The sequence below is a fragment of the Boleophthalmus pectinirostris genome, unplaced genomic scaffold (genome assembly GCF_026225935.1).
Source record: "Boleophthalmus pectinirostris isolate CB_2022bp ecotype Guang Dong unplaced genomic scaffold, ASM2622593v1 HiC_scaffold_12, whole genome shotgun sequence".
NCBI lineage: Eukaryota > Metazoa > Chordata > Actinopteri > Gobiiformes > Gobiidae > Boleophthalmus > Boleophthalmus pectinirostris.
In genome coordinates, this window is record NW_026571018.1 from 28,952,102 (window position 1) to 29,095,194 (window position 143,093).

Genomic DNA, 143,093 nt, shown 5'->3' on the forward strand with positions numbered 1-143,093 from the left:
CCAAAGATGTTCATTTTGTCTTCTACTTTAACTTCTTCAGTTCTTTTTAAAGACAATACAATAAAGTGTATTTACCTTGTTGACATGACCGGTGTTGGTGGTGGAGTGTTGTATATATGTCAACAAGGTAAATACACTTTACTGTATTGTCTTTAAAAAGAACCTTAGCGAAAACTACTTTTTTATAGTCTTAAAAATGAGATATGTGACATGTGACACTGAAATTGGTATAGAATATTAGGCCTTTTCCTGTAGAATAATTTGACTCAAAATTAAAGCCTTTTAAATACAGCCAGACTTTCATTACTTAAGCTTTAGACTGAATCAGTGTAATAAAAAGTTCAATAAGAGAACTTGTATTAGTACAAATACCTAGATTAAATACTAACCCAACCAGGTCTACATTAAGCTTTTTTTTTTTTTTTTTTTTTAATAAACTATTCACCTATGTCCAAAGCAAGACTGAAAACTTTACAATAACTATAAAAACCTAAGGCACCCTCATATAATGTTTGAATACCTTATAAAATTATTGTTTATTGCATGTTTAAATGGGGCTCACTAAGTCCCAAATAACTGGAACCTCAACTAAAACTGAAAATATGCCAGCATTAAATGGTTGACATTTAAAACAATAGTAAAGACTTAAACGAAAGACAAAAGAGTTCCTTAATCAGAACGAAGGCCAAAACCAGGGCTAAACCACAACCTCAACCAGGTCTAACCCCATGAATAAGTGTATTCATAACATTCACAATGGGACCCCACAGCACTGCATGTCCCCTCTGTGTGAAGTTAAACCTAGAGCCTAATGTTTCCATTTGGCTGTAAAAACTTGCAGCTGGAGGAGCAGGTAAAAAAATCCAAGGTAGCTTATGTAAAAGGGTGGGGAGAGTTTGAGAAAGGCAGAGAAAGAATAAACAACCTGAGGCAAGTGAAACGTATTAAAACATGACCTTATCAAACCAACTATGACTTCTAGTATTTGACATACCAACTATACAGTATTTAACAGGCTAAAAACATTCACACTTGTCCTGATTTGAGCCCAGTTTAGTTATAACTTGGTTTTGTCTGGCTGTGGTTTTGTTTAGTCCCGTTTGGTGTGTGTGCAATTGTGAAATACATCAAATTAGAGTGCTAAATTTTAGGACTCCAATGGATAATTTTTATACAGTACAATGTAAACTGTTACTAGATTTTCACCATAACAAAACCAAGGGGATAAAACTAGACTAAAAGACTAGAATCTTTGTCCAGTAAATAGTGACATACATTTTAATGTTCTCTAGGATTTTGATAGACCGCAAATCAAAAAATGAAGAAACTAAAACAAAACCATAACATTAGAGCTAATCCAGGACTATACAAATTTATATGAGGTCAGGTCTGTATGCATCTGGGAAAAGGCAATGGTCTGGAACTTTTAACATAAATAAAGTATCTAAAGCAAGACTGCCTGGTTCCATAGTTTAAGAATCTGCATCTCTCACACTGAAAAGCTGACAAACTCTTTCCACTGTCAGGATGCTGTGCTGCAGTTTGAGCCCAAAAATTCGGGGGACAGAGTGGTGCCGTATGGTTTTCATAACTCTCCCCCCTCAAACCCTACCCCAAAGCTTCCCAAAAAACACACTATTCTTTCCTCTACGTCGACTCCCCCCTTCACACCCCGTCCCGTCTTACTCTCCCTCCTCTCTCTATCCCCCCTCTCTCCCTTCTTCTGAGGGTTCAGTCACAAAGCCAGCGCTGCAGATGCTGTGGACTGCCTTGGAGAGAACAGAAGAGTGATAGACTTGGATCTTATTTGAATGGGATCACTGCTGTTTTAAATTATTTTTTACTTTGAGACAATATTTGGGATTAACTGGACTGTGAGCTGAGGGCTACTGTTGGATTTAACTGGATTTTTTTTTTTTAAGGATTTGGTCAAATGGAGTTGAGATTTTAGAAAAATTGATGGCTGTTTTGAGGACCTGTGGATGAGTGACTATTAATGACGTGAGCCAACATTGAACTTGCTGATAAAGGTTGTAATGACAGTTTAGATTTTATTTTCTGAAACTATAAATATTTATTTTAGTAAATCAACTTTATTTGAAGGACTTTATTAGAGACTTTGAATCGTTTTTTATTTATGTGACTTGCGCACTACATATTTTTGATGTCTGCTTAATTTAAAGTTTATATCGGTGGACGATGAAGACTAGCAGTAGCAGTAGCAGTATCTCTCTCCTGGGTCTAACTTGGCTCCTGTTTCTATGTGTGACCCCTGGAAGTCGGGGTCAGGATCCATCAACCAAACCCCAGCTCGGTGAGAGGGACGCCCTGTGCTATGAAAAAGGATGCTATGCAGTGTTTCTCCAGAAGAAGGCGTTCAGAGATGCTGGGCGCAGTTGCCGGGAGAAGGGCGGGACTCTGGCCACGATGCACGACTACACGGAGGCGGGTGTGGTCCACGACCTGTTGTTCCAGATTGATGCTCCAGGGAGATCCACGCTCCGGCTGTGGGTCGGACTGCACCGCCCCCCGCGACAGTGCTCCGCCACCAGGCCGCTCAGAGGATTCGTCTGGGTCACAGGCAAAGTTTTATATTATATTCATTAATGAAGTACAGAATAGTGAGTGGAACCTATAATGAACTCTGGAAATACATATATTACACTCAATCATAATAATGAACAATATAGTGAATAATCACACATGTTTAAAAAAGGTCAATTAATCTTTTCAACACAACTGTGTCAAATGCTTAGTTTCCCTGCATGCTAAGCTCATATAACACATATGACCTCTTGGGAGCATTCAAGCTCTCTGATTGGTTGCCACAAGCTGATGTCAGAGTTCAGCGTGCTTGCCTGTTTGAAACTTTATTACCTTTTGCACTGGACCTGCAACATTCATGAGTTGTAGGTGTTAGGGCTGAACCCAACTCAGTGGCACCCTGAGGACTTAAGAAATTATAACATGATTATTCTATCTATTTAAATAATAGATACAGTGTGCAAAAACTGACTATAATTAACTGGTAGAAATTGCTTCCTTCAGTTCTTTCATTGCTCATGATGTCATGGCTTCCTGTCTGTCTATACCCTGTTAACAGCATTGTAGTAAATGTCTAAGCATGCTAAATTTGGAGTATTTATGCAGTCAGCATGTAGTCATTTTTGTAGCAATTTGCTCAAATAAAGTGGTGTGTAAATATAAAGCTCTTCCTGTTGGCCTCTGGGAAGGTAATTAAACCACTGTGCAGCGTTAGCCATGACCTCCTCTTTCAGACTCGCAGCCGTCTCCCTGTTTATTACATTAACTGCTTTTGTTTCTCAGACAGCACTGGCACGGCACAGAGCTACAACCTGCTGACCCAAGAGCAACCCCAAAATCTGATTTAGCCATTAGACCAGGCCCCAAAAGACCAAAAGGTTTTTTATTGGCCCCATAATCTACCTGTCCTTAAAATACATTTTGACTATAACTTTTAATAAAATTACAATCTGGAATGTTTATACAATAAACAGCGCTGTTAACTGAATTATAGTTAAAGCTTACCCTCGAGTGCCTTTTGCAGTTAGCCTCTTATAAAGTGGATTCTTACCAGGTTATCTGTAACTAATGATGTTCTAAAAATTGCAGTATGGTATAATATTTGCCACAGATTATTGTGCATTAGGAATATCATTAGTAGAAATGAAAATGTAGCTTTGGGGGGCCTGTTATATCACTTTGTAACATTAGATTAAGTAGTCCAAGAAATAGAAGTGTCCATAGTTATTATTTTGCCGGGGAAATAGAGGAAAGTTTTTCTTCAAACAGTTCCATCCATTTATCTATTCCTTTTCCATGCTTGGAACACAGGCCTAGATATTAAGCATAATGACACCATTACCTGATTTCTTATTTTTATTTCTTTAAGAACACTATAATACTCCTGTCCTTGGGCAAGATAGATGACAGATATTTCCTGACAATCAAATAATGTAAAAAGATGGATTTGTGTTGTAATATATTGATTTATTCTCATTACAGGGGACCAGGATGGACAGTACACTAACTGGATGAGGGAGGAGACTCCTGGTACATGTGCGGCTCATCGCTGCGTTGCCATGACGGTGCACACCCTTGAGAGCACTCACCAGGGGGAGCAGAACTACCAGTGGCTGGACGGTTCATGCAGTCTGGCCCTTGATGGATACGTGTGCCAGTATAACTACAAAGGCATGTGCTCTCGGCTGGGCGATGAGGGGAAGGGCCCAGCAGTCTACACCACACCATTTAACTATGTCAGCCCCTGGCTAAAGCACATCCCATATGGCTCTGTGGCCACACTACCCTGCCCCCCTGACAGCACTGATCCAGAAGCCCCGACTGAGCAGACTGTTTTGTGCATGGAGAGGGACGACCAAACTGTGGGCTGGTCCAGAGACGCTCCCCTTTGCTCTGCAAACACAGCCCCTGATGTAGACTGGTGCAGCAGGGACCACGGGTGTGAGCATTTTTGTGAAAATTCTGAAACAGACTACTACTGCTACTGCTCTGATGGCTTTATCCTAGACGAAGATGGGTACAGCTGTAAACCCGATCCTTTAAGTCAAACCACCCCTCCTGAGCTATCGTCTGACTCGGCCGGCCCTACCGAGCAACCCCATTTGAAAGAGGTGTGCGTAGATATGGGATGTGCCTATGATTGCGTTGAAACACCACGTGGCGTTCGATGCATTTGCCCTCCTGGATACCAAATGGGCTCTGATGGCCGTGAATGTAAAGATGTTGATGAATGCCAACAAGAGCCGTGCCAGCAACTTTGCGTCAACATCCCCGGGACCTTCCATTGCTCGTGCCATCCAGGATACCAACAAGATGACGAGGGTGAATGTGTTGATGTAGATGAGTGCTTAGATGAGAATAGTTGTGAAGGATCTTGTGAAAATACAGTTGGGTCATTTAGCTGTCAGTGCACACCTGGTTATGAGTTAAGTAGTGATGGAGAGTGTTCCGATATTGACGAGTGCAAGGAAGAATCCCCTTGCCAACAGCAGTGCCTAAACTTCTTGGGAGGCTACCAGTGTTTCTGTGATGAAGGTTTTGATCTCGAATCTGATGGTCTCACTTGCACCCCTTCAAAAGATGATGAAGAATACTCAAGTCTGACTCCAGATCCAATTGATTCAGTTCATGAAGAAGACCTTGACCCAAATGCTGACTTACCGTGGTCCACCTCATTCACTCCAGATGTAAATTTCGAAGTTGATACAAATTTTGGTTGGTTCACAGAAAGCCCAGACCACCTATTCCCAAATCAGGGCTCGGACAATGACTTGAATCAGCTAGATGTCCCTGCACCATATCACACTGTCCAGCCCCCAACACAAAAATATGCCACGGGTAATGAAATTGGCAATGAAAGTAAACCGAAAGCTAACACACATGAGACTGGGGCTAAAGATGCCTCAGTTATTGGGAAGGGGGATAGTGCACAAATAGACACTCCAGGAGATGTCTATGGTACAGCAGCATCTGAATCAACTCAAGGCAGACAGAAGCAGGATAAGAGTTGGCTGTTGGTAGCGCTATTGGTCCCTCTATGTGTGTTTTTGGTTGTCATGCTAGCTCTTGGCATAGTTTATTGTACAAGCTGTGCAGTTGATAAGTCCCTCAGCTTCTCGGACTGTTACCGTTGGATACTGCCCACGACGCCCCCTGCACAGAGCGATGGGAAACCCCGAGCGTGAACCCTTAGATAAACAAACACAGGTGCTCTACAGATTTCCCAGATGTTTGTTAAAGTTTTACTAGAGCTGCCGAACCAGCCACTAAAAGCTACCATTTGGATATAAGAACCACTCATTGCAAGACAATTTTGTACTTTCTGATGCGCACTCTCCTTTGTAAATACTTACACTTTCCATGTTTTTTAGATTTCAATAAAATAACTATTTGATAAAACAACTGTGTGATAAATTGTTCTATTTTTTTAAAAATATATATATTATTTAAGACTTATTGTTGTTTTTGTGCAACATATACTAGTACATATATAGACTAGTATTTAGCACACTGCGTAGTGATGATAATGTATTAAAGCAGCATGCACTGGCAGTTTTAAGATGAATTATTTTCCTTCCACCCTTTGTTCTTTCACTCCACATCTGCTTGATGCATTTTTCCTAAAATTTATTTGTCAGGAAACAACTTTATAGTCAGTCAGTCATGATAATCAGTAATGCCTAGTAACTGTCATAACTCTCAAGCTGTACTATTACTAAATGATTAATTACAACATGGCAATGGAAGACCAGACCCACTTAACAACACTGTAATATTCCTGAAAGAGGTATAAACTTGTGTACGTGTGTTTTGGTTGGAATTGCTTGTGTTGCAAACAAAGACTTCTGTAATAATGAGAAAGTACAGCCTGCCTTTACATTTTGTAAAAGTATTTACCAGGAAAATTAATACATATAAAATACTGAACAAGTTCAAACGTGTCACATGACTTTCTTATGTGCTTCCTGTTCCTATAGCATATGTGACCTGGAAGTGCTCTTTATGTACTCCAACAGGTCACAGACATTTGTAGTCAGTGTTTGGACATTTATTGTTTCTAGTAGCCTGTTACTATGCTACTGTCCATAATTCACCAGAGCCGACTGATAATCGGAAGATGTCCCTTCAAGAGAAAAAGGTTATCGACGAGGATGGGATTCGAACCCACGCGTGCAGAGCACAATGGATTAGCAGTCCATCGCCTTAACCACTCGGCCACCTCGTCAGTTGGCAATGTAACATGGTAATTACACAATTTTTCCGTAGTAATAACACGTTTATAATGATTATTATGGTTTTAAAAATCGATATATCTATAATACTTAACTGTTTCACAAATGTGTTGCATACGTTTTTAATACAAATAAAGCTTTGGTTGAGAAGCGCTACACGAAACAAGAAGATAGAAGGTTTGTGGGAAGGGCCGGTAAAGCTTCCCTCTGATTGGCTACATTTGATGTCAGTCACAATATACGAGTTCGGATTGGTGGAAGGGCGGGTAGTTGGCTGAATGAATACAGGAAGTGAGTAGCGTGAGCGTGAGATTGCAAATTGACGCTCTTTGAGTGAAAAGTAAGTGTACTTTACAAAGGTTTCCTTTTTCTACTACATTTTTCTTCGAATATATATACAATGATTTTCATATTTTAAATTGGGCATTTTCCCTACCGCTACGATGTTTGTTGATTTTGTGCTTATTTCGACAATGTATTCATATCATGGTACTAGCAGATACCGTTGCTAAGTATAAGCTAATGTTAACACACCTAGAACTGTCCTTCTATGGTCCTAAACTTGCTACTACCTTCACCAACGTATAGTGTTGATGTGTGCTCAGCTGTTTTGACAATAAGGTTAAGTGGGTTGAGTTTTAACACTGTCACCTTCTTAGAATTAAAGAAATACGACTTGCTTCAGAATGCACTGATTTGTAAGTGATCAGGTTTGAGAGAAAAATAAACTACAGTTGAAACAAAATGTATAACAAAACTTCATAATGACATGTGTTTGTATGGTTTTAAATAAGATGTTTTTCATTATGGATGATGGATTCCTTTATGATTTAGTGTAGGAAAGATGCACATATAATTGCAAATAGTAAATATGAAATACAGACCAGTTGCCCGTTCATGTGACTACAACTAATTGCAGAGAACAGACTGAAGAGCAACTATTTGTGCAGCTAAACCTGACACATAAATTGAAGTCCAAGAGCTCAAAACCCATTCATATCATGTTTTTGTTTCTGTCTGCACAGTTCTTCATTTTCAAATACAAGCTCCAGACTAAAGATGGTAGATTCTCAGTACTACCTCCCAAATGACATTGGTATCTCAGCACTGGACTGTGGTGAGGCCTTTCGCTTGCTCTCCCCTCAAGAAAAGAAATACGCCCATTACCTTTCTCAAGCTGCCTGGTATGTTTACTGTATAAACTGCCTTGTTTATTATTTCAGTTTTGTGATGAATGATTTTGGTCTAGGTATGGTGGCCTTGTGGTGCTGTTGCAGACATCTCCAGAGTCTCCAAACATTTTTGTGTTGCTGCAGAAAGTTTTCAGAAAGCAAACGCCTGCACAGTTGGAAAAGCTTGCCACTTCAGTCGGTCTTAGCTCTGAAGAATACCAGGTGAACACCACTTTTTATACTCTCCCTACTTTCAATTTTGCACATAAAGTTAACCTTTAGAGCCAACAAAATACTATTTTCATTTTCCAGGCCTTTTTGGTGTATGCAGCTGGTCTATATGCCAATATGGGAAACTACAAGTCCTTTGGAGACACCAAATTCATACCAAATCTACCCAAGGTATAACTATAAAAACTTAAAAATATGCACTACATTTATTTCAAAGGTTCAAGTGATAAAATCCCTTATACTTAACTAGTTGAACACATTTAATCTGTGAATTTTTCAACAGTTCAAGCATACAATCTTGAAATATTTAACTCTGTGTGCCATGTCTGTTTACATTTTAATCAGCATTTATGCATAATAAGCTTTTATTGCAGTTGTATGTTAAATTCTCGTCTGTCCCCTATTTCTTGGTTATAGGACAAGTTCAAGGCCTTGATTTGGGCGAGCCTGGCTTTTCAGGAGCAGCCCGCTGAGATGAAGACTCTCTGGGACAGCTGTGCCTGTCTGCTTTACTCTCTAAATGACAAACAGAAACAGCTCGGGCTCGGAGACAAGGTGGAAGTTAAAGATGTTTCATAAAATGTGAAGTTTTTGTGAACAAGAAAAGTCTGTTTATTGCTAAAACACAGCTGCCTTATCAGAGATTGTTAAGAATGTTTGTCTCATCCATCAGGGCATTACAACCTACTTCTCTGGGAACTGTGGTCTGGCGGATGCAGAGATTGCCCAGAAGTTTCTTGACTCAAAAGTATGTTTGGTTTAAGCCCTTTTCACAAAAATTCTGCTGTACAAACTGATAAAGGGAACTGGTTACTTATGAAAACTTATTAAGCTCTATGTTGGTATGTTTGCTGTAGAAACTATCTGCATACAACACCCGTTTGTTTAAGAAAGAAGAAGGAGGAAAAACCTGCTATGAAGTGCGTCTGGCCTCTGCTGTGAAGCAAGGTCAGTACTGTAACATTTTGTTAAATTAGCAAACAAGCCATTACAATAATCTAGAATTAGTGATTCTTTTAGCCAGACAGGAAAGTTTGTTTACCTCCTTTACATGTTTTCTGTAGCCTGAAACGTGAAAGCAGGTAAACAAACTTTTCTGTCTGACTAAAAGAATCACAAATTCTATGTTTAACTGATGACTTTTACCAAAGGTTACAATAATCTGTTATTATCACCAGTCTACCCATGATTGATCCAGGCTCATAAAAGTGAACCACAAAAATTAATTTTTACTTTTGTACAGACTGTGCAGTAAATGGAGAATGTGAGTCTTGTTGTGGCACTTTCTGTTTCGGAGACAAAGACTTCACTGTGACCAGAGGGGACTATGCTCCTCTGATGGAAAAGGTCGCTTTCTACCTCCAACAAGCTCAGGTAAACACAATTTAAAATCCACTACTATAGTTAATCTTATATTGTAATTGAAATAGCCTTACTAATTTATTTAAATCAAACAGTCATATGCTGCCAATGAAAACCAAAAGAAGATGATTGAAAATTACAGGCGTAGCTTCACATTGGGCTCAGTCGATGCCCATAAAGAAGGCTCTCGCTACTGGATCAAAGACAAGGGGCCAATTGTAGAGAGGTAGGAGTACTTTGGACTCAAAAATGGCAAATATTTTTATTGTTCTATATCTCTTTGTGAATGTAATAACACAGTCACTGTACTGTGGTCAAGTCAACACAATTTAATCTGACAAATGAACTTTGTTTTCTTTTTCCTTTTTCTTAGTTACATTGGTTTCATTGAAAGCTACAGGGATCCCTTTGGGTCAAGAGGGGAATTTGAAGGTATTATATTACAGTAAGATGTTCTTACTGTTGTTATCATGGGTGAAAATAGTTGAGACACAAGCGTATTTTACAGTCTTTGTAATTTAAGACATGCATGTTCTTGTAACTAATGTATTTTGGTGTAACTTAATAGGTTTTGTAGCGGTGGTAAACAAAGCCATGAGTGAGCGTTTTGCGAGGCTGGTGAGCTCCGCTGAGGTGCTCCTGCCGGAACTGCCGTGGCCCAAAGAGTTTGAGAAGGACACATTTCTCAAACCAGATTTCACTTCACTAGATGTCCTCACCTTTGCTGGGAGTGGGATCCCAGCCGGTATCAACATCCCCAACTGTGAGCATAAACCCAGGGTGATAAAATACAGTGCAGGATACTCATGTCTCATGGGGTTTAGAGGAGATTGATTCTTTCAGTGGAACTATAGTGTTAAAGTTGTAGATAGATGCAGGGAAATCTGCAAACTTTGTGGGATGGTTGGATTATGCAGGATAGTGGAACTTGTCACTATATTATTATATACTACTCCAACAAGGACAGAACTGAAGAAGCAGGTTGGATGAGCTGCGAAGCATATTCAACCAAATAAACTTTTGTCCAGTTGACAAACTGAATTTCTCCTTTTGCCATGGATTCTACCTGAAAGACTGAGGGATTTTATAAACATTACCATATCACTGACACTAGAATATGAATTATATGTTACACACCATCAAAGTGTGATATTATATTTTGCAACAAAAACACAGAGTATCTTGGAAAATGGAGTACATTTTTATCTCACAACAAAAGCCAGATTAATTTTTACAGAATTCCTAATTGGGGGTGTACTTTTATTGTGTGAATACTGAGAATGCAGGAGGACCATTTTAATGTGTGAATAAACAAGTTTTAAGATACAAACGTGCTGCATATTGTTTTGTATTTCTCTTGCAACTGTATCAAATGTATTTTTACAGATGATGATATCCGACAGTCAGAGGGCTTTAAGAACGTGTCTTTAGGAAATGTGCTCTCTGTAGCCTATGCCACAAAGAAAGAAAAACTCACTTTCCTGAAAGAAGATGACAAGGTAAGGTGTCATTTAGTTAATAATGATCATAAATAAGTATTCTATTCTTGCATAAAATTGTGTTTTCTTTTAGGATTTATTTATTAAATGGAAAGGCCCTTCATTTGAGGTGCAAGTTGGTCTTCACGAGCTGCTGGGACATGGCAGTGGGAAGCTATTTGTCCAGGTACATTCTTAGTAAAATAATAATATGGTTCAATAATAGAGCATGTATACATTTCTTGTAAATATTATGGATAATAATAGCTGACAAGTTTGTGTTTGTGTTGATTTCTTCTTTTTTTTTTTTTTTTCTAGGACGATGAGGGCAAATTCAACTTTGATCAGAGCAAATTAATCAATCCAGAAACTGGTGAATTGGTGAGTATCTTGGAACTTCATGCTGTTATTAATTAACACATAAACCATCTGAAAAACCCTGTCACATTTGTCTTTATTGTAGGTGTCCAGCTGGTACCGGGGCAGTGAGACGTGGGACAGTAAATTCAGTACCATCGCCTCTTCCTATGAGGAGTGCCGCGCCGAATGTGTTGGCCTATATTTGTGTCTTAATCCACAAGTGCTCAGGTATAACTTCTAGTGTCTATGGCCTACTTACTGGCAAATACTGTAGATAGAGATTAAGATATGATTTATGTGAATGATTATTACTACCACAGTACAACCCAGAATGATGCTTGTGTCATGAGAAAAAAAATGCCTTGTAGTCTAGTCTCAATTTTTCATTTGGCAGTCGCTTTGGCTGCAATTCTGTGTCAGTGATTTAAGCATAACCGTAAACTTGAACCATAATAGTTGAGTAGACAGTTTGTCATTCTTCCAGAGTTTTTTTTTTTTTTTATATATATATATATAAAGCAAAGCACATAAATGAAGCACTTTATATAACCTTTTCCATTTTTAGTTTTAGGTTTTCACAGTGAAGTAAACATTTTTATTTTATTGATTATTATTATTATTAATCCATATTGTTATTTAGTTACCATCTTAAAGCAGACCTTTGATGCATGTTATAGTTGTTTCCCTTCACCATTTACCCACTCAAAGTTGTGTTTGTGGTGATCTGTGCATTTTTGAACAATGTTTAATTGCTTATTTTCAAGATGGCATATTGCCAATTAACCTATTTTCACCACCATTAGCATATGCTCACATCCGCTTTACTTCATCTAATTTTATTTTATTAATCAGCAGTGTAACAGCCATTTTGGTACAAATGAAAACAAAAATGTGCTTCTTGCTAGCTTGATCTATGGCTGTCTATCCATGCAGACAACTTCACAGTTCTCTGCTTACGGTGACGTCTGCTCCCATTCAGCACTAAAGTTTTTTAATGCAGAAGTCAGCTGATTTCTGTCTTTTATTTGGTTATTTTAGATTAATATTACAATTTTAAAATGTGCAAATTATAACATGATGATCCACAGGTGTCATAATTTATAACTATGTACCAGACACAAGCACAATAGGTCCTCTTTAACTGTATCTGTTTCTCTATATTAGCATTTTCGGCCATGAGGGTCAGGATGCGCAAGATGTGGTCTACATAAACTGGCTGAGTATGGTCCGAGCTGGTCTGCTGGGTCTGGAGTTTTACACGCCTGAGAGCAAGAGCTGGAGACAGGTAACATCATGGAATGTGTCAATGTATACTGTTAAGTCTACTTGCTCTGTTGTATTCCTGCTCTGTTGTATTCCTGAGTCTTTTGTTGTTCAATATTTATTTGTAGGGAGCAGATATAAAGTTGAGTAAGGAGTAACAAGTTTTCTCGTGGTTCAAAAATATGTATTCATGTCCTGGTTTGCTTGTTAAGAAATAGTTTATTCTGCTAAATGTGGTGTTGGTTTATCTTTTTTTGGACTGCATTATGACATTTAAACAGTTAATTCATATCAGCAGACATAGCATCAAGTGTTTTTCTATCTTTTAGCACCAGTTGCTGCATATTTGTACTGAGTCTGTGTCTGTGTTTGTATAAAAGTCAGTTCATGTTTATAATAAGTGTCATTTGTGGTCCTTAGGCCCACATGCAGGCTCGGTTTGTGATCCTGAGTGTTTTACTGGAGGCTGGAGAGGGGTTTGTTGGTCTGCAAGAAGTGACCGGACAAGACGGAAAACCAGACGCTGTGATCACACTGGACCGCTGCAAGATCCACACTGTGGGCAAGGATGCCATCAACAGGTTTCTTCAAAAACTGCAGGTATAGCATTGTGTACAGTAATGGTAAAAAAAAAAAAAATCTGGGCATTTATTTCATGGCACTGTGCCAGTAATGAGTTTGAAAAATGTGGCAGAGGCACATCCTAGCGTTTTGCCTTTTAGTTGCTTTACCAAGACGTGTTTTTGAATTTGAATGATACAATCCATAAGGATATGAGGCCAACTCGTCACACAGTAACAGTTTTCCCCTCACTTGCCATATGCAGTGAGAAGTCTTACATATAATTGTCTTTTTTTTTCCCCCATTTTGAAGTCACCCCGACAAAGTACTGCCTCCCAAGGTCCGGTGATTCACACTGATATTCGAGCTAAATACTCTTCTGTGCCAATCCTCTCCATTTGTCAGCCTTGCCGCTTGACAGTGTGTAAGAGTGTCTGTATAAATCACAATCCCATTCACAATATGACCATTTTCTAGGTGTTTAAGTCAACAGCTGATGTTGAGGGAGGAAGGGCTCTCTATGAGAAATACTCCACCGTCAGCGATAGCGGACCTCACAACTTCCTGCGTCTCAGAGAAACGGTCCTACTACGAAAAGAGGCTCGCAAAATGTTCGTCCAGGCCAATACCAAAGTCAGAGGTATGGTGTTGTCAAGAATCTTTCTCTTCCAGTGGAATCCCTGATTATGACCACCTATCTAGACAGCAGCTGTGTTTATAACTGAGTATTTTGCGTGCGTAGGAGAGGAGGTGGAGCTGGTGGAGTACGAGGGCAGTGCAGCCGGTCTCATCACCTCGTTTGTGGAGCGTTTTCAGGAGGACACTGAGCAGCTGGAGGAACAGCTTCTGGAGCTCAGCAAAAGAGATGCCCCCTGCTGGTGCTGATCCACTCACCTTCATTTGTGCAAGATACAAACTGAAATCTGCCCATTTAATCTCACACATCAACAGATGGATAATTTTTAAATACATATGTGATCATAAGGGAGCACCTCCGTGTTTTGGACTAACCTTGATGGTTAACTTGAAGATGCAGATAAACCAGCACTTATTCAGTTACGGTTATTTTAACAATCGCTCTTCGAGTATACAACAAATTGTCAATGTTTCAGTGATCAATGTATGCCTTTTGAAAGGTGATGGTGTTCCTTGGACACAAACCTGCCCTTATTTTTACATGTACGAGTTCAGAAAGCATTTATAAACATTACATAATCACTCATTGTATGTTAAATCTGCACAAATAAAGTCATTTGATACAAAGTTTAATAAGTTTATTAAATTTAAGATTTTAGTATCTCTAGAAATTACATAAAATCTACAGTTTTTTTTTTCAAATCAAATACTGTTGGTTGAAGTTTAATATTCTATGATACAATTTTAGCCATACAAAGAATCTTACTGTTTACTCAGTTCAACATGTGGTGAAGTTAAAATATATTTTATTCACTCACTTAAATTTCTTTTCAAGGTCTGAATTGAAACAATTGCAGAGTTGGCCTTTTTTTTTAACCAGTTAAATAAAGTAGCACTAATAAATATTGAAATACTAAGAAGACATGAGTTAATACTATATCATACTACATCATTTGAATATGTTCCAGTCTAAAACCAGTGTTTTGTGATACAAAACACATTTGGTGCTCAGTTCGTTTCTGTGCTCATTTCCATTTCACGTTTAAGAAGCACAGTGAATGCCATATCTAAGTGAGTTGAATTCTAACTTGAAGTACTGTTCTGTTGGACTGTTGAGTGCAACTCTTGTGCCTCTTCTTGACCGCTCAAAGAACTACTGTCTTTGTCCTTTAAAGCCACAGTGTTAATCTGCTCAATGAACTCATTTTCCAATACATCTTTATCCACACCCTCTGGTAGTTTATCCACTATACATTTAGCTTCAGGCACCTGCAGTTGATCTGGTTTTGAATATGGAACTGGTATATCATAAGCATCTTTAGCCACTGGACTTTTACAAGTTGGAGAGGAGAATGGCAGCAGAGGCGAAAGCATTTTGGGAGATGGAGATGGGGACTGATAAGGTGATGCAGAAGGACTCGTGCTGGGAGAATTGCGAGGAGAGAGAGACATAGATTTTTTAGGTAATTTTGGAGACAGGTATGGTGAAAGTGGATGGGAAGTATTTATCACAGGATTTGGTTGTTTGTAGTCTGCATCTTCGACTAGGCTCTCCATAACAGTTGGTAGAGGTAAAACTTCCTCATTGATTTCAATAAATTCTTTCCTTGTCCTAGATGGAAGCTCGGTATAGTCCTCCTCATCTAAGGTGTTAATTTGAGATTTCTGAGTATTTTCTTCTACAGCATCATCGCTAGTATCGCTAATATGCTCAGCTGCTTTTGTACCCTTATCTTTAGCTTTACAGCGAGCCTTAGATTTTGGCATCAGCGGTGGTGGCGGGGGTGGAGCGAGTGGCGGTGACAGCAAAGTTGAGCTCTCTGTCGAAACTCGAACTTTGAGGCTGCGTTTGAACATTCGTCGCCTTGACCACGCATTTAGGGACTGCAAGAAAAGTGGGTTAATAAAGCAGAGGGCTCCAATGCCTGACCCATAGTTTAATTCTTTTGGGCTACGAGTTTTGATGGGGCAAAACTCCTTAAACAGAGCTGCACTAGAGTCTCCCGTTACTGGCTGAGCTTCAGGTGGGGTCATAGGCTTGTTGTCAGGGTCAGTTTGGTGGTCTTGTTTCGCCTGGACCTCAGGAGCTGGAGGTGGAACTGTGGTGGCAGTGTCTGGTTTCTTCTCTGGCTCTTCTTTCTGGTGTTTAGGAGCTTCTCGTGGACCGCGGACATTCAAGTGAGAATTCCAGAATTCTGTTAGAAATGTTAAAAAAATTATGGTTCAGCCATTTATGCTTATAGATAAAATTATGCTTCATCATTAAACATCACTTCCTCTCACATGTGAGACAGACCTCTTCTGTGACGCAGTTTAAATCCAGGCTCAAAATATTTCTGTTTAACTGTGCATATAACTGAAAGGTTTTCATTCCTCACTCTTCTCTCCAATTTATGTCTCTCTTTTTTAATTTTAATCTTCATGATTATTTATGTTTTGATTTGTTTTTATTATGATTTTAATGTATTTCTTATTCTGTAAAGCACTTTGAATTACTTTGTGTACGAATTGTGCTATACAAATAAACTTGCCTTGCCTCACAACATACTAACAATTCCCTCTTTGGTGTCCTCTGGACTGGAGCCTGGTAGTTTGTACTTTAAACAGCAGCATTTTTCAAACAAATTCTCTCTCCTCTATGTTAGTATGGCATCTGGTTTTCCTCTAAAACATCAAACAAGATCTGGCTTTATCTTTCTCCTGATTACAATCCATCCTCATTATTACAGCTACATGTACCTTTGCCTTTTCCTCACCTGTAGATCCATCATTCACTCATTCCTGGTCATCTGTGTTGTGATTACTGACCTATTCCCATGTGTGAGATGGACTCCAGTTCTTTGTGGGATGTTGCTCTTGCTATTGCTTCTGGGAGCTCCAGTGGGAAAGGCAGCACATCTCTGAAAGAAAAAGAATAAGATAAACAACTAAGAAGTGTTGAGTTCAGCATTTAATTGGCAAATAGTAGTGTTACCTGCTGACACAGTAAAAGGAAATGAGTCTTGGAAGATCTGGGAAACTGATGGTTGAGGTCACCAGGGAGAAGGCTAAAAGATTCAACATTGAAGGAAAAAAAAAACAAAAAAATTTTTACAACACCAATGTATTGCTTGATGAAATTAAGATTTGCAGAAAACTTACTTGACTGTTCCTCCTGAATATCAAACTGCTGAACAAAAGATGGTACACTGTTGTCAGCCAAACGCATACACAACACTTTTTTCTGGGATGTGCGAGAATTTCGAACCAGAAATGTCTAAAAGATAATATTCATGGATTAGCCTATGATTTTTTTTCTTTATTTACAGTAACCAAATAAATATTTCAAACCTATCAGGAAGCAAGCTTATAGACACAAGTAGGCTTATACAGCAGCTTATCTATCCAGTCAAGTAACTCTCATTGCCAGTTGAGTTACTACATTTATTAAGCCACACGTGCCCTGGGCAAAGGTGGGGACACAAAACTATTTAGTGGAGCATTAGCTTTTATTCAGATAACTTCTTGGTTTGTGCCATTGGATCGCAGCATTTAACAGTTATTGGTGGTTTTCATGATGATGTCATGCTCCCAGATGGGGGGCAAGAGGCATTTTTTCCTATTTATTACACTGTACTTTATCATGAAATATCTAATAGGTCAAGTACCAAATGTTGAACCTGGTTATTTCTGTTATTGACTAGACACAAGAACTCTCTCTGTTACCAGGAAAATTGGCATTTTAACAATATTCATTTTAGCTACTCCTCATCTGTATTAAATCATACTGATCTGTAGAATGCTGTGATGTCAACTGAAACCCAGCACCTGCAAAGTCAGTAAAGAAAGTTATGTGTGGGTGGGACTAACTGGTTTAATAACTAGTCATGGCATTAGTCATTTTTAAATATTATATTAGTTTTATATGCTATGACAGTGCATTTTTTCCCTGAAACTAATGGTCAATGCTTCTCAAACTGTGGCACGGTACACACACATCTCATTGTGGCTGTATATACAGGTATAATAAGTTCTTATATAGGTCTATGCATATTTACACTTATATCCTCTTTTGGGTAAATTGTCTTATCTCATAAATCTTATTTTTGATGGTGCTTGGTGTAAAATGTTTGAAAACCACTGCTATAGGATATTGTGATGTGCATGTGTCTGACCCCTGGAGGTTCTCGCTGCAGGATGTGCAGAGCCGTGGCTGGGTTGATTGACAGTTGAAGCCACACAGGGACAGTGAGGAGGAGCCGATCCAAAACACTGATGCTTCTCAGGGACCCGCGGCTCCGCTGATGCACTTTGAACTTGGAGGTCAGGGAGGGCTCGGGGAAGTCATACAGCGGTTCCTCTTGCGTTGCCATCTGCGCACACAGGGATATGGATAATTACTGTCCTGCTCTTATCGGCCCTTCCCGCAGTTTGATGTCTGAAGCGGTAATTACCTGTCCTGGTGGCTCCCAATCATAACCACTACAGTTTAACACACTCCCCTCACACCTGCGTAATAAATCTGCCTGGATCGAGACAGCAAGTCCGGACTTGGTGAAGTGCAGCAGCTTAGACCGTCCTAAAATTAAAAAGTGAAATATTCTTAATGTAAAGCCAACAAACAAATGTATATGTTGAGCACAATAGGCGCTACTAATCATCTCTGAAAATCAAAAGTATATGTCCACCAACTGCAAAAACTGAAGCAATAGCACACATTCCTTTGGAACTTGCACGTTTTACGCCACATTCTTAGGACAATGATACGTTTTTTTTAATAAAGAAAACTAATTACCGTACCTTTTGTATTACACCGTTCCTCTCTCACTTAAGTCTGTGCTTTTTCAATAACCTTCCAACAGCATAAATGAGTCTGTTTTTGCACAGTTGGCCTGTCACGACGTGCGTAGGAAAGAAGTGCCTCCGTGTTTCTATCTGACTCCTCCCACCATCCCACCTGACCTCACCTGCAGCGCCGCCCCTGCCAGAGCACGCCCCATCCGTGGGACATCCTGCAGGAGGAAAAGACTGAAAGTGTTCACCAGAGGGCAGTGTGGGCTTCAGTCAGAGCGCTTCACCGTGGATCTGTTCTTTACCATGGAAGATTTGCTACCCTCTCGTGGATAGAGAAACAGATCGCAGTCCTGTTGAGTAGAGCACCTTGTTCAAACTCAGCAGCTCTACCTCCTGCTTCTCTCTTGTCCTCCTCTGCCTGCATGCTTAGGAGACTGCAATAGAAGACACTATCTTTTGGCTATGGGCGGGTGCTCATGGGGTATCTTCTAAATGGTTCAAGTACGCTATTGCCTCAGGTCCAACTATATGCAAAACTTGTAAAAAAGCGTCTAGCCATAGATAAAATGCTCATCACTCTTTTTGGGGACGTGTCATTGTTGACACTACGAGTTATTTAATTGTAGTAAACAGCGCCCTCTGTTGGGGAAGGAACGCCTGACATGAGTCAAACCGGAAACGGATGTAACGCTTGAACTCGGCTCTGTTCGCCTTTGGTAAGAAACGACTGCGCGCTTTAGTTTTGTTTTCTTATTACGCTTTTATAAACCACCACATCTGAACACGGAGAAACCGGGTAATTGATTATTAGTTTAACAGTTTAGTTACCACCATCTCATCTTGAACAAACCTCTGTTTAGCCCGTTTGAATTGTGTTAGCAATGGGCTAAAGGATTGGGCTAACGTCAGCTAAAGCGTTCGTGGCCTTCCAGATCCGTCTCGTCCAGAGGCGCCTGGGGTAGCCGTTTCAGACTAGTCTCGTTAGTAATAACTGTATTCCCACAGTTATTACATTTGACTATAAATCCAGGTCCGTGGTGTGTACACTTCAGCGGCCAGGATCATCTACACAGAGCCGCAGTCAGCATTAGGTTAGCACAAATAAGCTAGCGTCAGTGCATTCTCATTTTAAGCTCATATTTGAACCTTTCACAGTTACATATTATTACTTCGACCTCAGTCTTATTATTTAACTACAAAGTTAGAGATATCAAAATTCATTCTTTGTCTTTTTGCAGATGCCAGGTTGAAACAGAAATGAGTGACAACATAAAACTTTTCGTGGGGAATCTTCCTGCAGACGCTACAGAAGACGAACTGAACAAACTCTTTGCACCCTTTGGAGAAATTAACACCTGCTCACTGCTTAGACAATATGCCTTTGTAACTCTAAAGGGTGAGGGGGCAGCTGACAGGTAGGTGACCATTACAATTTAAATAATTTTAGTGTGTGTGTTTTTTAACTTAAATGCTACATGTTGTTTATTTTCATAGGGCCATAAGGAATCTCGATGGCAAAGAGTACAGAGGAAGGCCCCTGGTGGTTGAGGAGTCACGAGCGCGCCCTCCAAACTCCATTAAAGTGTTTGTTGGAAACCTCAGTGCAACATGTTCAGCAGATGACCTGCATACACTGTTCTCCTCCTACGGAAAAGTGCTGGACTGTGATAAAGTCAAAGGTCAGTTGGAATTAAGAAAAACAAGGTGGTATACTTCTTAACCGTGGTGGACAAGTAGATTTGTCTAACAGATGGGTCTTTCTACAGCACGCCTGTGTTCCAATGTTGGTTATGCATTTGTGCACATGGAGAGGAGGGACGAAGCCCTTACAGCAATTGAGGCTCTGAATGGAAGCCTTTACAAAGGCCGACAACTGGCTGTGGAGCTATCAAAGGCTCAGCCTTTAGCCAATCAGATTGCAGCAGTGGATGGTTCAGGTATGGTTAATATCTAGAGATGTCAATGGACTGTGGAATGTAAGTATTTTATCCTTATTTAATTGGACTTTCCTCTCTGCTCTGTAGGCAGAGAAGGACTTCTCCCCAGGCCTGCCCTGGAGCATCACCAGAGTCAGGCAGCTGTGCTGGCTGCAGCAGCAGCTGCTGCAGCTGGACTTCCCATTCAGGTAATTCTCTTTAAGATTTAGATTAATTAAAAAGTGTGCAATTCATATATGATGTAATCTTCTCTCATAGGTTCAGCAAAGTGTCCACAATTCATTCTACAACACCACACCTTTAGATCCGACTTACACAGCCCTCAGAGGCATCACCAGTTCAAAGGGAGCAGATGGAGTCATATACGGGGCTTTGGCCAGCCAAGTCTACGGGTCAGTGGCTGATAAGGTCTACAAACAGCCCGAGGTCCCCACTGCCCCTGATCCCACAACACTGTTTGAGGCAGCACGGGCCAAGTTTTTTCAAGATGGACAAAAGGTTTGTTTCTCAAATGAGCTTTTTTTCCCAATATGTGTTTTTCAATATGTACTGTTTTCAATTACAATGTATATACTGTTTTAAAATATAGGTACTGGCTGAGCAACATGCAGGAAATAAGGCTCCACCAGAGACCGAGCGTGACCGTAGCCCCATTAGAGGGAACCGTGCCCCCCTCCTCCCTGACCCAGTCCCAGGATCATTTGGCCCAAGCCGACCCAAACGCAGAGCTTTGTTGCCCACACCACCAGGGGCCCCTGAGGATCCTGGGTCCACCGCTGCAGCTGCTGCCCCTGAAGGAGCTGACCCCGTTGCCAGGCAAGGAGCAAGTTCATCTAGTATATATAAATGCTTTTGTTTGTAACTACTTGGTAAACAGTGTTGTCTCAACTTTTGACAGGTCATACACTGAGTACTGTCAGCAGATGCAGCAGTACCAGCAGTATCAGCAGTACCAACAACAGTACCAGTACCTTCAGTACGCCTACACCAACCCCCCTCCGCCCCCTCCTCCCCCCGCCCCAGCCTCCACTCAGGCCCCACCTTCCACCGCAGCCCAGGCCCCTCAAGGAACATACTCCGCTCCCCAAAACTACGCCTACCCTCCTCCAGGGATGTACGACACTTCAGGGGGCTATAACAGCGCCGCAGGCTCCTATGACACGTCAGCTGGGACGTACAGTGCGACAGCCGGGGGCTACGACACCTCTGCGGGCTATGCAGCAGGAGCTTATGGTTCAACGGGAGCTTACCCAGCGACACCGTATGAGCAGACACCCGCACACGGCCAACCCACTGCCCAGCGCAACGATTACCCTTACCATACGCCAGAGCCCCCTTACCGATAGGCACACACTGCTCCACACTTTTGCATTTGTGTATGTCTGATAAGAGAGAGAGTTAAAATGGAGAGATTATAAATAGAGACTTTACAATTGGATTTTTGCAGAAACAAAGTGTATATGGTTTTGTAAAATAAAAAGTGTAGATGAGTTGTTTGAGGATTTGCAGGCATTGACTGCTATTGACAGTTGGCTTTAAGTCCTCATTATGTTCTATAAAAGGTATCAGGAGTGGATGTCTGGTTCAGTTCTCTATGGAAAGTATTACAATGTATGAAGGTGACAATTTAGCATTTTTGCAAATTGTTGTCTGCTTCAGACTGGTCTCCATGAGGATTTCAAGACTGTAATAGTTATATTTTGGTTAGACAGGATAGGAAAGTGAATATTGTTATTTGAGAATTATTAGCCAGGTGGCAATGTTCCTTTTTCCACATACAGAGCACCTTGACCAGGGATGTAATCAATACATTTGAACTGTACATTGTTGTGTCTCACAATATATGTAAGGACAGAAAAAAAGCAATATTGATTGATTTAATATTGGATGACCAATGCCAAAAAATTTGCCCCAAAATAATTGTGGTATAATAGTGATGAGTTATTTTTGTCGGCCTTTTGATAGGTGGAATATACAATGATTTTTTTAAGGGAAATGAAATCTAAATTTACATGCAAATATGAACAAATTTGACTTTTAGAATGCAAAAAGCGCACAAACTTGGTCATTCGTCGAAGACTGTTATTAAGAGGGAGTGTTTTTCAGGTTGTGTTCAGAGATAGACACCTATGGCTCTTGTACTTAAGAGGCAGGCATTTTTATCATTTTGGAATGTAAAACTTTAAACTAGCACAGACAAAAGTGCAGGTGGTCTTTGTTTAAGTTAGTGTTTGCGATTGAGGTAAAACTTTGTGGTGTGAGTGCTAAAGCATTCGAGTTGGTACAGTAACATGACGTTTTGGGGCCACTGCAGTAACTGTCCTAACATGTCCCTAACATTTCTGAAAGCCATTGTTGAGACACTCACTCGAGATCATGTCTTTACTGCAGATCACACTTGTGAAGCAGTCTGGAGCTGTGAGGCCGGTGGGAGTGAGCGTAAGTCACACACAGCCTCCACACGCTCCATCTGAACTGTTAGTTGCATGCCTTGTTGTTGCTGCTGCTCCAGCCACCTTCTTCCTCTTGCTGATTATTGCAGCTAGAGTGGGAGGGAGCCAAACTGAGCCCTTGCCCGGACGCCCCTGTAGCGTGGGATGGGACTAACAGCAGCGTTAGGCCTGAACTGCTGTGGACACTGAGCTGTCTCGTCGCTAAGGTAACCACTCAGACCACACACGCCCCTCCCTCACACACACACACAAACCTGTCCGTCTCCACGACTTCTCTTCTAGGATCTGGAAATGTTTCAAATGAAAAATAACTTCCTCCAAATCTTTTTGCTTTTGTTGTATATTTTCAAACATTCCTGCTCCAGAATGCATCAAAGACTCCCGTTCCTCCTCCTTGTAGTCTAGACCCATTTTTTCGTTCCAACAGAGCTGCCGGTATGAATTACTTCATTTTTGTACTCTAGCCCCAAGGGCCATATTGGGGTCAAGTGCCTTGCTCAAGAGCACAGCGATAGGCCATCCTTTTCTGTTAATCCTGGCTCAGGATTGGTTGCTGGTTCAACTCTTGACTCTTCACGTTTGGCCCTAAAGGATAGTTGGTGCCACAGTCTTGTATGAATGACAACTTACACAAAATCATTTGTTTTAGGCATTTTGTTCTCTGTTCTTCGATATGTTTATCAATAAATGAATTTCAATGAAACCAAACTAAGTTCATTTTGTATTTTTAGACTGACAATTTTATTGAGCTTTTCTTTGAAAAACATCTATGCTTTCCAAATAAAAATCAATAATTCCATAACATTGCAAACCTGTTGTCACTGTGATACATAAAAAGGAAATGAGAAGCATTTGGCGCTTTGAAAGCTCGCTCCCTGCTAAGACTGTTCCATGGACACTGAGCCCTCAACAAGAAATACAAATGGTCAGACATAGTTCTCACAATGTTAGCGCTCAGTGAGGTAATGAGTTCTCGGGACACGATTAACTGCGTACTGTGAAACTGAATGGACATTGTGACAAAACACTGCTCTGATGTCTAGGTCTGGTTTCCAGCTGCTGTCCTACGAAGGTGATCTCGATGCAAAGATATAGTTGTGAGTCATAAGAACTAAACAAAGACTGCATCTGTTAATGTTCTTTGATGCCAAAACGTAACTGTTTATTTCAAACTGTTTGAAGTAAATGATTGCTATGATTTTATTCAGACTAGTGTTGTAACTGTATGTTAAATGTCCATGTTCTGTTGAACATAAGAACTGTGGTTTTTAAAATTAACCTCAGACCCGTATTGAGGAAACCAGCCTAAAAGGATTATGGGAAATGACACAGTCCAGTTGATGAGGACAAACAGGACAAGACTTTAAACACTTGAAACACCACACAAAGTGGACCAGACCAAACATATATTACAGTACTTTGACCTTCATCACAACCTCCCAAGATACTGCTGGCATAGTATGAAAAAAGAGCAAGCATTCAAACACATATTGAAAATAGCACTGCTTTAATAAAGAGCAATTTTACAAGACTGCAAATGTCTAGCTAGCTAGGTGATGCTTTGACATCCATGGAGTTTTAGCTAGCTAGGTGATGGCATTGACATCCATGGAGTTTTACAAAGATCCAGAGATGGTAACTGGGTTTGAAGTTTGATGGGTTACTGCATGCAGCAGCCTTCAAACACTTACTGACCCTATCTTGTAAAACAGTTGATTATGAATGTCAATGGACGTTCATGTCAAAGAGGTAAGTAAAAAATCTCATTACATTTCCCAAACACACCGGTAAGTGAGAGTTCACACAATGGTCATGCTTTTACCGGGCACACAAGCCAATAAAAAGACGACACTTAATCATGCAAAAAAGACAGTTTCCTTGTCTCTTAAAAAGAAAATTAGAAATCAGAGTTCAGATATCATCCATCCATAGTGACCTTGAATTAGAAGAAGCTGCGCGTTGATGATGACTTTGGTGCAAAAAAATGTTCCTGTTTCGAAGGGGGCAGACCCTGTCCTGTCCCCTCCCTTGATGAAGACACTCTTGGTATTGACCAGTTGTGATAGTTAAGACCCCCTTCCCAAATAACCCTTTCCTCCTCCAAGATGGACACATACATTAAAAACATTGACCCAAAATCCACCCCACGCCCCTCCCCTCCTCCCCTGGATGATGACAACTTTAAAATACAACCATTCAAACACAGAAACGGCAAGAAATTGTCCCACGTACATCCAAAATGGGGATTGGATCACTTTACAGAGAGAGCACGTTTAAAACACATGAACGGCATTACCTATATACAGTGGACACGGTTAACAGTCAAAAAGGTGGATCTGGGATGGATTTGAGCTGCGCTGATTGGTTGAATGGAAAAGAGCTTTAAGTTGAGTAAGATGAACCACAAGGACAAGTAATGATGTTTGAGAGTATGTTGTCAACTTCCAAAGGAGATATTCGAGCTTCATCTGGCTTTGTCCGGCTTTAGTCATGGTTCATTTCTGGTTTAGACCTTTATCTGACTTGCACCTTCACAGCATTCTTCAAATCTTTGCTGGTCTTGTAGCTGGAGTTTGTAGCGTGCATTGCCAGCAGTTCAACGGGAGAGTCCCAAAGTGTCAGTTTTAACATGAATTTGCATCACCGGCTAGGCAGAACGTTTCTTCTTTGATTAACAATTCTACTCAAAGTCCTCCTTAGCACTCTCAGTGCTGATTCCAAAGTTCTAATAAATGCCTCAGGGAGGGCATCTGGCATAAAAAAAACAAAACATGCCAATCAATCTGCGAATCATGCTGAAACAGAAGCTATGCTTTCATGACCCCAGAAGGGAGGAGCCGACAGGTTAAGATTTGAGCAAATGAAAAGTCTCTAGTCACATTGAATTCTTACCAGGCCAAATGAACTTAATCGGAATACCTTGAATTCTGATGCGGCAAACTACATAACCCTGTTAATCTCAATGGGAAGGCAAAATGCACACAAACACACATTAAGTACATGTACATTGAAGACATACACAATCAATAGAAAATAACTCCATCCCCCGATCAAATTATTGCCCCTTTCGACTGTACATCCCAGCAATGATTTTTACTTTGTGCAGCAGAGCGTTGTCACCTCTTTGGAGGTTTTTGTGCTATATATAATACTGTCAATCGGCCTGACTATCTGAGGGTTAATAGTGACCTTGGATTTGCCAGAACAAAAATACAACTACATTAACCTTTAACGTCTCATTAAAAGCACATTTGACTGAATTAATCTGAATATCTTCACTGAGGACAGGGTCCTGATCGACAGACATTAGCTTTTTGCTTTTCCTGACACTTCCAATTGACCTTCCCATCCATAAATGTTAGCTATATGGGAGCAAATCCCTCTTCGCTGCAGTGTCCTTACAACCTCGGAGCCGTGATAAAAAGATCAACTCAAGGTTTTTTGGCATTTAAAGGGGAGTAGGTTTCTGAACAGTGCCCAAGACAAGAAGGACACCATGTAGGATTTGAGGGTCTTTTTTCCCTCCCTCCTCATGTTACCCTGTCTTTTTTCTGGGTACACAGGCTTACCTATATACTTGGCTCTAATAGTCAATAGAAAAAGTGAGAGAAATTGCTTGTCTGTCTGCACAACATAGAACCTGCCATAGTCAATAGTTAAAAACATAAAAAAGTGATTAATTCATACTGATATCATCCTTAAGTTATGCTGGGGTGGGAACTAATTATTATGTGGTTGTATATTTCTTGAAGCCCTCTTTCAGTCTTGCTTTCAGTGCATTTTTGAGTCTTGAGAAACAAAATAAAATACATTTGTCAGAAAATGGACCTCCAAAAAATCGAACAAATAATAGCTTCTTATAGGTCTACAATGGGAATGATTGGACAGACAAATTGCATGATATTGTACAACAAATAGACATTAGGTACAGCAGAGGTGTATGTGATTTTTACATCCAAATGCGATGCCTGGGTCTGGCTCAGTGCTTTCCATTGTAAGTAGTTCCAGTGCATTTAACATATGGGCACCTGGCTACACTAAAGACTACAGGTACCAAAAAAAGACATAGCTACTTCATACATTAACATTACGTCCAATCACTCTCACTCAAAATATGCCCTCCAAGTTTGAACATTTAGTTGGCAATTGAGAACTTATTATAGCACATGTAAATGTAAAAAAGAAATTGGTCACACACACACACACCTAATTAGCCACTTCTCACATCATAGTGACAAATGACACTACCAGGAATCTAGACATTTCAATCACTTCATCCGCACAACCTTGGCAAAGTTTACGCTGAGTAAAGTGCCAGCAAACGATCCAAAAATGCCTCACAAGTTTGATTCATTTTAGAGGGAAATAGGAGTTAAAGGAGGATGCTGACGATCTTTGTAGCATAATTTCTTGGTGTTGATTGAAATTTCCGAAAATAGGATGAGTGGTTGATGATATATAGCGGATTCTCATGTCCTGGGCCTTGGGCAGAGGAGAGACCAGAGAGCCAAGAAAACAAGACATCGGTTTTGATCCATGCAGCAATTTCTTCTCCACCCTGATTTTTGGACCACTCTGCCTTTTTGCCATTTGCTTGGATCTGTTTCTTCGACTCTTTCTCTCCTCTTTCCTCTCGACTTGGCTGCTATGGTTACGATGTTATCGTTACATGAAGTGCATCTATGAAAAGGGAGAAAAGCAAGAGTAATTTAGTTCAACAAAACATCTTATCAAGTGTTCAGGCATCTACTGACGACTGCATTACCTAACATTAGCAGCTTTATACCTGCCGTACGATCATCAATAACACACACAATCTTTCAAGCTGCAATGTTTGCAATAATTGCCCAAAACATAAAACATCATTTGTTCATTCGCCTCCCCAGTGACTTATTCACTGTGGCTTTTCATTTTGAAAGAAAAATGGCAAATTTCCGGAGTGAATTTCATATTATCCAGCAACGAAATAATTGTGCCTCTTTTTTTGAACTTTCAAACGGGAAAAACATAATGGTTCCGGATGTCTAATGTTACACTATCCATTGTATTTATCTTATTATACAGAATATGTTACGTAAGAATGTTGAGGTTTTTTGAGGCTGTTCGCGCTTGTCTGATTTCATTAAATTTAACTTTTATCATTCATTGCAAACCCCAACCACAAGGAGTCAGTAAAAAATATTAACTTTAATAAAATCATTGTTAAAGATGCATATGTAACTTTTCCGGCTGAGTGTCCACCACCTGCATATCTCTATGGAGACGCTATTTGCTACAGAATATTTCACAGTGATGTATAAATCATGTACCCACGAAGTTCTGATGATGACAACACAGGGCTTAGTTACAGGTCAAATCTGTGGAAAGGAAGGCCCACTCACAGTAAGAATGCATGTTTTCCGATTTGTTTTTGATCAATAAAACCATATGTAATTGAATAACTAAAAATGTGTTTGAAAGAAAAGCATTAACAAAATATTCTACATTAACACTACATGGTGATTGTGATATGGGACCAATGCATTTGTGAAGGTCTCTCTTCAATTAATTTTACTTGAAAAGAAAGTATAATTGACAGCATACAACCTAGCTACACATCTCAAAGCCAAAACATATTAGCAATTTTTTTCAGATTCATTTCATTTTAAGTTGTCATTCCTGTTGACATGCTCATATATTTGTCTGTATATTTATTTATTTATTGCTCGCTGAGATGTCTGCAAGGCTGAAAGCTTTCATTAGCCCAGAGCCTTGTATTTATGCAGATGAGAAGCACTCCACCCTGACAGTGATGTGACAGCCCGATCATTAAATACAAAATATTCACATCTAGACATTTTTTGGCCATTAAATCTTACTTCAGCAGGGCTTTATATTGTCATTTTTCTGGTGACTAAGATAAATGCATTCAGCAAAAATATAAATTCAATTATGACGAAAGAAATGCAAAATGGCTGCCAGTGATAAATGTTTTAGTTAAAAGATTGTTTAACTCACAAACTGATACTTTAGTATGTCTATATTTGTGACACTTTTAGTCTGGTGCTTAAACTGCATTTCTTTTTGCACTGACCTACTACATAAATGTGTGTAACAGAAAAATAAAGTGACTCTCCTGCATAGTTTAATTTGTAGTACAATAGCAGAGGATTTTTTTTGGAAATAAGAACATGTACTTAAGATTAATTCATCTATTATATTGTTATATCTTTTTACTTAGCTGCAAGTTCTTAGTACAACAGTACGTCTTTTGAATAAATAGCATTAATAAAATGACAGTGCCTTTACCTGAGTTCCCGGGATGGGTGCAAAGGGGTTAGTGGGTCTCAGGACAGGCTGGTTGTACATGACAGGCTGAGGGGGCATCATGGGAACACCCCCCATCTGATGATGACCCATCTGAGGGGGGAGCTGCAGATGAGATGAAAATAAAATGATGTACAGTATTAAGGTGTTAGTTTTCATAGTCTGTAACACCTCCCCATTGTTACCAGCAGGGGTCAAAAGAGACCAATTCCAAGTGTTCAGATGGAAAGCGAAAGTTTTTTTTGTTTGTTTTTTTGTACAAATGTAACTATTTTAAATATGACAAAAAATATTGAAATATGAATAAAACATTATATGATTTGTTTACATTTTGTATAACTGTCTTTGAATATGCAGTGTACAACAGTAGTGTGATGTTATTTACCATTCCATACACAGGCACTTGAGGTGTCGTCATAGGAAAAGCCACTGGTGCTGGAGCCTGAGGATGGGCAGGAGAACAAGAGTAAAGGAGCAGTGAGTACCGACACAGAAAGACAGTAACTAATTGCTTTTACGTGAGCCAGAATATGCAATGTTTTGTCTCTGCTTGTGTTATTATGTCAATAGGCTCATAATAGTTTATTCAATTTATTTGATATTGTTCATTAGAACTTGAAGGTGCACTATGTAACTATTCTTGTCAAAGGACTGGCTTGTTTTCATGGAGATAGAGAAATTTAATGGCATTCTGTGGAACATTCCAGGCAAAGCAATAACATCTCCATGGAGTCAGGCCGGTGGCATACATTCCACAACAAAGGTTACATGGTGCACATTTACATTTAGATTTGTTCTTGTTTGTTTAGATTACAGACTTTAGCACATTTTTTGCCTTTATTAGAATGAGAAATGGAGTAGATCCACCTGGAATCACACCTTGTAAACCACCATGACACGTGTGACTTATTTGAGAAAAGGCAATAATTTCAACTCTCAGTTTCTGTAAACCAGCCTGCAGACAGAAAGAAATGACTGAAGCGCTTTTGGGCTTTCAGTTTCTGTTTTTCAGCCACAAACAACAGAATGTCATCTGAAGACTGCTGTCATAAATAGGCAACTTCACATAAACAAGGACAAATTGAATTTTACCAACTCCAAAATGAGCAAAACTGTTTCAAATGTGTCAAATGCAATGCACAAACCAGTCAACATTTTCTGTCTCATGCTTAACAATGAAAAAGTAAAGAAATACGTACATAGCCAGTATAGATCATCCCGTTCTGCAAAACAGAAAGAAAAATGTGCTTTGTCATTTGAATACATAATAAAAGTTGAACAGGAAGCCGAGATTACCCTGATCTATAGCCATTTGTCATGTGGCCCTGGCTCTTTCTATTGAAATCATGTCACGACTTTGGGGCTGTCTGCTGAATACATGAGCAGTGGGAGTGGAGAGGTCAATCAGAGCAAAATTAAAAGATGAAAGAGGAGTGAACAGAAGTGACGGGCAGGTAATTATCACCAGCACAATGAACTCAGAGGAGTTGGACGCTGCTTTGTGAATGTGGGGAAGTTTAACACAGTGGTGGGAGCTACAAAGAAGGGTATTAATATTTATGTATACTAACCACAAAGGCAGCAGAGACTTTGCATGGAAGAATTTTTGTTCACCACAGATGGTGATGCTTATGGAATGTAAGGTTAAAAAGCTATTAAAATATATTTATTGAGAAGCAGAATTAATCAAAATTGGGATATATATATATCAGAATGTGCCAGGCATTGGCTGCTTTGGATTCTAAAAATCTGTCCAACTCTAAGTACCATTACTATATTACTACAATATTGTTGCTCATACTGCATCACAAAATATGGAGTAAAGCCACTATCTTAGCACAGTGTGGTTTTTAAAAACTAATTCCCAAAATATTATTAATGATTGAATAGGCTCTACTTTCTCATAATAAATGTTGAAGCTAAGTATGATATAATACAGTAATAATAATAATAGTATAATAATAAACAAAAATAATAATAATAATAATTAAAAAAATCATGCTCACACAATTTTACAAACTACCTCTTAAGTGGCAGTGAAAATAAAATGCAGAGTTTCTTCAGTTCTGTTGCAATTGTGTTGATGAGAGAAATTCTTTGTCCACTGAAAACCCTGTAGGGCACAGGGTGACTCACCATCTGTGGGACGGGCATGGGTGCAGGGGCCATAGGGTGTGTGCTGTGAGCCCAGTTGGTGCTGGTGCACATGGTTTTGGTCTGCCATCCACCGCCTCCGGACGGCTTCTTCTCCACCAGACCTCCCCACTGCAGCTCCGGTCTGATGATACAGGAATACAGATTTTGAATACAATAAGAACACATAAACAACAACCTACAAGTACACAAAGAGTACTCACTTTTTGGCTGGTGCACTTCCAAAATGCAAGTCTGAAAATGAGTGCAATTAATGTACAATTAAAGTTCAATCTTCAACAGTTTGATATCTACAAACGTAGCTCATAGTGAATAGGAGTGGTCATTGGTTATTATAATCAAGTTTTACATGTCTCATTTAGTGCATGTACGAAAAAGATTGGATTTGATTTTTCTGCAGCAAAATGTTATTTTTATGCAATATGACTTTAATTGCAACAAACATGTAAAACTCTGCTCTTTGATGGCTTATTGGTTTGATCATATCACATATTCAGAACAACACACCCACCTTATTTAGAACATTTGATAACATCTTTAACCACCCTCTCTCCAATTTAAAGTCAGGCATTCCTTAATTAAAAAAATAATAACTACAAAAGATTTAACTCTGTACTCACTTCCTACAAGGTTGGCTAACGACGAGTCCAAATCACTGGGCAGCATCTTCCCAGAATGCAGTGGGGCTCCGGGGCTGTGGATGTGAGTGGGCGGGGCCGGCTTCAGCAGATCACCTGAGACGTTCCCAGGGTAACATCAGAGAAAATGAGGTGAGGCAGGTGTGATTCATGAATATGCAGCGTTATAGCATTAGCGTCGTACCTCCCCAGGCGTGGTTGTTGTTATTGGGCACAGTGTGAGCGGTCGGGATGGGGGCGAAAGTGGGCTGCAGGGTGAACAGCTCACTGCTCAGGGTTGGCATGCTGCAAATACACAACACAACTCTTAAAGATTGAGTGACTTTGGAAAAAAGATACAGTATGTACCTTTTTTGACAAGTACAATTTAAATTTTTTCTTTTAAATCAATATGACAGATTCAAGATGCACTTGCACATAGGGTTGTCACCTGCTTGTCATTATGGAGATGCTGTCACTTCGAATATTCTACCACGGAGTCATTAAAGACTAAATCCAGACTGAACAAACTCTAAACCAGGATTAAACCAGAACTAAATCAGGCTTAAAACACGTACTAACTAAGCAATAAACTAGTTCTAAATCAGGACTAAACAAGGCCTGAACCAGGAAAAGAAATGTCTAGCTCTAGAACAAGAACTTAAAAATAACTAATTAATAACTGGCCCCAAGACAAAACAAAAAAACAAATATGTTCTGAACCAGGATTAAACTAGGACTAAAGAATCACTAACCAATTGAAACCAAAAGACTACACCACAACTGTATAAATCCACCTTTTCCCAAAGCTCAAATGTTTGGCACAATGCAAACAGACAAACACAAACCACTTTAATCTGATTTTGTGCACCAAGCGAAATCAATAAAGCACTTTATTTATCGAGAGAGCCACTCCCGCTGAAGCTTGGCAGGGCTGTCTGAGTTTGCAGGTTTATAAAAAAGTAAAAAGGAAAAGCGGGCAATCCAATAATGCGAGTTTGAGGTGGTTAATGTCAGCTGTGATGGGACGTGTGTGGACAGTGCAGAGGCAGAAGTGTCCAGGAAATAGAGAGCATGACATTTTAGGGTTTTCTTTGTCTTTTCACAGACAAAGAAGATTAAAATGAGAATAAACCAACCTCTTCATACTTCTTTGTTTTAGTATCATATATTCAGAAAACCTAAATTAGATGGAAGATAGGGATTTCAGATTGATGCAATTAAGAGTGTAAAAAATATTTTAAATGGTGAAAAGTCCTCAAAATGTTCCTTAAACAGGAAGCTGAAATGCCTATCCATGAATAGACATTTTACTTCTTTAAGTCATGTTTGGTTTTTTTGCCTCAGTATTTTATAACTGTTCTTTTGGATCTCCTCCAATGTTTTATTAAATTGTCTCTGCCTCTCTCTCTCTGACCCCTACAACTTTGGTCTTGTCTCAATCTTGATTTAGTTTTCAAAATGTTATTTACAAAAATGTGATGTGTGCATATGAAACAACAGATTAATCTTCTCTTGCCCCATTGTTTTGATGTATGAATTGTTAAAATTAATCATATAACCAAATGTTTATTAATTTCTAAACATCAACATTTACAGCTGTTGTATGTAACTATTCTGTTATTGTCCATGTTATTCGTATGCCTGGAATATTCCACAGAATGGCACTAAAGTTATTTATTTCCATGGGCAAGTCAAAAGTCTGTCCAGTAGGAATGCATGTTTTATAAGCATTTTTTTTATTTAACAGATGCGAGATAGATACCTTATACTTTGATACTGTTGAACATTCCAAGCAAAGCAATAATGTCTCTATGGAGACAAGCAGGTAGAGAACCTCCCCACTAGAAAAGTTACTTGGTGCATGCACCTTTTCTGTCCTTCACTCCGTCTATAATATGAATGCAGTGTCTAGACTTCATAACTCACTGGTTGTTGACAGGAGCGATGGGCGAGTTGGAGAAGAGGTCGGTGGCTCCTCCGCTGCTGTTGGCACTGCCCACAGACTGAGTGCTGGGAGAGACTGTGGGCGTCTGGATGTCAAGCACTTTAGGACCGTCCTCCTGAAAGACACAGCAATGGTAATAATCATCATCATCATCATTATTTCATGTTTTATTTTTTTAATTCTGATTAGTGATAGATTGTTATATAATTTTAAGTACATCATGATATTTGGGTTTATTCTCATTTCTTATTTTTTTTAAATACTTTTTGTAAAGCTACTGCGGCTATTCTAGTACTTTCCTGTTGTAACAAAGTAGTACCCCCAGTGTGTAACACATACACTTTCTCCTACCTGACCCTAATCAGTAATGCTATTTGGTTTTATTGATGTAGTACATGCTCAATACTACTACATGTTAGACATTTCGTGAATAATATGACAGGTAATACAACTTAAGGTAAAGGCTTTAGTAACATAGAGTGCAGTTAATTATTCAAATCCAGTTTTGATTTACAAAGACACAAAATAAGCCTCTGAGCTGACTGACCACATTAAATCTACTTCTTAATCGAGGATTAAAACACTAAACCAAGGCTTAACTAGATTAAAAACTGCATCAAACTAAAATCAGTACTAAAGAGGAAATAAATCAAGACAAAAGCTAGACTAATCCAGGGCTAAGTTTGTGGTTTCTTCTGACACTAACAATGCATTTTTGCCGATAACAGAATAGAGGCAGATTGGCTATATTGTAGATCATTACTATTATATATTTAGGAGGGCTTGATCCCTCTTTGTTTAATAAAATGCTGGTCTGGTCTGAATCCTTGTAGATTGTAAATTCATTATGCTCCTCTGCAGACAGTGGGCCGGCAGCCAGACAGCGGCAGTTTGATTCCCTCCATTTTAGGATTGATACACGAGTCCATTCAGGTTCAACAACAAACGGGACAAAGACACTCGGGGTGCACACTTGTTAGTACACAGCACACACAGATACAGCAGGACGCTTTATAGAGTCATAATCCTACATGAGGCAGAAGCAGTTCATTTAATGCACATGAGGAAGTCCTTTGTTAAAGTTCTGGTCATTATTTTCATTAGATTGGGTCCCATAGTGCTCCTCTAGTATGTTTTATAAGCTCTGACTGTGCACCATAAACCATGCATTGTCTAGCTGTTTCTGCTCTTAATAAAACGTAACTTAACCTCATCAGAATCTGCAACAGGTTTGGTTCGCTTTTATAGCTTTCCCAGTTCTGTTCTTCTTGGGGAAACAAAACAACAGACTATATAACTATGAAATATTAACAATTGTTTAACTGTTATAACCTAGAAACAGAAGGAAGGCGGGTCTTCTCTCCTTTAGTACCGTGGACTATTTGCACATCAACTCTTTCTATCATTAACCTTTTTTTTAATTTATTGTCCCAGTAGCACTTAAATTATTGCCTTTATTAGTGAATGTGTTTTATCACTATATTTTTCCCAAAGCAGCATTTTTTTTTTCAAATTTTGATGTTTGGCAATGTGTAACTACTGGTATGTATATGACAATGGTATAACCTCATGACCTTTGCCTATCCTAATTTACAGTGTTTGGGTGCTGACAAACAAACACAAGAAACATATATTGTCAGAGGTAGGTCGTTTGAAAAAGTTGTGTTCTAAAATAAAACTTATTTGGCAGCCCAAGTAGCCCTCAGCACTTTGTTATTAGAGCAATCATGTAGATGCATGGAGACTGTTAGACTGAGAGCAATCCGGTTGTACCCAATTGTTATGCGTACACTGTCCAAAGGATTCCGAGGCCAATTTGTTAAAATTATATTTGAAGTGATGGCCAAACCCTTCCTGCATTTCCGCTCACTATTGCTCATGTAGATTAACTCTGTTATGACTTCAAGACAGTGACAACAAGCTAGGCCTGAACAATCAAGAAAAATATCTAAATAGTTTTTTGTTTTTTTTGACAGCTATAACGATATATGCTATTAATTAATTTATTTTTTTTCAAAAATCACCTTCTGGCCATTTTAAACATGGCCAAAAGCACTGAAAGCACACTGAAATATTAACTGCTGAATCCCATGGATTCAGGGCATGTTTGTAGAGGTCTAAACCTAAAAGGTTAGAGATTGTATAACTATATGGAGATGGAATTCTATGTTTGCAAAGGACATTATAAATAATATATTAGAAGCTAAATGCAACTATTTGTGATTTTGATTATAATTAAACTTGCAACCCATCAACAATAGACAAGGATAGTAATTTCATATTAGCTTTCTCTTGTATCTCTAGTACAATATATAATCATTATCATTCTCATTATCCTTATTACCAAAATGCACATCAACATCAGATTCCTTCATGCAACTTTAATGTTCTCTGCTCGACCTGTGTGTAATAATGATGCTTCAGGACATAAATAATTTCTATTCATTGTAATCATGTTTGTCTCACCTTGTGTTGCAGCCTGTTGTCCTCTGTCTTCTCGTCCATTCGGCTCAGAGAGATCCCTGTACTGGAGAGAGAGGACACGGCACTCGATAAGGTGCTGGATCTGAAAAAATACACATCATTTACCTTATTCCATTTCAATATTTTATTTTCTTTATTTACTTGTTTTAGTTTAGTCTGAGCAAAATACTGCAGATAATACCAAAAGCAGTACACGAGTTGAGGCTTGGTATTCAAAGTACTTCAGGCAATGCTGGGGGGAGGCTTGAATTAATAATTACAATACAGTGTAAAGCGTGTTAATTGAGAATTATAATTTGGCTACAGAGCCCATGTTAAGGAAATAATTTAATTGAATGAACCATAATTTAACCTTTTAAGTTGCCAAGTCCAAGCCACATACATAAGGATATCAGTAAGATGTAATGGCTAAAGTAGGACAAATGCAGGACCTATAAAATAGTGAATCTGCAGAACAATAAAGGAATCCCTAATCTAACAGATATAACACCAAGACTTAAAAGAAAGGAATATGTGGAAACATTGTATTTACAGTCAAACTGAAAACATGTATAATGTCAGAATTTTGGTTTTTGAGGAGGTGATTTAAAATAATACAAGTGAGCAGTGTGATCTACTGATATACACATTATTACCCATACATATATCTCTGCATTTTGTGGTTAATTGTGGCTAATTTTATGATCCATTCATATTTGCTTGCACATTTTAGCGTATTTCTGATGGATTACCATAATATAAGAATACAGATGCCACATATGCCAAAAAAAATATGTATATCAAGATTTTTTTGTTTTGTTTTCTCATTATTGCCCACTTTTAAGTCCATGTGCTTATGTAATAGCAGACCGTTTTAAAAGAGAAACACACAGGTGGTTGAATCTCAGTTGCCAAGTAACAGATAAAAGTCAGTGTCTCGTCTTGTCTTCATAAACCTATATGACAGGGCTGTATTCTCTCTCTGGTGTCAGGCAGTTTATTCTGCACTTGGCAGATGATGAAAATGCACCTGAGCTTTTGCAACATAATTTTAGCCTTGTATATTCCACCTTCAAAAATATTTTAGTATTAAAGTAGAATGTCTGTACATTTATTTTCTTCAAATATGAATGAACCACTCCTCTCAAACATTCGGTTCCCAATCTAGAGCTACTAATAGCTTTAAAAATCGAAGTACCTAATAATGAAAAAAAACATGAGATTGTGTTAAAGTCACAAACAGTTGCCTGTTCACAAAATGTTGCTTTGATAAAATTGACATATATTTCTTATTACCGTCCCAGTGTTTTGTACCTGCTGGCGGTGGAGAGATCCTTCAGTTTCCTGCCCTCCAGAGAGGCCAAATGCTGCTCTAACGCCTCCAGGAGTGAAGTAGGCGCCTGTAACCGGGTCAAGGGTCAGGACGGGACAAAAATTAACATCAACTCCATACCCCCCACCCAAGTAGCACCCCTCATCTCCCCATCTCCAACACACACAAGCAGCAGCAGAGATTAGACACCACCCTGAGATTTCACTGGTCCATTGTAGTTCATTCTTCTCGATTGGTCTCACAGAAGTCGTTTTTGTTTGGTTTCATCAGGTTTGGTTGAGGAGCATGCACAGATCAGCCTTGGATCATGCAAGCGAGTTTGACAAGTTTAGGACAAACTAACAAATAGCAGAGAAGCCATTATTTGTTGTTTTTTCGGTTGAAGAAACAACACAGACTATTAATGAACTTCATGCAGGGGCCAGCAGACACTCCCATAGACGCACACTGGTCACAAGTCACACCAAATCAGGAGAAAACTGGAGTTAACCCAAGGAACCTCTTATGATTCAAAATAAGTGAGTGGTTTGGACTAACATCAAAGGTCCAGTATTCTGCCTTTTATGTTGTCTTGCTCTTTTTGATTTATATAATGGCATAAACCTGCAGACTGTTAACAAAGTAATGTTGGTGCAATACTGCAGGATATTAAAACTCAATTTTGATACAATTTCAATACCACACTGGTTATAAAAAAATACTCTTTTATTTAATAGAATGCAATAGTAGTAGTAGTAGTAGTAGTAGTAGTAGTAGTTCTGATATAGATTAAGACCATTCTAAAACTGCCATTTCTTTCAGTATTTTTGGTTTGACTCTTTCTACAAACCGCTCAAATAAACTCAGCTGAACTCATCTGAAGTTCAATACTAATTTCAGTAGTGATTAATATGCTGGTTAAGATTTTTGACAATTCTCTATACAAACTATTTAAGAGTTCCTATTAAGTCCTCACTTATTCACAAGATGTAGTATTCTTTCATTTCTAAAGATTTCATAATTAGTTTTTTCAAGGACTTTTGATCTTCCATTGAAGCTGCCAAATTGTACCAATACGACTGCATCTTTAGTATATTTTGCCTTGATTGTGGTACTTAAAATTGGTGTCTTGTGATTTCAATAGATGAAACTATGGTGAAATTAATTTGAGTGAATAATAGTGAAGTTTGAAGTAAGCCAGTTGCCTCTATTTAATCTTTAAGCAGTTTTTATTGATATTTATTTCTGTGCAAGAAGCCCAGAGCAGAATTTGTTTCACCATTTTATTTTTCTGCTTGTTTTTATGTCTTGATTTTGGGAACCACCCACTCCTTTATTCATGGGAAATACTGTTTAGATCTACATTTTTATTACATTTTAAAATACAAATAATCAACATCTTATAAATGAGCAAAATAGTGGACCTTCTTACAGTAGTAGTGATTATATTAGGACTCCCAAGAGGTTAACTCAGAAGCGTAAGCCTGGGGTGCGGCGGCACTGTGCACATCAGTGGAGCTCAGGAGGTCATGTGATAACGTCATGTGACAGGCCGCCTTCACACACAGAATCACGTTTCGGTAAAATACCCAACTCACAGCGCAAACCACGACAAGCAAAGAAAGATTTCTCGTATACTTATTTAACGAGGGGACAGAGAGTAAATTTCAGGGTTTCCTTCTTCAGAGAAATATGCTAAAAGTTAAAGTAAAACAGACACAAATCTACAGCTCAGTAAAGGCATTGGTTGAATAGGAGCAAATAAGGGCTTCATTAGTACTGCAAACATGAGTTATATACAAAAATAAGATGATTTGATTCGCCAAGTCGTCCCTAATAATAAAAAAAGGATATCAAAAATGTGTATTAGGATTCTGACATGATTTGCAGTACTCCTGATGGCATTATGCACACCTACCCAAGTTGTTTTTGCAGAAACCTATTTGATCAAACCATTCGCTGCTCTCCCCACAGCTAATGCAAAGGGACATAATCTTTTCAGGGACGTGATTTGAGCACTGCTTACGAGGGAGGAAACCTGTTTTATGAGTCTGCGCTGACTACTTTTGTGTGATAAGCTCTAAATATCAAGAGACACGCTGTTCTGTCTGTTTACGCAAATGCCGACAGACTAAGCCTAATGTCCTTAAAGAGCTAAAATAGGAATATGAGGGAATACTTTTGTAATCTGACTTCATAAATGTCATTTCAAATTTGTTGTGAGTTAGACAAGCATAATGTCATGTAATGGAAAATAAATAATCTCTTCTAGGCAATAGGTTAGACCGTTTAACCCTAAATTTTAAGCGATAGGCCTGTACTGGTTCAAATCCATTATAAATCAACAGTAAATAATGTGAACTCAGATCAGGTATCTTTTAGTTTCTGGTAAATTTATCTCTTAAAATACAAAGTTATTCAAATTTAATACCAATATTATGATTAAAAATATATCTATTATTAAAAAACTGTATGCATATAAAGTATTATGAATATAATGTTTAGTATTTCATTTCCTATTAAAAAGGTTTTACTTCTTACATTTTACAGCTAACATACAGAATAATCATTAGTTCATCATGACAACATAATAAATGTCTACCTCTATATCTACAGGTTGGTATTCTGTTATCTTATTATCTTTATAAGCACTATAAGTACTTTATACATCATCTAAGGATGAATCTAATGACTATCTGGATGATTGAAGAGAGGGCGGCCATGTCTGTAGGGTGAGTAGGGAACGGAGCGTCTACAATGAAGCATTATGGGATTGGACGGGGCGGGGTCGAAAGGGTTAAAGTGATTGGCTGTGATTGAGATGAGATGTGGACTGACCTGTGCGAGATCAAGGTAGTCACCCTGATCTATTCCAACTCGCTGTTTCACAAAAAGGGGAGGGGGGAGGAGGAGGGAGGGGTTAGGCAAAATGAAATAATAATAAAAATAAAATAATAAATGTAATTGTAAAGAAACTGAAAAGCGCACTGAATTGGAAAAGAAATAAGGGATAAGAGAGAAAGGCATGTGAAGGAGGAAGAGGAGGAAGAGGGAGAGATATCAAACTCAAGCATTGGTTACTCCATGCAGTGTGGAAAGGAAACAAAAGACACACATAAGACATATAGGGGAGGGAGGGGACACATGCAAACATTGAAATATATACACTGTGTTATAACATACACAAAGTGACACCTAGAGAGAAATGAGAGCCAATCAGAAAACAGGCAGGCCAGACAACAGATCACATGACTGAGGACCCGAAAGATCCACAAAAAAAGGAAGACACTCAAGTACTAATGTTGACTTTGAACATAAAAAATAGGTAGGAAGGGTAGATGACACAAACAGACAAACGCACATTGTTAGACAGATAAAATGAATGGGTCCTTAAAGTCAACGTTAGTCTTAGTTGCGGTTTTCACTTTTTTTCTTTATTTTAAATAGATTTTTATTTAAATTGACGTCTTATCGAGCGGCTGCACCCCAAACCTTTCAAAAAAAATGGGGAAACCAAGCAGAAAGTTAGAAAATCTATATCTACAGAGGACACAACTGTTTAAATTCAACTGCCTACCGAGGACTTCGGATGTTTTATCAGAGAAGAGAGGAAGTAGAAAATCAAAGAGGGACAGAGATAGGGAGAGAGAGAGAGCTTGCTTTAAGGCATGCAGTGCAGGCAAGTGAACAGGCAGCATGAAGAGTCCCGCAAATCTCAAAATTGGCGGTAGATTCAGCACAGAGGAGCTGATATTGATCTATGTAGAGACTGAAACCCTCCCCGGGATAGGGCCAGAGAAGGACAGGAGAAGGAGAAGAAAATGTAACATGTAATAAAATATATATTGAATAGGGCTGGGCAATATACTGTATTATAAAGATCACTGTATATTTCATCTGATTGAAATAATAGTATGAAATTATTATTTATGTTATGGATTATGTAACTAGAGCATGAAGGCTAATGGTCAGCACAAAACTTGGTGCTGTTTGTAATTTTTCTGCTGGGTGATCTGCCACCTGTTTGTCTCCATGGAGCTGTTAATGCTGAAATGTGACACAGTGTGACATTAAATTTATCTTAGTTACAGTGTTCATATTGCTAAAAAAAATACTGCCATAGTCATACTGTGGAGAAAAGCAAATTACATAGTGTAACTTCAAAGGTTAATGATCCTGACCTCTTCCTAATAATTATATATTTTAATATTGTTTTATCTCTTGACAAATATGTGTGTGTTTTTATTTATTATTATTATTTCTCTCAGTCAAACAATGACAGCTCAATGAACATAAGTATTGTATTGCAGAAATGCAGTATATATATATATATATATATATATATATATATATATATATATATATATATATATATATATACACACACACATATGGTATATATGTATGCATATATGTATAGTATATATGGATAGACCTATATTTTGTTCATATCACCCAGCCCTAACTAAATATTCAAACAGCTATCTTCCAACATGATGTACAGTTAGTTTTGAAGTTCAACACACTGACTGTAGATCAGGAGATTTGATGGTCTGAGGCAAATCCCAACATTTTTTCCATAAATAAATTCAAGAAAATAACATCAATATATTGAGATTAGCCTTAGACCACATTAGCACTTATGTGTGTTATGTGTCTTGCTTTGTTTAAACTGCTGGGACAAACAGGCGTTACCTCGGCAACTTTGAGAAACTCGGACAGTTTGGTCATTCGGTTCAGGAACGTCTTGTAGATCTCCAAAGCCTCTTTACACTGGTTCTTCTTCATGTCAAAGTATTTCTCTGTCATGGCGGGATAAAGCACAGTTAGCAATTTTGTTTAAAAAAAAAAAAAAAAAAAAGCTATGAAGAAATTAAAGACTTTAAAGGTGTATAATGAAACTTTTCTGGTAGATGATCCACCGCCTCCTTGTCTCCATGGAGATGTTATTGCAACTGCTAAAAGTATATACTTTTTCTGACATTATAAAAACGGTTGCCTCTTTTACAAAACACTAACCTCTCCTTAATCTTATCTGCTCCTCTCGTCTATGTGAAATACTCCAATACCTTTAAAAATGCATTAAACTGCAGTTCAGTCAGATCTAATGACGTTATAGACTGACTCATAAATGCAGTTAAAAACCAGAAAAGGCCCATTTCTTCATAAAGTCTGTGGATCATGTCGATTTTTTGATAAATCTTTTACTAGATTTCACAGTTGAGCCTGCACTGGTCTTACATCATCAGTTTAATAATTAACAGAAAGAAAAAGAAGTTAGTCTTTAGTCTTTAATTTAGATTTGAGAGAGTCGAGAAGCCAATTGATTTCCTCTTAAGAAGGAAGTGGAGTGGTGTGCCGAGTGATTTCAGCTTGGAGTGAAGTCCGGACTAACGGGGCAAATTATAGCAGGGATAAAGACAGTGGACATGAGTATAGAGGGAGTACAGCACGACTGTAGACTAAGGACTAGACTTGATCTGGAGTTAAGATTAAGGTTAGGTTAAGGTACATTTGAACAATCCTTCAATGCTGCTGCGGCAACTTGTCCAGATCTCCAGCTCTTGAGCTAGGCTTGGTCAAGATTACCTTAGCTGGAGGATTTGACCTGTGGTGCATGTTTGGGGTTGATGGTGAAATCGGAATGCCTGGCTGGATGAAAAGCACCCAAACATGGGGAGAAACAACTCCACACAGAAAGACCAGGGCAACCCAGGAGTCAAACTCAGAGCATTCTTACTGTGAGGAGAGAGTGCTAGTCACTCTGCTATTATGCCACCACTTTGACTCTTCTCTTCCAAAATCAGAAGCTTTTGACTTTTGAAAATATAATCATAATGAACCATGATCACAAAGTGACATTTTAACCAGACACAAATTATACACTGAGAAAGTTTGATGCTCACTTACATTTAATCAAGTTGGTTCTTAAAGTGCATTTTAACCTCTAAAGCCCATAATGACAATTAACCGATTACAGTGTAATCATGGACACTCTTATTTCAGACAGAAAATTACATTAGTCTGACAAACTATACAATTCATGTGAAAGTATATTGTTAGTAGGCAAATAAAGCTGTTGACAATAATATTAAACCATCCCCACAACACAAATAATTAAGAATAAATAGCAGTAAATATTGATTGTCTAGTTAAGTAATATATGTAATCAAGCAAGAGAAATACTACTGTTTTGAATGTAGGTCTTACCCAGCATGTTGATGACCCCTTCATTATAGGCTGCAAATAACCGTATAGAGTCTTTGAACAGCAACATGAAGGCAGTGTTGATCACTCCGTTGGTCAGCTCGTTTGAGTTTGGCTGTAATCAGACATGCCATTGGTGTGAGCTCTCGATGTGATATTGTGTGGTGCTTTTGTGTGCCCATTTTTGTGCGATATAATGTGCTGTGTGCAATCAAACGTTTTACCTGGAAATCCAACAGAGCGTCCAGCTGTGTCTGAATGATGGGCAGGGTCTTAATCAGCTTGTCTGTGTTCATGGTGCGCATCACGCCGTCGGCACTAAACAACACACCCAAACAAGGCTCAGGATACATGCAGAATACAGAACAGATCTGATATACAGGGATGAATTAGGGATGGCACCATGTCAAGGTTTAAAGCTGCTATTATTATTGTGAGGAGAAACACTGACATTTTATGATGACAAATATTCTGATTTTGTTACAGTAGCTTACCCATGACAGAGAAAACAGGTAAAACTCTATCCGTTTTCATCCACAATGTTTTGTAGATAACCGTGCCTATCGTGAGTTTCAGAATGATGAAAAATGAGCCGCATCGATTAACAATTCAATACAACATTTTGGATGGGGGAAAATGCTCAAAATGGCACCTAAAAATGGCACCTTAAAAATGAAAAGACTTATTCAGGGTTTGTAACTCAAATTTATTCCCAAATTCTAATTCAAACTGATCTCCAATGCTTTTATAGACTTGTGTCCTCTGCATTATTCCCATCTTGTGCCCAGGGTTTGTAGGTAATTTGTTAGGTACAGTGTCCAGGGACCCTTCTCATGATTGTCAACTGTAGAATCTTATTGAAAAGTACCTAGCTAGAGGATCATCCTGCATGTTTTGGAATTGATAGGTGGACATTCAGTGAAGCAAGAGTACCCACTGTGTCTATATACTGTATTAGCAATAATTTGATTTTATGACGTTATTTTTTAACCACAACTACACAACACATTTTGAGTTTGTTCCAGGTTACCCGTATGAAACAGGTATTATTTTTCCATTAATTCTGTCTGATGGTTGTAGCTACTGCTATGCATACTGTAGGTAATTGCATCAGGTGACATGAGCTGAAATCAATATCATGATTAACTGTTCATCTCATGTTAATTAAAAATAAATTTTCCTTATAGATCATAGACATGCCAGAGATTAACCCCAGTGCTTTAACCTTGGCATAAGACAGTGCTATGTATGGTTAATAGCTTTACATGTAATTATAACAATATATGCAACCTCCATGTAACCCACCTTTATGTAATGACAAGGTAACTATGCTCTCAACCTAGAAACTAATTGCTAATAAGGTAATAATAATGTAGGTTACTGAAAGCATTTTACTTTCCATTTGCCCTCATATATTTTGTGCGGTTTTTCCATTGTGTGTAGCTCCAAAATAGAACCAAAATGAGCTTCTTTGCACCTGTAGGCCTACGCATGTTTTTTTATGTCATTGTTGCTGTTACCCTCTCTTCATCTTGGTAAAGTCCACTGCTGCTAGTCTGTAGGACATGGCTTTTTCATTCAGGTACCGGCTGTAGCGTCTGATGAAAGTGGACATGTTGTAACCTGCGTGGAAGACACGGAGCACCACAATTAATTAACACATGCATAATATTCTTTAATTATTTACAATGGAAAATTTCAGGTTATGGCAACACAACTGTTGCAAAATATTGACACATAACCAAACCAGCTTGCAATACTTAGCACCTTACTGATGCTCAACTACACACCCACATTGCCATTTGCCACCAAATCTTATCAGCAAAGTTATAAGTCAGGCCTGTGGAGGGCCTCTCTGTTGTAAGGACACATTTTTCTGAGGTTTTAAAAATATCCATAATGAAATAAATGCTTATCTTTTAGTTTATTTATTGGGTTCTCTAGTTTCAGGTTAATATTAAACATGTTAAATATTCTCATAAATATATATATTCTTATTTTAACTTTTTTCTATATTTCCATTTTCTACTGCGTCTTGTGTAGTTACTTAAAACCCTGAAAGAGGCCTGTATTGATGGTGTTTCGGAGCCAAAGAGAGCGGGACATATAGTCGTTGTGTGAGATGTACAGCAGTGCTGACTTCACAAACAGCCAAACGACATTAAATCACCTTGTAGTGCGGCCTTATCCAGAAAGTTGTTGAGGTTGAAGAGCGTGTTTCTTGAGGCTAGGTACTGCATCAATCTCTGAGGGGAAAACACAAGAGGACAAAGTTAGTGATTATTGGAGGAGGTTGTCTGACAGGGCCGTGGCATGTCTGCACTGATGAACTGGAGAACACAAGAGAACACATCATTGATAGTCTACGGGGGTGAAGACAGAGTTTGCTGAGTCTCAGGTTGCTCCCAACACAACAGTAAGCAAAAGTGAATACAACGCCAGTGGACTCGTTTTTGTTCAGAGAAAGTATCTTTGAATTTTTATATAAGCATTGGGACAATCGCTTATGTTTTCATTCATTTTAATTTAAACTGCATTTAAGATAGAAATTCCCACTGAGTTTCAGAATCTAAGTCCATGCCCGGAGGAGACATGCTTTAGAATAAACAAATCACCAAAAGCTGATCTTTGGTAGTGCTGATTTGGCATAGACTTATACTTTATTGTTCCTATAGGGGAATTTGTCCTGAGCATATGTCCCTTCAATGCTGCTGCAAGGAGACAATCTGTGAGGAGCAGTGGGCAACCAAAATATACCGTCCAGGGCGGTTGATGAACTAGGTTTGGTTAGGAGTAGCTCGCTGGAGGATTAGACTAATGTACATAGTACATTATGTTGGAGAGATTACCCAGAGGAATTGTAATAAAACAAGAGGAGAAAATCTTGCAGGCAAAAGTGCTAGTTTTCTTCACTATAGCTTACATACTTAATTCATTTGCTAACTTTAGCATGTGTTAATTCTCGCTTGGCCTTAATTACACCCCTAACAGTCTTAACTCAATTTCTATAGCAACAACTGTAATGATAATGATAATTCCTTTGACATTGTTTCAGGCAACATAAGCACCTTTTTAGACTACTAACCCAAGTACAATACATTTCCCATATAATTAAACCTTAAAAAAATTGACTTCTTGCCTAGGTCTGCAAAATTAATAGTAGTTGAATTTTAATTTGAATGGCTGCAATTAGAAAGATGCGAAGTATGCAATTTGGGGGGAGATGTATTGTCCTCTGAATGGGGTTTAATTATAACCTGTAGTTTAGACCTGTGCTGAAATGCATTGTATGAGTTTAGCAGTTCATATTTCAGTATTCTAAATGTCAGTGCCCTTTGGTGTACAAGTTACAACTCATATTCCATTACTAGAAAAATCATAATGATATATTTTTATTGTGCCACTGGTTTGATATAGTGATTTGAATAGGATCCACAGTCTGTGATAATTAGTGCTATAGACACATCATACTTCCTGTGTTTGGTTTTGGCTTGTATTCTCCTGGTGTACTAAATGAACAGTAGAATTAGCTTGTTTGTCTCCGTGACCATTGAAATGTCAGCTGGGGACACTTCATCAGGCCCTGTTGATGGATGAAAAGACTTCGAACATTATTTTTAGGGGGCTCTTGTTGGATAGAGGGGTAGTGACAATGTTGTTTGATGATACTCTGATTATAAGGGTGTGTAATATTGATCCATTGTACCGAAAGGAGATTGATGAAAGTGATGCCGACCTAAAAAGCATGTCAAATACAAAAATGACAAATACAGTCATCTGGAACTGGGATTTGCTAATGGGGGGTTGGAAGTATATGGGGTATGAAATGCAGCTTGTTAAATCGTAGCTTGCGTAGCTAATAGACAATATGTTTTGGGCCAGTTCTAGATTTCTACAGTGATGGGTATGATGTATTATTGTTTATTATGTGATTATGCATGACCTATGTTTTAAGAGTGTAACAAGAGAGCTACTTTCAGTGATTTACAAATACTCGGGGCACCACAGTGACTACAGTGCAAATAATAATAATGCATTGGGTATAATAATACAGCTCCTACTAGTACCATTTGTACCTGACAAAGAAAAGTGTTACTGAATTTATTTTTTGCAACTTTATCTACTTTAATTATTTAGAGCTGTGCAATTAATCACATTTAAATAGAGATTGAGATTCAGTTCTTTCTCAGTACGATATACTAGGCTCTTTATAAAGCCACAGTAATGTATTTTTTTTAATCTCCACTGAGAATATTTCAATCATTCAGATAATGTGCCACCTTAACAAAGGTACGTATTGTATCTTTAACTGTTTACAGCCAGTCCTCTGTTAATAAAAGCATTTGGTTTGGAGCAGGATCCTGACTTTGGAAGAAGAAATTTAACTATATGTTTGTGTTAAATGGCACTGAATAAAGTCTCTATTGTTTATGTTCATGAAAGCTATTTTTATTTTGTTTTTGAAAAGAAAATAAAGACTTAAAAATCAATGAGGAAAAAAATGTGATAGATTTTTTGACATATTGCCCAGCCCTAATTCTACTGATGATATTGGGTGTTAAATTGTCACAACATGAACAATTAGGATATAAAAATCTCAATTTGGCAAACTTGGCGGCCCCAAGAACCATCTGGTATAAGGCCCCCACGAGATTAGAAACGGCCCTGGCTCCCACCCGTTTTTAATATACATGACTTGAGTTGAAACCTTGATAGAGTTTTGAAATGTGCTCCTCACCTCATTGCCGTACATCATGAGGTGGTGTGTGGTGATAAGGGCCTTGAACACCACGATCCAGCTGTTGGTGGCCGTGCGCTCCAGCAGAGTGTCAGCCAGCTGTGGGATACTCACGTTCAGCTCATTGGTGCAATGGATCAGGTCTGGAAAACAAAACAAGATTATTAGAGCATAAATAATACAAGATCTGGTTAATATAATCACAATTCTGTATTTGTTATGTTTTATAAATCAGGCAGTGGTCCCCAACCTTATTATTTGTCTTGAACACCCCTTAAGATTTGACCCATACCCTCAGTATATTATTAATTATTACTTATTTGTCTTGTTGTTGTTGTTGTAACATTTCTGTTTGCCACCTGCTTGCCTTCATAGAGGAATGTTCCATAGTATGGCATTAAATCTATGTGAAATCCATGAAGAGGTAACCCAGACTAAAAGCAAGACAGTTTAATGCTATACCGTGCAATATTACAGGAAGTAATAACATCAAGCAAACAGATTTTCCACCAGAAAATGTACGTAGTGTACCTTTAACGATAATGATAATGAGGTCAATAACAGAGGTGGGGATCTGCAAGTCGTGACTTGGACTCAAATCAGACTTGAGTCACTATTTTTAGGACTTGAGACTTGACTTGATAAAATGGACTAAGACTTGGGACTTGAATCGACCTTGAGGCCTGCGACTTGAGAAGACTTGAGAAGCACTTTTAGATCTGAATTCGTTCTATTCTGACTGTAATGATTCACTCTAAGGTCTTGTAAAGATATTTAAAAAGGAAAGAGCTGCATTTCTACAACTCTTATATACTCTATAAATACTCATATATAAATATACTATGACTTTAAGTACAATTTAGTTTAAATGTCATATAAATTGCAAAAGGTTGGTTTGAAGACTTGAAATGACTTGAAGCTCAAGGCAGACGACTTGGACTTGACTTGGAATTATAAGCCAGTGACTCGAGACTCAACTTGGACTTGCCTGTATTTGACATGGGACTTGACTCAGACTTGAGGTCAAAGACTTGAGACTTGCAAAACAATGACTTTCCCACCTCTGGCCAACAATCCTCCAAACTATTAAATTTCACCTTTTAAACCCTAAAATCATTCCTTCAGGTTGAGAAACAATAGTCTAAAGTCACATTTGGTTGTCAACACTTTTGGTAATTGAATGAAAACTATTTACAATTCTGGTCCAGACTGTACTGGCCTTTGTTGACATGAGTATAATTGAAAGGGCCAGTGTACAAAATGTCTCCCACACATTCTTCAGTCTGCCCCAGGGCAAATTAAGAACACTAGAACTTGAGTCTTTTCAAAAACACTAAAGCACGATTTTACTGAAATAACAAATGAACCCAAAATACAAATCCTTAGTTACAGCTATTGGTTTTTCTCTTTTTTGTTTTCACTCTCGCCATTTGTGTGTTTTTCTCTCACAATACTCCCACCTGTTTTAATGAAAGCAACCTTCGAACAATAATTTATACCCAGCGTAGTCCCAGACTTATTAATAATCGATTGGACGAGTGAACAGCTGCAACAAACGGCCTGTGCATTCATTTGAACCCTCTCAATATCAGCCCCACAATCAATGGACAAATGATTACACCGTGATGGCTGGATGAATCAAGACCCAGGCTACTGTATTCATTGGATGACTATAATTCTAAATAGTGAAATACAGTGGACCAGCAGATCTAGAGATGTCAATATCATATCGTTTGTAGTTAGAAAGGTGCGCTACGGGGTCAGTGCAATTTCAACACAATCAAGTCAAAGCGATGAATAATTTAACACGGAAATCTGTTGAACGAATGCTGTGATTAGACTCCAGCTCCAGCACAGATGGGGTAAATAGGGAGATGACCCATAATATTAGTCTCTAAGGATCATAACTAGAGGAAAAAACATAAAGTTGAATGGTGTTTTTAAACAACTCTCTTTTCAAATGTGTCGTAGCAATTTGAGGATTTTTAAGAGAGAAAAGTGATGTCCAAGCTATGCAAGACTGGCTAGTTCTACCCGGCAGCCATTGTAACTAGATTAAATTAACAATCTATCAAAAATAGCCTGAAGGAAGAAGACATTTTAAAGCAGGATAATTGGGGTGAGTGCCCCATTCAGCACAGAAAGTCAACCAGCAATGGTCTTTCTATATCTTTATGTACTTCTATATGAGAGCTTAAAATAGGTAAAGATTGCTTCCATTATAGTTAGAATGCATGCATATCTGTAAGTAAATTGCAAGTACTTATCCAATTGAAACACATTTTAAAAGGAATACAGTAATTTAAAGATGAATGTTATAGAAATCAGTAAGAGCGACTTGTTTGAGTGGGAGAAAGAATGGCCTAACAAAAAGAAGAATGGAAAAAGAAAAATGCTGAAATCTGTTAAATAGCTCTTTGTTAATTTAATATCTTAAATCTGTTGTGGTCTTGAAAGGACAGTTCAGAATTTTGGACATAGGACCTCATTTCCTAGTGAGCCAGAGTGTTGGAGACGTGTGGAGACACTTTTTAAAATATTCCATCCAGTCCTTGTATTTGCAGAGGTCGCTGGTGCTAGGGTAGCGCATGTCAATGACAATAGTTAGCCTGACACTAAAAACAGTCTTACCCACTCCACAAAACACCCGAGGCAAGACAATTATAACGCCAGACTGTCGATGTGAACGTCTGTGTTGATAGAATAAGTTTAGAAATAAAACCAACCTTGCATTTGAAGGATTTATGTCTGAGCAGCAGCAGTGAGTTGTTGAGAAAATAGTCCTTCAACATGCAACGATTCATGAGATGCAAAGTTAGTTTTATTTCAAACATTATTCTATCAACACAGACATTCACATCGACAGTCTGGCGTAATAATAGATTTGCTTTGGGTGTTTTGTGGCGTGAGTAAGACTGTTTTTAGTGGCAGGCTAACTATGGCCATTGACATGCGCTAGCCTAGCACCAGTGACCTCTGCAAATACAAGGACTGGATGGAATATTTTAAAAAGTGTCTCCACACATCTCCAACACTCTAGCTCACTAGGAAATGAGGTCCAATGTCCAAAATTCCGATCTCTCCCTTTAAGCAAACAATATGTACATGATGTCAACAATAATCTTGAATTTAACACGGTGTATAGTAAACAAAAGCTGTGGATTTTCCTCTGCTCACACACTAAATAAACTGGACAAAACAGGAGAACAAGTTTCAGGGGGTTGAGGCACACAATAATCCCAAAACAGGCCCCAGCATATGACAATTTCTACTTGAGTTTTTTGTGCACATTGTACACTTTGGGCTGGCAATGAAAATCAAATCAATATCATCTCTGTGACAATGCGCTATTATAATGAATTTTTTGTATTGTAATTCAGTGATTGTGTGTCTAATCCCACAATCTACCTCCACAAGTGAGTGGATTTAACCAGTCACAGTGAAGTGTGAGCTTTTAGAACAATATCCAGCAACAAAGTGTGTGCGATAAAAAAAAAAGCAATAGTCATCTGGCTCCAAGGACATTAATATATTTTTTGGCATGTCCCCTGCGCCATACACACGAGGGAAAAGGCAAGTTCACTTAGAAGCTGTAATTAGTTGACTGAGATCAATTGGTTGACCAGGCTACTGCACAAGAGAAAGCTAATTAATAGGTCAGACAGCAGAGGGCATGTTCTTTTTGTTACATTGCTTGATAAGAAATAACAGCGCCTATAATTCTTTATTCTAATAGCGATCACAAAAGGCTTTAATGACGATGAAGATCACACGACTTTTAATTGAAAACCCAATTAGAATTCAAAATACATAAAAATATGTGAAGTTATTCTTAAATCTCTGAGGATAACTTACTGCCTTAACCATTTTGGGCCAGTTCAACTCCTATGGGTAGCTGTTGAGGTACAATTGCTATCATTTGTCTCAAGGACTGGTTTATAGGGTTCAACAAGTCGACACTAGAAAGGAGCAATGCACTTGGTTGGATCTGAAAGACGCAGGAGAATGAGAGTCTGATGTGTAGTGCTGTAGAAAGTCTATCAGGATTGGGTCAAACAATGTAACTTCCAGAGCTGTAGTCTCAAGAACAGGGTGGTTATCTGAGGCTGCCAATGCAATCTCGCTGCCCTAAATACCTCTGAGGATTTTCTCTACCATAGAAAATGTGATCTAAAGGTATTTTAAACCACTAAGAATGACTTAGATCTAAATATATGAGCCAGCATCAACCAGCACCTTATTTGCTTGTCAGTATTAATATGCTAATGCCTAAATGCATTTGTGCCATCTGTGATTCAGCAGTTTGAAAACCTTATGTGTATGAATGCGTCAATAATGTAGTGTTAAATAAGTTCAAATAAAATACTGTCATCTAAAATAAGGGTTATATTAATACAATTGCTCTTTTTATGTGTTGGGGTTATTACTATTGATACTAATAGATGTAAAAGTAGGCCATCATTGCAAATGAGAAGGTCTTCTCATTTGACCTGGTAAAATATTGATCTATATCGGAACTAGTGTAAAACCACAAGAAAATACTATAAGTCATCAGGGCACTGATATCAGATTCAACATATGGATAACACTAGTACTAGTAGGCTCACGCACAAGACCTCGCAAACCATTAGGGCCAGAGAAAAAGGATTTTTTTTTTTTTTTTTTTTTGTAGTGATAGACCGATTTATCCATTCGCCAATATATTCGTCCGATATTTGCACTATTTTTGCATATCGGCTATCAGCCTTAAATCTCTTGCCTAGGCCGATATTTAGTTTGGGCTCACCAATTGCTGCGCAGAGCTTTATTTTAATGTTTTAGTATGATGATGATGGCATTCACAAAATTAGATTATATTGCTCTATTATGGGTTAGTAGTAAAAACAGGGTTGTGGATATCTGAAAATAATTTCTATTGACATAATCTTTCCTTATTATTGTTTAATTATGCAGAGCAGTAAAAGGTATACACACTATGTATATGAGTTGTAATTTAATTAAAATCAGTCCTACATATTGCCAGAGCTCTAGACCCTAATCTGTGTCAGCATCAGCCAGTCTTTGGTTAACATAATCTATTAAAATCTGTTACATTCTTTCTTCTTTGTAAGTTGCTGCTCATGTTTTCCCACATGACAACTGTTTTTTGTTTTCCATTTTTTTCTTGTTTTCCACCTTTCTTGTAATTAATAAAAAACCCATGAGATTATAGATAACTCACTTTAGTTTGGTTATAACCAATTTCCTCTTCATTCTTTTGTTACTCAACCACAATGTTACAGTACAGTACATATTAATTCTTCATACTGATCTAGTGTATGTGTAAATTTAAATGAAAGGGTCTTGTATATGGTCCTCTTAAATTAGAAGCAGCCCTGCTCCCTCTGAGCATCATATACTGCATGGATCACTTTTTTCTGTATAGAATTTTTGAATGAAAGACAAAATACAAATATTTTCACTAAACACTTCAATTTTAAATCAGTACTGATATAATATAACATTGACTCAACTTAGTCCTACACAGACACTGAATCTGCTCAAATCAAAGAGATGTCAATGCTACAGGAGTATGAGAAGTGATGTGCAGTTCAAAGACACTGCGGCTGGAGAGGAAAGCTCAGTTCTTTTGGTTTCTCTGTGGGGGAATGGGAGGTTATCGGCCGGTATTTGAACATGCTGTGATGTTCTCTGCTCGCTCTAAAATGCTGGATGCACCGCGGCGTCTCGAATCATAACAGGGCTAAATGTTTTAAACACGTCAAAGAGGCCACAGCTCCAAAACTAATGCCCAGGTCTAGACAGTCTGCAGAAGCTATCCACTGTTTCATATGAGTTTGAGACAGTACCAAAGCAAGAAGGTAAAATATTCATAAAGCAATTAAAGTTCTGCATGCTGCGATTTGAACCACCTCCAATAAGAACCATTTTCATACAGTCTACTGCTTTTGCTTGTGTAATTATTATGTCTACATTTGATGTTCTCTACAAAAGAATAAACTCAAAGTAAAATGCTAGGCTTCATTTGACATGGGGCAGATACAGTGACTGATGTAAACATACAGATTTTGTTTTTGTGTAAAAATCTGAGATAAATGAACTATTTTGCTTATATAACTGATGAGGTTAAACTATTTCACATTTTATTTCTACTTCTTTTTTTTTTTTACAATTTTCTTCAAACAATATTATTAGAATAGGAAAACTGGCTCCTTGTGTGAGAGAGGAACATTATATCATGCAATCTAAAAGCAGTAGAATTGCCTTTAGAGTACATTTTAATAACTTTGTTGGCTAATATCAAATAAGTGAAATTATACTGCACTAGACACTCGGTGGGTTCAATTTAATGCGTCATTCATTTACATATTAGCCTGCCTTGAACAGATGCATGGCTGCCAATCTCCCTATTTGACAACCCTAGTGTCTTGCCCAAGGACAAACTACAATATGCTGTACTTCATAGTGACTTGCTTTAAAAAATTAAGTAAAATTATGCAAACACTCACCAGGAGTGTTGCAATTAAAACACAGACTGATGTGTGGATGAATAAAATTGTGAAGATCATTAAAATGCCAGCTCCCTACAGGACACAGACAGGAGATAGACTGATGTTTGAGAGAAACAGAATTTCAAATACAGCGGCAGACTAATATTTAGTCAGCCCATCCTACAATATCGCTGTGCAAACATGTCAGGAGCAGAGTGTGAATGTGACCACAGCACAGCACCCTGGGACCCCCTCCAGATTTTGAACCAGCAATATATAACTGGAGGATTAACTGTATATATTTTAGGCTTATGTGGTAAACTTGAAATTCACCCAGACACAGGCAGAACATTCAAAATATATAGTGCTGACTTGAGAACATAGTGTAAGTCTTTCACACAGTATACCTAGGTATACTATGACAATTAGTTTCTGTCATTTCCCCTTCCTCTAATTCCAATTAAATCAATATCTCTACCTCTCTGTAATGATGCCTTTGGTCATGCTCTGAATACTGTTAATGGTTTGTTTTTGAATTTCCGATAATTCATATTTCTGCCTTGACTTCTTTTAATTAATATTTTCCACTGAAAGGTTATGTTTGCATCAGACTATGGCCAATGTATAAGGACCTGCACTCGAGTAACTTCAGTCCTGTCTCTTGTTAGTACTTCAGGACATTGAAATAAATAGGCTCTTGTCTGAAGTGTGTGAGTATCCCCATAGGTAATGATGCATCAGCTCAGACTGTATCATCGATACTGGACAGCTCTCAGCCATAGGGATGTGATGAAGTATGGACTACTCGATTTTCAGTCACTTTTATTGATAGGCTGCAGGTGACATAGGATAAATGTACATCAATACTATAATAAGAAATTGAAATGTATTGTTAAAGGGGCACTATATAACTTTTCTGATGAGAGTCCACCACTTGCTTGTCTCCATGGAGATGTTATTGTTTCACCTGAATGACCCACCGTATAGCGTTAAACAGAAGCTTTCAGTGCTGCACTGTGCTTTTGTTACCTTTTGGAAAATATTTCTTAAAGGTCCTATATTATGCAAAATTTATTCTTGTGAGCTTTAAGCCATGTTATAATGTTGTTGCCTCATCAAAAACATACCCAGAGTTGTGTTTTGTTTCATTCCCACATGTTTGAGTAATCCTTTATTATTCGTTTGTCTGAATCTCCAAAGCTCAAAACAGTCTGTTCCACCTTGTGGTAGTTTTCAAGGTAACAGCTACCTTTTATCTTTTGTTCAATAGAGGTAGGCAATTCCAGGGCTGAAATCATCCAAATGATTATAGTGAAAGTGTATGGAGTTTTGCCACATGTATTATCACATGACATCATAAGATGGAAAAGAGTGTTATCCGTTTGAGAAAAGAACACAACATAGACATGCAGTCTCTGTGTTAAACATGCCTAAATGAAACAAAACAGAACAAAACAAAACCCTGAGAAGAACAACATTATAACATTGAAAATAGCATAATATGGGCTTTTTAAGATGGGTTCATATGTCCCTGCAGGTTACCCCTAGATACACTCAGACTATCGAAGGTTAAATTCCTATATTCCTGTAAGGTTTACAGAGCCATTACTCCATGTCACAAATTACTGCATATTTTAAGACGTGAAAGTTGTGATATTTTGATAGCGGGGGTCAGTAAACATGAGCATGACAGATTGTGAGTCAGAGAAGATAACAGCCTTAACCTTTACCGGGGCCTAGTGCCTTTGACCTTCAGGATCTTAAGCTGAGTGCTCTGTTAAGGTCAGGAGTCCTCTGTGTCTCTGTAATCATTCACGCTTAACAAAAACATGGCTTTAAAGAGGAAGGTGAACGAGCTGTCAATCACAACCAGATTACAGAGTATGGTGATGGATTGGCAGGAAAATTATCTAAGAATCTCATATAACATTTTTTTCTTTTTCCATGTGCTTTTTGCTTTCCACCAAAGTAAATCATAAATCATCTGGAACGCCATATTGACTGTGAATATGTATATATATGTATGCCAGGTGCCATTTCCTCTCCTTTTATCTAAGCTTGGGACTGGCACATTAATACCCTTGCTTGAAGGTTATCTATTAAGCTTTAGATCTAGGTTTATTGGAATCAAGCACATTTACATTATACAATATGATTTGATTTCTAGAAAAAAATTATATGTAATTGCATTATTTAATTAATATGGTGTCTTCCAGCTTCTTTGTAAAGAGGTCGTCGGATCAAATCTCATGCTAAAACAATTTTGGGTGGAGTCTGCAGTATGTCATTCCTGGGTTTCTATTCTTTCTAATCATAGTGAAAAAAGACATGGTTTTGCTTTGTCAATTGCTCTTCTGTTTCAAGTAAAAAACTGTACTGCAAACGGACATTAGTAAGTACTTTTATTTTCTCCAGTCATCCATAACATTCTTTTGCCTTATCCATTGTGCTAACCAAGCTATAATGAGTAAGGAGTACTACAAATGATGAGAAATACCTTCACAATTATTATGGCAGTCATCACGAACAACCTTGATTTGACGCCTACTACTATCTTTCAGTTTATTCTGCGCTGCTCGGTTTCTGACACAGAGGTGGGCGTGGGTGTGTGTGGGATGGCCTATTCATTGCTTTTTAATGCCACTGCTCTGTCTGACTGGGTTTTTTTTTTTTTTTTTTTTGCTCCTTCTTTCTTACTTCATCTTAGAGACCATTGCCTAGCTACCAAGGACAAAGCACTCATGATTATTCTTCACACACGTTTGCCCACACCTACAGTCTCACGCAGCATATTACCTTTGTGATAAGATGAAACGCACAGATCAGGTAACTACAGACAGGGGAATAGTCACTTACATTTACTCAAGTACAGATACCATACTTTTACTCTACTTGTAATGTCTTTTGTAACAGAACTCTTGGTTACTAAGTGACAAAAGATTTATGTTGGTAATATTAAATTATTTGATTAAACATTTGTGTTCCTTTCACCACTGCTTCACAGTCTCATTTTTGTAGTGTATCCTTTGAAATGTTGTGCATTATTTAATGACCTTTCACTGACTTTAACTACAAATTATAAATCAGATGTTACGTTCAGACTGTTTCTCTTACTAACTTAATTTAGTCATGAGTAGTAGTTTCACCAAATTCTTTTATTACTCTTTGAAAAATGTATTGAACCACTACTCTGTACCTCTAGTATTAGTTTTTAAGTAAAAGTTCTATCTTACTTAAGTACTGTTTTGCATACTTTGTCATCCTCAGGCCATAACATTTAATTAAACATCACCATATGCCTAATATGCATCTCTATATGAAACAAATTACTGTGTAGTCATTTAAAACCAACATTAGCTTCAGTCTTCACTCCCCATGTAATTACTTGTCACCATTTTTCTACTGCTCCTTCTTGGGCTTGTTTTGATGGATACTGACCACTGCAGACTGGGAACACCCCACGAGTGCTGCAGTTTTAAATTACTCTGGTCTAGTCTTTTAGCCATCCTTATTTGTCAAATCCTCAAATCCTTGCCAATGTTTTCTGCTTCTCTCCCCTCACTGGGCATAAACCCATGTTGCTAAAAGGGGTTGTCTCTTCAGATACATTTAAAACCAAATGAAGGAGTAGCTAATTCACTTTTTAGGAAAATTTGTCCTTTGCATTTGACCCATCCTTCCATGCTGCTGCTACTTCCAGATCATGAGCTTAGAAACATGCAAACTTCGCAGTGTTGGCCACAGTACTGTAGTGTGTATATGTTCTTCTAACTACCTGTGTGATGCATTTGCTGCTACATCTTGGCCATGACCCAATTAGAAAAAGAGGTTCTTAAAGGGCACATATTATACTATTTTCTGATCTACTGTATGTTATCATGTTGTTTCCTCACCAAACCCTACCTGGAGTTGTGTTTTGTTTCATTCACACTTGTTTAACACACAAACTCAGAAGATTTGGGTTGAGTTTTTCTCTCAAACAGAAAACACTCTTTTCCACCTTGTGATTTCATGTGGTAAAACAGGAACTGCTCCACTATGTTTTCTAAACTCCATACACCTTCACTTGGATGATTTCAGCCCTGGAATTGCCAAACTCTACTGAACAAAGGTAAAAAGCAGCTGTTAATGTGAAAAATATCTCTACATAACATCACAAGGTGGAACAGAGCATTTTGAGCTTTGGAGATGTAGGCAATAATCCAGAATTGCTCAAACATGTGATTGAAACAAAACACAACTCTGGTTATGTTTTTATGTAATATAGGACTTTTAATCTCTATGGAAGCTTCCTAGTTTAGTAAAAATGAATGAGTAAATATATAAGTACCTAATACATCATCTTTGAGGCCAAATTGATTAACTTGGGTGCCTTATATGGTTAGAAACTCATTTTTGACAATTTTATATAGCTTTCAAATACTATTTTTATAGTTGTTTGTGAACACTATGTTGCATAAATCTACAGCAGCACAAAAGAGCATAAAAGGTGCTAGGGGTAATAGTAGCTCAGCTGTAGTGCGTTTGTCCACCGATCTAAAGGGTAGTGGTTCAAATCCCGGTCTCAGCATAACCATCATTGGTTGAGTGGTCACAGGTTGGCAGGTGTGCTTCCACATATGAATGCTGTCGTTGTGTCATTAGGCAAGACACTTAATCTACATTGCCCCCAGTGTCTGTGTACACTGGTGTATGAATGTGTGTGTGAATGGGTGAGTGGTTCCTTGTTGTAAAGAGCTTTGAGTGCCTTAAAGGTGGAAAAGCGCTATATAAAAATGTGACCATTTACGATATGATAAAGAGTTTGTTCCATTCACTTTAATCGTCATAATGTTTTGCCAAATCATTACAAATTATTATTGCTAACTTCTTATGTTTTTCAGCCCAGTTGGCCTCCCCCTGTAATGTAATGAATTTGGTTTGTACTGGGGTGCCTATCTCCTCCATGCAGCCTATAGCCAAGTGAAATCCCATTACTCCATCTGTCATGCTCATCATTGGCTATGGGTAATAAATAGTCAGCATTGGCCATTTATGTCAGCGACCGGTCTGTCAAGGTCACGACACAATAGAGAAACATGCTTCAGAGACCAGGGGCAAGCTAGCTCCTCTGCGTTCCACAAAGCACTTGATTTATCAGGCATTTTTCTGTTAGACAAATGGCCACGGTGCAGCTTGGTAAAGATGGATGGAAACCGGGAAGGCATACGGCAAAGTGAACTGTCTATCTATCAAATCTTTGTTTAGGTAAAAGGCATCCTAGATTAAACACTGCCAGATTTAACCCCGTGCAAGAAAATACACAAATAATCAATATCCGAAAATCCGTTTACCTGTTTTAGTTTTTAGTTTTTAGCAAACATATTGACTGAATAATTCCTCATGTTTGTAGGAACCATGTTTTAGTCAATATTCTAATGATTGACATCACTTTGATGCCAGAAAGGTCGGCTGCCATGTTGTTTACCATACAAAGATATGGCTGGAATGCTAATAAGCTTTAGCCTTCATGTATTGCACCATCTGTAAAATGTATGCATGATAATAATCTGCTTTAAAATCGTGTTGTGGTTTCGATTAAAGGTGCTATATTATGCTACTGTGATGCCTGTAAGCTTTTAGCCATGTTGTTACCTCATCAAAAACATACCTGGAGTTGTGCTTTGTTTCATCCACACATGTTTGAGTAACTCTTTATTATTAGTCTGTCTTTATCTCTAAAGGTCAAAAAGCTCTGTTCCACCTTGCGCTGTCATGAAGCAGTAGTTTTCATGTTAACAGTTACCTTTTACATTTTGTTCAGTAGAGATTTGCAATTCCTGGGCTGACATTATCCAAGTGATTCTAGTGAAGATGTATGGAGTTAAAAAAAAGAAAGAAAAAAGGAGCACTTCTTGTATTACCACATGACATAAGGTGGAACAGAGTGTTTCCCGTTTGATTGAATGACTCAACCTCAATATGCAGAGTTTGTGTGTTAAACATGTGTGAATGAAACAAAACACAACTCCAGGTATGTTTGTAATGAGGAAACAACATTATAACATACATCAGAAAATACCGTGTTTATGATTTCAATTAACTACTCTAACAATGACTTTCTCCTCTACACTGCAACAAAACAGTCCTCGCATGTTACTATCACACTCCTTCATTTAAACAGATGGAACGATATTGCTAATGAGTTGAAATAGCTTTGAAAACATCTTCCTGGAGTGATGTTCTTATAATAATATACATTCCTGGAACTGTCTATGTTTGTAATAACAATTCATTATTCTTAATGTATAGCTTTAGTAATGGGTTTGTTATTCCTGTAAAGTAGATGTCACTTATAAATAATTCTCCGTCGTCTGTGTTGTTTTCCACACTTAAATAAAGCAATAACTGTGGGCAGCAGGTCACATGGTCACAACTGAAAGATAATTATTACTGACATTTAGCACCCATATATTTACCAGTAGATTAAATTATGTAGAGAAATAATGCTCTGCCCACTCTCTGAAAGCACAGTAGTAATAGTTTCTTCTCTTGTCCCCATAAGGAATGTGTCCTCTGCATTTGACCCTTCTGTCAGTGCTACTAATGGGGGGAACTGGGGTTTGAACTCTTCTGCAGATATGGCATACAGTGCAACTTTAAGGTAATAACTACACATGTATTTGTAACTTATATGTCAGAAAGTTATTGCTTTGTCTGTTCCGTATCAAATGTTTTAGTGACTTTACCTATAGAATTTTATTTCTAGCTATAGTTTAGTATCACCAAAAGAAACAGAACTCAGATGTTACTAAAATTAGAATCAAAACTAGATTTGTTTGAACAAGTACCAATACTTAGAAAAATCATACAAATAGGACAAACCTTGACCTTTCCATAATAATTTTATAATGATCTTATTGGAACTATTGTCATCATGCATGGTAATATAAAATTATTATTTTGTGCTTAAATTTACATTGTTTTGTAAATACATTTGTATGTACGTAAGTGTCAAGCCTTTTTCTTAGCATTGAAAGAAGTTTGAAATTCAAACCGCTCCTACTATCAGTTGGATATGCAAACCCAGCTAAAACAAGTACATTATTTTATGCTTCCACTGAAATGCTAAAGATGCACGCACTGATATAATGTTGCTAATTCTCGCAATGCACCATAGGCACCATATTATCTCCCCTCATCAGCTTTAGGTGCAGCCATTTTGATCCACACTGATGATCATCCATGCTAATAACCAGCACCTCATTATAATTTGTGTCTTGTTGCATTGTAACGTTAGATCGATTTAGCTCTGCTCCACCTGTCAGTCCCAGGAAAAGAGATTATGTTAGCCTGCTATTATCATGAACGAGACAAGTCATGTTCACTGCATTTTCTTCATATCCTGGTTCAACCTCAAGGTAAAGTAAGGACATACGCCATGTGCACCAGAGTCAATAAAATTAAAATTATTGCCCACAAAGGAGATAGATATTTGTTTCATGGTACATTGAGCTTGGAGCCTGTCATTACAATCAGTGGGTATAGAGATAATGCAGCATTAGGAGCAGATTATGGCAAAGGCTGTCACATTCAGGAGGCTATAGACGATGATGTATTGCCATAAAAATAACTGCATTTAAGGTGACTGTGTTGAGTGGGTTGAACTTCTAAGTAATAGCTGAATTGTGTTAAAGCCTTAAGATAAGATTAGATAGAACTAGATGAAAGATGCCATGGTATCACATGACAAGGACTCTGCCACAGGGTACAAGTGGGCATAGGAAACTGCGAGTTGCTTTTGGAAGATGTTACAGAAAGTTCATAGTCAGGGTAAAATTAGTGTTAAAAAAGAAGCAGCAATAGAGGTACCTTGTGGTTACTTAGTGTAGTAGTTAAGACGTGCAGATTTGGAATCATCAACATATTATAATAGTAAAATAAAATTAGTAATAATAATAGTAGTAAAAGTTGTCCATCTATCTTTATTGTGGCATTGTTACAGTGTATCATTAAGTTATGATATGTGGTCTCAAAATAAGGTGTCAAACGTGGCAAATGCTAATATTGCTGACTTTTTGTGATTGTAATTTAAGAACATAAAATTTTATCAAATATTCCACAGTATGGCATCAAACTTAAAGCTCCATGGAGACACACTGATGACACCAGGTCACGTTACAAGTCAAATAAGATATTAGATAAGATATAAGATATTAGATAGCAACTATATAAGATAATTTCTCAGCAACAAAAAAAAAAAACACAAGGAATTTAATAAATACAACACAGAAAATAGGGGTGTAACAATATCCAAGTCTTACGATACGATATCGTCACGGTATGAACCTCATGGTACGATATTTATTGTGATATTGTGGGAAAGCTCACGATATGGTGGGGAGGCTCGCAATTAGAGATGTAAGAATATCCAACTCTCTTGGTATGATAATTTCACAACATACATCCCACGGTACAATATTTATTGCAATATTTTGTGGAGGCTAACAAAACTGTTAATATGCTACTTTTTCCTCTTAAAATACCTTGACAAGACTTAATCCAAAGAACTAAGACTTAAAAGTGCTTAGAACTGTTATTTCTTCATGTAGTCTGCACTGAAATGGAGCCAAGGATCATGGTCTATGTAGTCCGCTCTGTCCTTTTTGTTTTAGTTATTGCTGCACCATAACTCTTAATTTAAGCAAAGAGACTTGTAATTCGATATATTGTGATGGTCCACGATATTATTGTAAGAACTTTGACGATACGATATCATGATATTTCGGTTATTGTTACATCCCTACTAGAAAATGTTTAAGGTCATACTGCATTCAGGTAGAGCAATAACATCTCCATGGAGACAAGAAGGTGCGTATCACTCATCATAAAGGATACATAGTGCACCTTTGTCATATTTCTAACCATTTTTGCACACCTTTTTTAAATTTTTTTTTTTACTTTTCTCGAGTCAAGTGGACTTTGAAACCTTAAACTTGGGCAGACTAATTCCACACAGAATTCCCAAGTCATGTGATATGGGAATTTGAGGATTAGTAAGACTCCATAAAGTCCATTTGCAACTAACAAAGCTGTTTATTGAGAAAGAAAGCTACAACATGTACAAAACTGATTAAGTCCAAGGTAAGTGAAGTCTGGCTGGGTTTTTAATTATTAACACCCTTATTGAATTCCAAGTCAGACAGGATTTTGAGTTAGACAAAATAAGCCTTGTTTAAACAAAATAAACAGCCGCACTCACAGAGAAAGTTTACTGTCCTTGAGACTTGTGGCTTGGACCTTTTATAATCCGTCTGACAGATGAAAATTTGTCATGTAAACGCTCCCGCCGGCTTTTCTATTTTCAGATCTCTGCACTCACACTGCTGCAGTTTAGGACGTTACAGGTTTAAGCTATGCTGAACAGGCTTCATCCACCTGTATTTTAATGAAATGTCAATAGAGAGTGAGGTTAGGTGACAATGTTGAATTACTGGTGGACAATTGGGTTTCTTTTTATAACATTTGATTTTGGAACTGAATGAAAACCAGCACAATATACTGCTGTTTCCCCTTAGACAAACTGAACAAGCAACCGATGCCAAATCATAGACTATGTAACACTTATGTAAATATGTAATACAAGATCAGCTCTAGTTTAAAGGTGCATTGTGTATTTTTTCTTCATGGAGATGCTATTGCTTTGTCTTAAATGTTTTATAGTATGGAATTAAACCTTTTTATCTTCATGAAGACCAAACCAGACCACATTACAGGTCAGATCTGTAGAGAGGCAACCTTGTTCACAGTCAGAATGCTTGTTTTCTAGGTATTTTTGAGCTATAGAACAAACTGTAATTTAAGTAAATGTAAGGTAGTGCTGTTAAATGTCATACTGTGGAATATTTCAGGCAGAGCAATGACATATCCATAAAAGCAAGCAGGTGACAGACCCTCAATCAAAAAGTTAGTGAGAAATTTTTCAGGTGGCAAGTCCCCCACCTGCTTGTCTCCATGGAGATGTTATTGCTTTGCCCAGAATGCTACCCAGTTTGGCTTTAAATTTATTTTCACATTTATTTTGTTGTAGAAAAGAAGTGTTACACAGTTCACCTTTACATCAATAAAGGCTTTATATATTTTTAAACTGCATGGTGCACTGTGGATCTCCATCACTGTGCATCATTATCCATATTGTATCTTGACATTTTTCCACCTTGATAGTGCACAACCTAAATAAACAGTAATGACTAATAATGAAGTAATATTTAATGAAAGCATAGCATCAGCTTGGAGAACTATAACCTTATTTTGAACCTCCTTGGACACTTCTCTGGGCGTCTCCTGCCAGAACACGCCAACGCTTTTTCGAGGCTTTCTCTGTCATGCCGTTAATGTAGCTGCACTGAGCCGACAGTAGCAGATTCAGTGGGAATGGGCCCAGATTTCCCAGCATGCCTTTCTCTCCACTGACTGACTGATCCGATGCCAAACCCTGTGTCTGACGCTGGACTGGCCGGGTGTCTGTGTGGGCGGAGACTGGAGCTTTGGGGAATTATTGATTAGCCATTTTGAGGTTTTTGTCTTTCTGTGTGTTTTCTATCCACTGGAAGTACAAGAGGTAAGCAAAATAGGCACTCATGTAAATGTACCACTACTACTACTACTACTACTACTACTAATACTATACTAATATGGAAACCACAGCTACAGCTTTGTGTGGTATAAGGAATGATTGATAAGCATTTTTTATTTTTTCTCTTATCCAGTAAATACATGGAAATAATCAAAATAGGAACTCAAATACTACTAAATTCTCTACATACTTACAGTACTACAGAGCTTTCTTTTTGGCATTAGAACTTACTGATAAAACATGTTTACGTTTTTTGTCTCTTTTTGTGCTTCCTATCCATTAGAGGTACAAGAGGTAGCCAAAATAGGCACTCAAGTAAAAGTACGACTACCACTTACAAAATTACTACTATACTCCATGTAGCATTAGTATTATTGATTAAACATGTTTTGTTATTTGTTTATGCAATACAAGAGGTAATTACTACTACTACTTGGAATACTTCCTGATAATCCTAATACTAGCGTTTGCCCTCATGTGACACAAGTAGCTATAAAATTATACTAGTATAAAGTAACTGTTATATGTATTGTAAAAGGGCTGAACTTTATTATCACCACAGCTACCACTGAATTGAGTACTTTCTCTAGAAATAGAACAATAAATACAACTGCTACCACTACCATCTGCCATCTTCTTTGCTTTTTAGTGTCCACTCTCCTCAAATAGTCTCTTACAGTACCGTGATTTATACATTTAGCTGGCTTTTAGATTTTAGATTAAGATAATAGATTTCACCCAATATTCCCTCTTGTAAATGTGACCTTCTCCATTTGTCTGGGCTTAGAACTAATAGGTACAAAGCGCTTCCATGGAACCTTTAGTGGATCGCTAACCCTATTGTCATCAAGGTCAAATAGTTGTTTTGCCCATATATAGATTTGCCGGAAATGTCTGTGAATTCAGGTACTATACATATACTCCTATAGGCCATAGTAGACTTCCTATATGTCCTTGTATGTGTCAAACGGGCAGTGTCATTGATCCCCTCTACTCCGCATTGATCATGTGAGGTAATTAAAGAGTTGTAGAAAAACCACCAAAACAAATAATGACTAGTTTATCTGAACGTGAAGTGTCCTCCTCCTCTTGGTGTAGGCTGCATAATTGCTAGTTTCTTGTTTCCCGACATCGATAATTACCACAGACGGTTTATTGAATCACCCACAATTGGCTCCCTGTATTGTAACTAAACTATAGCAATATTCCTATACCTCAAAATGGAATCAAATATGATGCAAACATGAGCTGCTGAGGTATGCGCTGCTTCCAGTTAACATTTTTCATTTGAAGATGGCAATGAACTTGGGCTGGTTGGCAAAAATGTTTTTCTTCTGGGAAATTGTATCTTTTCAGCAGATGATCTCAGCCATGAGGAGAGTATAGAAAGAATGTCTTCAGTGGGAGTTTGCTGATAGCACATTGGCAAAGACAGCATTAGTTCAATATCAATTTATGGACTTTTTCATAAGTATGGTATGAAATATGATCTAGTAACTAAGCACTTTATCTAATGAGTTAAAACGACTGACATACTAAAGGACGCTTTTAAGTTGAGCTATATGATGTCGGCTTAATTCTTGCCACTTAACCGCTTGCTGAAGCAGAAATGTGAATATGAACATCTAAAATAACCTGAAAATGATTGGTCACACTGCTATTTTATCATGTCACTTTTTTTTTGTAAATTCATTGTAATATAACGGCTCATTGGGTAATATGTGCACTTCTGAAAGTCATAGCAATCTTCATATCAAATTCACAAGAACACTTATGATTCTTAGATGTCATTACACATATTCTTTTATGAACTTCTTAATAAATGTCTCCTTATGTCGTATGTAGATTAACAACCATTTTAGGTTCAAGTGATTTGACCTTTTGACTACACCGTTTCCTCTTTATCTTCATTTAGGAACCCATGGTGATAGGAACCAGGAGTGCTAAGGTTATGATAAGGTCATTTGGATGTGTGCACACTCAACCCTTTGTATGTCCAGATAGGCCCTGCTAATCATCACTATGACTTTGTTGACTTATTAGAATCTTCATGCACGTTTGATCAAGTATATTAGATAGTTCCATAGTATTGGAAGAGGTCAAGTGAGTACAATATCAAGAGATTCAGATTGGAAATAGATACAAAGAAAGCTTCCAATATGAATTAATGCTTTGATATATTGAAATACACAGGCCACTCTATCTGGACCAATGCAATTAGATAGAAACGGAGAATTGTAGTCCACTGTCACCATTTGGTTAATTAACTTTTTGACATCAAGAGGAACAGCCAAAGTCAAGGCTTGTTTTAAATCTAAATTGCATTTCTATTAAAACTAATTTGGGAAATGGTACAAGCTGTGACAACAACAACGAATTGGGTCATAAATTAGGACTTATTTGCGGCTTATAATACATTATTCAGCAGCAGAGGGAACAGGCACATAGTGTTAGCCTGGATGGGTGCTCTCTGGGCGCCCTTCTCGTCCTGGGCAGGAGATAAAGGATGCTCTGACACTATTTACGGCCTGTACGTGGATATGTAGGTTTGACAACGCGTTTTATTGACTCTTAAGGACAACACGAGCCTTGTCATGATGCGGGCAGACGAGGGGATACCGGTGCAAAAAGAGCACATTAAGTACCGAGGGTGGCTCTCCAGTCAAGAACCACTGCGTAAATAATAGATAGGGCCTTTACACTGTACCGCCGCTGCTTGCAATATGATTAGCCTATAGCGGAGTGGCCTAATTTCCCAAGATGACACACACACACATATATAACACACCTGCCTCGCCGTACATTTACTGCCATTGTGGTTTACCAATGCCCTGTAACGAGCGGCTACTGTACGGCGCATGCCATTACCCGTCTATGGGAATGTAATGATGCGTAATTAGCTTAAATGGACACGTCTTTGTAGCAATGGAGTGAATGTATGTGTGTGAGTGTGAGAGTGGTTTAACCTACAGTCAAGGTGTTTCTTCTTGGGCGCGCTGACTTCGTGTGTCGTGGCCTTGCACACCGCTTTGCTGATCGCCGAGCCGGTCATGCTGTGATGCGCGGCAGCGATACGGTCCGTCAATGACTGTCCCGACATGTTTTTACTCTCACTACTCTCACACACGCACGCACACACGGGCCAAAGAGGAGGCAAGAGAGTGGGGGCGAGAAGAGAGCTGATGTCCGGGGTGTGGAGGTGGAGAGGTGGAGGAGAGGACGATCAAAATGTCTTTACGAGCGAGGGGTGCTCCGGTCTACAATCCGCCAGATGGATTCATATAGAGACACGGTCAAATCCAAGCGACCATTTCTTATTCTGTCGAAGGCATTTGGAGAAAAAGACGTCGTTATAGAAAAAAACATACAAGCAGCTACAGTACAGCTATCCCTGATTTAGAAATTATCCCAATATGGCACAAAACTACGCAGCCAGCATCTTCGTTTGGCAAATATAAAAAGGCATTGTCCTCCTGTATCGTCTTCTGTCACATCCCACAAACCCGTGCGCGCACTGCAAACGCCGGCTGCGGTCAAAGGCAGCTACTTCATCTCCTACAAAAAAGGAGGGTGTATATTTCGGTCTCGTCTCCCCCCGTTTTCCAGTGAAAGTTGTGTGTGCGCCTATGTGTGTGTGAGAGAGAGGGGGGAGAGCGAGGGGCCCGTGTGTAAAATGGCAGTGCATGAATCAGGTGACTCGGAGCGCGGTGCCATTGGGCCGCACTAGCCGTGTCCTGGGAGGGGATCTTAAAGCCGAAGGATGCCCCCTTTTGATGGAAAGCGGCGAAAAGGAGAGAAAAGCAGCAGCTGGTTCACTGTGAGCCGAGATAGGCAACAGTGAGAGAGGGTTGTAATAGAGATATAGTGATAGCCTAATGTCAAATACTGTGCGGATGTGCTGTGTGGATGAAAGCAGACACCGGGGCACCTTTGAAGGAACACATACACATGCCTTGTATTTTGGGGGATGCCCTTGAATGTGTGGGGCTATAGTGGATAATGTCTGCTTTTTAAGTCTTTTAGGCATACCTTTTATAAACTATACCATTATAAGAATAAGGCTCTTTCTTCTTTTGAACCACAGGGCATGCCAATATCTTATGCATTACATCTAGAGCCTATATGCTTCCATGGTCACACAGTATTGTACAGATATTTGAAGTGTAGCCAGCCTCCCGCAACCCTTTGTGTCAAAATATTAATATTGTGTCTACACTTGTATCTCCTCTGTTGATAAAGATTCATAATTAAAATAGTAAACATCAAAATCAATGTAGATTAGATTATAATGTTTCATGTAGTCTTTACAGACACATTTTCAACACTATCATAGCCATTTTTTGATGACCATATTTTAAAGGTTATGGTGACCAGACGTCCCTATTTACCCGGGACAATCCCAGTTTTGAGCTCTGTCTCCCCTGTCCCAGCAGAATTATCCAAAACCAGTGATGTGTCCGAGTTGTCCCAGAGGTCCCTATTTTGATCAGTTTGATACCCACCAACAGTGAAGAGGGGAATATATTGTCATGTCATGCTTGACCCGCAAGTGAGTTGAGAATGGACAATGTCCGCACCCTTTTCATGATTTTATTTATACCAACCATCCTAACCCCTGTGTGTCCCAATTTTGATATTTGAAATTCTGGTCATCCTAATAAAGAAGCTCTGTGAAACACTTCTGGTGCAGGGGAGGCCACTTGAAGAAAGATATGCTTAATTCCATACTGTGAAACATTCCAAAACAAAAGCATCTCCATGGAGTCAGCCAGGATGGACAACTCACCAGAAAAGTTACTCACCTTTAAGTCTTACTATTATTTTCTATTCTTAGATGAAACATTTCACATATGGCAACTCTGTCCTTGCATATTTTCATCTTATCTGTCATTTTGTGCTGATAACAGGAAGAATTTCTCTGACAGACTTCCTCAAACACATTAACAATAAGCACCAGATGTGCAGTTAGCTCCGAGGAACAATTTAAAACAATGCATTATCCTCCTGTCCCTGTCCTCAGTGAAAGTCTTCGCTGAGCACATCATAAACCCACTTTATATAATTAAATGTCCTCTGCAACCAGTAATTAGTTCATGTTAAATTAATATCTCCAACAAGATTAAAATTATAACTAGATTTTACCTGATAATTGTGCCATGCTGACTCTATGGACCTTAGAAAATTAATTAATCATACGTTCTAAAAATATTGGAAGACTGATGGTGTTGAAATGTAATACAGTCATATGAGTAACAAGCTGTGCAGTATTTGATAGGAAGAGGTCAGGAAGGGCATCTGACATAAAATTTATAAGCATAGCACATTATATTACATATGATTTTGCAGATGATGTTTTGCTGATGTGAGGCCTGAATGAAAAGGTCATCTCTTTTTATTTGTGCACAGTAAAATAAAGCTTGATTTTAAGAAATATAGTTTTATCACTTAAAAAACAAACAAAAAAAAAACCATTCATACATTCAAATTTGTCCAAATTTGGCTCTGATTTTATCCCAGCTTAATTCGGGTGTAGATGTAGTTTGGTCCATTTCTAGTCCAGGTCTAGTTCTGGACAAGTCCAGGTTTATTTTTAGGGTTAGTTACAGCTTTGTCCCAATTTTGATAAGAAAGTGTGTGCGCTGGAAAGGCCTTATTTATTTTTTGCAAGGTTATGTTTTATGGTCTAGGCTTGAATTACAGTTAAAACTGATTTCATCTTGAATTTATAAATCCCTGGTTCCAATTAATTAATTAAGAGTGGTGAAATGGTGAAAATGCAAATAAAATGCAATATCTGGCTGATATCCTTCTTTAAGTAACATGCAAAATTATCTTAATTTCTAGACAGAATGTAATAACTAAAGTATATAAAATGATATCTTTCGTATTTAATTACCTTTTCCTTTGATCCCCTTGATAATGATTTATTAAGAGCTATAACATATTTTCAGGGCACATGAAATGTTCTTATAACATGGTCAGCCCAGTAGACTCTTCACATGATCTCTTTCTGTATTTTATTTAGATCTTGTTGATGCTGGCAGCAGCAACCATAGCAAACATGTTCATTTAATCGATTCACAACACCCCTATGTTTCAGATGACATTATGTGGTCCAGTCCTAACCATGACCGATGCATAACATGTACATGCAACGACTATAAATGTTTTCAATAACTCTCGAAATTTGGCCTCATCTGTGATCTTCTGACACATTTGTGTCACGTTTTTGTACTTTGTTGCAGGTACATAAGCACAGAAGTCATTGGACTGTACAAACCTCCTCCATGACTCCACTGAGAGTTAAAACTTTGTCATTCAAGGTAAAATGCATTGACTGAATCATAAAGTTTACTTTCAATTCTGTTCTACAATTTGCTTAATTTCATCCAGGATCCTTATTCCATGTGATCTGTGGAAGACACATAAACACACAAATCAAATCCTGCATTTTTATTCACTAACCACCACTTCCCAACCACCACTGTCACAGGACCCCACAGGAAAATAACACATCTTTGAGAGGAGTTTTACAAGTTTTTTAGTCTACTTCCATATTTATGTGTTTTACTCTGAAAATATACTACAATGTAGTATATTTAACCTGGTAAATTGCAAGCATGAGTATTCAGACTTTTTTTCAAAGCATTGGAGTTTGCTCTATTATTACTTGCCCCACCCTCCCTTCAGTGGTCCCTGAAAAATGTTATATGTCTAATACCTGTCCTTATGAGAAAAAAGGTTGGGGACTGCTACAATAGACCATATTGCTTAAATGTTATTTTACTGTATTTCCTTTAGCTATTTTAGTACTATTTTGGTCTGTAGCTGAATCCCTGCTACTTTGGGCCTAGGGTGGGGGTACATTGTCTCTCTCACCTTCTGTGCTTAAGCCATAGGATATATTTACAGTCAGAACAAGTTGTTTTTGGCACAAATGTTGATTGCATATGCTTCACTAAGAAGACACATGGTTTAACACAATGCCAATAGCACTACACAGTTTATACAATTCAATTTACTTCACAGTCTTTTATGTATAGAGCACACAGTTTGAAAAGAGTTGCTGCTATAGTCCATGTTATTACACATCAAAGCGCGCCGTCAACACTGAAGCAGATGCATAATTTGAAACAGTGAATTTTAAACAGAGCCAGAGGCGGGATCAGACCGTGTTACCGCCTTCAATGGGACAGAGAGGAGTACACAGTTAAACTAATGCTGACAGGAGCAGGGCTGGATCAGGGTCAGACCAAAACCTGCATAACAAAGGACTACGCCAATACTTATGGCCAATGCAGAAAATGAAACTAAAGAAACCAAATCTCATTGTCTATCCAAAAATAAGGCTTAAATTAAAAGCTGAACATGAACACAAAAATGTCGACCATGTGACCAGAATAAATGTTGTCTTTGAGTAAGATCTGAATAAGTTCTTGTCTAAATCTATATTGATTGTTGTAATCCTGGTTTAGTTCTGGTTTGTCCTCTTTATGATGTATCATCTTTTTCTGTAGACCTAGTTAGTAGAGGTTTATTAAGTTAGATCACATTTTCTCCACCATAAGATCGAATTACTATGGTCCATTTCTTTCCTGATTTAATTCTGGTGAAGAGTTTTTGTTTTGATGGTTTAGCCCTTCAGTCCTTCTTTTGCCATGTTCTAGACTTGCATTAAACTCAACATACCAGGTTTGGTATGTTTGGTTTAATTATTCATTTCTTTGTTCTTGCTTTGTCCTGAAATTTAAATGACTAAAAGTGGAGGAACTGAAATTTGAAAAATATGTAAATAAACAAAAATTTTGCATGGCGTGATTAAAGAAAGCAGTTTACTTTGTCTAATTAAAGTTGTGTACAAATCGCCTGAAGCTTTTATCTCTAATTGAAAAGTCTATTTAATGGAAACATCTCTTTAATTGCCCCAGTGCCATTATCTGAGCCACTCGTGTTTACTCCTTCACTGGACAAATGCTTCAATGATCTCATTGCTTCCCAGACACTAGACAGTATAAGGCATGTTTTAACCTACTGTATTATACTCTACAGTGGGGGCCTCGACTTGCGGCCTGCGGGCCAGATGGGGCCCCCAATAATTTCTATTGACAGTGACCCACAAATAAAATGCATAAATGCGTAAGAATTTGAACTACAGTTCCCATCATGCATTGCTGCCTGTAGTACCAATTCGGCTCCTTTCCTGCTGCCAGAGCAGCAGTGGCAAAAAACAAATAGCAAGACAGTGAGAGGGGCAGACAGTGCTTCTACACAGACTTTCAAATCCAAGTATGGCTACTACACATCCTGTCTCATTAGACACTTTGGCCAAGTGAATTGCATGCAAGCGCAGTGTCCTCCCGACTTTACCTGTCCAGACATCAATCAATTTTAATGTAATTTATTTCTTCAAACCAGAAGTGCATATTGGATTACAACTTTTACAACAAACCATTTTAACAGTTCTGATGATGGCTTGTTAAAACTGTAATTACCACTGTAAATATTAAAAAGACTAGATGACAGTTGCCGGTGAGAAAGGCTCAATGTTAAGACCTCAACACACAGTATATTGGATAAGCCTCTCTATATTAAATTTTGCAGATAGACAAGAATTTGGCACCCCTTGCATGTTGGGAAGCAGGATTATAGCAACAGTGAATCTAAACATCAGTTTTTACATTTACTGTATATTCAGTTCTGTTCATAAGCATCAATTGCATACAAATACAGTGCTTAAAAGGAGTAAGGTGAAGTAAAAATACTCAGGCAGCTATTTTCTCTTTCATAAGTTCTACAACTGTTAATTACTGACATAAGTGTTACATAACCTAGTACATACACTTACACCAGTTGATGCTACCGTGTCGCATCATTTACCACAATCAGTGACATGAAAGGCTAAAAATCCTGGAATTATCTTTATCAGTAAATGCACTATAAAGGTCCTTACAAGTGCGATTTCACAATTTCCCTTGTTCACAATAGTAAACCCTGACACCAGTTTAATGTCCAAGCTTACAAAACACAATAACTGCCCTTCAAGGAACTTTCTGTGACTGTAAAAAAAATCTTGAGCCATTATATTATGTGGAGGTTGTGCATGTGAAACCCTGACCCAGTACTTGGTCTAATTCCTGATAACGGCGCTGATGAGATGTAATTGAGGAGAGAAAGTAGGACGTTTGAGCAGGATGTTTGCTCTGAGTGTGAAGGGGATTTAAATGATTAACACAGAGCCTCAGATGCAGCAGATCAAACAGATAATAACACAGAAATACACTCACACATTTACACTGTTTCTCTTCATTAGAGATACAACAGTGATCCAAATGTGGTGGAGGAGGTTGTGGAAAGATGTGTATGGACCATAGACAATTCAAAATCAGGATTCACTTCACAGTGTGCTTTTAATCACATCCAAGAACAAAAACATTTTGAGAGAAAATTGAAATACGAGCTGTTTTATTTACCGCAGGCAGTATATGGAATAGAAAGCAGGGAGACAAATTTACAAATGGCATGATATAAAACTTTAGTGCTTTGATAATTGTTAGAAAAAAACATCAGAATTTTACAGTTAGTCAAAACTATTGACACTAACACCAAACAAGAGTGAAATCCTTCATTTTCGTTGATTCCCATTGTCTAATACATTCCCGATTGTCAAGTGTGTGACCAGCTATTATCAAATCATAAAAGAGATAAACAGCCAGATAAACAAAGAAAAATACATTTGGGAATATTTTTTTGGATTGTTGATTAAACTGGAATTAATTTTTGCTTCTAAATTTGTCACAAGTGATATTGTAGTTCATATGATGACATGAATAATCACAATTACTGTCAACTGAATAATCCTGACATCCTTATTTGCTTAAAACATGCACACCACACAAACCCATCATTTTAGTCATCCATCTATAATTCAAAATCTGCTGGGTTCCTGATGCTGCACTGCTCTTGACAGATTGTCCCAGAGACACTGAAGGATGGGTCAAAGGCAAAGGACAAATTTCCATACCATATACTGTCAGAACAGGGACAGCCATGCATATGTGCATATGTTCGTCAGCCATACCACTGAGCCACATGGCAACACTGAAGCCATACATTTTCAGAGTTGTGAGATCATTGCGTTGATCTCTATGGTGTAACATGAGTAACATGTTTTAACATGTATGTTTTTTACTGTTGCGCCTGATGGCATCACAAGCTTTTCTCTATGGACATATTTTTAAGGTTAATATACTAATAACATCAGAAGAGCTACATAGTGCACCATTATAAAATGTGCTTTATTTGAATACTAAACCAGTGATTTGCAATCTACAATTTGCCACCAAAATATTTTTTAAACATACTGCATGTACACTGGAATGACACAACATGAACTAAGAAAAAAAAATGTAAAAGCTCAATTAAAAGCCTCATCCATGAACAAAGTGCTGTCTTGACACAGGTTGTTTCAGCTTTATACTGCCCTTCATTTCCACAGACAAGCAGCTCCTCTTGTCCTGGTCATGTGACGCTACAAGTCACATGATTGGTCACTACTTGAGGCAGGAGAGCAGAAAGGGTCACCACTTGGGGCAGGAGAGCAGAAGGGGTCACCGCTTGGGGCAGGAGAGCAGAAGGAATCACCACTTGGGGCAAGAGGGGCAGTTGAGGTTGAAGTGGTCCCGGTGGCTATGGCTGTACCCAGACAGGATCAGAGACGTGGGTTCTCTCTCCAAAGCAGGGTTATCCTCATTACTTAAGATGTGCCCTACCAGACAATTAGCAGCCTCCTCAATATTTGTATTTTCCTATGGAGTAAAAGAAGAAAAAATACTCAAAACTAGTACTAAACTTGGTACTAATCCTGAACTATATTAGGATTAGAACAGAACCAAACCAAGTCTGCATCTGAATTTAACTGTACTAAACCAGGACTTGTAAGTGAACGCACAATGTCCTATGATGACCAAGTTGCAAGATGTCTCTTTGATTATTGAAACTGGCTGTAAAGAATTAACTCATATCACCTGCAAAATTTTAAAGAATCTTATTTTATAGGAAAGAGCGCCTCCCACAGGACGAAATTCAATGATTTATTTTTTGTAAGGATTAAAGAGATAAGACTATACTAAACTATTGGTATCTTCCTGCATAGGCTGAAATATGGTACACCTGCTCAATGCAAATTTATGTATGTAATTTAAACAGGTGACCTTATTATTAAACTAAATGCCACTAACCTTTAAAATATAATACCATTTGTTCATTTTGACTTCCGGCCAGTGAGGCTTTTATTGTTAGCTCGTCTGACTCTCTCCTCGGTGTGAAACTCATTAGAAAGTCTCTGAGTTCATTCACATGGAGCTGGGAATTTCCACTGTCCAACCTCAGACACGACCCTCAGAAACCCTGCAAATGTCATACCCTCTACATAGAGACACTGGCCAGCTAATTATGAACCAATGAAAGCAGGTTTACAAAGTCCTAAGAATGTTATAGATCAATGTTTAAAATGTATCTGTGAGAACTGTGTTATATTCAAGTCTCACGATACGATATTGTCACAATATGAACCTCACGGTGCGATATTTATTGCAATATCGAGGGGAAGCTCATAATATCACTATATACACCGCACAGTACAGTATATATTGCGATATTTTGTGGAGACTAACAAAACTGTGAATATGCAACTTTTTCCTCTTAAAATGCATTGACAAGACTTAATCCAAAGAGCTAAGGCTTAAAAGTGCTTCAAACTGTTATTTCCTCATGTAGTCTACACTGAAATGGTGCAAAGGATCATGGTCTATGTAGTTCCAGCTGTCTTTTTTTAGCTATTGCTGAACCATAACTCTTAATTTAAGCAAAGAGACTTGTAATTCGTTATATTGTGATGGTTCACAGTATTATTGTGAGAACTTTGACGATACAATATCACAATATTTCGGTTATTGTTACATCCCTAATATCTGTATGTATTTAGGGGTGGACAATATTGACACATTTTTTGGGGGATCCCCTATGAAATTATTCAGACACTATTATGGCAGTCCATCGGAAATGTGCAAAAATGGGCCTGTAAATGTGCAGAATTATCATTTTATAAATAAAAGTTGAAATGGTTTTAGTTATAAACAATACTCAATATTCAAATTTTACATACCTTCTGAACAACAACTGTAGAGATTTAAGTCATCTTAAATCTCATCTGTATTTATTACATGGTGCTAAATAGTCAGAATAACTCAGACAATATAATGTAATTTTCAACAACAAAAAAACATACGTAGTTAACTTTAACAATACCATGTCATCTTACTGATATAAATAGTACAGTTTATAGTACAGTACAATTTAAAAATGGAGCTCAACAGTGACCGCTATCCCATGGTTCTGGAACAAAATTTCCCATTCATTTTTCTCATAGACTTTCTGAGAAAAAAAATAAATAAATAAAACTTCAAAAGCTTGCTCAGGAATAATCAGCTACGCTAACTACTGACCACAAGAGCTATCATTTTATTTACAATCTGTTTCTGAAACTTTATAAGTCACAATGTTATTAAAACATTTTGAGGAATCTTGTGTTTTAAATGACCTTTTTGGACTTAAAACATTATGGAAACTAGTTCCACTGTGATGCGTTTGAAGTTTTAATATTGTGAGATTGTTTTTTTTTTCTTATCAATGGAGATTTGACCAGAGCAGGCTAAGCTCCATTAGTATGTCATTTCAATGCTGGGTATCTTTTTTTTTTTTTTTTTTTACCTTACATTACTTATTTGTTAACATTGTACCTTTGCTGAAGTCTCAAACCAAGCCACAAATCCATTCTCTCTGCAGAAGGTGTCCAGTTTGGGGCTGTGAGACGCGAGCTGATCCGATTTATTGGCCAGGAGCACCGCTGGGACTGGTCTGCCGTGGTTCAGAGTCACCTACAAACCACAGAATAAATCACATCAGACTTAGAAGATGCTAAAGACAGCTACAAGTGCATTAACTGTGTGAAAAACAATGCCTTGAGTAAATAGGTTGCCTCTTGTTGTCTAATAAAACCACAAGAAATACCGCTCTGCTCCAAATTTGCTTCTAGCTACAAAAAGGCTTTTACTTTGCTCAGATTAGCTCGCTCACAAATCTACTCACCGTGTTTATTGTTCTTTGGCTTACAGCAGCCAAGAGACTTCATAAAAAGCCCTTAAAATAGACACGTTTTCATTCAAGTTGTCACAAATGAAGTATAATACAATTGCACTGCTGCACAAAAAACGAGCATTACAGAATGATCTATCTTAGTGAAAAGGGTGACTTGTAAAATGTCATTACAGACTTTGAAAGCTTGTTTTGTCCTGTATTTCTGTAGCAGTAAATGGTGGCTACATAGGCTAGATTGTAGATATATCTCTTTACATGGGAAGGGAACTATCTGTGGTTTGCAGACATGTGAGGGTCTCTATGGACTACAAAGCAGCAGGACAATCTCTGAAATGAAATCTAATGTGTTACAGGATGTCAACAAGGTAATAAAATAACACACTATGTTCCTGACAGGTGCTGGGCAATACATACCAGTGTTTCTTTTAGATGGAAATGTCTAAACAGGCAACAAAACAACATTATTTTTATTTGTTGTATGTACAGTATTCACAGCATATCAATCTATTTAAACCAGACAGTTGGCCTAATATTTTAAAACAGAATCAATGGGTTTGTTCACACATACTCACATTAAAACTGGGACTCAAGTATGATTAAACATGGAACTAAACCTGAACTTAGACCATTGCTAAATCAGGGCTTAACTGGGCTCAAACCAGGACTAAACCAGGACAAGAGTGAATGCACATTTTTGCCTAGAATCCTTTATACTTAGTACCATACTGAAGTAAAACTGTGCTAACTGTCTCTCTAACCATCACCAATCATACCCGCACACACACCATTAATACATAGGTAGGTGAGTCAAGTGTCTTGCTCAAGCACATACAAATTATTTATGAGTAAATAATGTCTAACTACTTATATTGTGCTTTCTTAATACCAAGATGCAGTTTGCAGTTGGGTTTGTTTATCATTCATCAACAAGCGCACACCTAATACAGGCAAGATGGGTGAGGTGCCTTGCTCAAGGACACAACAACAATCAATTCCAATAGCAAAACCACCACTTTTTAGTCTGTGTCTCTATTTTCTGAATAAAGTGTACAAAGTCTCTAACACTAAACTGAGGTATTAACTAGTAACTTAACTTTCTGCAATCTCTAATGGGAAAAACTATTGGAATCATGTTTTGTTATTGTTACATAGAAACATAGCATTGTAAGCACCAAAGCAACGCATGAACTATCTGAACCCTTTTACTGTCTAACCCTGAAAATTTGAAAACATTTCTCTTGGTAAATTGTAAAAAGCTCAAGCCCATTTTCTTGTATCTCTGCAGAGCAAATATGTGACAGATGCAGCCTCTTTGTCCTAAATAAAAGCGTCAGTGGCATTTCAGGCAGATGTTTGGTCAGTCGTGACGGCACACTGCTCTGTTCTTTGACATTTAAAACACAAAAGGTATGAAAATATGTCTCTTGTATTCTCTGCGGTGAATACCTTGGCCCTCACCTCAAAAAATGTTTCACTTTGTTATCTGCAACATCAGTGGTTTGTAACTGCTTTTTGGAACTAGCATTTTGAAACTCCCATTGTATGAACATTCGACATGGTACACCAATATTCAGTTTCTTTACAGAGGGTTGTTTTTTTCTAAAAGTCCAAAAAAGTAATTTTACTTGCAGCCTACAATAGGACCTCGACCTGTTTGTCAACTACTGATCTTAAGAGTAGTGGATAAGTTTAAGTGTGACACTTGCACGGTCTAAATCTAAATTGGGACTAAACTAACGAGGTCTAGAAAAGGATCAAACCAGGTGTACTCAGGACTAAACTGGGTTCAGATCAGGACAAAGCCAGGAGAGTGTGAACAAGTATAAAGTTATGGTGTACTATCTGGCACTTTAATAAAAACTAAAACTAATTTCAGTGTGCTTCAGTTGACAGAGTAAAGCAAATCAACGATATCCCATTTGTGTTCCATGTGGATATGTCTGGTAATTACAAAGATCCTAAACTTAAACTGTGTGGAAACATCTGTAATTCTATCAAATTCTTAGCTTTTTAAATTATAATAAGTAATAATTAAAAACTCTTAAGAATGCTGTGATATCAATTGAACCTTGCAGAATTTTTGTGTGTAAGGGCTTCAAGTAATAATTATTTTGCTAAAGATGTATGAATATGAGATGTTTTTAAAAAATTGACCATAAGCTAAATTATCGCTTGAGGACATCTTGAGCTTCCAGCTCCTACTGACCCTGGCTCCCATTGACTTACATTAGAATATTGTAGCCCCTCTCTCTGTAACTGCTACAGGGAGCCTTGTCATTTTGGTCTTAAAATGTTCATATTAACCTGCTCTACATGATCCTGGTGGGGTTTTTTTCACTATTTGTTTGTCCAAAAAAATTCTATTCATAATATAGAACCTGGCTCCAAACTCGATCCTGTAAGCCTTAGCATCGCAATCATCATTTGAGTGGAACCGAATACTGTGGGTGAAGTCACACTCGCTTAGTCCACTTTTTTTATACAGTCTGTGGTATATAGTCAAGATAAAAATTATTTGCTGAACTTGTTTCAGGTCTATGTGTCTTCTTACTTTGGAGTCCAGGTCGTCCTTCCACTTGAGCACAGCCTCAAAGGTAGAAGCTCGTGTAACATCAAACACAACCAGTGCCCCCACGGCCTCTCTGTAGTAAACTCTGGTCATGTTCCCATAGCGCTCCTGTCCTGCAAAGCATGCACACATGTGTCACTCTAAAGCAAAACTAATGAGAATAGTACATAAAACTGGGCACCAAAACTAAAGCATTAAACCAGTGTGCAGCTCTGAACAGATCGTCTGTGAGAAGAAAGTGAAATCATGTGACTGGAAACAGGACCATGGGACATTAGCATTCCTCCAGATCCTCGGTGGAGACAAAATAACCCTCGGTATGATGCAGATCATACATAGACCTTTCACAATAACTATGTTTGAAGTGTGATCATGTTTCCTCATCAAAAACAGACTTGGAGTTATGGTTTGTTTCATTCACACATATATATGCATATTTGCATATTCCTGCATATTTAGGATGAGTTCTTCTCTCAAATTGAAAACACTCCACAACTCCCATACCCATAAATTGCCAATCTCTTCTCTACTAACCAAAAATTTAAAAAGGCTAACTTAACTTGAGGTTAACTTGAAAACTACAGCTTCATAAATTCACAAGAGCATTTTGAGCTTTGGAAACGTAGACAGACTATGCAGACGTGTGAAAGATAGATAGATCAGATCAACTTTGCCAGAGTTGCCACCTGCTTGACCCACCAAGATCATATGCACTCTTTCTATGACGGTCTACACAAAATTGCTAGAATAAAACGTACATAAAATGTTTTATATAAATGACTAGTAATTAACTTGATTACTTATCCATACACATCTTAATTGGCTTACTACGCTTATTTGATCACTTAATAGGGCTCTCCCGGTATATTGCTGATGCAACAGTAGTCAAACCATTAATATAAAGACTATTATCAGCCTCTCTTCAGCTTTCTGCACAGACCTGCTATATCCCAGAGCTGCAGTCGGACCACCGTGTTGTTGTCCCAGTGAATCACTTTGAGAGCGAAGTCGACTCCGATGGTGGCGCGGTAGTGTTGGGAGAAGATCTGGTGCACGTAGCGCTTTATGATGGACGTCTTACCCACTCCGAGGTCCCCAATCACCAGCACTTTAAACAGAAGCTCCTGCTGCATGGCCACGGCCAGGAGCTACACAACACGGCGGTTAAAGAGGAGGAAATGTCATGAATTAACAAGGCTATAAGCACATTCTGTGTTAGGATGTATAGGTCTACAAAACTCCTATAAAAATACGCAAAACCTAACCAAATAGCCGATACAAAAGTTTTACACTGAATAAAGAAGGAAAGAGGCTGTTTTCCAAAGTCCAGGGATGGTCTGAAAAGAGAGTTTAAGTGGAACTCATGTGAGCGGGGCCAATAACCGGTGCCGCGTTCTGGGACTGTGCGTAATAAATACCTTAACTCAATCACATGCTGTTTTCTTTTTTATGTTGCGAGGTTATAGAAGTGCTAGTCTACAATATAGTGTATTGTTCTCCTTTATTGTTGAGATGTAAAGGAGAATTGGCTATACTGTAGGACCATTTTCTATGGCTTTGGAAAGAACGTGTGTCTAATTTAATTTTCTCCCATGCTGCCTATAGTCTATGCACAACATGTTTATCTTTTGTGTATCTTTTGGCTCGTTCATTTCTTTGTGTCCTCTTATATCTGCTGTTAGCATGAACCAATACTGACTTGCACTTGAACGCATCCAGTAACTGTGCTGATGAAAGGCAACTGGCATTTCAGTCAGTGATTCTCACAGTGTAACATCAATGGGGCCATGCAGACTATAGGCTTAGGTTTGTCTTTTGCCCCGATGTTTGTATTATATTAAAGGAGTACAGTAGTTTGTGACTGGTGAAGGTAATCTACCACACATTTGCTAATAGTAGGGTCCCAGACATCCCTATTTACCCGGGACAGTCCCAATTTTGAGCCCTGTGTCCCTTGTCCCTGCAGATTTATACAAAACCAGTGATTTGTCCCCGTTTTATACAAGAAATGTCCCAGATGTCCCTATTTTTGACCAGTCTTATCCCAACCAACAGTAAAGAGAGGCAAAAATTGTCAGTTTTTTGGGTAAAATACAGAAAAGCTGCTTAAAATGATCAAAACACAAAGAAAATGTGACTATACTGACTCACATTAGTGCCGAGTGTGTAACAGTGTTCCTTAATTACACACTCGTGTCACAATTTTATTATTACCAACCAACCCAAACCAGGGAAGTTCCAGTTTTTTATTTGAAAATCCGGTCACCCATAGCTAAGAGACTATTGTTATTGTACTACTTGTAGTTTTAAACATGAACACAAGGGGGCGTTGTCCGTCTACAAACGCAGTGAGAGCAGCGGCGCTTGTCCGTTGACCACAGCAGCTGTACGCTTTAAAGGTTGTATGGAGGATTTTTTTTTGTTTCAAATTGTCAATGATAGCATTATAGAGGTGCAGTAGCCTTGTAATTATGATGACCAAAAAAAAGAGAATAAAAATTCATCAACTCTGGACGTGGTGGGGCCAGCTAAACAATTACCAATAGATAACGACACTGCCTCGTTATCTGTTAGCTGACAGGCTGTCAATCAATCTCCCTACGTTTCTAGCGTAACTGACTTGCCTGCGCGCCGCCGGTACGTGGTTTACGTACGCCTGTCACGCAGTCCACAGACGCAAGCCGCACAGACGCTGTTTACTCCACCAACGCAACAGTTCTTAGCGGCTTTTTTTGACCTATATCTTCCTCGCAGTTCGCACAAAGTTTGTTGCAATGGCAGACAAGAATCCAGGAGCAGTTAGCCACAAGAGAAAGTCCGTTTTTGAGATTGCTGAAAGAAGAAGACAAGGGGAAAAGCAGCGAAGCCAAACTAAGGTGATTCTTGAAGATTCATTCCAGCGATGGCGCAACTGAAGCAGACGCAGGGTCTAAAGACTGACGCACTGGTCGCCAAATTACTCCTGGACAGGTCACTTCTGCTTATTATGAAAACGTACTTTATTTCCAAGAGCTAGTCAAACGTTTTTCAGGACACGAAAGCGATATCCTATGTCTGAAAACGTAATTTTCAAGGCAAAGAAAGAGTCCGCTTGCTGCTGCGTGTTGTAGCTAGTTCATTCGCACTGAATCTCCGCGCAACCTTCTCTGCACCCCTTTCCTGCTCCTCCCCGCTGCCCATCCGCTCTTCCCCCTGCTCCTCACTTCTCCGGGCACAGAATCTCTGCGCACCGCTCCTCTCTCCTCTCCCTCCTCTCCCTGCTCCCTGCTCCGCTCTTCTCCCTGCTCCTTTCCGCGCACGAAATGTCCGCGCACCCGCTCCCCCCCGCTCCTCACTTCTCCACCTTGCCTAACCAACACTGTAGTTAGTTGTTTACAAGTCATGTGCAGCGCACCGGCTGTAAACAAACCTGTTTCTGGCGTAACGAGGAGGCGGGAGGAGGCGTTTCTACGTAGGGAGCTGTAGGGGAGGGGGGGTGGGTTCACGCATGCGCAACATTTGAAAAAGGACAAACAGTCGCTGGATTTCTCGTTCCTTGGAAAATCCTCTATACAACCTTTAAGTGTTTGTCACATGATCACGAATGATCACTGATCACCTGTGTCACAAAAAAGGTCCAGTAGGCCTATGCGAGCAGCAGATAGTTTTAGATAATTAACAAATAAATTAACAAGCATTTTTACAGTTTTGATTAGGCTATAATTTACAAGATTTTGAGCAGAATATACGTGATTAATTTGTTTTATGTAGTTAAAATTGGTAATGGTACTGTCAAATTTAATTGCAATATAAAATTGTTAATTACACATGCCTTTTTTTCCATTTTTTAATTCAGTTTATTTTTCAATTCAATATTTTGCATTGACTTTTAAGGGTGATGACCCACTAAAAGCTATAAACGCATAAATAGGTTGGGTGACCAAGTCAAACAAGCTGCACAACATTTTTGCTCATGAAGCCTCAACGTAAACCTGCTGGTAACTAACACCAGGAAGTTTTGCCTTAGATTTCCTGAAACAAATTAAAAACTCTGAAATGTTGTAAGGATGAATTGCCATTTTATTTATTAAAAAAAAATTGAAAATACAGTTCATTTGTACATGACAGCCATATTTACAAGATATAAAACAGACAGAAGTAGTTAAATTGATTATTATGCCAAAGCATAGAGGGGGTGATATAGCACTGACTATGAACGAGGCACAAGAGCAGGATTCAAGTTACCTTTTACATACAAATCAAGCTAATTTTGTAGACATCTCAAAACTAGCTATTTCTCCATAGTCTGACCCCGCCCAAGGCCTAAAGTAAGACATAGTTATTTAGGCACAGTTTCCAAAAAAAATGTCTGTAACAGTGGCTGTATTCTAATTCTTCCTCAAAATAAGTAGTTTTACTTACAGCAGCAATATGTCAATTTCAGAGAAATGAATGTACAAAAGCCAAATCAAGTTATAATTTACAATACAAAAAATACAGTTAAACACTAATACTGTACAGGCTAAAATTACTTCAATAAAGCCACAAAAGCTATGAACAATATTTCATTTTTTTCCAGCATAGGGACAAAATGTTACAAAAATAAAATAAAATAAAAATACATAATTTAGAGACTGGGTTTCGCAGTCATTTATGTTTTGGGAAAAAAAATTACAAAACATGTTCATTTGGTCAGAGAAAAATCACAAAAATACAATTATTTCATTAAAGTTCATTGAAGTTAAAGTTCAAATACATATTACACTAATATGCAACATAAAATACATGTCTAATGATTGATAAGCAAAGAAAAGCTAGTCCCAAAAATATTATGAACATTTAAATATTAACAATTCTAACAGAGAAAGAGTAAATGTACATGTACTAATAGAAAATATGGGAGCTCAACAGACAAAGCTGCCAGAGACACGTTTCCATTGAAACTAGACATTTGTGATAAGATACATCCTCTCACAAGAAGAAAATACAGTAGAAGACAAAACTATATTAGTTAAACTGTAGATGCAGACCCCACTTCAGTTCTGACAGAAAAAATGTATAAAAGTTTGATTCAGATTGGGATTTTGTGTGTATAAGTGCAAATCTCAAGTTTCGTCAGATCTGTGGATATTTGGGGATCGGCCATAACAAATGAATAAGCAGAATAAATTACACTGCAGTAGATCTTCACAGACAATTATAAATATCTTTAAACTTGATAGAGTTGCTTCTTAAAAGTTTTCAAGTTTTGACATGGCTAACGGATATCTATAGAGCATTTAACAATATAAAATGCAGGATTTATTTGAAAAATACTTGGCCTTCTGCCCTATCTGCTTTGAATGATCTCAGGCTCACTTCATACCAGTTTAGCAGTGTTTTTTTTTTTCAGTGAGCTGTGATTGGCTGAAAGCCACACACCCACAAACGACATTCATTTGTAAACAAAAGAGTAAAATGTTGAAATGATGTAGAGGCCATTGACCTAACATTGTACGTTAAAGCTGAGGTTTCAAATGTAGGGTCAAAGTCTATGAATTAGGAAGGTTAAATCGTATTTGGGTTTTTTGAGAGTCTTACTTCTTATTTCGTTTTTTTTTTTGTTTATCAACAAATTAAGGCAGTAGTAAAGTAATATTGAACAAGCAATTAAATCATTTAGTACCCACTGCTAGGGGAACAGATAATAAATAGATAGATAAACATATTTAAGGGATTTCAATGTAAAAAAAAAAAAAAAAGATTTACAATCTAGCATGTTATACCTTTAAATGCTCTTTGCGACGCAGTGATTCATGTCAAGTTTACATAAATAAAGGCCACATTTTTCAGTATGCGCCCAAATGCCAGTTATTACAATAGTTATGTTATTAAAAAGCAGCTAATGCATGTAGTGGACGGCTGTTTGGTGGGAGTTAAGGGTTACAGAGCCAAAATGACGTCAAGAAGTGCCACTGACCCGGACAAACTGACTGTAAACAACGCGTTTTTAGCACTACCCTGTTTTTTACACATATTTCAACAGGCTGTAACAGTAAGCGCACAGGCCTAAAGCACATATACACGCAGTTAAATTCAAGTGTCCTAATAGGCGGAAAATCTCCCTGGTTCAGTGGTTCTCAAACTGTACAACATTTAGTTCCTGTTTAAACCTGGTTTAGTCCTGTGTGGCTTAGTTTACATTTATTTTATCTTTGGTCCTGATATAGTTGGTTCTGACTTAGTTCAGCTCTAGTTTAACACTGGTTTGGACCCGGGTTAGGTCTGAAGAAGTCCATTTATACAATGCCAGCTTGTAGTCCAGGTTCTCTTCTGGGCTTTGGTTAGCCCATTTCAAACCACTTTTGTAATTCCAACAATTTTTACTTGATGTGAAAAGTTTGAGAACCACTGTTCTAGCCCGATATCCAAGCAGCACATACATGTAGATTGCTGATAATATGTAACAAGGTTCCAGTTGTAAGCATAGAGTGGTAATGTCTTGTAAGTGAAGTCCGTTGTTTGTTTATTAGCGGTAGGTGGCTAACGCTAAGTCACCATATAATCTGAGTCCACATTGACAGCAACACCCATGGCCTTTTTGAGCCTCACGTCAGAGAGGTATAAACTGTGCACAGGGCATTTTAGACTTTGCTAAAATGACACCTTAGTTACGATTTGAGTCCATGGTGTCACGCTGTGTTGCCCCCTTCTACATCGCTGTCGTCTGGGGCCCCGGTGTAGATGGGGGCCTTGGTTTGGGCTGGTTCGTATTTGCGCGGTGAGGACCGACTCGACGCTTCGCTGCTGTTCTTGATGCCGTAGAAGAAGTAGATTGCAAAACCTGGAGATGGAAAAGTTGCATAAAAATCAATTCACTCAATATAACTGCTTTAAAACGAAGGATGATCTGATATGGATTTTATTTTAGCTCATATCAATGTCTAATATTTGTCATAATTTATTCATCTGCTTTCCCCTGTTTAATAAAAAAAAAACGGTTATAAAAATATATTTCTTCCTTGAAAAGCTAATTTTGTATTGGATAGAGCTGGTTTACAACAGATGTGATTATGGCAATGTCCTAAAAGCCACATAATAAATGTTTCTTACCAATGGCCATCCAAACAGTGAACCGCAGCCACGTTCCCATGTCAAGCTGCATCATGAGATAGATGTTTACAAAGACGCTGAACAAAGGGAGCCAGGGGAGGAGAGGGACCTGCAAGACAATACAGAAAATGTATAAAATACCAAATAAAACATGATATTGTGGTACTGTATGAGCATGATAATAATAGGGCTGGTTTTGACTGGGGAAAAACAAGGAAATAGCCATGAGTTTATTTAATAAGTCATTCATAATGAGTTTATTGAATTAAATTTGATCATTGGCATTACTGAGCACTGCTCCCATGTGGATTTGGATTGGTCATTTCAAATAATTCAATTGTATACAGTGACCCTCAGTTAATATTACACAGAGACAATAAGATACTGAACCAGAATCAGCCGAATTAGTTGATGCAAAGAATACTGGATTCTGTTACACCACCAATGAGTTCTCAGATTGTAGGTCATATGATATTTTCTATTTTTAATTATCACCATGAAATACATCTATCATGTCACTTTCCATGAAGCCAAAATATTTACTTACACAAGAACTTTAAAATACTGTAGTGAAAAACATAAATGGGGGATTTTTCTAATTGCTTCTGTAATGACTGAATACTGAGAATATTTACCTTGAAAGTGAGTGCTTCTTTGCTCTGTGGCTGTCGACAGATGATGATGAAGCAGAGAACACACATCACAGCCAAAAGAATGACAGGCACCAACACCCTGGGCTGAACACTCAACAACTCGCTCGGGAAATTAGCCAGCAACACGCATAGCACTGTGATGAAAACGGCTGCAAAAATAAAAAGATACGAGTCAATCAATCATTACTTGCTTGTTATTATAACACATCCATGAGGCAACAAGCTAGGACTGGACAAAACCAAATTTACCAATACAGTTTGTTCCATACATTCCTGATTTAGCATTTAAGTCTTTAGTAGTATTTGGCATTTAGTCTTCAATATTTATTTTACAATAAGTCTGTATTGTTTTCTTGTTAAGCATAAAAAAGCATTGTTGTCCCAGAAAGGCAAATTCATTTCCTTATAGAATTAGAAGCAGTAAATTCAACAGCGTAGTCATTATTATTACATTTTTTTTCTATCATAAATTGGTGTGACATTTTGCACAAAGAAAAAAAAAAAGAAAACAAAATGAATAAATGGAAGTTTGTCTCAAAAAATACAAAAAAAAAGTGTTAGACTCACAAACAATAGCAGTGGTGCAGTAAACAATGTTTCCAGAGATATGTGTTGGGTTTTTGGAGCTTGGGACAAACAGCAGTTTGAGGGTGAATGCCTCTTTGAGCGGCCTCTCGTCAGCCTCGTCTGTGCCGTACTCATCGCTGCTGTCGCCTCCGGTCACCGCCACCTTCTCCCCTCCCACCATCTCCACAAGCTTCTCCATCTGACTGGGTGAGTTCAGCGTACCTGGCTGGTACCTACAGGGCACAAAATATCAAATGTTTATTTCTATTTGACCTTTATTTAAACCAAGAAAATCACACTGAAATGTGGAATGGAGTCCTGGCACCAGAGGGTCCATGTTTTAGAAGTATAAAGAAGAAAATACCTCAGAAGGACACAAAAACATTTGGAAAAAAAAACAAAATAAAAGACGCTTGAAGTATAATCTTTGAAAAAAAAAGATGGAAGTGATTGTGTTTTGTGTGATACTTTTTAAAATTTCAACTGACATAGTTTAGTACATTTCTGTTGCACTGCAATGTTAACATCTGAATATATTTTTCAGAATAACTATAAATATCGAGAATATTTTTGTCAATATTGACCCCTATTACCATGACCAAGTAAACGCCCATGTGGATCAATTACAGTGTAGTTTACAAAACAGTTGACAAATCTGCATTTAAAAAAAAAAAAAGTTTTTAGCTTGAGTTGCTAACATGTTAAAGTTCAGTTTAGTTGCAAATTTTATGCAAATATAGACATATATAATATAACAAGTCTTACCTGAGGATAAGGACACAGATGGCAACCAAAGAATAAGCCAAAAGCGTCCCAATGGACATGAGGTCGACCAGGGCAGCCAAGTCAAACAGGAAGGCCATCAAAGCTAGAAGGGAGAAATAGATTTATGATTTATAGTTGTATGAGCAATGTGACACACAGTAATCAGATTTGTCTTAAACTAAATTTATTTTAATTCATCTTAATCCTGTGGTTTAGTGTTACTTTGTATGTGCCTTGACATTAAGATGCTAAAATAAACGTGGCAGTAGATAGTTGTCCAATCCAAAACAGACTATACTGTTGAAAATTTAACATAACACTTTTGAGAAAAGAGGTAAACAGATGAATTCAAACTAGATGAATCCATTGTCAAACTTTACCTGCAATGATACCAGAGACAATGGTGGCCAGCAGAGGAGTCTTGGTCCTCGGGTTCATTCGAGACAGGGACCGAAAGAGCAGACCATCCTCAGCCATGGCGTAGATCACACGAGGCATGGGGAACATGGAGCCCAGCAGACTACAGACAGAAGAGTGGGGTCACATTATAAGTATCCTCATTAAGTATACTCATGATAACAATACATAATACATTCAACCTGTTCAGCTGTTTTTACAGATTCTCCATCGATCTAAAAAAAAATTGCTCTTTCACTATTATCTGATACATAATCCTCAACTAATACATTTAAAATGTAACAATATTGTCATTTGGCCAATAATACCCAAATCTCCAATTCCTGGATCCTCACCTAGTGGATAGGGCACAGAGGGACCCCACAGCCACGATGTACCGGGCAGGCGACCATCCCACATAGGAGAAGGCTTCAGGGAGAGGGCTCTGTGTGTTGAGCTGGAAGTACGGCATCATGAGGGTCAGAGCAGCCGAAACACCAAAATACGCAATGAAACAGATGAGCAGAGCAGCTACGATGCCAATAGGGATGGAACGCATTGGGTTCTTGGCCTCTTCACCTGAGGAGGAAAATAAAATATTTAAGATGAACCTATCAAATCATTACCATTAGATTTTAATAGCAGACTTGTTGACGCATTCTTATTTCTTATTTCTAGCCTAATGTCAAAATTACAAAATATATCACAAAACAAAAAGGTAAGAAGGTGCCATAAATCAGGGCTAGTAAGGTCAGTTATGTTAAGCAATATAATTTTTAATTGGAGGTAGCAGCTGAGGTCAGTAATCAGCCAAGATTAAATATTTGATTAATCCAAGTGTATTATAAGTGCATTTCATATTATAAACAGCCATATCCTGTTTCTGATTAATTAAAATTCAAATTCAAATAATGAGTGCTTATTATTTTGTAATGATAACGGTGTTTATCATTATTAATGATTTATAACATATTGTATTAAAGATGCTAATGGTTGTTGCCATTATAAAAGCTACATCAAAAGATTTTTTGTTGAATACCCATTATCATATTTCATATTTTTGGTTTGAAACTTCGTAATTCTAGATACAATGTGCAAGTTAAAAGAAAAGGTTAATCATTTATGGGTAAATTGTGTTTCAGCAAAATGGCCTCAGAGTTCATAGTTCCCAGATTCTTGGAACAGTTCTACAGCCTTGGACACACCCCGCTGTAGTATTCATCTACAAACCTTCCATTTACATTCCCTTCTCAATGCACACCCAATGAATGAAAGACAGGTGACTAACTTACACAGAATGCACTCGCATAAAACTATGACACACTACTACAACTGCTACTACTACTGGTATCAGGTGGCAAATCCGCCAGAAAAGATACAAAAAAACACCTGTACCAATATTTCACCAGCTTTCTGCGCTGTTTGCCCATAAATGATATTGGTATGAAGTTTTATCTCTATCCATGTCCAAAATGGCAGCCCTGTTTTCACTGGTCTTATTATGAGAAGGCTGTACCAGCAATATTGCATTAACTGCTTATAGCTTATATAAACACTCACTTGTGGTTGCAATGCAGTCAAAGCCCACAAAGGCGTAGAAGCAGGTGGCAGCTCCAGAGAGAACTCCAGTCATACCGAACGGAGCAAAACCGCCCACGCCAAACTCCTCCTCAACTCTGCAGGAGAAGACACACACTTGTAAGAAATGCACAAAGACACACAGCCTCCAGTGATACAAGGCTTCGTATTGTGCTGCCGAGACACTGACTTGATAGAGCCGCTGCTGTTGGTGGTGTTTCTGAAGGCAATGTAGTCGTCCACACTTAGACTCCAATTAGCTGGGTCACCCTTCACGAAACCAGAGATGATGACGAAGCCCAGGACCACCAGGTTTATGCCCGTGAAGATCTTGTTCACCAACGCGGACTCGCTCACACCAAACGCAAGAAGGCCTGGTGGAAGAAAGAGAGTTTTTTGTTAAATATACAGATATATTAAGTCAAAAATATAGATAATAAATATGAAACCATAAAAGTTGATTATTTATTTAAAGGTGCACTGTGTGACTTCACCTGCTTGTTTCAATGAGTATGTCATTGCTCTGTCTGGAATGTTCCATAATATGACATTAAACAGCTCCACCTTACATTTATTCAATTACAGGTTTAATAACTTAATAATAAAAACATCTAGCAAAACAGGCATTGTGACTGTGAGTTGGGCTGCCTCTCCACAGATCTGACTCTTAAATTTGTCTAATTTCGTCTCCATGGAGCTAGAAACATTCCAGACAAAGCAGTAACATCTCTATGGAGAAAAGCATCTGACAGAAAAGTTTCCACTAAAAAAGTTACATAATGTACCTTTAAATGATCATATCCAAAAATATTATACTTTTTGAGCCTTGATGTTGACACTGCCATACTGAGGACCTTGGGGATAGTCTGAAGAAGCAGTGGGATAAAAGCAGCGTTACTGGCACCAATGTTAAAGACCCAGTGAAACGTGGGCGGCTCATTCTCCATCACACTCCAACAGCAGCCAGCACTGTCCGATACTACCACATTTACAACATCACACGCTAAACTGAACACATTATGTAACTGTAAAGGAGGAGGTGTAATACTGCCATGTTTTCAATTAGCATAACTCTATATGTAAATATATGGGTCTTTTACTAACATGGGAGGGAAATGGTCAGAATCAAGACAAGGAATAGTGAAGTAAATATATGTAAACAATATTTCTCAAGATAACAGTTTTTTCACACCACTTTTTGTTTTAGTGTGTCTCGTTACCCCCGGGAATTCCTAAACATATGGCATGCCGTCATTCTGTGTGCTCTGTGTGCCAAGTGTTATTGTGATTCTGAGAAATTAATATTTGTGCAATAAATACTATAGAATTAGTCAGCATTACTTCTGAAATCTGCCACTATTGTTTATTTTTAAATGACTGGTTTCATATGTATATGGTTAATATGTTAAAAGCAGACCATTTCACAGATAATTTTACATTTTATATTGACTGTGAATATTTTCTTTCATTTTATCATGATTTTGAATGCAGTTTTCTTGCTACCTGCACAATTGATGTGTTCTTGATGTGCTGCTTTGACAAGTTAAAACACCAGAAAACATGTAATGGCCAAAACTTGATTTTAAATTTCCTACGTCCCTAACACAGGCTGGTTTGTCCAGTTAACCAATATGTAACTAAGATGACAAATCAAGAAATTATGGAAGAATTGTGATGATTAAAAAAACAGACTAATGTCTTGAAAAATGTAGCAAGAATAGCTTTAAAAAGCATTTCAGTATGCTACGGTACACACCCTTTCCCTCTTGTAGTTGCACGTTATGCAAGAAGTGTGAGGTTGTAAAATTTTTGTAAGGTGAGTGAGAGTGTCAAGAATGAAGGTATTTTGTGGTACTTGGGAATGGAGTTAAAGCCAAAAAAATGTATAATAAACACATATTATGGTATGAAATTGTAGGTTGAAATGCCTCACCTGTCAGTAGCACGACCAGGATGAGGGCGAACAGGTCGGGGTACTCAGCCAGCACCTGTCCTGGGACCTTCATGGCCATCGAAGCTTTGAAGAACCCTGAGATCTTCTGTTCCACCAGGTTATCAAAGGTGGAGCTCCACGCCCGTGCCACACTGGCTGTACCTGGAGGAAACAAGATCAGGTAATGTTCAGTACTGGAATAAAAAATACTGTGCGAAACAGATATAACACTCTAGATACAACCTTTCGATATCCAAATCTTACAGTGACGTATTTACTTGGTCATATGACTAACTAGGTATTTATGAGCACTGAATTGAAACAAAGAACAATGGCCTGAGTAGTTTCATATAATATGAAAAATATGAAAAAAAGGGGGGGGAAAAGAAAAAAAAACCCTGACATTTACAGTTTGTACAGTTCATAGACCTTCTTGCAATGCTTGAACCTCATTTATGACATTTACAGGCATTTCTGATTGGTTGAATACTGTCACTGAGATAAAACCAAAAGATTAAATCAATAGGTCCATAAAAATGCAGAGAGTGAATGAATGCTCACCTATGACATATGAGAGGATGAGGTTCCACCCTGTGATGAAGGCCCATATCTCTCCCACTGTGACGTAGCTGTACAGATAGGCTGAGCCCGTTTTGGGGACCCGCGCTCCAAACTCTGCATAGCACAGTCCGGCCAACATGGAGGATAATGCTGCGATGAGGAAACACAGGACTATAGCTGGTCCCGCCTTCTCCCGGGCCACTTCTCCAGCCAGGACATACACCCCAGCCCCTAACGTCGACCCCACCCCGAGTGCAATGAGGTCTAACGTGGACAGGCATCGGGCGAACCGGGTCTCTTCTCCGGAAAAGTCCAATACCCGGCGACGGAGGAGAGTCTTACCGAACGCAGACAGCTTGCTCACCATGTTTGCTGTGAGTGGGTTTTGAAGCAGTGTTTTGTTTTTTTTAAAGAGATGCGCGTGGGAGGGTGATTGACACGGCTAGGACTGGACGAAGAGAGTGCTGGAGGCAGATGGTGGAGGTAATCTAAGCACCAGTTTGATATCGGCCGCTTTGTCGTGGGAGTTTCAGACTCTAATGAGCAGGAAGTAGCAGCTGTGTGGTCAGAGAGTTTCTTTGCACCTGTGAAGAACAACAAAACAAGAGTTCAAACACGGAACAAGATTGCACTTACAGTTTTTACAAGATTACGCATACACAAACCCTATGAGAACAGTACAATTTGACTTGTCAACAAACTATACTGTGCCAGTAAATTTCAAGTATAATTTCAATAAAATTAATAAAAAATGTACTTTTAAAATTATATTGTGACCTGAGTACTCACAATTATTTACCAAATAAGCTTGACAGTCCTAACTGAACACAAAACCTTTCTAGAAACTCAAATGGTTGAACATTTCGGTGCATTATTCATTCCCTCCTCTGTCACATGGTGATGGAATGCCACTATTGCAGCTTAAGTAGCACAGTTTAATTGCAAGGCCAATATCACATAGCAGGGGTTAGATACTTTTCATGTGAGGTTCAGTCAGAAACATTCTCTGAAAATCCCCTTGAACATTTGAGACTTTACATATAAAAAAGGCATGAGCCCATATAAGTACCTGTTACACAACTTCCAGGAATTAAACCTTTCAGCTTTTTCTGCCACAGCAGAGCACTGGAAACTCTAGTCCAAAGAAATGCTTGTTGTGTGTTTAATTTTTTCGATAAATAAACCTACTGTAGAGCACAGCTGTAAGTCAATTAAAAACACTAGCTTCCCCTCTCTCCTTCATACCATTTTGTGTGTTTTTTTACAGACAGCGAGAAGCCTGGGAACGCCAAAGGCTGCAGGGGGAGATATGGTTTGACTTCTTTGAGCTAATATCAACAAGTGGAAGAGGCCAGGGAGAACCAGGAGCTCGATAAGATGAACCAGCTGCAGAGAGCTACCCCAGGTACTGTATGTAACGCACAGCACGGAATTACACAGGAAAAACAGAGCTAACATTTACTTGAGAGAGATACACTTTCACTGGCTTTTTTCTTAACATTTCCTCAATAATTGCTTAAAAATGGTGGCTTATACACAGTACACAGTAAAATGCGAGAGAAAGCATAGACACTAAGTTAAATTCTCAAGGTCAAAAAGCTATGTCAGAGCATTCATGTTTGAGATGCTTTGAGATGCTGATGAGGTCACGTCGCACAAAGGAATAACTCAAGGATTCTATTATAATTATAATATAGAAATATTAAGTACTGTAGTCTTTTTGCCAGTCCCAAACCTAGACAAATTATAGAGTGACAGGTGACTGAATGATTATGATTTTGATCTAAGTCAGAGCAGGGATTACTAGGTTTTTGAACAGGGTAAGTTCTTTACATTTTCATTCTCATCATATCCTATTATTTACTAAAAAACAATATAGTGCCTTCAATTACATTTGTATTTGTATCTAATCTAATTTTAAATATTAAAATTAGAATCAGATTTGTTAATTGTTTAATTGCACCATAACAAGGCTATGCAAGTAAGAGAAGTCAGGAGTTATTTATAAAAATAAAAAAATTCACGATTTAGCAATTTTTAAAACAACTGATTATTAAAATTCATTATTAAACTAATTAATCAAATTAAGTCCAGTCATAAGACATGATTTGTTCTGATAAGATCCAAATAATTATAGCATCACAATGGTAATAACAGTGGCATTTAAAATCTGAGTTTTCAGATCTGTGGAAAGAAACACTTGCACATAGAGTGTGTGTGAATGAGTGAGTGTGAATGTTTGTCAGATTAACTGTGTGTTAAATTATCTAATATCTTCACTTTATGGAGAAAATGTTGGTTTATTGGACATCTAGTTGAATCCCATTTTCAACCCTATTTGAAGATTGTACTGGAAACTGGACTGACAAAGATCCTATGTTATGGAGGTTGAAGAATATCTTGTCTAATAATGAAATATAGTATGGTCCAATTAGATTTTTCAGCTGATACCAATATCAAATATCACTGATGCTGATATATCATCCATCCCTATAGGAAAATGATTAAAAAGCTCAAGAAACATCTGATAAAAAAAAAAAAAAAATCTGCACTTTTGTGGCTAATTTGTTTACAGTCATATTTGTGCCATACTTGAACCTCAACCAAAATGCTTTGCAGACACATTTTGGATGGGTTCCAAAAAATAAATGTAATTTTTTTTAAAAACCCATAGAAACGTAACATTTGTGTCAATATTGTTCACTCCCCGCTAAATACCTATGCTGAATATTATAAATATAATAGGAAAGCCATTTAGATTTAATGATTTAGTTTGGATCCAAGGATGCTGCAAGAATGTACCAAATAGCCTTTGTATTGTTAACACTAAATGCATGTATAGAAGCTGCTATAGTTTATGCAGCAATCTAGGCAAAGCTTTCAAATGTCAAGGCCAGATTTATCTTATCACAGACAATAACAAAAGACCGGATTGAGGCGGATGACAATCAGCTCCAGTAGATGTGACCCTGAGGAGGAAGAGTTCAGCAGCTTTTATCCCAAACCAAAACTACACATGTATTTTCACTTCAATTGGATTCACTCCCTCGTCTTTACAGCCTTGTACTGGGCCTAAGGTTTGAATGGAGGAGGAACAATAAAAGCTGACATTTTAGGTTTATAAAAATGCAATATGTACACAGCACACTTTTTTGCTAGAGAAGAAACAGCAAAGTTAGATCTAAACTCAAATATTAAGATAGACTGGTGCATCTCTATTCATAGTCTTGAACAACTGAAAGTTGTCTTTGCATGTTTGATGCCATGAACAAGGTACAACACAACAAAAATGTTTCTAAATATTAAGAGTATGGATGAGTCTTATTTCTAGACCTAGGTTTTGAATTCCAAATTTGACACCAAATTCCAAATTTTATATCAGATGGCCTTTCTCCTGTAACTCTCATTTATCCAAATTAAGGACAGGCACAAAAAAAGTTAAACTGCGTGCCAACTTGAACTGTGAACAGACTGAACAATCATTCAGTATCATTGATCATTCAGTATCACTGATACAATGTATTGTAAATGGTAGTTGTATATTGCTTCTAATGATGTATTAACGAATAGTATTTTGTTCCTTCTATTGTATTTGAAATATTTATCGGATCTTTTGGTATTGAACATACTACAGCCATCTTACCCAACGCAATGTAAAACAAACATTTTCTTTGTGTACTATTAAACAACTATTAGTATATATATTTTGCGACATTCAAAGAATCTAAAAGAAGTAAAGTAGTACACCAGGCCGTCACATGTCTTGAAGTCTTGATATCTGACTCTGAGGGAGCACTGAGGAGGCGGGCTGACATTTCGGGTCAGTCACAGTCGGAGGCAATGAGAACAAGTGAAATTCAATCCAGCAACCTGCAAAACGAACCAGTGGTCACCTGACAGAAGTCTTTAAGGAAGCATTTTTATCATCGATTAAACATTACCGGAACAGACATTTACTTGCGGTTTAGGAATATTTATTTTTTCTTTGCTCACGTCCTCGTTTGTAAAAGTAAATTCAAATAGAGGAAACAATCTCCAAAGCTTCACAATTTATTTGATGTTCCCAAAATAATTTCAGGTCAACACACATCGTCTATACGTTTTTTTCTCAAGCGCACAAAAAATAGCCATGCTTTCACAACCTCTCAAAACAATGAAAGCAATTGAGGATTAGTACAAACGGCGTCAAACAATGTAGAAAAACACAACTTGAGACGACCAACATCCAAAATAATAAACAGTGCAACTTTTGAAGCTGAAATGGGTGCATGGTGGATATTTGGCCTTCCTTGGTGTGGCATTTCCAATCACACCGAGAACCAAGATCTGAAGATGCCATTAGTGTACAACACATAAACAGTCATATATGGTGCCCAAAGTCCTTGTGATTTCTCCAGTAGAACAGCATGGGCTGCAAGATTAACCAAAACAAAATCACAAGTATTTTAAAAATTGTATCTTGACCAATACCAGATCGTCCCAATACCCAACACCAGTGTAGCTCTAATTCAAATGAAAACATCAAATAATTTCTGAAGTTTTGATTTATGAAAAAGTTAGAGAAGACTCTATGTGAAACACTGAGGACAGTTCTAAGTCTTCCAGTGTTATAAAACTTTACTGTACCACTGCCTCATTTACAGGAAGGGTGGCCTGCTAAGGCTGAGAGTGTGGGCCTCACTGAGCTCTTGTTGGTTCCCTGGTGCACGTCAGACCCTCTGATAATCCCTTCCTTGTGGCTTTCACGAGGTGCCAACCTGGAGTTGAACTGGGACAGATTTTTGAAGGTGTGTCTTGTTACAAGCCCCGTCATGTAACGCACAACACCTAAACACAAGATCGCAAATCTGGCAGACATTTTGTGGGCAAACCTTTAGAAGAAACAGACAGTTGGTGGCAGGGTGGCTTGCACTCTTGCCGCACAACAAGAATTTCAGCAGTTCAACTTTTGCATGGGGTGGGGGGCCTTCTCGATCATTAGGTATACTTTCTTACACTATACATATAAGGAGGGAGGGTTTTTCCACATCATAATCAGTGCACTTACACAATGAGCTCATGTTCAAACTTTCTAACTGAATAGCGTTTTGTCCCATTATCCACAAGGCCTATCAATGCCAGGCCAAAATTGCTCCGGTTACAACAGGCTGCTGCAGGATAATGGTGCAGTTACCTGAATTAGCTTTGGTCCAACGGCAGCCATGGAGCTAAGAGGCTTATGGGGAGAAGGAAGAAACCTGCTAACCCCATTACGGTCTGTAGCAGCTGCTTGCTCCATCCATATAAACAACGCATGGCTTTGTTGTTGTGTTTCTCACTGATGTCAGCAAGTTCAGACAACTCCTGTTACACGACTAGGACATTATATAATTTAAGCTTTTGAGTGGAAGTTATTACGATGCAAAAAAATAAATATATATGAATATATAATCAGGAAAAATGTGATTCTCTGTGGTCCCTGAGAGCAGGACTAAAACTTCTGAGCTGCTCTGTCAAATTAATGAAAGAGCACAGAAAAACAAATACCAAAGTTGAAAATTTGCATTTGGGGGATGATTTATTATTGAAAGTAAAACTGTACTTTGCTTTGTTTAGGAAAATGTCAATTTTCAATAGAGAAGTGTGTCAAAGCGATTGAGAAAACAAACAAACAAACAAAAAAATTCCTGAGAATAAACAATACAGACTTTTAATCATTGCACTTTAACATAAAATATACTGCTCCAAACCACATACTTTTACAGACAGAAGATTATCCGTGGAGCTCTAAATTAAAAGAACCAAGTATATAATTCATGACTGGAAATAGTTGGTATCTCATCATACAGCAGCAGACCTTATATTTTAAATTCTCACAGTCTTAAATTAATGAACTTGAACTTAATATACTCTATTTAAACAGATGGAATTATGTGCTCAAGTTGCACTACTCACAATAAAACTGACAACAACACGCTGAACTTTATCTAAAAGTTGTAAATTCAAGGCTTACATAATGCGTGAAAGGCCCTCTGAGTCGCTTACTGGTGATTGGTTGGAGACCTTTGAAAGTGTGTGCGTGTAAGTGGTGATAAATGCACTTGGATTGAACTTGGCGACCCTCGCTACCTGGACACCTGCCAGAAGCCCCCCACCGTGAACAAGAATGTGGCATAAAATCTACTCTTTTTCCAGTGGACAACCCGAGACTAAAGCCACAGACGGAGAAGAAATAGGAAAACACCAAAGACATGAGCATGTTTAAGCACATGAGCTAAGTTCAATATCCCTAACTGTTTTCATAAAATGTTGCCCTTAAGTTGTGACACATAGTTGACTAACACAACAAAAGCTAGGACACAGACTGCTGTATTGGTTTACCTGACATGGAAAATACATTAATATTAATCAGGAGGCAACTTTATGCATTTTGTTTGTGGTATTCTCTCATAATAATGTTAGCCATTAATAACTAGCCCTACATTTGCACTACATTAATCTTGAGAAAAATAACTAGACCTAGAAGTTGCCATTGTATGCTATTTTTAATAAATGATTCTCACCATCAGGCTTTTACTTTTTCTCCACATTGACAGACTCAACCTTACATTAAGGATATGTTTTTGAACCATATAGGTTAAGATACACTGATGGCGTTAAAGTAACATACCGACTACAAAGGGTTAAATTTCAGACAGTTCAAACGTGGCTGAGTTGACCATCTGCTCAAACACTTCTTCAAACCCTATACGACTCGTTTACAGCCAGTGGCGTGCAGCTTCAACTACTATATATATAGAATCTCCTTACTGCTCTCCACAAAATTACAATACATTTCTGACATTAGTTGAAAACGATACGTTAAAATGCCGGCTGATGCAACCACACACGCGTGCAGTAACTGAGACAGACACATTGCCTGATCAGCGCACACCACCTGGAAACGGAAGAAGTGACTCTCAGCGATGGCATGGCATTTAGCCGGCGTGTTGCCAATTAACTACAGTAAACCTACAGTGCGCTCAAAATAACCTTACTTACGCTGGGTGTCAATCTTGTTGGATGATGCTCAAGTGTCCATCATCAGACCCGTGTCCTACCGCCCGCTGGCACAGAGGCTCGTACGCGCGACGTGGCTGGCCTGATCTCGCGTAATGATGCCTTTGTAGTCTTCGGCAATATTGCATGTATAGTCTATTGACTAGTGTATTTAGTAATAATACGCCTACTATACAGCCATACCACATGCAGATGCACCAAATGACTACCTTCGTGAGTCAATGTTGCATCAGATTGGGAGTTGGAGCCATAGATCCATGGTTGGAGCGCACACCTTAACTGTTGTGGTACTTACTAGCATGCTCGCGTGTTGCTGTTGCCTGCTGCATTAGTACAGCCCACATGGAGCGATGCGGAGCAGTGTTGTTACACGTAATACACGGATAATACCATGCCAAATCGGCGGGCTTACTTTGTCAAGATTGCATCATTATAGAAATCGTGTCAACATTGTGTTTTCTCGCGTCATTGAACGTAGCATCAGGGAAGCCCCACGCCTAAGAAACGTTTCCGACGAGATTTCCTGCTAGTATCTCAAGCTAACGCCGCCGGTATACTATCAATAATGAATGGATACGCAACGGAAAGCCACCGTTTTACTGGAAAAAATATATTTAAAATGAAATAACAAATGGTCATGACAATTAAAACTTGCTGTACGCTTTTTCCATGTACAATATTAGGCGGCATCAGCTGGTTACCCGCTCAAATAACAAACTCAACGTTGTTACTCTCCCTAAAACCTTATGTGTTTAAAAGCTTTCACAAATTACAAATCGATTAGAATGGCATGTAAGTTATGTACAGCGGTGTCGTTGCCTGTTTTAAACTGAGTCCGCTAATATTACGATAAGACACGAGGGGATATTGCGTCAGTTTACTTTCACTCGGCGAGTAGTTTTACGCTTAACCTTACATCCCCTAACATAACAATGAGACTCCATTTTAAAATATTGTAGATCAGGTGTGAGTTGTCTTACCTTTGAGTGTCGTCGTGTTTATTCTAGTTTCAAGGGCAGAAATAGCAGAAAAGGACGAAGATGAAGGATGCGATGTTCTGATGAAATATCCCGCTCTACCGTGCGTGTTGTGTGCTTATAATTCAGCGGGAGGGGCGTGTAAACAAAGCAACGTGACGCACGCGGGCCGGAAGGCGGGTCTTCCGCTCATGAATGAACGGACTTTCGGAAGATTTTCATATACTCTTCAACATATACCAACGTACATCCAAAATATAATAGTTCAAGTTATATTTGTTTTGTCTGATATAAAAATTGACCAGTTAGGCAATTTTCAGTGCGTAAAAAGCCAAGCGTGTTTGTATGGCGCTACAGTGAGAATGTTCCGCCGTAGTAGGAACGCCGTATATGGAAGGAGCTCAGCCCAAGCCTCGCCCCTTGATGCTATGAAAAGGCACGGCTCCAGACTGTACCGGTCTGAGTCGCTTTTGTATTTCAGATGAAAGAAAAAGGAGGGAAATCCGAAATACTGCTTTCATGTGTGTATGCTTTATCGTTTAGGTTTTTGGTCGCACTCAATTGACCTGTTTTATGAGTTGCAAAAAACAAACAAACAAAAAACAAACAAACAAAACATAAATTACAAAAAGCGTATTGTGCCCGTATTTGAGTTGCATCATCAAATCAAATAGCCTATCTAGTAATTTGCATTTGATGATGCAATTTTTCTGGAGATCTACATCACTCATTGATTTTCAACCAGTGAGCACTTGTTTGCCTTTAGGGATTGCCAAGATTGTCCTTTGAAAATGTCCAATGCCACAAAGTCATTTAAAGTCCTATATTACACAAACTTGACTTTCGTGAGCTTTAAGCCATGTTATAATATGGCAAAAACATACTGGAGTTGTGTTTTGTTTCATTCACACATTTTTGAGTAACCTTTACTATTAGCATTTATGCCCAAATTTTCCCCGAAGATCCCATTATGAAATTCATGTGCCATTTGTAGTACTCTGGCATGATCAGAATCATTTTTATGAAAATTTTCAAAAAAGTGGATGAATAAGTGAGTTTTATGCTTGGTCACAATTGTGACCAGTGGGCTGATACTTTGTATTGTGAATTAATGGTACGATAAGAAATTTTTGATCAATTTAATATAAAAATACTGTAAAAATTTTGACTTTAATGATTGTGATAGTAGACATTTATTTTTTAAGAACATTTTAACATTTAAAAAGTATTGTTTTAAGTATGACAGATATAGTGCCATTGTTCCACAAAATAAAAAAAAAGATGCTGTTCTCACTTATATATGTGGGACAGAGTATAATCATTTCTGAGAGAACCTTGAATGTACTTCAGACTTGTCCAAAAGTTGCTAAAAGACCCCAGATGTTCTTCGGAGTTGTCCTTGTGGGTCATATGGACTTTGCTGTTCCTCAGACTTGTCCCATATTGCTTCCAGAGATTTTTTAATGTTCCTCAGATTTGTTTCTATAGCAGCTTGAAGACCTTGGATGTTACTTATACTTGTCCTATAGATATTTTTCAGATTTCTCTCTATTGCTTCTAGAGATATTAGTGTTTTTCAGACTTGTCCCAATAACAGGTAGAGGAGCTTGGATTCTTCAGAGTTCTTTTGATAGCAGCTAGAGCACTTTGGGTGTTCTTCAGACTTGTCTTAAGAGCAGGTAAAGGATCTTTGATGTTCCTCTGACTTGTCCCAGTGGTAGCTGAAGGAACCCAGATGTTCTTCAGATTTCCCTCTATTGCTTCTAGACATCTTTGGATTTTCTACAGACTTGTTTGTGTAGCTGCTAGAGGACACTGGGTGTTCCTCAGACTTGTCTTTAGCAGCTAGAACACATTGGATGCTCTTCAGATTTCTCTCTAGGTTTTAGGGGACTTCATTTGATGTTCCTCAGACTTGTCCCAATAGCATGTAGAGGACGTTGGATGTTCTTCAGCCATGTCCATTGTGCAGATAGAGAACCTTGGAAGTTCTTCAGATTTCTATTTAGCAATTCTCAGATTTGTTACTATAGCCTCTAAAGGAAATTGAATGTTTTTCAGACTTGTCCATCATGCAGCTAGAGGACTTTCAGACTTATCCCAAAGCACCCTAGATGTTTATTAGATTTCTTTCTATAGGTTCTGGAAAACTTTGGGTGTTCCTCAGACTTGTCTCTCATGCAGCTACATGACCTTGGATGTTCTTCAAATATGTCCCTATCCACCTTTTTCCGTCCCACCCACTTTTGTCTATAAATGCTCCTAAACCACAATTTTTTGTGATAGCACTTTTCGTTAAACAGGAATCCCATTAATGTCAATGGAGAATTTGGGAAATTTTTGCATTTTAAATATGACATGAAGTCGGTTCATTTTAATATTTAATTTTCATGTGCACCAACAAGTCAACACTGCACCAATTCTCTAGGAGGATTTAAACATAATAAGGTGAATAACAGATAGGTGACTATCATTTTACAATAACTGAGGGTAAATGAGAAGGGGTGGGGTTAGTGGTGAACATCTCCTCCTCCCTAGAGTCCATATCAGGCCAATCAATCACAATGAGGAATCCATATTTAGGACCAATTACTTAGTTCCAGGCCTTGACGGGGCCGTCAGCTTCATGCAGCATATCAGGAATTTCCTTGAATGTGGAAATAAACATAACATAAAATGTATTGAAAATATAGACAGTAAGTAGCTCGCCACAGTTGTGACCGGTGGGGTGAAATGGGTTTGCCTGTTTACATCCCTACAGGTTAAAAAAAAAAAAAAAAAAAAAAAGAGAGAATCTGGAGATGAGTTCCCTGGTGCGGCATTGCAGCGCCCACTGCCCACTGCCCACTGCCCACTGCCAGACAGGTTGCCTCAGCATTGAAATCATCATTACAAAATGTCTTTCTGGAGAACAGAGACGTAAAGGAAGTGAAGGTTATGAAAAAGTTGTTTTCCGAGAACAACCTGTGACATTGTTTTCCATGTGCCCTTGTCATCATATTATGGTCCTGTTGACTTAAGATCCGCCATCCAGTGATATGGTTGTCCACTAATCCAATATGTTTTTGAACCATGGTGTACACCTTTCCTTCAACCAAGGATAATACCTTACCTTATTTGATATTGTATAAAAAAATATCTGGAATATTTGAAGAAGTCCAGGCCAATACAAGTCAGGTAAACTTGTATATATTATGGTAAATCAGTTTATACTGTATTCACCCAAACACTTGCTCAACTAAGAGTGCGTTCACACCCAGTTTTAGTCTTACTGTAGATTTGTTTTGGTCCCATGGCAACGGACCGGTTGGTGGGCTTTATGGCTACCTGACTGAGCAGTTTCCAAAACTTTTTTTTTTTTAACCTCAGTTTTCAACATCATATCCTGTTATTTTAACCAACTAAAAAGTGCAGCATGTTGAGTTCAAAGGACACAAATATTTTATTTTATTTATTTAGTTTTCATTAAATGTATTGCATATATACATACAAATTATTATTATAAACAAATTATTATAAACATACATACAAGAAAACAGAGAAAAAATATGCACACAAAGATGACAAGACATAACGCTAGTTAATAAATGATTCAGATTGATATTTTTTCTTTATAAATTGATGACATGTAATTAGCTTGGTTATTTGGAAGATTTTCTAATGATTTATGATTATTAAATCATTTGAAGTGAAAGATATTAGGGTATTATTTCACAACATTGAATAAAATAAAATAAAAATAAAATATGTTCCATATAAAATGAGAAAAAAAAATGTATACAATGAAACTTACGAAATGCTGGCTCAGACGTCGCCCGGCCAAACAAGGTCTGTGCCAGGTGCTGGAGAACCAGTGCACCTTGATGAAAAATGGGCTACTGGAACATGGTGGAAATGGGAGAGATGTGAGAACTGAACAGAACCCTTATTATTCATCAAGGTGCTCCGGTTCCCCAGCACCTGACCCAGACCTTGTTTGGCCAGGCGACGTCTGAGCCAGCATCTCATAAATTTCATTGTCTCTCATCATTATATGAGGTAGGCAGTAGTGTGGTGGGTCTTGCCCAAGGACCCACACTGGCTTGCTCAGTGGTGTTCAGTGCTCAGAGACATGGCCAAGGTAAAGAAGGCTGAAACCTCACCAACACTGAACAAGAAACATAAGCTAAAATATCAAGACTGGGCCACGAAATATCTGAAGACAGATTTTTCAAAGGTTTTATGGACTGGTGAGATGAGAGTGATTCTTGATGAACCAGAGCTCTACTTCGGCTCAGACTCCACCAAGGTGGAGGTGGGGTACTGGTATGGGATGGTATTATTAAAGATGACCTTGTTGGACTTTTTTAGGTTGAAGATGGACTCAAAACGAACTCCAAAACCTACTGTCAGTTTTTAGAAGGCACTTTCTCCAAGCTGTGGTACAGGGAAAAGTCTGCATCTTTGAAGAAGACTATGATTTTTCAGCAATGCTCCAGTGCTCCATCTCATGCATCAGGAGTACTCCACTGTGTGACTACCCAGTAAAGGTCTTTAAGATGAAAAAATAATGGCATGGCCCTCTTCCTCACCTGATCTAAACCCTATTGAGAACTTGTGAGCCCTTCTTAAATGGGAGATTTACAGTGAAGGGAAATAGTGTCTGGCTGTGGTTGATGCTGCACAAAAAGTCAACAGATCAATAAGCGGACAGACTCCATGAATGAAAGGCTTATGACCATTATTGAGAAGAAGGGCAGCTATATTGGTCATAGATTTTTTTTTTTTTATGTCAGAGATGTTTATTCGTAAATTTTGAGTTGTTTACTATTCGGGCAGATGAAAATAAACAAGTGAGAATGGAAAATGTAAATTTTTCTTTTAGTTGTATAATTCTACACATTAATAACTGTCAAATAATTGTGGACACATCAATTTTCTCCTAAGAAAGCCACTACTTCACTTTTATTTTCTTAAATATTCAGGTTTGAGGTTTATTAACATTTTGGACAACAAATTATCCAAAATCTGCCAAATAAATTAATAAAATTAACCCTAAATTAGGCAAACCCACAGCTTGAAGAGCGGTCCAAGTACCACCTGAAGCAGCTCATGTACCACCATCGATACGCGTACTACAGTTTGAGAAACACTGCACTAGAAAATACAATCTTGTGAAAAAGTTATAGTAAATGTAATTGAATATCCACCTCAATAAACATGGCCATGCAGGCACCTTGATTGTTATTCAAGTCAGAGGGCTTATAAGTCACACATAAATGTATCTGTGATTCTTGTTCCCATGTGCTGCTCCCTGGTCTCATCTCGCTCTCATCAGCCTCACCTTTTGTCCTTGTCTGGTCATTCTGCTGTGTCCATTTACTTCCACTTTATCAAGCGCAGTGCACCGCTGTCTGCTCTAACACAACAGGCTGCAGAGGGGACTCCCATGGCCAAAGTGCTAACACAACAGCAGCTAATCTCCCCGTCTGTCCTCTTTCATTACCTCGGACTCAAAATCAACTTCAAAGTGCTGCTTTTGTAGGTCAGTGCTCAGACTGGGTCAAAGTGGGACAAGATTTTCTCATAGTCCGAGCATATTTTGAAACTTTAAAGGCATGTTGGAATACATTAGAATAATTTCATCCCTTGAACTGCCTATCTCTACTGAAATGAAGGTAAAACGTAGATGTTCACTTGAAAACTACCATCGACATCACAAGGTGGAACGGAGCATTTTAAGCTTATATAGGACCTTAAATGGTAACTGCACTGTATAGGCCAAAATTCTCAGTAAATATAGATGTATTCTATGTAACACATGCTCTATGTCAGTGTTTTCCAAACTTTTTTTCTGGGGACCCATATTTTAAAAGTCATAAATCTTCGTGACCCAAGTCAATAGACATTATTTGTAAAACACAAAATAAAGATGGATTTGAGCATTATTGAACATTAATGAGGATGTTTTATTGTTGAGTGAGTGATCATGTCTCTCTGAGCAATTAGTATTACTCAAGTTTGAACAATGAAAAACAGTAATCAATGTTTCCCACAGAAAATTGGTCAGGTAAAAAGTGCTCAGAGATGTATGTATATGTATATTGCAGACCTACATGCAGATTGTGACAAGGCGACCCCAAAAAAAAAAGTCTTGCGACCCACCTGAGGGTCACGACCCAGGCTTTGGGAAACAATGCTCTATGTATCTTGGAAGGGGAGCTGCTATACCTGTTTATCCCACATGGTGTTATTGTTTGGAATGTGTTACACTGGAATTAAACCTATGGCATTTATTAATCAAATATGTGTTTTATTGCTCAGATGAAGATAGCGAAGTTCAGAAAAAAATAGTGAGGAATATTCACAAACCAACATTATCTCCATGGAGACAAGCAGGTGGCAGCTCCTCCATGAGAAAAAGTCTGCAGTGCAACTTAAAGGATTATAACTTAGCTCCAAATCACTAGAATCAATTTTGTTTTGATAGAGTTATACATGTATAAACAAAAGAACATTTCTGAAGATAACATTTTACATAATATACTATATAACTTTCATCTTACGTGTACACATAAATGTTTCATTAGTGTGAGTTTATCTGCTTAACTATAGTAAACCCACATTTCCAGAGCAACTACAAAAGATTAAGGATTTAGCATTTGAAAACAAGACCCAGTGTTAACTACCTTTTTTATACACCAGACACCTATTATTAACCAATTATTCACCAACTTGCCATCGCTATATGTATGACTATCTTTACATTAATGTACTGTAATGTTTTTCATTACATCCAAACCAATGCATATTTGTTAATTTACAGTGCAAAAAGCAATATCCAGATAAGTTAAAATGACTCTAATAAGAACATTTTATTAGAGAAGATTCAACTTAAAAAGTAAAATGTTCTACCAATGGAATAAGTGTTTTTCTTAATTCAAGCAACATTAGATTTTGTTTCTTATGTGCAAAGTCTTGTTTTTTTTTTTTAAGTGTAGCAAGCTGTATTTTCATATTTTAAGTACATATTTAAGTCAAAAAGTTCCATTGGCAGATAATTTTACTTATCAAGTGAAATCTACTCAAATCATGACTAAACTTTGTTAATTCAAGTCATCTTCAGTTGGTCAGATTTTAGTTTTTGCAGTGTAAAATTGAGCTGTGGTGGAATTTGCAGTTTGACTGTCATCCTGCATAAATCTGACCTGCTGCTTGGCCTGTTGGTGTTACCTGTTTATGTTCTTGTACATATGGTGAAAGGTTTAATTTTAGGCTGTGGCCTTCTTGGCAAACCAGTCACCTATTTATAGAGATTTTATTTGACTGTTCATTTACTTTTTGTGCAATATTTGAACCTGAACCAGACATTTACCGGCTCGTAAAGGATTGCTCTAATGTTGTACCAATATGTCTGGCTATCAAAATAAAAATGATATTGCCTACCCTAGTCGTCTTGAATGTTAACTGAATGAGAGATTGGTCTTCTTTCAGTGTCGACTCACAAATCCAGACAGGAGGCAGCAGGCAGCAGGAATTTAATCAGTATAGACAGAAAAACAATGCTGTTTCTCAATGCTGAAAATTCATAGATAAAGTTCACAATTGGTTTTAACAAGAAAAAGACAATAGGACATGGAGTAAGAGTGGTCTGATCAAAAGCAAAAGGAATGCTGATTTAATTTGAAGTACGTTTTGTCACAGTGTTTAAATATGAGCATTTATGGTCCAAAATTGACAAAAGAAAATCATGAAATCTGATCATTTGCAGCCAATTGTATATGAATCTTGGATTGAAACATAATATATCAGTAACTGTGGAACGCTACATGTGGCTGCCTTCCATTATTCTGTTGGGATATATAATCAAATAAAAAGACAATAATAAGAAATCATATCTAAAATACGCGTTTTGAGATACGGATTCTCAGATTAAATCAAAATGTGGAATGGTTGAAAAAACACATGTACACATTGCATTTGTCTAATCTTTTCTCTGTTGATATACTGTTTTTTTTCTCCACAAGTTTAAAATGGAGAGATGTAGAAATATAATGTACAAAGCGCAGGCCCAGCCGTCTGCTTCACCTCTGGGAGACAAAAGGGAGATAGTGAATCAGAATAGTGCCATTTAACATAACACGTGTGTAAACAGCTAGAGGTGGGATCATGCAGTTTTATTGGAAGCGAGACATTCATTATGGAGTCAATGTTATACCTAAGCATTGAGGTTAGTGATAAAGGAGTGATGTGCAATGTCATTTATTCATTATTTGATTAGGAGACAAGATTCTCTTTGGAGTAGGCCTACATCTTTGGCTTTCATTTTCCTTTTTAAATCCAATTTTCTTCTTTTGGAAAACCTCACAATTTAGGCAAACCGTTGTATCAAGGCAACAACATTCTTCTTAAATTAATCGATAAAGGCCATGCAAACAAGTAGGACTGTAGTCTTGCAACCTTCTCACCTATGAGTATGCAGTTCACCTGTATTGTACTTGTATTTCTCAGTGACATCAGTAAATTGGCATCACAAATTGACTATGCTACTTTAAGCATGTGACCAACGCATGCTAAGGAATGTTCAGGTTTTTACTATAGCTCCAAACGGTGTCTAATTTGTACAGTATGCCTAAATTAACCCATTTTTGTGTTGCATCTAGGTCAACATTCAATCTTAATGCTAAAATAGAACAGAGGCCATTGTCCCCTTTAATGGAAATAATTGTCTTCAAATTGATTTTCTTGTGTAAAGAAATGATACACATAATAAAGAACATTTATGCATTTGAAGTCATGTAATGTATCCAATTATCAAGTGTCCAGCTTCTGACCTTGTTTCATGCTCCCCCTGGATTGTGTCTTTCCAAAACTAAAACGTTGCAAAAACACTATATCACTAAATATATTATAATACCAGTAAAGTAAAACCTCATTTATATCGCTCTCCTCTACTTGTATATCCAATATCTCTCCTTAATGCAAGTGTAACTATGAGAAACCTAAATAGTATAATGCACTAAACATCCTCATCACAACCAATAAAAATGAAGACTGCGTAAATATTTTGACTACTAACTGAACAAAACTGTACAAATGAAAATTAAAGGGTGCATTATAAAAAAAAAATATTTATGCTGTAATACAACAGGAATCACTATGCGCAGTTTCTGAAGCGTGCAAGTGTGCCATGCATTTGATGATTAGTGTAATGGATAAGAATTAGTTCAATGTTTCAAAGAGCTCTAGGCATATCTGGTGGTTGTACTTTGGGCCTCATAATAAAAAAATATATATAAAAATAGACACAATTTGTAAGGTTTTCCTATAATGATAAAGGTCTATATATCTATTAAACATTTCTTTTTAATAAGTAAGCCAGATTTGTTCAACTTAATAATTTTAGTTATCCTTAAAGTGCAACATGTAACTTTTACAGTGGATGGTCTGCCAACTCATCATCTCCATGTTAACGGGCAATTGAGTTGCCTGGAGTGTTCCACAATACAGTATGGCATCACAATATGGCTGATCTATCTGTTAGCTTAATATAAATTTCTAACATTATCCATCTCCATGGATACAGGCAGGTCAGTCAAGTTTAATGGCATACTGTAGAAACGGCGACATTCCAGATAAAGCAATAACATCTCCAGGAAGGCAAGCAAGGAGCATCTGAAAGCTACATAATGTACCTTTAAGACATTGATGAGTTATGTTCATATTATCTGAAAGCCAGTTTATATTTATAAACTTGTGATTCAACTTTATTTTGAAATGGTATCAACTTTCCTACTTACATTTTTGGCAAAAATTTAGATGCGTAGTTAATATAAATACAAATTTTAGTAATAATAATGCCTTTTATGCAACCACCTATTATATAAAGCTCTCTGAAACATGAGTGTGTAAAAAAAAAATTCAATAAACTTACTTCACTCATACCTAAAAAACAAAGAGAAACAAAACAGGATAAGACTTGTGTTTACAGATTTAGCATGCAGCCCATTACAGTAATATATACTAGTGCCCACACCAAAATGTAGACATCATTCTACTTTATTCACAATATTTTACAATCATAACATTGAAGTAAAGGAATGTATCATACAATGATTCTGAGAGTAAAAGCCAATTTCTTTCCCACAATACAACACGTACTGAGGAATTTGTACTGAACAATAAAAAAAAAAGTTCACAAGTTAGAAAGAAGTCAACTTACAGACTTGCTCTATAGTAGAAAAACTTACTATAATAATCCCAAGTAACTTTACAATAGTATACACAGTTTGAAAGTAAAGATTTAAGAAGAGAAAGAAGAGAAATGAGTAGAAGTAGTAGTAGTAATAGTAGTAGTAGAAGTAATAGTAGAAGTAATAGTAGAAGTAGTAATAGTAGTGGTAGTAGTAGAGGTACTGTGAAGGTTGTAGTAAGTCTAGTGTCGTACTTTTCCGGGAATGTAGTTTCGGTCGATGGTCGCCTCCTGAAGAAACATGTGCAGACAGCGCTCGTTCTGGGCCAAAGGGTGTCCAGCAATTCTACACAAACACACACAAACCCAGAGCAAAGAAAAGGAGTCAACAGGGAAAGCACATCTTTGGTTGTGGAAGTGAATTTCTATAGCATGAGACATAAGATTTTTTAGGGATGGAGGGTTAGGGTATGAATGTTTCACATTAAATGTTGAGTTTATTACTTTTAATGAACTTTTCCAGTTGTATTTTACAGTAAGGTTACACATAAAGGTAGATTCTGTAGGACTACACCGTGGACAGAATTAGAGTCCATTAGTTCACTAAAGATTATGACTGTTTGCTTTAAGAAAAGCAATTTTTTTGATTCAGCCAAATAATGTTCAGGTTTAAATTTATAACCCAAATAAAAAATAAACAAAACCATCCTAAAAAGAATCCGTGACCTAATGAAGACAATTATGACTCAAGTCACCCTTTAAGAAAATGCAAAAAAGATGAGCATACATTTGTGCGATACGTTTTTGTGTCAGTTAGTTAGTACAGTTGACTAACAAGGTTTTATTGGATGAAGGTCATAGGTCATTCAAAAGGCCACAAAGAACCTAAATGTGACACACTTGCCCCAACATGTTAATTTTTTTTGTCAGCAAAACTGACCTTTTCCCAACAAACAAAGAAAATAAAGGATCACTTCAGACCTGCAAGTCTTGACTATCCTACATGGATGGAATGGACTGGAATATTAAAATCAAAACTAGATTTAGTAAACATGAAAGGCTGCAATTATAAAATATGATATTCTTGTTCTTTGCAGAGAACTATTTGTACCTGAACACTGTTAGATCATTTTCTAAAGGCATTTCACTTTGTGCTCCATTTTGTACCCTGCAGCTAGTATTTTAATTAAGAATGAATACTCCCGGATGTATAAAATACATACTTTTTGGCCTAACTCAAACATTGCTCTAATGAAAACATCATGCTAAAAGATAAATGTGAGAAATAACTAAGGTGGCTTAAAAGTGGCTGACCTGTTTATGAACTGCTCCAAACCCACTCGCCGCTCCTCAATGAAAGAGTCCTCAAAAATGCCCTCATCTCCACGAAATGGCAGCTGTCTTTTCAGAGCTTTCCCGGGCAGAGGTGGCACTACAATCTGCAGCAGATGCCACACAAAGAGCAGTATAACAAACAGTGTAAAAAAAAGTCCAATGGTATCTTTTTGTATGAACAGTCAGCGAACAGTGTGAAATGAGTATATTACATATTATATATTAAGTATATTACAACATGCCCATTTTAAACTTAATTTCTGAGATGCTTGCATGTCTTTTATCACAACAAAAGCTTTTCACATCCTTTCACTTCCAACATGCCTCAAACCTCAATGTGATCAATAATATTTGCTCAAGTAGTAATTCTTTCAATAGATAAGACAAAAGACAAAAACTCATTGACAGAAAACAAGGAACGGAAGATCTGGTTAAATGTGTTTATATGTTTCAAATATATGCAAATTATTAGCTTCTGTTGTACATTAGAAGAACTCCCACTCTTTCAGTGCATCATGTAAAGGGGAACCAGAGGTTCCCTTACTTCCCAAATTGAGACCTAAACGTTCTTTCAGTGGATCGTTCACCTTTTTAGCTGGACAGTGTAATCATAGAAGTAATGCAAAACAGACACTTTTCCCCCCTTACCTTACTGTCTCTTTCCAGCTCAGTTTTTAACCACTCGAAGTCACTGTATCTTCTTGTCACACAGGAATCCTTCAGTTTAAAAATGGGAAGATTTGTCTACAAAAGACAATAATAACTGTTAATCTTTAACAATATTTGTGTAAACTGGAATGGCCTTCAATGAACATGGTTTATTGTCAAGAATAGACTGCCCAAGCAAAATTAGTTTGGACAATGCATTCATTTTGCATTACATCCAGAAACTTCAAAGGAAGCATGCAATGTATATTTTAGACATTTTATTTTTTTTAAATGTACAGGCCTAGAAAGGGTTGTGCAATTAATGCATTTTAATGAAAATAGTGATTTCAAAAGGCCAGTTTAATATACAAGTAGGTCTAGAGCCAATCTTGTCTATAAAGGCATGTGGTTTTGATCAGGTCAGACTGAATTGTAAATGAACAAGTAGACATTATCTTAAAAATTAGACATTAAGCCTCAAGAAGTTGACTTGTACAAATAAAGTATTATTTATTTTTTTTTAAAGTTAAAGAATTTATTACTGAAAACTATTTTGAAAATGTTTTTCTTTTTTGAGGCAAATAAATATTGAACTAGAAAGTCATCCCTAAACCCATGGACATGAATCGTAGTGGAAGGCTATGCATCTCTTCTAATATAAAACATCCACAAATGTAGCCAGGCACTACTCTTAAGGGTTTTCTAAAATTCTGCCGAATTAACAGATTATGAAAGTGACTACTAGACAGTGAAAACATAAATGAGGAACTATGGGAAAGGAAGTCAAGTAACCAGGAATGAGGCAATAAGCTTTCTGATGAGTTCATTTTCAAGATGTAGATGTGTCAGCAATAATTTCACTCATTTAAAACGCATTTCTGGGTACATTTGATAGGTCCAAAATGCTTAAATTCAAATAAAAATGTGACGGACTTTAACAGATCATATCAAACTTCAAAATATTATATCATGTTGCGATTTTAATGTCATTGTTTAGTGCCAGTGTTGAAAGAGTGTCAAGAAGGAAACTTACTCATGATCAGTTTGAACATCATGGTATTATGAACTATAACATACTAACAGGCTTTTAAAGGCATAGCTTGTAAATATAATTGCTGCATGAATCTGATATGGCATTGAGTACTTTGATTTGTTGGCCAGCCTTAACTGAGTGCGGGCCAGTAACAGCTTGTGTGCACTGCATGCCTGTGGTTTCAATGTTTTAAAACATTGAAGTAAAATTCCATCGTTAAAAAAACAGTATAAACTAGGCCTCAGTTCATCCTCGTCTCTAGATTTTTGCTGATGGCCATGTTACACTTGTTCGGGCGGTTTGCCTCACGCTCGCTCGCCGCCGTTACCCTAGCTCTGGTGCAAAAGCTAACTATGCTAATGCTAATTACAATGCTAACAACACTGTCATTTGTGTTATCTTATAAAATCTAACCAAACAACGCGCTTTAACTTAAGTTCATGCACCTACCCGCATGCGGACTTTGTATACAGTGTATCGAGTTCGTCCCACTCCTAGGGTTTGTGGATCATACACATCTATTTCCAAAAAATTGCTGGGGGGGCCGTAGGCATCCGTGAGGTCCTGGGGCTTGGAGTTCAACCGGCGAGTGTCGGCCACCGCAGGCTGCGACATTTTGGTTAATGTTAGGAGACAAGCTGCAGATAATCAGCGCAAAAGCAACTAAATGCGCGGCAGTATCTTAACTTTCATCGGAAGACATTAATGGATTGTGAAACCACAGCGGGCTAGCTAAGGAAGTGGCTGAGTAGTGTAGCTCTTCTCGCAGGGGCCACCGCCGAGCGCCCTACCCTTCTCTGCACTAGTGAGCTGGACTCACATAGCGCCATCCAGCGGACAGGGACGGACACATGCTGCTCACAATTCCGGCCAATATGGACGGGAACCAAATCTATCATGCGGCTGACTGATTAGACCATGGTGGTTAATATAATTTGACAAAGAACAGGCATAATTAGCCACTTTAGCCCTAGGATCCTAGAAACGACCCTTCATGTTTTAATGGTTCAGTGCAATGTGGGATAAATACCTCAGAAGGTGATGCTGTCTGAAAAAAGTCTAGATATTTTATTCAAAATATTAAGTTTTAATGGCTATCCTGTCTTTTTCAGATGACAGGATCTGGGATGCTCTCTGGATCTCAATGGTTTGAGGTGCAGGTAAGGTATGAGGTGCTCTTTATAACAAAAATAGACATCAAAAAATCCATCCATCCATTTTCTTCCGCTTATCCGGGGTCGGGTCGCGGGGGCAACAGTCTGAGGAGGGCCTCCCAGACTTCCCTCTCCACACACATGTTCTCCAGCTCATCCAGGGGGATCCCGAGACGTTCCCAGGCCAGCCGAGAGACATAGTCCATCCAGCGTGTCCTGGGTCTTCCCCGGGGCCTCCTCCCTGTGGGACATGCCCGTAACACCTCCCGAGGGAGGCGTCCAGGAGGAATCCGAAACAGATGCCCGAGCCACCTCAGCTGGCTCCTCTCAGTGTGGAGGAGCAGAGGCTCTACTCCGAGCTCCTCCCGTGTGACTGAGCTCCTCACTCTCTAAGGGAGCGCCCAGCCACCCTGCGGAGGAAACTCATTTCGACCGCTTGTATCCGTGATCTTGTCCTTTCGGTCATTACCCAAAGCTCATGACCATAACATCCAAAAATCTTCTAATAAATACTTGCCTTACCTCATCTATAAGCTCTACAGGTAGCCTAGCTATTTATGACACAAGGAAAATACATACCGGTATTTTTGTTTAGTCAGTTTTGCCTGGCCAGTCAATATACTTTTCCTCATGCAAATCATAGAAACAGGCTTCTTGTAAACAGGGGTGTAGCACCAAATTTTGGGCACTGTTTTTTTTTTTTTTTAACTTCACATTTGTTTTTATTATCTACTTACTTAGAACATCGTTTTATTCAAAGTAGAATACTTTGATTGTACAAGAAAAATAACACAGACAACAAACAACATCAACAAACTTTATTTATATAGCGCTTTTCATACAAAAATGCAACACAAACTACTTATACCAACTAGACTTGTTCAACAATGTGTGCAGTAGGTGTGTGCTGTAGGATACTTACACACAAACTTAGGCTTGCTCAGGCCTACTTGTAATGGTACAATGTGAAAAATATTGATCAAAGCATATTTCTAAAAACCTGAAAAAGTAATTACTTGCTGTTTTGGGCAGGGTAAGAAATGGGCCTTTCATAGATATCACTACAGTGGTATCAGGTGCTGCAATGCCCTTACTTACTATCACATAAATGAAATACACACACAGTTTATATGTACATCTAGACAAAATTCATTTGAATTTTGGGCATTGATTTAGATGCACAATGTCTGCATCCTAATAACTGACATGTAAATTTCACCTCTTTGCTAAACAGAGACGTGCTGCTCTTCAGGTGGATCAAACTCAGCGCTGGAGGAGGAGGGTCCCGGATGGCTAAGGTCTGGATTCGGGATGTTGTTATAGCAGTCGGTTTGATCTGTGCTGACAGAAATGATGGAGGAGTCTGAGCTCTCGCTGTCAGAGAGAGGCACAGGGCAGTACTCTTGGACTGAACAGGTGTGCTCTGTGTAGCTAGTCTTAAAAACCTCCTTTAGGCCTTTGGAGTTGTCTAACCACTCCTGCAAAATCAACACACGGTAGTTAGTGTTTGTGATCTAGGTGTAGGACATTGTAGCTGTCCATTGTTTTAAATGTTTTTACTTACCTCCAAGTCATGAGACGGTTTAGGAACAACCGGAATAAGGATGATCCGGATTCTGGACAATGTCATAGAAATAAAAATCAAAATGATGTACAGTCAAAAACGTTTTAGTAAATTTTTGTTCAACCTTTTTCAGTTCAGGTTATTGAAATTTAAATGGTATGAAAAGATTTCGATCTTCAGGTAGTCTATTATAGTGTAATTATATAAGGGCCACAGTATCTTAGCAACTTCACTTTAAGAAGCTATAAGCTAATAATTTATTCAATAACATTATAATATAATACAATTATTCAATAAAAATTTTAGTAAAGTGAACGTAGTTGTTCAAGCTCAGATCTTCTAAACTCTGCTGCCATCTAGTGAGACTATGTGTACAGGTCAAACACTGGAAAATAACAAAGCAGATTGTGTATTTACATCAAAAAGTCAATGGGAAGACTTACCTCTCATGATGCAACAACATAACAATCAGCAAGAGCAGAATGGCCCCTCCCACAAAGTACATGACCACAGTCCACACATTCACAGAGTCATGCAGCTGAGTTGAGTCTGATGAGAACAAGAGTCATTATGGTATAATTGTATCATCTTTAGGATTACACTATGTAACTTTTCTGCTGGAGACAAGCAGTTGGCAAACTCACCAAAAGAAAAGAAAAAAATCGCACAGAGCACCTTTGACTGTATGTGTTAGGAATGTGGTAGCAAGCAGCTGACAACTGAAAATGTCAACACTTATTGAACATTAAAACTCTTCAGTTACTTTTGCAGATTATTTGGCTGTTTTCCGTTTTTCCAAATAGTTTTCCATTATTTCAAATGATTTTGTGCAATTGTCTGCTGTTTCTTAGATAATTTGATTTTTGTCAGACTGTTTAAAATGCATTATAGAGACACTCATCTATTTGGACAAAACATTCAAAACTTTATGTATAACCTCATTTTTTATCACCATAGCCACAAATATACATAAGTGAATAAACCATAATATCCAGATTGATGCATACAAATGCGCATCTTATCCCAGAGCAAGGTACACAGACTAGTGTGTGTGAAAGGATGCTGTCCTTATCCACTGCTCCTAACTGTTTGATTGAGAGAAAACTGTATGGAATTCAACAGAGAATGCATTACTGATGAGTGATTTACATTGAAAAGTGTAAAATGGTGTCCATCAATTATATTTGAAACATTTACAGATCCTGTCGATACATACAGTGGGGCAAAAAAAATTTAGTCAGCCACCAATTATGCAAGTTCTCCCACTTAAAAGAATGAGAGAGGCCTGTAATTTTCATCATAGGTACACTTCAACATGAGAGACAAAATGAGAAAAAATCACATTGTCTGTTTTTTAAAGAATTTATTTGCAAATTATGCAAAGTATTTGGTCAATAAAAAAAGGTGTTCTCAGTACTTTGTACGTTTGACCTCTGTCATTGCCAACAAAGGGTTATATACCCTTTGTATATAACCCAACAAAGGGTTATATACCCTTTGCTGGCAATGACAGAGGTCAAACATTTTCTGTAAGTCTTCACAAGGTTTTCATACACTGTTGCTTGTATTTTGGCCCATTCCTCCATGCAGATCTCCTCTAGAGCAGTGATGTTTAGGGGCTGTCGCTGGGGGAATGGGAGGGGAATTTTGCGTGGAGCCCCAGATCGAGGGAGATTATCAGTGGTCTTGTATGTCTTCCATTTTCTAATAATTGCTCCCACAGTTGATTTCTTCACACCGAGCTGCTTATCTATTACAGATTCAGTCTTCCCAGCCTGGTGCAGCTCTACAATTTAGTTTCTGGTGTCCTTTGACAGCACTTTGATTTTGGCCAGAGTGGAGTTTGAAGTGTGACTGTCTGAGGTTGTGGACAGGTGTCTTTTATACTGAGAACTAGTTCAAACAGGTGCCATTAATACAAGGAACAAGTGGAGGACAGAGGAGCCTCTTAAAGAAGAAGTTACAGGTCTGTGAAATCTTGACCGGTTGTGACCAAATACTTATTTTACCGAGGAATTTACCACTTAACTAATTAAAAATCCTACAATCTTTTCCCCCATTCTGTCTCTCATAGTCGAAGTGTACCTATGACAAAAATTACAGGCCTCTCTCATCTTTTTAAGTGGGAGAACTTGCACAATTGGTGGCACAATATCTGGTCTATGATCTGAAAACACACTGAAAACAAATTTTGATTCCATAAACGCTGTACAGAGGCCTGTGCAGTCTAAGGGGCTGATATGTTCACTGAGACAAATGCTTCATTCTGTGAAAGGTTTCATTTTGTGAAATTAACTAAAAATCTGATCAGATTTTGGGATAGAATGGGTTTTGATGCCTGCGTAAATTGTTTTGAGAAAAGCATTTAAAGCTTTGAAAAATTCAATACTGATCTGAGAAATGTAGTGCTAAAGCAACTGAGAAACACTGTTGTCCACATTTGTGAACTGTTGGTAAATTTCCAAAAAATATATGAGTTTAGTTTAGTTTATTTGAGCTTGTTTTGTTTACTTTACATGCATACATTAGATAGAAGTGTGCATAGTCCAAAAGGAGTAGACTGAAGCAATTGCTTATGGGCACCTACTGTTACACACATAAGCCATCTGCAAATCTTTTCTGTTATATAAAGGTAGTAGTCCTGTAGTTCTGAATGAAGTATGGAGCTAAATAATATCAGATGTCCTCTTCAGCTTGGCCAGTCAGTACAATGCTTAATTTGCCTCGGAAGAACAGGTCAAAAAATTAGCTGGAACACCCCTATTGCACAACATCATAATCTGTTAGTGTTTGTTTTAACAGATTTGAACTTGTTATTTAATAAAACAAACAGGTCCAAAAAGATAACTTAATGGCAGAAAGGATAACTGAATATATTTTTCTCTCTTCTTACATGTCATGTTGTGGGCGCCCCAGGCGACTGGTTCACTCCATTCGCTCCACAGATTAGAAGAGCCACAGTTGATGTTCACGCGATTCCGTACCTGCAGCTCGTAACGGGACGAGTTTGATGGCAAGTTAAAGCAATACTCTGGAATGTTGTCACTCATCATGTATTCCTGTCAATTAAACACAACGTAAATAACCAGGGGAAATACAGTGATGGTCATTAGTCTTGCACATTATTGTTGTAATTCAGTGAGTTCTTGGGTCTAGTCAAAATTATCAGGCTCAACATTTGTGCTTTTACATTTTTAATGTTTCATGGCAAATTACTAGTCTTACTTACTTAGTTACTTAGTCACTTTTCTTTCTCACCTGCCAGTTGTTGTTGTTGAGTCTGTAGCGGACCTGGCTCTCAACACAATCGTTCATTTGCATCCACTTGAAACACAACCTGGAGTCAGACCTGTACTCCACAGTGAGGTTGGAAGGTGGATCCAACTTTACTGGAAATGACAAAGAAGTCAATGTATTGATATGATAGTGATAGTGATAATGATATTGATACTAAGGAGAAGGCTCTTTTATTCTATTGATCATGTCAATTCCTTTATAATGGTCTTTTTTATACAATAGAATGTAATTTTTAACAATAAAATGTTTACTATGCTAAATCTCATAAAAACATTTCTAAAACTATTCATGAAAGGTGAAAGGTGTTTTTTCCTGCATCACTACTTTATATATCATTATGATGTTATCTGGGTATTGATATTTTTTGACAACCCTTAAATTCAACTGTTTGGTTAAATTATTTGATTCAGTGGAGAGAGTAATTAATAGTCTTATACACTGCATGTTATTCATTCACTTCATACATCTCTTGTCGCAGCTGTCGCGGGGCAGACTGATGAAAGAGTAGTGTCTGATACTACACACATACCTGACTATGTGACCACCATGTCACAGTTTGACAAGCAAGGTGAGTGAAGTGTTGTGCTCTTTACAACATATGTGTTACCTCTGTCTTTGAGTTCATGTTCCTGGAGATAATTCTGGTTTCCTTTTTGAAGTTTAGTTAAAAATGTTTCAAATCTTTTTGTCCAAAGTTTGCTGTTGGCTTCGGGCTGATTGCATCCAACATTCAGGCCATCCTTGACTATGTAGGTATCACATTCACGAAAGGATTCACCGTCAAATCTATAGCAAAACTCAGATCAAAAGATCAATGATGATAGTTTCTATTATAAAGATTTTTTTTTTCATTTCAGACAGAAGTTGTTACTTACCCACTGTAAAAAGTGTAATTGACATCCAAAGTATTCCATAAACATTGCACATATTTCATACCAATCACCATACAGTCCACATCTGTTGGGAAATATATAATGACTGTTTTATATAAAGTAAAGTAAACACATATGCAACAATTGTTTTGATAAGGCAAAGTGTAGGAGTAGTCTGAGCACCTACTATTAAACCCATAAGCTACCTGCTAATGTTTTCTGTTATACAAAGATGGACAAAGTTTGTTAAAGGCTGTAGTGTTGAGTGAATTATGGAGCTAAATAATATCAGTAAAAGTTGGGGGGCCAGCAGATGTCCTCTTCAGCTTGGCCAGTCAATACAATACTTAATTTGCCTTTGGAGAACAGGTCAAAAAAGTAGCTGGAACACCCCCATTGCACAACATTATAATCAGTCATTGTTTGTTTAAACTGATTTGAACTTGTTTATTAATAAAACAAACAGAGCCAAAAAAGATAACTTAATGGCAGAAAGGATAACTGAATATATTTTTATCTCTTCTTACCTGTCTTATTGTGGGCGCCCCAGGCAACTGGTTCACTCCATTCACTCCACAGATTAGAAGAGCCACAGTTGTTGTTCACGCGATTCCGTACCTGCAGCTCGTAACGGGACGGGTTTGATGGCAAGTTAAAGCAATACTCTAGAATGTTGTCACTCATCATGTATTCCTGTCAATTAAACACAACGTAAATAACCAGGGGAAATACACTGAAGATCTTGCACATTATTGTTGTAATTCAGTGAGTTCTTGGGTCTAGTCAAAATTATCAGGCTCAACATTTGTGCTTTTACATTTTTAATGTTTCATGGCAAATTACTAGTCTTACTTACTTAGTTACTTAGTCACTTTTCTTTCTCACCTGCCAGTTGTTGTTGTTGAGTCTGTAGCGGACCTGGCTCTCAACACAATCGTTCATTTTCATCCACTTGAAACACAACCTGGAGTCAGACCTGTACTCCACAGTGAGGTTGGAAGGTGGATCCAACTTTACTGGAAATGACAAAGAAGTCAATGTATTGATATGATAGTGATAGTGATAATGATATTGATACTAAGGAGAAGGCTCTTTTATTCTATTGATCATGTCAATTCCTTTATAATGGTCTTTTTTATACAATAGAATGTAATTTTTAACAATAAAATGTTTACTATGCTAAATCTCATAAAAACATTTCTAAAACTATTCATGAAAGGTGAAAGGTGTTTTTTCCTGCATCACTACTTTATATATCATTATGATGTTATCTGGGTATTGATATTTTTTGACAACCCTTAAATTCAACTGTTTGGTTAAATTATTTGATTCAGTGGAGAGAGTAATTAATAGTCTTATACACTGCATGTTATTCATTCACTTCATACATCTCTTGTCGCAGCTGTCGCGGGGCAGACTGATGAAAGAGTAGTGTCTGATACTACACACATACCTGACTATGTGACCACCATGTCACAGTTTGACAAGCAAGATGAGTGAAGTGTTGTGCTCTTTACAACATATGTGTTACCTCTGTCTTTGAGTTCATGTTTCTGGAGATAATTCTGGTTTCCTTTTTTGAAGTTTAGTTAAAAATGTTCCAAATCTTTTTTTCCAAAGTGTGCTGTTGGCTTCGGGCTGATTGCATCCAACATTCAGGCCATCCTTGACTATGTAGGTATCACATTCACGAAAGGATTCACCTTCAAATCTATAGCAAAACTCAGATCAAAAGATCAATGATGATAGTTTCTATTATAAAGATTTTTTTTTAAATTTCAGACAGAAGTTGTTACTTACCCACTGTAAAAAGTGTAATTGACATCCAAAGTATTCCATAAACATTGCACATATTTCATACCAATCACCATACAGTCCACATCTGTTGGGAAATATATAATGACTGTTTTATATAAAGTAAAGTAAACACATATGCAACAATTGTTTTGATAAGGCAAAGTGTAGGAGTAGTCTGAGCACCTACTATTAAACCCATAAGCTACCTGCTAATGTTTTCTGTTATACAAAGATGGACAAAGTTTGTTAAAGGCTGTAGTGTTGAGTGAATTATGGAGCTAAATAATATCAGTAAAAGTTGGGGGCCAGCAGATGTCCTCTTCAGCTTGGCCAGTCAATACAATACTTAATTTGCCTTTGGAGAACAGGTCAAAAAAGTAGCTGGAACACCCCCATTGCACAACATTATAATCAGTCATTGTTTGTTTAAACTGATTTGAACTTGTTTATTAATAAAACAAACAGAGCCAAAAAAGATAACTTAATGGCAGAAAGGATAACTGAATATATTTTTCTCTCTTCTTACATGTCATGTTGTGGGCGCCCCAGGCGACTGGTTCACTCCATTCGCTCCACAGATTAGAAGAGCCACAGTTGTTGTTCACGCGATTCCGTACCTGCAGCTCGTAACGGGACGGGTTTGATGGCAAGTTAAAGCAATACTCTGGAATGTTGTCACTCATCATGTATTCCTGTCAATTAAACACAACGTAAATAACCAGGGGAAATACAGTGATGGTCATTAGTCTTGCACATTATTGTTGTAATTCAGTGAGTTCTTGGGTCTAGTCAAAATTATCAGGCTCAACATTTGTGCTTTTACATTTTTAATGTTTCATGGCAAATTACTAGTCTTACTTACTTAGTTACTTAGTCACTTTTCTTTCTCACCTGCCAGTTGTTGTTGTTGAGTCTGTAGCGGACCTGGCTCTCAACACAATCGTTCATTTGCATCCACTTGAAACACAACCTGGAGTCAGACCTGTACTCCACAGTGAGGTTGGAAGGTGGATCCAACTTTACTGGAAATGACAAAGAAGTCAATGTATTGATATGATAGTGATAGTGATAATGATATTGATACTAAGGAGAAGGCTCTTTTATTCTATTGATCATGTCAATTCCTTTATAATGGTCTTTTTATACAATAGAATGTAATTTTTAACAATAAAATGTTTACTATGCTAAATCTCATAAAAACATTTCTAAAACTATTCATGAAAGGTGAAAGGTGTTTTTTCCTGCATCACTACTTTATATATCATTATGATGTTATCTGGGTATTGATATTTTTTGACAACCCTTAAATTCAACTGTTTGGTTAAATTATTTGATTCAGTGGAGAGAGTAATTAATAGTCTTATACACTGCATGTTATTCATTCACTTCATACATCTCTTGTCGCAGCTGTCGCGGGGCAGACTGATGAAAGAGTAGTGTCTGATACTACACACATACCTGACTATGTGACCACCATGTCACAGTTTGACAAGCAAGATGAGTGAAGTGTTGTGCTCTTTACAACATATGTGTTACCTCTGTCTTTGAGTTCATGTTTCTGGAGATAATTCTGGTTTCCTTTTTGAAGTTTAGTTAAAAATGTTCCAAATCTTTTTTTCCAAAGTGTGCTGTTGGCTTCGGGCTGATTGCATCCAACATTCAGGCCATCCTTGACTATGTAGGTATCACATTCACGAAAGGATTCACCTTCAAATCTATAATAAAACTCATATCAAAAGATCAATGATGATAGTTTCTAATATAGAGATTTTTTTAAAATTTCAGACACAACTTGTTACTTACCCACTGTAAAAAGTGTAATTGACATCCAAAGTATTCCATAAACATTGCACATATTTCATACCAATCACCATACAGTCCACATCTGTTGGGAAATATATAATGACTGTTTTATATAAAGTAAAGTAAACACATATGCAACAATTGTTTTGATAAGGCAAAGTGTAGGAGTAGTCTGAGCACCTACTATTAAACCCATAAGCTACCTGCTAATGTTTTCTGTTATACAAAGATGGACAAAGTTTGTTAAAGGCTGTAGTGTTGAGTGAATTATGGAGCTAAATAATATCAGTAAAAGTTGGGGGCCAGCAGATGTCCTCTTCAGCTTGGCCAGTCAATACAATACTTAATTTGCCTTTGGAGAACAGGTCAAAAAAGTAGCTGGAACACCCCCATTGCACAACATTATAATCAGTCATTGTTTGTTTAAACATTACTGTGAAGCGGGACACAATAATTACACACATTATTGTGTCCCGCTTCACAGTAATGTGACCTAGGGGCCAATTGTGACCTGTAGTAAATAAACAAATTTATTTGGGAACTACTACGCCCCACAGATTTGGAAAAAGTGCTTTGGTTGATTTTTGGTGAATTTTTTCAAGTATTTTTTGTGTACCTCTTCACAGTAATGTGACCTAGGGTCCAATTGTGACCTGTAGTAAGTAGACACATTTATTTGGGATCTACTACGCCCCACAGATTTGGAGAAACTGTTTTTGTAGATTTTTGGTGAATTTTTTCAAGTATTTTTTATGTCTCTCTTCACAGTAATGTGACCTAGGGTCCAATTGTGACCTGTAGTAAGTAGACACATTTATTTGGGAACTACTACGCCCCACAGATTTGGAAAAAGTGTTCTGGTTCATTTTTGGTGAATTTTTTAGTGTAATTATTGTGTCCCTCTTCACAGTCATGCAACATAGGGTCCAATTATGACCTGTAGTAAGTAGACACATTTATTTGGGATCTACTACGCCCCACAGATTTGGAAAAAGTGCTTTGGTTGATTTTTGGTGAATTTTTTAGTGCAATTATTGTGTCCCTCTTCACAGTAATGTGACCTAGGGGCCAATTGTGACCTGTAGTAAGTAAACACATTTATTTGGGATCTACTACGCCCCACAGATTTGGAAAAAGTGCTTTGGTTGATTTTTGGTGAATTTTTTCAAGTATTTTTTGTGTCCCTCTTCACAGTAATGTGACCTAGGGTCCAATTATGACCTGTAGTAAGTAGACACATTTATTTGGGATCTACTACGCCCCACAGATTTGGAAAAAGTGTTTTGGTTCATTTTTGGTGATTTTTTTAGTGCAATTATTGTGTCCCTCTTCACAGTAATGTGACCTAGGGGCCAATTGTGACCTGTAGTAAGTAAACACATTTATTTGGGATCTACTACGCCCCACAGATTTGGAAACGGTGTTTTAGTTGATTTTTGGTGAATCTTTTCAAGTATTTTTTGTGTCCCTCTTCACAGTAATGTGACCTAGGGGCCAATTGTGACCTGTAGTAAATAAACACATTTATTTGGGAACTACTACGCCCCACAGATTTGGAAAAAGTGTTTTGGTTCATTTTTGGTGAATTTTTTGTTCAAGTAGTTATTGTGTACCCCGGCTCCACTAATGTCTCCCTCCAACAATGTGGTGACTATTTGTTGACGGTCCCTAACATAGACTGTAACCACAGAACGAAGGTTGGAGCAGCTTGAGTAGATTTTTTGCCTATAAATCGATAGGTACTATTTATGCTGTTGTTTTGTTATATAGACATTATCAGGTTGCACTTTGTTTAACCTAGATCAAGTTATTTAGGCAAAATGCATGTTTGGGTCTTACTGTGGGAAAGTTAAACCCCAAATATAAAGCGAACGTCAAACGTTGAGCCAACTTCATTACGCTGCTGTCCGGAGAACAAAGGCATGAATCAACTTAGTACAAATTTAGACTAAGAAATTAGTAAGAATAATATTAACATAGCAAAAATATATTATACAAATTAACAAAACTAAATTAGTAAGCTAATTAACAAATAAAAATAATAAACTAATACCACTAACCCACGCGCGGATCATATCGAGAACAGACTGCCCGTTGACGTAAAGGGGAATTCACTCACTAAATGTCATGGGAAGTAAAAAATATGACACTAAATCAAACAAAGGCTTAGAACTACCCTTTTAAAAACACACACAGACATATATATATATATATATATATATATATATATATATATATATATATATATATATATATATATATATATATATATATATATATATAGCTCCCAGGCCTCTGGTAGAGGACCCGAGCCCAATGAGGGTGAGAGAGACCTACCACCGTGGAAGGTGAGAAACACATTTTTATATATATATATATATATATATATATATATATATATATATATATATATATATATATATATATATATATATATATATATATATATATATATATATGTATACTTTAGAATATCCAAACAGATTTCCTATATTTAATGTTGTTTTCTTATCAACACATTATCAACAAGAAATATTTTTCAAATAAAAAGTAAAATATCAGTTTATTTCTTACCAGGAGGTTTTTCCGCAAAGCCACTTCCAACCAAACACACAATCATCAAAAGTCTCATCTTCATTTTAAAGAAAAGAAGGGAATTGTCAGCACGTCAATCTAGCTCTGGTCTATAAAAATTTGCGTGTGTGGCTGACTTGAGCGACTTTCGTCTAGTTTCCTGTTAGAGGAAGTTCGCTGCATCACGTGTGTTTTAACTGACGAATAATGTAATGTAACTTTTATAAAATGTCTCCATGAAGATATGTTTAAAGCTATACTGTGCAACTTTTCATGCAAAACAATAACATCAGGTGGCATCAATAAACGTGGCAGAACTTCCACCATAAATGTCATAAATTGAGAATTACAAATATATAAATAAGACTTATAGGTCTCACAATACGCTTCAGATAAAATAAAAAAAAAGAAATAAAATTAAGTAGAATTAATTTTCATTCTTTTTTTTTTATTGCAGTGGCATCAGGATGAAAATGGGCCATTATAATAGAATCACATAAGTTTTTGCCTGGGCAGGGGAAAAGTGTAGTTATTATGTTTTGATTAAACTAAAAAAATACAAAATCTATTACTATTCTTAATCTTAAAGAAAGGTAGACACCCGTAATTTAGAAATGGCCAGTGAGAGAGAATAAAATAGTTATGAAAATAAAATCAAAAGAATATTGCCAGAAGCTGATTGTTAATAAGATGTGTCAAATTAAAGTCATTGTTTCTCTTTGCATTCACCAAACATAAAGTAAATATTGTAATACATCTCCTCACCACTTCTTTTTATTTATTTTAATGTCATAGTTTTTTCCAAACATTTATAGTTGTTCAGTACAATATTTTGTATTAAAGACAAGAGTATTTGTCATTTATGTAAGTCTTTTTTTCTGAGAGGTCTGCTTGGTTTTGTGGCTTTCATTTCCTTTGAAAAAGACTCTAAAAGGATGTAGCTACTTTCATGATAAATTGGTGGTGCAACTTGTACTTACAAATATAGCCTACTTTATTTTGTCCAGGTGCATTGCATTATTTTTCTGATGGAGGGTCCATCACCTGCTTTCTCTTATGGATATGTAATTTCTCTGCTTGGATTGTTTCACAGTATCAAAATTAAAAGCTCTACCTTACATTTATTCAGTTACAGGTGGTTTTATATCTTAAAAATACAGAGAAAAACAGGCATTCTGACTGTAAGTGGAGTTGCCTCTCCACAGATCTGACCTGTAACCAAAGACTCTATAAAAAAGTGGACTAAGCGAGTGTGACGTCACCCATAGCATTCAGCGCCACTCAAATTGTGCTCGCGATGCTAACGATAACAGGAGTGAATTTGGAGCCAGGCTGTGTATTAGTAAAATAAGATAAATCATAAAGTATCTATGATCTATCTATCTTGCAATGTTGTAACTGCTGAATCAAAACACAGATAATTCACTTTCCGTTGTTTTACTGGAACATTTCACAGTCTCGTTTTCACTGGTGCGGTTTGCTGAGTACGAGATATTTACGTAATTATTCCCCCCTCCCCTCCCCCCTCCAGATGCGAAATATGCATGCAGCTTGCGAGCCCAGTTTAAAAAATGCTTTCAATTTGTGGTTTCAAATTTACTTTGGAAATTCTCGTCATGGCCAGCCATGGTCAGCCAGTACAGACTGTAAATACAAGCCTGTTCAGCTTGTTATTTTCACCTGTGACAAGTGGCTAAACGTCTGATCGTCTGATGTGTAGATCACTGTCAGCTCAAGCAGGACAAGAACCTACCTGGGCTCTTCAGACGATACAGAACTGCCCCGAGCGATACACAAATAAGACAACAGACGCATGTTTTCTGTATATTTTTGTGGTGATACGTGCTCAGTCCGTTCGCGCAGAGCCTCAAAAATAGATTGGTTTCTATTTTTCTGAAATCTACGCGCGCAGGGCGTGCTGCTCCACCTGGCACTTACATGACAACAACTGACTTATATTTACTGTATCCACAGGCTGACCACGGCAAACGCGAAGATTTCAAAAGTAAATGTCAAAGCATTAACTAACAGTCTTTAATTAACTGTCCCAAGAACACGTTATGCTGATGGTAAATGCAGAAAATCAACAATAGATGCATGCTCTCTGTGTACAGAATTTTGATGGGGATACACGCCTACGGTCTCGTAGAGGGTCAAAAAACAGGATGGATCCTATTTTCTGAAATCTATGCGCGCATGACGTGCTGCTCAGGCCTGGCACACGTCAGCACTGGCAAAGTGTTTGTCAATTGGAAGGTCTATCAAACTTGATTGGGCGTGTTTAGTCGCTTGTATCAGGTCACAGGGAAACTAACAGCTGAAGAGGCTTTTATTTACTTTCTGTGCAGGCTCACCACGGCAAACACGAGGATTTCAAAAGTTGCAGTTCTAGGTCACACCCAACATCCACCACTGACCATCGACGGTGCTGCTATGGAGAGAGCAAGCAGCATTAAATTCCTGGGGGTGCACATCAGTGAGGAGCTCTCCTGGACCACCAACACTGCATCATTGGTGAAGAAAGCCCAGCAGCACCTCTACTTCCTGCAGAAACTCAAACGGGCAAGTGCCTCAAAACCCATCATGACCACGTTCTACAGAGGAACCATTGAGAGCCTCCTTTTCAACTGCATCACTGTGTGGAGCGGAAACTGCACTGACCACAACAGGAGAGTCCTGCAGTGCATAGTGAACAGAGCCAGGAAGATCACTGGTGCACCACTCCCCTCCCTGCAAGACATACACACCCACCTCAACCGCATACACCAACCGCCTCACCCGCATATACACCACCCGCCTCACCCGCATACAGACCACCCGCCTCACCCGCATACACACCACTTTCCTCACCCGCATACACACCACTTTCCTCACCTGCATGCACACCACTTTCCTCACCCACATATACACCATGTGCCTCACCCGCATACACACCACCCGCCTCACTCACATACACACTATCCGCCTCACCCGCATACACACCACCGTCCTCACCCGCACAGCCATCACAATTGTGAGTGATGCAAGTCACCCGACACACAATCTGTTCAGCCTCCTGCCCTGTGGGAGGAGGTACAGGAGCCTCCATTCCTGCACCACCAGACTCACAAACAACTTCATCCACCAGGCTGTTAGGATGCTGAACTCTCTCCCCTCTCTCACCACCAGGTGGCCAAGAAGCAGGGATGTACATCTCTCTAAAGAATAACTTTAGATTTTTCCTTTTATTTTATTATTATTTAATTTAGAAGATTGGGAGTGAGAACATAATTTAAATTTTTCATATGTTCGTATGGAAATTTGACAATAAACTTTTTTAATTTGAAATTTTACGCTTGTGTAGGGTAAAATACGTACGCAGTGTATCCAAGGCCTTGACAGCAAATAAACAGTTTATGCATGTTCTTGTTCATTGTTTATTAACGTGAACCTGCACTGTCATCCTGCCTCCACCCTGTCCCCACCCTATAGACAATTTTGCTCAAAATGAGCTGAATAACAAGAGCAAGGTCTCTTACCCTAAATTATGAATAATTTTAAAAATGGCCCAGGAAGTATGTTATGTAATATATAACTGTCTCTCTCTCTAATACTGTTTCATGTGTTGTGTTTATGGCCTTATTGTGTTGCATTCACTCCAGAGAAGCAGTCTGGCTCTGGCAAAAGGCCAGGCCACAATGAAATACCGACAGTCTGTAGACATTCGACTGGTAATACTACACGTGGAGAACGGAAATGAAACAGTGTAAACATTAATAGCATTGGCAGACAGGAGCAGAGGGATTCGATCTGCTATTTATGACTGCTCAGGGGCGGGGCTAAAGGAGCATTGGATTCCCACATTCTCTGTGTGTGGGAAGAAAAGCACAGTATATTAAGGTTGAAGGATTCAGAGCTGGGCAAAGGTCTTGGAAGCATCATGGAGAGCCATAAGCAAGGGCAGACTTTGCAGATAGGGATGGAGAGGTTAAAGGAGGAGCCGAGTGCAGAACCAGTGCCTCCTCAGAGCAGCAGCTGTTTGAAGAGGAGCAATGTCCTGGTGTCTATGGTGAGCTTAGTGACTATCATCTCCACCTGTTTGCTCTTCTTCTTTATGTTTGGACCAGCCTGTGCCCAGGTAAGCTTCTCCCATTCTGTAAGTGACACAGATGAATCTGTTCATGAATTTAAGTTTTATCAATACTCTTTCTGTAATTTAAAGAAAGACATACAACCCACAGCAAGTGCTGCTAGAAAAATCCATAACAGGTCCTGGCTTCAAGGTAAGGATGCAGGATGATAGAAATGTGAGAGACGTTATTATCTAAAATGTTCCATGTTAGGTTCCACACTATGATCTAAGATAATGTTTGTTTCACAGTTTTTCAATGTAAAAATTTAAAATTTTACTTTACCTGACAGGGGAAGAAAGTAGTACATTTATCTGTAAATGGGTTTGATATTTTGGAAACAGTAAACAACAGCAAATCAATGTTTGGTCCACGATTATTATTATTATTAAAAACATGTTAAGATGTTTAAATATGACTGGAGATTGACCAAAAGTGAATGAATTAAATTGGTGAATAGGTATCACTGTGATCACTGTGAATCAGCCCTAGTTAATCTTTCTGATAGAATGGTGCTATGATATTTTGTAGCAATGTAAGGAGCTGCAGTATGCAAGTAAATTGTTAGTTTTTTTTTTTTTATATAGTTTTGTTCATTTTTTTTTTTTCAGAAACCAAACAACACTATGAAATCTTTCAAGCAAAGAAATATTGTAAATACCTGATCCATGGCTGGCTGAGGCAGAGCACAAATGATCACAGTGGGGATGTGCAACTTGTGCACAGGGACGACTCAAAAAACAGCACTCTACAGACAGAGAGATCTAAATCTGTTGTTTTCTTTGGCACTGAAGTTCAGCTCTTCAAGACCAGCAGTGTCCATCTGCATTGTACATCCCAGCTCACAGATGGCTACTTCTTTATCCATGAACTGTCAGAGTTCTGCCCTGGCGACTAGCAGCCCATGAAACATTGAGTTTAACTGGATACTGCTATTAAGACAGTATCATAAAGAAATCACAAAGAGAGCAGACCCTCTTCCTTCTGCACTGATACCAGTCAGGTAACATTAAGGATGTATGGTTGGGGTTGGGTGTTCAGTGGTTGTAAAGGTTTGGGAGGTCAAAAAGTTGTTGTCTCAGAGTGCTTTGAATCCCATTTTATTTACACGTGTCAATGTGCAACATTGACCCATATTTGGGCAAATAATTAAAGAAGCCATTCATCATATGATATAATTTGTCAAGGCTGTATTCCTATATTGACATTTAAGACTTGCACTGTACTTTTTAGTAAAATAGGAATTGTATCCACCTATACACACACAAATACTCAATATAAAAGTTTGCTTAGCTATAAAACTGTGATTATTGCACATGCTATGTGTCTAAAAACATGTCTAGTGTTGTATATGATCCTGAAAGTATTGTCAATAAAATATGTTTATAATTTTGACTTCTATTAATGGTCCTGATTTTCCTGTGTAGCCACATCAAAAAGCTTGAGTGGATGTAGTTTGTGTATCGAAAGTTAGAACCTCTAAGGAGTTTCGTCATCGTGACATGAAGTCATGCAAAACAAAACATGCATTACAAATAATATATCAACAGTGTGTATATATACACGTGAAAACGGGTGCTGTGAGCTATGTAAGGGTGATGTTACGTAACAGGAAGTAGATGCAAACTACACACAGAAGGATCCTGAAAGGACCTTCTTGCTGTGAGGCATTCAACATTAAATATTACACTACTACCACTATTTTAAGTTGTCAGTTCAGAATAATAAGGAAAAATTGTTTCTATAAATTTGGCTCTTAGTGCTGGAACCAAAGATATTTAGGACTGACATAATCTAGTGAAGAATTACCCCAAAAGCTAAAACCAGTATTATTTGGAAGGGAAAGACTTAGTTTATTAAGGAAACTGTGGTATGGAGCTCCACGTCACAAGCCTTTGATATTTCCACTCTGATAGCGGTCCACCAGGTTGCCCATCTGATCACAGCCTCCTTCTGTGTCTGGGTCCCACTCAGTCTCTCAGCCCTTAAGTTGAGAATGGTTTGAGGTGAAACTGGAAGTATTCACCAACATCAGAGCTTCTGTTTCCACTGTGACACATCGTCGTCCCCTCCATCGTTCACCACACAGGTCAGCTGACATCCTGTGCTGCTACAAGGAGGTAAACACACACAAGGCTGAACTAGACCGAGATCATTAAGAACATACGTTGTACTCCACATATTAGTATATTCTGGCACCACTATTGAGAAAAGTTTACTATGCTTAATTCATCTTTTGCTGTTATTGCTTTTGTTTGTCTCCATTGTTTATTATGAAGTAAATTAAAAGCTAACCATCTGTCTGTTTGGCTATCTGGCCAAAATCACTCCCTATTCACACAGAAACTGTGTCTGAACCCTCTGGAGCACAGACAAACAGCTTTGTGAAGTTGAGGCTCTGTAGTTTTAGCCTCTGCTGTCTGATCTACTCTCATTATAAGTAACAAGCTATGCACAGAGGAACATCTGATTTCAAATGCTGCAGATTATTATTTGGTATATATCAGAATATAGCTGGTGTCTGTTGGGATTATCTGATAGACAGTACAGTAGATTGAACATTTGTTAGGTCTTAACAAATCCCATGTCAAAGCTGAAGCATAAAATGAAATTTAGGGACTTGTAATTAAGAATTTAGTGACTTGTAATTAAGAAAAAAATTCAGGCAGACTTTTGATTACTATTATTATTATTATTTTTTTTTTTTTGTTATTTGAGGGTATGGAGTATAAACTGGTCAAAATTCTTCCTAGAATGGTTGATTTGACTGAAAAGAAGTGGGTAACAGCATTCCCTCTGACTCTTCAAAAGTTAAGAAGTAAGTACCTGACTGGACAACTGTTTTTATTATTATTTTTTATTATCCCATATTTGCTAAATACTTGTGTGATATTCTAGGCCTATGAGTTAACCATTTATGTACTACAATTCTTTCATTTATAATGTACCAATCACTTGTATGAAAATGAATAACCTCTTTGTGTTTGACAACTGTGTGCAGTGACCTATCGCTCTTGCGAACCTCGAGATGATTCCTCACATGAAGCCAACTCCCACTGTCACACATGCAAGAGTTATGATGGTGTCTGTCCACCTCCTGATTGTTAATCATGTTTTATGTGTTTATACTATGCTTAGCTGCATCAGTTTCTTATTATGTCTTTGCTGGTTTCCCCTTCCCCTTGAGAATTATCATTCTGTAACTAGGGCCTCCTAATGAAATAAAAAGAGAGCGGCCTTGAGTCATCAGAACGTGTGGAGACTGTTGGCCTGATGCCCACTCTCTGCCCGTTCTCCTCATGAGTAAAACTGAATTAATCTCTTGTCTTTCTTCTTGTTTTTAATGTTTAGATAAACCTAACAACAACCCATGTCTATAAAAGCAACCAATAAACTGAGTATCAGCAACCACCCGCACAATCTCTTTTTTTCATGCTTGTACAAAACACTTCATATTTTTACTACTACACAAATTTTCCAACCTTTGCATTCAAAGATATAATCAGTTTGACCAACATAGATATACATTTCTGGTAAAAGCTGACTTTCTCTTTTGATCAAACAAGGCGAACATGGGCATATTTTTTGGACACATCCCCCACTCTTTTACGCACTGCTCCAAAAAGTGTGATGCTGTGGGCAGGGAGAGGAGCGGGAAGTACTGCTGCCTGACTCATTGTGAACCCCTATATGCATCAAACAGGAGAGAGCAAGAAGGACAATATGCCACAGAGACCTACATACACAAAGCATATAAAGGAAATCCAAAAATCTTGTATTTTTCTGGCTGTCTTGGTAATGAAAATGCTGTACTGAGGTCTTTAGCCAATCCTCATCTGATAAACAAGTGACTATTTTAGAAGTCTTATCTGTATTATTGTCACAAGAAAAATGGTCCACCCACCTGCTCTAGCATTTTTTTTTTCATATATCAATAGTGATGTGACTACTTGGTCTTGCAATCATTAGTCTGAATTATATTCTACTACAAGTAACTGGGACATGAAGTTTAACACCTGTGTGTGTGTCCTTTGCCAAACAGTCCCTCAGCCACCATCTATTAACCACCAGGTAATCTCTGAACGTCAAATTTCCTTTGGTTTGAGGTTCAATAAATGAAGTACTGTGTGTGTAAAGTGGCTCATTATGGGGATTTTTTGATAGAGCTACCACTGAGAAACAAGTAACAGACTTCTAATAAGCATGTATAAGACCTATATTAGATCTCAATTAGATCTCGATTTCGAGATGATGAAGCAGTGATGAACTGTTTAAAAAGCCTCCAACAGTAATGCATACACATCATTCTCCATATCGCTCCCAGGTAACACCAGATCATACAGAACACTTAACAACATTAGATGTCATTTTGCAGTGTCATGTTTTGCATTCAGACTATGCCCTTGGGCTTTCATATACGACCCTGGGACCCTCTCAGCCTTCACAGAGTCCCACTTTGAACACCTGTGTGTTTTTTGCTGCAACTATCTGCATCCAGGCAGTAATAGTATTGCAGCCAAGCTAGGTGCACACAGGACAGTGTAAAGTTATTCACAGGATCTTAAATTTCACCTCTTTAATTTTAATAACTAATATTAATCTCCTCTGCTAATAGTTCTGTTAACCTGTTCATGTTCTGAGAGCCCTGATATGGACCCTTGTACTTTTTCTTAAAACTTTGTTCAGCTTCTGCTAAACGGGAACAATCTCATAGACATGTGAAACATTAATGGGAATCTGTAACTCACTTACTTTAATTCTAAGAAGAATCTGAGAAAAATCCAAACAAACTGTTTAAGAATTTTATATGAATAAATCCTGGACTTGTATGCTTCATTACAAATCCCTAAATCTGATGTTTAATCTGCTTCAGTCAACAAACAACAAATGCTCAATATGTCATCTCTCAGACCATCCCCAGGGACTCCAGCTATATCTATTCTTATATTCATTCCCTATACCTATTCTTATAGGTATAGGTATACCTATTCTTATATTCACTCCCAAAAATGTAGGCAGAAATTGAAATCTGATTTTCCTCTGTGGAGCACAGGTAAATTACACTTAAGAGGCCAAAACTACAGAGCTTCAGCCATTTGTCGCTGCGCCAAAAGGTTCAGAAACAGATTCAGTTTGAATTAAGAGTCATCTTAGTCAGGCATTTTCAGTAAATTAAGCAGAAACATAAGTTAATAGCAAATGAACAAAACAACTTATAAATAGCTTACTAGCTAAAACACAGGAGAGCTTCAACCAAACAAACTGGTTTGTGGGGAATTTGTCCATGCAGGGAAGTCCCCATTTCATAGTTTCATGGGCGACTATTATCTCATTTCTTACAAAGCATCTTGCCAGAGGTGAAAGCTGCTGGCCTTTGGTGACCTGTGTTTGTCATCGGGTCGTGAACAGCCCCTCTGCATCTGAAACATTTATGCTGACATCCAGGAGGAGAAGTCTACAGAGCCCGCCCGATGACATACGCGAAAAAAGATATTAAATCGTGGCCTCAAATTACTATTTTGTTCCCACAATATATAATTCGTTCCCACACTTTAGCTAAATCGTTCGGACGTTTTGATTAAATCGTTCCCACGAATTAAGAAAATGCCCCCAATTAAAGTCTATTTTCTGAGGCACAGGAAGCCAGTGCAGAGACCTGAGCACAGGACTTATGTGCTCGTACTTCCTAGTTCGAGTAAGGACCCGAGCGGAAGCGTTCTTTTTTTTTATTATTATTATTTTTTGTGCAGACAAATCAGATGCCACAGAAGTAGAAAAATAAATAAATAAATAAATAATATAATTAACAGTGTTATGGCTTCTAGTTTAACATGAGCTGTAACACATGTAAATAGCCATCCTTAGGGCGTCTGCTTCTTGACTCACGAAATGTACAAAAACTCACGTAGTCCGTAGTTCGTTTGATTTCTTTTATTTACAGATTTTCAGCGTATGCAGTTCAGTGCGGTGTGGTCAAAGACCGTGTCGGTCGCCCTCCACAATGCCATTCTCCCCACACACCTGTCTCCCTATTTGACCTGATTATTTGACCTAATTTACCTACCTAGGACACACCCTCTTACGTGGACCCACCCTCTTACGCTATAAACCAAAAGACAAATTGACATAAGTAACTTAAATTGGGACTGAAAATAAATCATTTCTATAATTTTAAGAATAATATTTTAATAATTGTTTTTAAGGTATAATAAAATATTAATTTATGGTAAAATATAAAATAACTATTTAATAAATTAAATTATGGCTCTAACATCTCCAGCCCCTAATTGCTGGTCTAGCAATTACAATATTATTAATAAGTAATAATTTTACATTCTATTTCAAATTTTTCACATTTTATTAAATATTTTTAATATCTGGATAGGGGGGGTAGTCAAGTAAGGTCAGGTCAGTCAAATTTGGTTTTGAGGCAGTTTCAAAGTTAATCCATTTAATCTTCATTTTATAATATTAAGTAAAGTTTGGTCACAGGTCGTTGGAGGATACCAGTCTTAGTTTTAATGAAGGCACTCCATACCAATCCTTTACTTCCAGGTTGTGTTTGCAGGACTCTTCCTAGGATCCATGAGTTCCCGGGAGCGGTGTGGTCAGCAATGACAACAACATCACCGGTTGTAAATTTCTTTTCACTTTGTTCCATTTGACTCTTTGTTAACCCTGCCACCAACTCTTAGTAGGCCATCTTGATCCAGCTTGGGGTCCATTTTATAGAGTGGACTGTTCTTTTGGCAGTACTTTCCCTGATTTATGAGGTCAATTTCTTGTTTATAGTATCGTTTTTGTTCATAGGCAAGAATACATTGTTCAGCATTTTTTATATCTTTCACTGTCAACTTCTCATTTTCACACAGTTTTTCATCTTTCTTTACTTTTGTCTTTCTCAGCAGCAGTTCCTTGAGCATCAGTATCCATGCAACACTTCTTTTTAGTTTATTCCAATCTGAAAAATATTCCATTAGTTTGCTGGTGGGACTCTTTTGTACAATGTTGACAGTGTTCACAAAAGCATCTTTCTTAATCTCAGGGTCGTCATTTGATACAGCATATTGCATTGTCTTCGGAATTGTGTTTCATCATGTGCCAAGAAATCAGGTCCATTAATCCATCTTTTAGATTTCAAGAATGTCTCAATATTCAACCCACGAGAGGCATCATCTTCAGGATTGTGCCTAGAATCAACATATCTCCATTGGTCCATTGAAGACAGTGCTTGGATTACTGCAACTCGATTTGCAACAAAGGTTTGAAATCTTCGTGACTGGTTTCGAATGTATTTCAATACAGACTGACTGACTGTCCAATAAACAGATTCCTGTAAGTCCATTTTCAGCTCTGATTTCAACATGCCATCAACACGAACAGCAAGAGTGTCAGCAGTGAGCTCCAGTCTGGGGATAGTCATTTTCTTTATTGGTGTTACTCTTGATTTGCCCATTATTAAAACCACGTGGACGTGTCCTGAGCTGTTTGTTAGTCTCAGGTAGCTGGCTGTGCCGTACCCCTGCTCGCTTGCATCAGAGAAGTGACGCAACTGAGCTGTTGTTGTTTTACCAAAGTTCTCTGGTTTTAGACATCTGTTTATTCGAAAATGTTTTAGTTGTTCCAATTCAGATAAACACTTTTCATAACATTGACACAATTCACTGATAATAATTGTATCCCAGCCGCACTTAATTTGACAGAGATTTTGCAGGATAAGTTTTGCTTTTAGCACAAATGGAGCTACAGGCCCAAGGGGTCATAGACAGAGCTTACAGTGGACAGAACAGCTCTTCTGGTAAGTGACTTAGTTTTGACTGAAATCTGGAATCCAAATGTATCATTTTCACTTAATTTGACAGAGATTTTGCAGGATAAGTTTTGCTTTTAGCACAAATGGAGCTACCAGGCCCAAGGGGTCATAGACAGAGCTTACAGTGGACAGAACAGCTCTTCTGGTAAGTGACTTAGTTTTGACTGAAATCTGGAATCCAAATGTATCATTTTTAATATCTGGATTCAGATAACCACTTTTCATAACATTGACACAATTCACTGATAATAATTGTATCCCAGCCGCACTTAATTTGACAGAGATTTTGCAGGATAAGTTTTGCTTTTAGCACAAATGGAGCTACCAGGCCCAAGGGGTCATAGACAGAGCTTACAGTGGACAGAACAGCTCTTCTGGTAAGTGACTTAGTTTTGACTGAAATCTGGAATCCAAAAGTATCATTTTCTATATTCCATGTCATGCCTAGAGCTCTTTCAACAGGTAGTTTGTCTCTGTCTAAATCAAGTTCTTTTATTTGTTTAGCAGTAGATAAAACAGCATGACTATTACTGACCCATTTAGTGAGTTTGAAACCTCCTTTTGCACACAGTATACTCAGTTCTTTGACTAGTTGAATAGCCGTTTTTACTGTGGGAACAGATTTGAGACAGTCATCTACATAGAAGTTTGATTTTATTGTTTCGACCGCTGCAGCTGTGAAACTGTGTTTATTGTCCTCTGCTGTCTTTTTCAGTGCAAAATTGGCGCAGCTTGGTGAAGAAATGGCACCAAATAAATGCACTTTCATCCTGTACTGCTCCAGTGGTTGGCTCACATCTCCATTTGGCCACCACAGAAATCGCAACAGATTTGAGTCCTTTTCATTCACTCTTACCTGGTGAAACATTCCTTCAATATCTGCCATTAAAGCAACTTGTTCCTTGCGGAATCTGAGCAACACTCCGAGCAGTGAGTTGGTCAAATCAGGTCCTTGAAGCAGCTCTTTATTGAGGGATATACCCTGGAATGAGGAAGTACAGTCAAAAACAACTCTGAGTGTCTTTTTGCGCTTATGATAGACACCATGGTGGGGTATATACCACACCTTGCCATTTTTTATGTGCAGATCTTTTAATGGTACCTTTTCTGCATATCCTTTTGTGTGTGTTATGTCTTCCATAAATGTTTTGTACTCCTCTGCAAAACTGTCATTGTGTTTGAACTTTCTGGACAGATATTGAGCTCTTTGTTCAGCAATGTGATAGTTATTCGGCATCAGTGTCTTTGTTGCGAAGTGGCAAAGGTAAGTAGTAGTGATTGTCTTTCAATGTTGCCTGTTGTGACATCATATTCATAAACTGTGTGTCTTCCACTGACATTTGGGGCTTTTCTTCATATTCTTTTTCAGGAACGTCATGGCTGTACTGTTGCATTAGAATAGACTCCAGGTTTTCAACTGAAATGCGGTTTACTGATGCCACAGGTCTACCATGTTTGTCCACAGCTGCAGAATTGAGTGGCCCATTCACCACCCATCCAAGTAAAGTTTTTACAGCATAGGGTCCATTACCTTGGCTGTTTATAATCTGCCACGGTTCCATAGCCTTTGGCACATCTACTCCTATCAGGAGTTCCACATCCGCATCAATTTCTTTAATTTCAATGTCTTTCAGGTAAGGCCATTTGTTAATGTCAGTTTGTGTAAATATGTTTGCTTTTGTTACAGGAATGCTTGTCTGGGTATATGTCTTTTCCATTTCAATGAAGTTATTGCCACTCATATCTCCAACCTGTAAACCATTTATTTCATAACTGTTCACTGGCTTTCTTTGTCCCATTGTTTGCA

General features: G+C 37.9%; 10 protein-coding genes, 2 long non-coding RNA genes and 1 other non-coding gene across 18 annotated transcripts; 6 read left to right on the forward strand and 7 right to left on the reverse strand.

The window, feature by feature from the left end:
* Positions 1-2,075: 2,075 nt before the first annotated feature.
* On the forward strand, positions 2,076-5,870 carry LOC110155926 (endosialin-like). Its single transcript, XM_055148643.1, has 2 exons — positions 2,076-2,581; positions 4,027-5,870. The coding sequence occupies exons 1-2, from the start codon at positions 2,200-2,202 to the stop codon at positions 5,727-5,729; spliced, it is 2,085 nt and encodes a 694-aa protein (XP_055004618.1). The 5' UTR covers positions 2,076-2,199; the 3' UTR covers positions 5,730-5,870.
* Positions 5,871-6,555: 685 nt separating this feature from the next.
* dpp3 (dipeptidyl-peptidase 3) lies at positions 6,556-14,475 on the forward strand. 2 transcript variants are annotated; one of them, XM_055148646.1, is made up of 19 exons: positions 6,556-6,787; positions 7,802-7,960; positions 8,026-8,170; positions 8,261-8,350; positions 8,597-8,734; positions 8,853-8,927; positions 9,037-9,127; positions 9,423-9,553; positions 9,637-9,767; positions 9,915-9,973; positions 10,110-10,304; positions 10,928-11,040; positions 11,114-11,206; positions 11,338-11,400; positions 11,483-11,607; positions 12,544-12,664; positions 13,063-13,242; positions 13,681-13,843; positions 13,946-14,475. In XM_055148646.1, the coding sequence occupies exons 1-19, from the start codon at positions 6,618-6,620 to the stop codon at positions 14,086-14,088; spliced, it is 2,385 nt and encodes a 794-aa protein (XP_055004621.1). In that variant the 5' UTR covers positions 6,556-6,617; the 3' UTR covers positions 14,089-14,475. The 2 variants fall into 2 exon arrangements, with proteins under 2 accessions (XP_055004621.1, XP_020775715.1); XM_020920056.2 differs by lacking the exon at positions 6,556-6,787 and adding an exon at positions 6,982-7,116.
* On the reverse strand, positions 6,688-6,769 carry trnas-gcu (transfer RNA serine (anticodon GCU)). Its single transcript has one exon. It is a non-coding gene; the product is annotated as a tRNA-Ser (tRNA).
* A 59-nt stretch (positions 14,476-14,534) lies between the features above and the next one.
* On the reverse strand, positions 14,535-18,738 carry LOC110155910 (uncharacterized). Its single transcript, XM_020920087.2, has 7 exons — positions 18,619-18,738; positions 18,273-18,397; positions 17,994-18,191; positions 16,981-17,095; positions 16,814-16,886; positions 16,648-16,739; positions 14,535-16,034 (listed from the first exon to the last, which is right to left on the reverse strand). Exons 3-7 carry the CDS (start codon positions 18,189-18,191, stop codon positions 14,923-14,925), a joined length of 1,590 nt encoding a protein of 529 aa, XP_020775746.2. The 5' UTR covers positions 18,273-18,397; positions 18,619-18,738; the 3' UTR covers positions 14,535-14,922.
* Positions 18,739-19,249: 511 nt separating this feature from the next.
* Positions 19,250-23,710, forward strand: LOC110155911 (RNA-binding protein 4-like). Of its 3 annotated transcripts, XR_008631579.1 has the most exons (9): positions 19,250-19,328; positions 19,851-20,027; positions 20,107-20,291; positions 20,379-20,549; positions 20,637-20,737; positions 20,808-21,047; positions 21,139-21,365; positions 21,448-22,988; positions 23,092-23,710. XR_008631579.1 is itself a non-coding variant. In XM_055148838.1 (8 exons), exons 2-8 carry the CDS (start codon positions 19,870-19,872, stop codon positions 21,893-21,895), a joined length of 1,530 nt encoding a protein of 509 aa, XP_055004813.1. In that variant the 5' UTR covers positions 19,250-19,328; positions 19,851-19,869; the 3' UTR covers positions 21,896-23,710. The 3 variants fall into 3 exon arrangements, 2 of the variants coding, with proteins under 2 accessions (XP_055004813.1, XP_055004814.1); XM_055148838.1 differs by having other exon boundaries at positions 21,448-23,710; XM_055148839.1 differs by having other exon boundaries at positions 19,297-19,408; positions 21,448-23,710.
* Positions 23,711-27,199: 3,489 nt separating this feature from the next.
* LOC110155919 (phosphatidylinositol-binding clathrin assembly protein-like) lies at positions 27,200-68,992 on the reverse strand. Its single transcript, XM_055148638.1, has 19 exons — positions 68,824-68,992; positions 48,748-48,890; positions 46,180-46,255; positions 45,530-45,632; positions 44,234-44,327; positions 44,013-44,124; positions 42,498-42,604; positions 40,641-40,682; positions 37,805-37,890; positions 36,494-36,593; positions 34,009-34,142; positions 32,285-32,385; positions 32,083-32,196; positions 31,666-31,696; positions 31,445-31,586; positions 30,508-30,531; positions 29,694-29,750; positions 29,291-29,413; positions 27,200-27,682 (listed from the first exon to the last, which is right to left on the reverse strand). The coding sequence occupies exons 1-19, from the start codon at positions 68,951-68,953 to the stop codon at positions 27,668-27,670; spliced, it is 1,734 nt and encodes a 577-aa protein (XP_055004613.1). The 5' UTR covers positions 68,954-68,992; the 3' UTR covers positions 27,200-27,667.
* On the forward strand, positions 29,706-79,102 carry LOC129407467 (uncharacterized). The gene is made up of 5 exons (XR_008631556.1): positions 29,706-29,785; positions 32,093-32,232; positions 34,022-34,160; positions 36,506-36,584; positions 78,697-79,102. It is a non-coding gene; the product is annotated as an uncharacterized LOC129407467 (long non-coding RNA).
* On the reverse strand, positions 75,399-82,813 carry LOC110155913 (ras-related protein Rab-38-like). The gene is made up of 4 exons (XM_020920089.2): positions 82,518-82,813; positions 81,560-81,690; positions 78,651-78,788; positions 75,399-76,658 (listed from the first exon to the last, which is right to left on the reverse strand). The coding sequence occupies exons 1-4, from the start codon at positions 82,708-82,710 to the stop codon at positions 76,491-76,493; spliced, it is 630 nt and encodes a 209-aa protein (XP_020775748.1). The 5' UTR covers positions 82,711-82,813; the 3' UTR covers positions 75,399-76,490.
* A 2,802-nt stretch (positions 82,814-85,615) lies between these two features.
* Positions 85,616-103,267, reverse strand: slc7a3a (solute carrier family 7 member 3a). Of its 2 annotated transcripts, none has more exons than XM_020920053.2 (12): positions 103,120-103,267; positions 95,102-95,685; positions 94,541-94,702; positions 92,798-92,981; positions 92,590-92,705; positions 91,386-91,608; positions 91,014-91,153; positions 90,634-90,736; positions 89,869-90,101; positions 89,284-89,450; positions 88,649-88,757; positions 85,616-88,379 (listed from the first exon to the last, which is right to left on the reverse strand). In XM_020920053.2, the coding sequence occupies exons 2-12, from the start codon at positions 95,466-95,468 to the stop codon at positions 88,228-88,230; spliced, it is 1,956 nt and encodes a 651-aa protein (XP_020775712.1). In that variant the 5' UTR covers positions 95,469-95,685; positions 103,120-103,267; the 3' UTR covers positions 85,616-88,227. The 2 variants fall into 2 exon arrangements, with proteins under 2 accessions (XP_020775712.1, XP_055004329.1); XM_055148354.1 differs by lacking the exon at positions 103,120-103,267 and adding an exon at positions 102,122-102,673.
* A 7,349-nt stretch (positions 103,268-110,616) lies between these two features.
* On the reverse strand, positions 110,617-117,108 carry snx12 (sorting nexin 12). The gene is made up of 5 exons (XM_055148570.1): positions 116,754-117,108; positions 115,271-115,366; positions 114,602-114,726; positions 113,030-113,633; positions 110,617-111,185 (listed from the first exon to the last, which is right to left on the reverse strand). The coding sequence occupies exons 1-4, from the start codon at positions 116,916-116,918 to the stop codon at positions 113,531-113,533; spliced, it is 489 nt and encodes a 162-aa protein (XP_055004545.1). The 5' UTR covers positions 116,919-117,108; the 3' UTR covers positions 110,617-111,185; positions 113,030-113,530.
* A 1,152-nt stretch (positions 117,109-118,260) lies between these two features.
* LOC110155927 (cytokine receptor common subunit gamma-like) lies at positions 118,261-124,736 on the reverse strand. The gene is made up of 10 exons (XM_055148466.1): positions 124,722-124,736; positions 124,076-124,206; positions 123,718-123,883; positions 123,194-123,275; positions 122,926-123,104; positions 122,280-122,410; positions 121,915-122,080; positions 119,465-119,570; positions 119,022-119,073; positions 118,261-118,935 (listed from the first exon to the last, which is right to left on the reverse strand). Exons 2-10 carry the CDS (start codon positions 124,136-124,138, stop codon positions 118,684-118,686), a joined length of 1,197 nt encoding a protein of 398 aa, XP_055004441.1. The 5' UTR covers positions 124,139-124,206; positions 124,722-124,736; the 3' UTR covers positions 118,261-118,683.
* Positions 124,737-133,002: 8,266 nt separating this feature from the next.
* Positions 133,003-134,626, forward strand: LOC129407511 (uncharacterized). 2 transcript variants are annotated; one of them, XM_055148859.1, is made up of 3 exons: positions 133,003-133,481; positions 133,566-133,626; positions 134,085-134,626. In XM_055148859.1, the coding sequence occupies exons 1-3, from the start codon at positions 133,284-133,286 to the stop codon at positions 134,369-134,371; spliced, it is 546 nt and encodes a 181-aa protein (XP_055004834.1). In that variant the 5' UTR covers positions 133,003-133,283; the 3' UTR covers positions 134,372-134,626. The 2 variants fall into 2 exon arrangements, with proteins under 2 accessions (XP_055004834.1, XP_055004833.1); XM_055148858.1 differs by having other exon boundaries at positions 133,003-133,626.
* A 775-nt stretch (positions 134,627-135,401) lies between these two features.
* Positions 135,402-136,787, forward strand: LOC129407520 (uncharacterized). The gene is made up of 3 exons (XR_008631587.1): positions 135,402-135,593; positions 136,192-136,291; positions 136,475-136,787. It is a non-coding gene; the product is annotated as an uncharacterized LOC129407520 (long non-coding RNA).
* The last annotated feature ends 6,306 nt before the right edge of the window (positions 136,788-143,093 follow it).

Bases quoted from the DNA above. Each gene is read 5' to 3' on its own strand.
- LOC110155926 (XM_055148643.1), top strand. From the start codon at position 2,200: ATGAAGACTAGCAGTAGCAGTAGCAGTATCTCTCTCCTGGGTCTAACT. The intron at 2,582-4,026 runs GCAAAGTTTTAT...TTCTCATTACAG, and splicing joins AGGATTCGTCTGGGTCACAG to GGGACCAGGATGGACAGTAC.
- dpp3 (XM_055148646.1), top strand. From the start codon at position 6,618: ATGCTACTGTCCATAATTCACCAGAGCCGACTGATAATCGGAAGATGT. The intron at 8,171-8,260 runs GTGAACACCACT...TTCATTTTCCAG, and splicing joins TTAGCTCTGAAGAATACCAG to GCCTTTTTGGTGTATGCAGC. The intron at 8,351-8,596 runs GTATAACTATAA...TCTTGGTTATAG, and splicing joins TCATACCAAATCTACCCAAG to GACAAGTTCAAGGCCTTGAT.
- LOC110155910 (XM_020920087.2), bottom strand. From the start codon at position 18,191: ATGGCAACGCAAGAGGAACCGCTGTATGACTTCCCCGAGCCCTCCCTG. The intron at 16,887-16,980 runs GTAAGTTTTCTG...TGAATCTTTTAG, and splicing joins TATTCAGGAGGAACAGTCAA to CCTTCTCCCTGGTGACCTCA. The intron at 16,035-16,647 runs GTCAGTAATCAC...CATTTCTAACAG, and splicing joins CATCTCACACATGGGAATAG to AATTCTGGAATTCTCACTTG.
- LOC110155911 (XM_055148838.1), top strand. From the start codon at position 19,870: ATGAGTGACAACATAAAACTTTTCGTGGGGAATCTTCCTGCAGACGCT. The intron at 20,292-20,378 runs GTCAGTTGGAAT...GTCTTTCTACAG, and splicing joins GGACTGTGATAAAGTCAAAG to CACGCCTGTGTTCCAATGTT. The intron at 21,366-21,447 runs GCAAGGAGCAAG...AACTTTTGACAG, and splicing joins GGAGCTGACCCCGTTGCCAG to GTCATACACTGAGTACTGTC.
- LOC110155919 (XM_055148638.1), bottom strand. From the start codon at position 68,953: ATGTCGGGACAGTCATTGACGGACCGTATCGCTGCCGCGCATCACAGC. The intron at 40,683-42,497 runs GTAACGCCTGTT...TTTGTGAAACAG, and splicing joins AGTTTCTCAAAGTTGCCGAG to CGAGTTGGAATAGATCAGGG. The intron at 31,697-32,082 runs GTGAGTACAGAG...ACTCATTTTCAG, and splicing joins GTTAGCCAACCTTGTAGGAA to ACTTGCATTTTGGAAGTGCA.
- LOC110155913 (XM_020920089.2), bottom strand. From the start codon at position 82,710: ATGCAGCAGGAGCTTCTGTTTAAAGTGCTGGTGATTGGGGACCTCGGA. The intron at 81,691-82,517 runs GTCTGTGCAGAA...CATGCTTTGCAG, and splicing joins GCAGCTCTGGGATATAGCAG to GACAGGAGCGCTATGGGAAC. The intron at 78,789-81,559 runs GTAAGAAGACAC...TGTGGTTTGTAG, and splicing joins AGGACGACCTGGACTCCAAA to GTGACTCTGAACCACGGCAG.
- slc7a3a (XM_020920053.2), bottom strand. From the start codon at position 95,468: ATGGTGAGCAAGCTGTCTGCGTTCGGTAAGACTCTCCTCCGTCGCCGG. The intron at 94,703-95,101 runs GTGAGCATTCAT...TGTTTCCTCCAG, and splicing joins CATCCTCTCATATGTCATAG to GTACAGCCAGTGTGGCACGG. The intron at 89,451-89,868 runs GTGAGTCTAACA...TTATTTTTGCAG, and splicing joins CTGCACCACTGCTATTGTTT to CCGTTTTCATCACAGTGCTA.
- snx12 (XM_055148570.1), bottom strand. From the start codon at position 116,918: ATGTCGCAGCCTGCGGTGGCCGACACTCGCCGGTTGAACTCCAAGCCC. The intron at 114,727-115,270 runs GTAAGGGGGGAA...CATCTGCTGCAG, and splicing joins AGCTGGAAAGAGACAGTAAG to ATTGTAGTGCCACCTCTGCC. The intron at 113,634-114,601 runs GTCAGCCACTTT...GTGTTTGTGTAG, and splicing joins TTGGAGCAGTTCATAAACAG to AATTGCTGGACACCCTTTGG.
- LOC110155927 (XM_055148466.1), bottom strand. From the start codon at position 124,138: ATGAAAATGAACGATTGTGTTGAGAGCCAGGTCCGCTACAGACTCAAC. The intron at 122,411-122,925 runs GTAACACATATG...TGTCATTTCCAG, and splicing joins ACATGAACTCAAAGACAGAG to TAAAGTTGGATCCACCTTCC. The intron at 119,571-121,914 runs GTAAGAAGAGAG...TGTTCTCATCAG, and splicing joins GGGCGCCCACAACATGACAT to ACTCAACTCAGCTGCATGAC.
- LOC129407511 (XM_055148858.1), top strand. From the start codon at position 133,284: ATGGAGAGCCATAAGCAAGGGCAGACTTTGCAGATAGGGATGGAGAGG. The intron at 133,627-134,084 runs GTAAGGATGCAG...TTTTTTTTTCAG, and splicing joins TAACAGGTCCTGGCTTCAAG to AAACCAAACAACACTATGAA.